The sequence below is a fragment of the Cheilinus undulatus genome, linkage group 13 (assembly GCF_018320785.1).
Source record: "Cheilinus undulatus linkage group 13, ASM1832078v1, whole genome shotgun sequence".
In the NCBI taxonomy this organism is placed as follows: domain Eukaryota; kingdom Metazoa; phylum Chordata; class Actinopteri; order Labriformes; family Labridae; genus Cheilinus; species Cheilinus undulatus.
This window is the reverse complement of record NC_054877.1, coordinates 28,937,488-29,046,170: the sequence shown is the minus strand read 5'-3', so window position 1 is coordinate 29,046,170 and position 108,683 is coordinate 28,937,488. Positions and strand designations below refer to the sequence as shown.

Sequence of the window (108,683 nt, the reverse complement as noted above, 5' to 3'; positions counted from 1 at the left end):
TTTCCTCCAAGTCAGAGGTCATGGTTTTCTAGCGGAAAACAGTGGATTGCTCCCTCTAGGTGGGGAGTGCGTCTCTGCCTCAGGTGAAGGATTTCAAGTCTCTCAGGGTCTTGCTCACGAGTGAGGGTTAAAGGGAGCATGACACTGACAGGTGGACTGGTGCAGCATCGACAGGACCAGAGCATTGTGCCGGACTCTTACAGTGAAAAGCGAGCTGAGCCAAAGCTTTCAATTTGGTCAATATCCCCTCAGCCTTCACCTATCGTCATGAACTCTGGGTAATGACTGAAAGAATAAGATTGAACATACAAGCACCTGAAATTAGTTTTCTCCAGAGGGTGGCTGGGCTCAGTCTTAGAGATAGGGCGGAACCACTGATCCTTCGCATCAAAATCCAGCCAGTTGAGTGGTTGGAGCATCTGACAAGGACGCCTCTTGGGCGCCTCCCTTTGGAGGTCTTTCGGGCATGTTCATCTTGGAGGGGACCTCCTCCAGAATGCACTGGAGGGATTATACTGTATGTTCCGTCTTGTCATGCCTCAGAATCCCCCGGAAGGAGTTGGAAAGTGTCACTGGGTAGAGAAATGTCTGGGTTGACTTGCTCTGCTCTAACTGCAGCCCTGCCCCAGAAAAGTGGAATAAGATGGAAGGATATTAATTTTTCCTTAATTTTGTCCTAAATGCTTTCTATCAACTGTGTAAGGAACTTGCTCTGTGAATTACAAATGCCCTTTTAAAAAACAGCCAGTCTAAAGCTTATATACTAAAGTTGTAATTTACTTCTAAAGACCTTTGTGCACAGTGCACTCACGCTATTTGTGCTTTAGCAGCTAGTTTAAATGTGTCTTTTCTGACACAATATCCGTTATGTCCGTACAGAGACTCTAGGTTTGGACTAGTTATGATGCATTTTTTGACCACACAGAGCAAAAAAAAATGTTTTTAAGTACTTTATTGTGGTGTACGAAAAATCAGTAAATAAAATAATAAACACATCATTTGGAAACACATTTGGTCAGTTCCATAGAGGTAAGATGAACTCATGCCATTTTTGTTTTGTTTTCTTCTTAAATGTTAACCAATCTTGGGCAAGAGTTCAATAAATAAATGGTTTTTGAGTTGTGTAGCTTTTTCCCTTGTTAAGACACACCAAGTTCACTGTATCAAGCTCTAAAACAAAGAGAATCTGAATTTAAAAAACTTAAATGACTCATTCAATGCAAAAAATATATATATAAATAAATCTCCCTTTTTGATCAGCAGTTTCTCTGAATTCACATTCCCAGCTCTGGACAGAATTTTGTGCAAATTGAAAAAAACAGAGGTGTAAATAAATTGAAATCTGATGCATACGCTCGGTTCCCTTTCTGCAAAAATGAAGTTTGATCTGTTAGCTGTACAGCGGATGACAGTCCAAATGAGTTGTCTATCTACACCCATGTTCGCTGGGTCACCACAGGAAATGTTTTTTTTAAGAGCATTTGTCTCTTCATTATAAAATGTTTTCCAGCCTTGTGGCGAAGATATGTCTCCATCATGAAGAAGTCCACTCTAGCTCAAACTCTGTTCCATTTCTTTGCACAGTCCCATCTGTAGGAGCACTATTCACAGCCTCTTTTAGCACTGCACAGTCCCACCTCCTCCAAACTCAACCACTAAAGCAGCAGGAGCTGGACCCAGCATTCGCTCAGCACGGAGGGAGGAAGAATGACAGTCTGTGACAGATTCAGAGTTCACCTTTAGTTGTATCGCCTCCTTGAAACGAGAGCTACCCCGGCCTCAGCTACAGAGAGGAGCCGCTGTGGCCTCTGTCACTTGTGTTGTGAGGTTTCTCAGATGTGAGGTGGCCGTGACGGTAAAATTCTAGGAGTTGCTGGCAGCATTCTCATTGCTAGGGGAGCTGGGAGAAGAAGAGGATGAGGAGGAGGGAGAAAAGCTCATTCCTGATAACCCTGGGGGGTCTGTGGCTGTGTTCTGTCCACTAAGACTCTTCCTGCACACGGGACACGTATCATGCTGCAGGGAATACAAAGAGCAGAGAATTGTGGAAATACTTAAGAATTTTATATCTAAAAATTGGCATGACTTAACACAAAGGTATTTAATAGAATATAACTGCCACAAATTTAACCTGGATAACTGATGAGGGCTGTGGCGCTGTTAAATTATGTCATTAACCTCTTAAATCTTAAATAATTAAATAAGCCTTCATCAGCCACACTTTCCTTCTTCGCACCTTTTGAAGCCATTATACTAGCAGTACAACCAAGTAGACACCCGATAATAATTAATTTCCTCTTAAATGAGTTGTACTTACCTTTTTACAATGTATAGATTGTGTATGTTTATACTAGCGGTTAATCGATCATCAGCCTGGCTGATTATCTGCGCCAATATTCATAATTTCTCCAATTATCTACGTATATCTGTGTTTTATTTTACCAATCACTAATCAAGTTAATTCAAAATCAGTATAAATAGATCATTTTGGTTCTGCGGTGAGGTGTGTTTTCACCCTCCACAGTCTCACTTAATTTCCCACCCACAACACAATGGGGCTGAGTAAAATTACACATGTAATACTGAACATCGCTCTTATTATAGTGCATTCAGAAAGTACCCAGACCGCCTTCAGTGTTTCAGTTTTTTTAAGTTGCAGTCTGATGCTACAGTAAAAAAAACATTTTTATTCTCATTACTCTACACTCAGAACCGTATCATGACAAAGTTAAAACAGGGACTCCCCCACAATGACATGAAATAACCTTTTTGCCTTAAATTGTGGAGCACCGGCAACTCAAAATAAAACAAAAAGCATAGTGATATTTTCAATTATATAGAAAGAAGAACACAAACCATTTAAAAATAAAAAAGAAGCATGCAGAAGGACAAGGCAAAAGAAAACTAATTATCCTCTAAAGAAAAAAAATGGCCAAACCTGAATTGAGAAAAAACAAATTAATCTGGTGTTCATATGATTTTTTTTCAAGATTTGGACAACTTTTCTCCAATACTACAATGATATAATATGTTTAAGTTCAGAATCAAGTCAAATACTCATTTTCATCATTTAAATATCATTGCTGTCGTTTGGTCACTGAAACAGAATCAAAATCTGCTGATGATATTTTCGTTCCGAGTTCACTTTTTAACTTTGCAGAGCTCAAATGTTTTACAAAACATGAGCACTATAATAATACTTTATTGACTTATATGTTACATATCTAATGTATTTAATGAGGATGATATGAATTGAATATCAAATTGATCAATATTTGATATTTATCTTGTAAACCTGCTGGGACATTTTTGATATATATAAATGGAAACATACCTGTTCAAGCCACGGTACTATACAGTCATTGTGAAATAAATGATTGCATGGAAGTTGTCTAACACTCTCCTCAGCGCTGTAGTCTTCTTTGCACACAGGACACTCTAAACCAGCAGCTGCACAAACAGAAAACCACATTTAGTGTGTGTGTGTGTGTGTGTGTGTGAGAGAGACAAGGTCACGAGTCAGCTGCATGGAAAACTGAGATCCCGCAGATTCAGTTTATTTGATTTTTGGCAGCGTTCAGCAGTGAGTGATCAAATTCAGGCATTTTACAGGAATACAACCGACCGCAACTTGCTTAAAATTTCATTTAGATGGGCACATAAGCATTAGACTGTTAACATAAAAATTAGCAAAACAAACTAACAAAAATGTAAAAGACAACTTTTAAGAAGTTAATCAACTCTGTCTCTTTTTTATTTCTTTGACTTTTGCAAGAAGGTTGTAGAAACATGTATGTCAGCATGGGTTTTTCTTTTTTTTTTTAAAAGGAGACTACTCCAGATCTGTTTTGTTCTGACAGATAAGTTAAAAAAGCAGAGAGAGAGAGCTTCTGATGCAGAACAACTTAGTTGGTAATGAGTAAGTAACTGGAATGAGATGTCAACTTACCCACATGTTCCTCTGTAATAGAGATGGTTGGTAAACTCTTTATCCTTTCCCTGTCAGCAGGAGGGGGACCCGTGTTTTCAAATTGGTTCAATAGCTACAATTAAAAAGAGAGTAATATTTATTTACTCTAGAAATGTCAAATTCCAGGCATTCATATCCTGAATATACAGTAGGTCTATGTAAGGCTGATTTAAAGTAGCTTCATTGGTGTTCTTTGACCTACACAAACTGCTCTGGGATGTTTTATCTTGAAGTCACCATTTTCTATTACAAATTATTACTTCATTCAGAAATACTATGAATTACAGTTTATATTTTTAATGGCACTTTTCCTGCAAGTTTATTAAAAACTGACACCATAGCCACCTCCTTGATGAACACATTAAACTTCAGTATCATGAAAAAAATAACTACTTTTATACCTGTGTTATGATGGCATCAAGACCATTGGCACCCCAGGCGTAGTCCATTGGATTCGAATGAAGCATTCCCCTGCAAGACAACAAGTGGTCAACAAAATAGAAAAAGAAAGTACAGCAACCTTCACCAAACCTTCACAGTCTCTTATACTTACCAAGGACCCATCCCGATGTTTGGCATGGCTGTAGGCGCTATAATTCCATTTACGAGCTGCTGGATAATTCTGTTTAGAGACATAAATGTTATAATCAGATGTTTTATCTCAAAGTATGTTTATATAACTTTTTGGAAAAGATGATGATAATGAACAGCTCAGCACAACATTGGTCTGTACAACTATAAGCAGAGATCTGATAACAAAACAACAGCACAATTTACAGGAGCAGTGTCCACAATTAGTCAAGCAAAGTGGCTACAAGGGTTGAAGCCAGTTTTAGAGTTTAAGAAACAGAGGAATAGACTCCATATCCTCAGGAAACATCCCTTTTAGGAGTGAAGCAAACGGGTGAAATATTCAAGAGGAATTCACCCCATGATGCTCTTCCTTGCAGCATAAATGAGGATATCATAGAGTGATCTAAAGCAAGCATCAACAGCAGCATTTTGGTTCAGGTTACCCAGTAGTAAAGAGGGAGAATGCATACACAAAGCCACGCTAAATATTTTATCTTGCAAATTGTCCACCCAGTGTTAGGGATGCAAAATACTGTCAGCATTTTATTGGCAGATCTAAGCTTAAACAGTTAATTATCTGGTTTAGTAGATTTCTAGCAAATTTCTGTCTATTTTTACAACTGCTAAAACAATTGCTATATTAGCTGTATGTACAAATAAATGTGTGGATTTTAAAGCAGGACCAACACAACTACAGTATATCAGCTGAAGTCTTTATCTTTGTTCTTTCTCATTTCTTAAACTTTAAGTGTACTTTAAGGGTGGAAATTTTAGGTCTACAACTAACAGACTACAGACAGACTGAACTACAGTAATTTATCTTTATCGATGTCAATACCAGCTAAATTAATTTAAAATATATCTGCATATTGGATACTGGCAAAAATCTAGTATGATGACAAACTGATACAGTCATGGACAAAAGTATTGGCACTCCTGGAATTTTTCCAGAAAATACACCATTTCTCACAGAAATTGTTGCAATTACAAATGTTTTTGGTTTACACATTTATTTAATTTATGTGCATTGGGACAACACAAAAAAAACAGAAGAAAAAAGCTAAAATTGACATAATTTTACACAAAACTCAAAAATGGGCTGGACAAAATTATTAGCACCCTTTTAAAACTGTGGGTAATTCCTTTCATTTCAAGCATGTGATGCCCATTTAAACTCACCTGTGGCAGTAACAGGTGCTGGTAATCTAGAAATCACACCTGAAGCCAGTTAGAATGTATAAAAGTTGACTCAACCTTTGTGTTGTGTGCCTGTGTGTCACACCAAGCATGGAGAAGAGAAAGAAGAGCCGAGAGTTGTCTGAGGACTTGAGAAGCAAAATTGTGGAAAAATATGAACAATCTCAAGGTTACAAGACCATCTCCAGAGATCTTGAAATTCCTTTGTCCATTGTGTGTAATATAATCAAGAACTTTATAACCCATGGAACTGTAGCTAATCTCCCTGGATGTGGACGGAAGAGAAAAATTGACAAAAGAATGCAATGCAGGATAGTTGGAATTAGAGCTGGGCAAATAATCGAAAAATAATCGAAACCGACATTTAGGGTCTAACCGACGTAAACCTGCTGTGTCAATTACTTCAATTTTCCTCTTTTCTTGGAAAAATCTGACCTTTTTTTTAAAATTCATTTCAGCTGATGTGTCTTTCAATTAATAACCAGAAATTGTTAATCTGTGCCTGTTCCTTTAAGTTGTTTGTTCTAAAATCATACCAATATTTACAGAACATACAGAGTTGGTGGTTGGGGGTGGAATAGTTGTTCATTAATCAAAATCACGGTTAAAAGTTCAATTAATCGTGATATTCATTTTTGCCATAATCGCCCAGCCCTAGTTGGACTGGTGGATAAACATCCTCAGTCAACTTCAACACAAATTCAGGCTGTCCTGCAGACTCAGGGTGCAAAAGTGTTAGCTCGGACCATACGTCGGAATCTAAGTGAGATGAAGCGCTATGGCAGGAAACCAAGGAGGACCCCACTGCTGACAAAGAGACATAAAAAAAAGCCAGACTGGAGTTTGCAAAAATGTACCTGAGTAAGCCTCAATCCTTCTGGGAGAACATTTTGTGGACAGATGAGACTAAGGTAGAGCTTTTTGGAAAAGCACGTCATTCTACTGTTTACAGAAAATGGCATGAGGCCTAAAAAGAAAAGAACACAGTACCTACAGTCAAACATGGTGGAGGTTCAAAGATGTTTTGGGGTTGGTTTGCTGCCTCTGGCACTGAATGCCTTGACTGTGTACAAGGAAACATGAAATCTGCAGATTATCAAAAGATTTTGGGCCGATATTGTGCCATTAAAACGGAAAATGTTATTTTTGGTTATGAATCTCTAACTTAGAAGTATTTAAAAAAATGACATCTAAAGAAATTATAATTTATCTGATTTTTTTTCAAACAGTAGTAATGATGTTCCCTCAAATAAATCATACATTTTCCTTATACCCAGTGATGTCTGATTACTATACTCACTATTGATCATGTCTGGTTTAAAGCCAGAGTTACCTTAAATTGGAATTCAGATATTTTATCAGTTGACTACATTTTTACTCTGTCTTTAAGAATCTAAACACAAGACTTACAAAGTATTTTCAATGAAATGTTATTTACTCATATCCTCTTGCATCCCATATAAACCTCTCATACACTGTACTGCTGAAAAAGTCTCACCCCTCTAATGTGGGCACTCCTTCATGGCGCGTACCCTGTCGTCGAGGAACATGCCGCCCCCGGGGTTGCCGTGCACTATATCGCTGCCGCGATGCCATTTCTCTTTCTCTCCTGTTTTCCATCTCTCTGTTGTCCTCTGTGGGTAGTCGAGTTCGGAGGTCAAAGTTTTCATCAAAAATCCCAAGGGCGAAGGGACCATAGCCAGAGGGAAATGTGAATAAATGTTGGTGATCCATGTTCTGCAAGAAAATACAGAAACGATGTCTACAATAGAGAACAAGATGCTTGTTTTCCTACAAAAGCTGGTTTAACAAGTCACACTGACCTCAAAGTTTGGCCGGTTTTGTTCACTGCTGGAGGAGGTGGATGCGGATCCATTTTCATTACTGCATGAACACAGTGGTAAAGATGGTGAAAAGCCAAGGCCAAAAAATAAAACAAATTAACATCTAATTAAACAAATGGGGCACAATAATTCTGTTTACCTTCTTTCCTCAGGAAGTTCCTCAATGAAACCTGATTCACATCGGGGACAAGTGTATTCCTGCAGATAAAAAATATACATTCATTTCCAAGATTCAACTCTTTATTGTCATTGTGTAGGAGGGTAAATAATCTCCGTGAGTTGCCCAGTGCAAATAGTTAAGAAAAGTTTACTGTGAGAAAAACATTATTAACATATATTAACAGTATTTACAGGGTAACAAACCATTCGCATGCCCAGTTAGGCAAGTCAAAGTCATAAAAGGCATTGAATTTAGAGTATCAATGCTATAAAAAACAGTACTCTGTTAAAGCCAACACAATGCACTCATATTCATTTCCTGGGCAATAAAGAAATAATTCATTAGATGGGGTTCTACATTTCAGCATTGGAGGATGATGGTAAACTTAATGGGTAATTTCTAAGATAAATATCCTGAGCTGTGCAAAAAGCCACAGTGTCTAAGGTTGACAAAATCTTCAGAGCTTTGATACCACCAGTCTTTAAGCAAACTCATAATTGCTTCAATAGTACCGAAGAATACTGAAGGTAAAAACTGATCTTCAGTAAGTTTTAAGAAAAAAATTGACATGAAGAGAGATCACTGTCTGAATTGCACAACTACATTAGCAACATTTCAAACGTTGCCAATGTATTTGTGAGACAGTGCAGAAACATACATGCATTTTGGTCGTTTAAAACACAAACACATCCATTAGTAGGTACCTATGGCTTCTTTTATTGTAGTGGTTTTGAAACAGATATTAATGTAATTTCATTTTACGCGCCTATCTTAGCTCAAAATCCAATTATTGTGACAGCCCCTCTAATGTCTTCTATATGACAACCCACGACAGTCTCTAAAAGCACATGAGCATTTACAATTAGTTTATATGATTTCCTAGGAGTATACTGTTGCACAGGTAAAGCAGTTGACTGCCAATAAAGTAACTATCACTGTAACATTCAAGAAGATTCCTATATGAATGGTTGACAACAGACTGCTGTGGCAGGCACGCGGGTTGTTGCCTCGGCAGCTATTTGATTACTGTGATTGAGAATACCCCTACTTCCTTTTACGGTACAACCATGGCAAGAATACAACAAGCCCAATAAAACGAAGGACAATCAACTTAAAATCCAACGTGAAACCTATTTATACCATCAACGTACTAAAATGTGAACCTAAGCTTCCTCATGATAGCTTGCAGGCAGGAGCCACCACTGTAAGGCGTATTAAACTGTCAAGACAGACGCGATCGAAATCTAAAACAAGACAATTTTTTGCCTAATTAAGACAGTAGAAGTCGATTTAATGACTACCTCTTAACTGTTGTTGCCTATGGGGGTAGCTAACTAGCGTAGCTGAAAGGCAGCATTGCGTGTCCGCGACAAAAACGTACTGAAATAAAATCATACAATGCCCGATGTAATTTATTACTCCTTGCGCAGACAAAGAGGTCTCTTTGGTCCTTACCGGTAAACGCGGATTAATCTCTGCTGTACACCGGTGACAGAAAAACCGGCAGGGCCGTGGGGGAGCTTCAGCCATTTCTAAGCAGGAGAGCAGTTCGTACGGGTACGGACGGGTAGCAACAAGGGACAACAAAACTCGACTATTGCAATGTGAAGAGATCGGTGGGACGGAAGCATACGAACGCTGAAGGATCGTTACCATGGCAGCTACAAGAGACTTACACGGAAAGCCACTTCCTGTCTAGTAATTATTAATTTTAATAAAAACTAAAATTCAGACCCTTAAAACTTTAATTCAGTATTTAAGTATGATTTTCACTGTCATTTTTTTTCTTGTAATTTTATACATGAAGGGCAGTTATAGGGCAGAAATTGGACGTCGTGTTATATTTCTGAGATATTATTTCCCCAACCGGATTTCACATCTTTTAGTAAAAGATAGGCCTACCCAGTTAGGGCACAGAGATTTCAGTTCAACAGCCCAATATTGAAGGTTTAAAAACGACTTAAATCTATTTGTTCGAAGAAGGAAATCAGATCTACGGTCTGATTGGGTTTGATTCCGTGACAAGTTTTTTATGTTCATTGGATAAAAACATTACTTTGTTTTTATAACTTGAATTTTGGAACATAGCATTTTTTAATTTAATAAAATAGAAAACGTGTTTTTAGAGAAGCAAGGGGTGCTTTTATTCTGTTAATCCATGACCGGAAATGTACTATTATGTTTGCCAGCAGACTCAGATATCTAGCCAGTAGTGTAGCAACCTCTAGCAAAGGCCTTTCTTGAGTTTGCGAGCTTTTTTCCCCTATATATTTTACCTACTACGACCATGGATTATAATGATTCGGGTAAAATTTTAATTCTTAGTTGGACCAAGGTTTTTAGCTATTTAGCGCATGTCACTTTTCTGTTAATGCTAATAGCTAGCTTATCTAGCCGTTGGGTAGTTTATTGCTAGCGTAACCAGTGTGCATTGTTAGCAAGTCGGTGGCTAAGCTACACTGGGAAGCTTTTTAATGATCAAATGACAAGCTTTACATTTTGCTTACTTAAGATATCGTATAAAACAATCGTCACATTGAAGCTCCCATGCCACCCATCTAATATACCATATGTTATTAAGACGAGTTTTGTTGTTCGTCTGCACTGCGAAGTGAGGATATTAGCATTGTACAATATTTATACCCCCAGAAATAGTGCATATTTGGGAAAAATCAAGCAGCACTTCTAGTTAACTGATCAGGGAATTCAGCTGTACGACATATGTATGGTTATTCTTGGATGTTACTTTGATCTGTTTTAGGTCGAGGGGGATGGAAGTCCAAGCCTATCCAGGCTCAGAAAAAAAAGATGAACATGAATATTCTCCGCCAAGAGAAGCTAATAGCTCAGAAGAAGAAGGAGATTGAGGAAAGAATGGCAGAACAAGCAAAAATGAATGTTCAAGTCATAAACAAACCTCTGCCTTCAAGGTATGTGTATGCTTAAGACTTTAAGATGGCTTAGACTTTTAAAAAATCAATTAGTAAAAATGTGTTTGCGTTAATTACTGTCGTCAGAACTGGTATACACAAATGCGTTCTTGTTATCTAAAATTATATATTGTAAAACAGTTCTCTTCCCAGTATTTCCCCAAGCCTCCAAGGAGCCTCTTCAAACAAGTTTGCAAATGATGGAAGCTTCTTACAACAGTTCATGAAGATGCAAAAGGACAAGTCAGAAAATGGTTTGTGCCTTTTCTGTTTAAATCTGTTAGTATTTTTTTTTTGTCTCGTCCTTTTCACGTGGAGGATACTAGTGTGGGGTTCAATTGTTTAGAGAAATCTTACACAGCTACCGTAACACAGAATAGTAATGAGATCTTGCCGTTTTTGCTCATGTAGTAAGGATAAAGATAGTTTAAGTTGGTGATACTCTTAAAAAGTTGCTCCAGGTCAGGATTGCTCAGGATCCTCCCTTAAAATAGCTTCACCCCCCCTATAAACTGCCCAGCTGTCCATGACTTTTAGGAGAGAGGCCAAAGCATTTTAATTAGAGAATAGAAATAATACCAACACAAGCTTTTACATATCTAAATCTTAATGTTAACACTTTGCAAGTTTATGTAGATTTGTATTTCATGTTTCCTTCCTGTACATTCAGACAGGGAGGTTTGCAAATCAAGACATACAGACAGACAGCTGTAAAATTATAGTAATAAGATGACATAATTATTTTTTATCTAGCATTATTGGTAAAATAAATAAATAAACCTGAAGAAGAAAGTTATTGTTTCTAGTAACTGATCACCTGTCTCTGGCTGAAAGTACTGTGTGTAGTGTAATTGAACAGGCTGGCTGAGTTGCCAGTGTTGTGTATTTTCAGGGATATGATGCAGCAATCAGGCATGGACACAGGGCTTGTGGATCTGATCAACTTTATTCAAAGCTGAGTAGGTCTACAGATCTTATAAGGATGCAGTGACCAGACATGACTGCTTATAGGATTTGCTTTCATATGAAACATGTCATTCCCATTAACCGTTTTCATTTAATGTTTTGCCAACTTTCCATCTTTGATCATTTCTTACTGAGTCACACTGATCCATAAGGACAATCAATAGCACATATTTAGTCCTATTTGCAACATACAGGGTTTACTCAACAGGAAAACTTCAGGTATGACATTAATTGTAAACAGTTGTTGCTCAGCATAGGCAAATTTCATAATGACTTTACACTTAGCACTAGAGTAATCAATAAGATGTATATTTATAACTTTATAGAGGATTTATCTAAGATAAGAAAAACTCTGATCGGGGCATCCCCGTTAGATTGGGAAACGTTACATTAAAATGTACCTTACCCCTTTTAAAATAGAAAAACTCTGACCGTGTTATCTGAAAGACTAAATACACTTACTTGAGAGCTAGCACTTGATCACTGAGTTAATTTTGTTGGTTGTTTCTAGGTTCAGCCACAAATTCCACTACTCCCTCGACCTCACACCCATCACCAGGAAACGCACAGCAAAAAAAGAGCGTTCTTGTTGGCAAGAGGCCTGGCCTTGGAGTCAGTAGCATGCTAAGTCAGTTCAAGAACTATTCACAAACAAAGAAGACTCCTGTCATCGGCCAGAGGCCCAGTGTGTTTTGTTCTCCAGATGATGAGGATGAGGAAGAAGAGGTCAATTACTCCAAATACTTAGAGATGAAAGGTAATTCAAGGCCTGTGTTTTTCAGTCTTTATCTGACCAGCTCCATGGCTTGGACATTTTCAGTGCATCTTCTGCTCCTGTGGCACAGATGCCTTGTGAATGGCATTTTGTCAAAGGTGTCCTTAGAGTTAATGTACTCATAGCCTGCTTAAAGTCTCTCCCCCAGAGGATTCAGACACTAGACTTATCATCGACAAGATGGCCTCCTTTGTGGCGGAGGGAGGATCTGAGCTGGAGAGGAAAGCCAGGGAGGACTACAAGGACAATCCTGTTTTCTCGTAAGTTGGGAGGACAATATAGGTCATTGAGAATTAATGACTTAAACTGTATTCAAATTCACCTGATGTATTTTTTTTGCCTTTTTTTTAAAGATTTTTATATGATAAGAGCAGCTTGGAGTATCTCTACTTCAAAAACAGAGTTGCAGTTTTAAGAAAGGATTTGGCAAAACCTGAGATTGCGTCGGATAATGGTAAGATTACATGTTCTCATACTCAGTCATTTAAATTTAAAAAATACTATCTCACATCTCTTCTCAAATACAGTCCCCAAAAGAGTTTGACAGTTAAGCAATACATTTTACAAGTCCTAAATTCACATGTATGCATTTTGACCCACTTCAGACCTGACAGATGCAGTGGATTGTCAAATGCATGGTTACTGTCATAAATTTCAGCTTTAGCTTACCAGTTATTTTTAACTTGAATTCATTTTCACTAATGTGAACCACTAATGCCATTAATTGAACTTTTTTAACTAAAGGAGAAATCCGTGCACTAGAGAAGTGCAGTTTTGTTAATTTTCTCATGTTGTAATACAATTAGTGGTGGGACTCGATTAAAAAAAAAAATCGAATTAATTAGAGGCTTTGTAATTAATTAATCTCAATTAATCGCATATCAATATTTGACACAAGAAGCAACATTTTTCAATTGAAATGGATTTTGGTAAATGACTAAATCAATGAAGAGACACATAAATGAGCTTAAACAACAAAAATCGTGTTGATTTTCATCACTTAGTGTTAACATAAAGTGCAATATCAATAAGGAATATTATGATTGCATTGTTTGAAATTTCCTTTCTGCATGGCAGTTCATAATTTGGGTCAGATGACGCTATTTGTAGCACCGCTTCTAGCCCCTTATCTTCTACCACCGAGAGTGGTCGACAGTACACTTCAATCCATTTTGCCAGTAAGTTTGTTAATTTGTCAGTTGTGGACTTACTCATTTTGGCTCTGAACCCAGTCATCTTGTTGAGTGTGGATTGGCGACACTGCCTGCTCGAACTAGGAACATTGTCTGTGCTAGCTGCAGCATGTTTGGCATTGAGGTGGCAGCGGAGGCTAGAAGAGCTCCGGTGATAGGCAAATTCTTTCTTGCACAATTTGCACACGACTGTGCTTTTATTGAGCTGTCCATCCGGTAGTTTTTTAAAACTAAATTTTCCGCCCACCAAACCCAGCAATGACTTCTCATCGGTTTCCATGGTGTTTGTTGTGTTGTGTCCTGTGCATCAGTATTATGGGTATACTTATTTATAAGTATATAAATACATATATTATATACTTATTTACGGTATACCTACTTGTGCAATGAGAAACGTTCCGCGCTGTTTTGAGTACAAAAATAAATTGAGATTAAAGGCGTTATTTTTTTTATCAAGTTATTTTTTCTGTAATTAATTAATCTTAATTAACGCAATAAAGTCTCAGCCCTAAATAAAATATTTGTTTTTGAAGTGGACTTTGACAGTCTCAGAGAGAGTACTACACTTAAACCATTGAACTGTGTTTTTTGCTGTTTGTTTTGTTACTCATCTCATAGTTGGCCTCATTAAATCAAAGTAAGATTTTGAATATCAAGTGAAGTTTCTAGTCTTAAAATATGTGTTTGATTAAACAAGCAAATGCTGCTAAGTTTCTCAGTAAAGGGATGTATCTCATAAGAATGTAGCCTCTCTTGGCTTTTTAAAGTTTCACTTGTTACAATAAAAGCTTAACGTCCATTAAAGTTCCCCATTCACCATCCATGTCCCCCTTGCTCCTCCTTCCTCTTCTTATCCCCTATTGGCTCTAGACTGGTGTGTGAGGGCCAGTTGAGTACGGTACAATAGTTGAGTGTGAATTGAGTCGCAGTACTGATAGGCTGCTTAAAGTCTCCCCCCCAGTGGACGCGGAAACCCTGCAGATGGCAGAGAAGTTGGCCAGGTTTGTGTCGGAGGGAGGTCCTGAGGTGGAGGCAATCGCTGCTGAGCACAACCGAGACAATCCCGCGTGCAGGTCAGTCACTGTAAACAGTATGTCATTATGTTTTCTAATTTGTTATTCCACCTCACACAATGTTTTGTTTGTCTTTCAGTTTCTTATACGACCACCAAAGTCCAGCCTACCACTTCTACAAAGAGAAAGTACAGGAGTACCGTGCTGCAGCCTTGCAGAGCTCTTCGCCACCAGCAGCAGCAGAGTCGGGAACACAGCTTTACCAACCGGCCGCACCCTTATCAGTAGGAATCCCCCCATCACTGAACCCCACCTCTTTACTAAAGACTGAAGTGACAGAAGCTCCACCGGTCAAACGGAAAAGAAAGAGTAGATGGGGATCAGAGGATGACAAAGTAGAGCTGCCACTTCCACCCATTGTTGTCCCTCCAGAGATTGTTCAAGATGCAAACACACCCGCTCTCTCTGGTATGTGAAGTCGTTTTTTTAATCAATATTCAATAATTAACAAAAACAGTACAAATATCTTGTATCACCATTGTTGTAATTCATTTGTTTTTTGATCACAGTATTCGCTGACTGCATAACTTTGTCCTGATGTCTCTTTCAGTAAATGAGCTCAAAAGTCTCGGTTATAAAAAGGGGAAGCCTCTTGGTCTGGTAGGAGTAACAGAACTATCAGAGGACCAGAAGAAACAACTCAAAGAGCAGCAAGAGGTAAAGTAAAAAAGAAATAAAAAATATTAAGGTTGTCACATTACCAGATATTTAAATTTCAATGTCATCGTGGAAAAAAAAATCAACAATATTGATACCTGTTTCAACACCATGAGTATAAAAATGCAAGTACAAAGAATACAAGTCCTAGACCCCAAAGTTTGACAATTTGATGTTCTTAATTACAAAACAATGTTAGCCAATTCTGCATATTGTCTAAATGCACAAACATATTTGCATATTTATTAGTTATAACCTAATTCAGACAGTTGGTTTGCAATGCAACAGTTTTGGAATGTTGCAGAGAACAGTTTAGTTGTGTGAACTGAGCCATCTCCGCTAGGATCAGGCCAGCTGACAGTGCTGCCTCCCTTTCAGTTTGTCAAACTACCAGTAGCTGGTTTGTGGACATTGAAAGAGATAAATGGGAAACAGAAATCTTGTTTGAAAGACTATAAATGCTTATATTTATTCATAGCAAAAAATGTCAGATACAATATACAGTGAATTTTGGAAATGATTACGTCAATCTTTTTTAAACGAACTATTAACATGATAAGCTGGATGTGCTGTACCAGTTAATTCAAGAGAAATTTAAGACTGAAAAGTTAAGTTTGTCTGCTGAAAAAATACTGTTTTAGCAGATACAGTGCCTCAAAAAAGTATTTACCCCCTTTCTGATTCCTGATGGGGTTTTTTGCATATTTATCACATTTAAATGTTTCAGATCATAATACCAATTTAAATATCTCACAAAGACATTATCTAGAAACTGCATTTTGTATTAAGTTGGGTTGTCTTTGATGATCCGAAACATTTAAGTGTGATAAATATGCAAAAAAAAAAAACAGGAATCAGAAAGTTGTCAGATACTTTCTCATTGCACTGTAGCTTAGTTATAACAAGACTAAGCAAGCATTTGGGGGCTTATAAGTTGTGTGAAATTGCGCTGCCATGCAACAATGGACACATACATACATGCATGCAGCATCATTATTAAAAGGACTCTGTAAGGAATCACCCTTATGTAGGAAACATACAGCCTAATGCTGTGCATTATCAGAATTACAAAGATGCAAAAAAAACAAATTCATGTTAAAAACAAAAAAACTGGAGTGAAAGAGAAAGCGTCACTGTACCTGCGACTGCTTCTGTTTTCCACACAATGACATGAGCATTTCACATCAGATTGATAGTGCAGTAACTAAACAAATCACTTTAAATTGTATGACAAGGGGAACTTTTGCTATGGAAACAATACATTATCTTGTGCAGATGTGTAGATGTGAACTGTTAGCCTTTCAGAATATTGCAGAGTTACCTGTGGCAAGCTATTCCAAGTTTTGACTAAGCTTTGATCTGAACTGGACTTTGCAAGACGTTTTTTGCATTTTGAGGTGATGCCAGAAAGGACTTGAGAAATAGCAGATTTGAGAATTTGTTGAATTTTAATGAGCCCTATTGTTCATGCTCTCTCACACATAGAAAAACTTTGAGTTAAAGATATGGCTTAAGAGCTGTAGCTTTTCAAATGTTCAGTACTCTAGATACTATTGATGATTGAAAATATTGAGATCATATTGTTTTAAAATCAAGAACAGAAATTTCCAAAATTTTGGTAGCCTTACAAGATATTAGGAAATGAAAAATGTAAAAAAAGCTTTGATTCTAGAAGATCAATTTGTTGATATTCATGTTATTTTTTAACTTAATGATAATGATGATGATCAAACTCTCTTGAATTGGTAATCACACCAATAACTGAAGATAATTATGCCCTGTTATCTTACATTTAATCACACATGTTCCTGTCTGTGTAATGGTTTGCATAAATACTTCCTAGATGCAAGAGATGTACGAAATTATCATAAAGCATAAGCGTGCAATGGCAGAGATGCAAGTAATGTGGGAAAAGGCCATGAGAGACCACCAACATGAATATGACAGTGATGAAGAGGTGGACCAGGAGTCGGGTACCTGGGAGCATCGTCTACGAAAAATGGAAATGGAGAAGACTCGAGGTACGGATGGCTAACGCGGCTGAGAATTTTTCTCTTCTGTTCAACACTTGCTGCTGTGGATGCTTGATGATAAGACCTCATCAAGTTAAAGGAATGAATTGTTATCATTAAAAAAGCACTTGTTTGTTCTTTTCCAGAGTGGGCCGAATCACTGACAGAAATGGGAAAAGGCAAACACTTTATTGGAGACTTTTTGCCCCCAGATGAGCTGGAGAAGTTCATGGAGACCTTCAAGGCTCTCAAGGTCAGTTTTCCTTCCTTTTTATACCTGTATTTCGTTGTTAACCTCAGTTTCAAAGGTAATCAAGATGACTTTTAATTTTGTTTTATTTGACATTTTGTCAGGTTTCCAATTTCACAGTTAATTTTTATTTTAAAAATACTACTGTTTTCACTGTTGTGTACACAGAGATATAACGGTTTAATTAGTTCACTTTATGTTGTATTTTTGTAAAATGTACTTCCTACATCATTAATCTAATTTTTATTTGAGTTCTGCGTTTTCATAGGAAGGCCATAAACACTTTGGTAGCACCAGGAAACATAAAAATCCTTTCACACCTTTATTCTGAAAATGCTTGTCCAAGTCATCGTTACTTGGTATCAGTGCAGATACCAGCAGAGCAAAGTTAAAGGAAGAACAGAAGAGATTCAAAGGTAGTGTTATTTTCCATTCAGCATCCTGGAAAGCAGTTGGAGAGACACCAATTAAAAACCATGCAGGATATAATCCTCTTAATGTAACATAGCATACCGTAACATAGCTGTTGGACTGGGGTGGATAGCAGTTTTCATTTTATTGAAGTTTATTCAACTTCACAAAGGAGACTCTTGCATCATTGCACATGTATTATTCATGACATTTTGTTACCATGCAGAGCACTAAAAAAATGCTAAAACTACATTGTAACGTATTTAAAAAAAAGTTAGAGAATGTGTGTGGTGCAAAACTTCAGTGTGTATGGACATTAATGTAAAACTTTTGGTCTTTTGATCTTTGTCATGCAGGAAGGCCGGGATCCAGACTATTCAGAGTATAAGGAGTTTAAGCTGACAGTGGAAAATCTTGGTTTCCGAATGCTCATGAAGATGGGCTGGAAGGAGGGCGAAGGTCTCGGCAGTGAAGGACAGGGCATCAAGGCTCCTGTTAACAAGTACATATTCTTCTGTTTATTTTTCATTCTGTCATGGTCAAATTAAAAATCTACTTTCCTTCTTATTGACTGTGAAAAATTGGGGATAATGCTGTTTTCCGTTTAATTTATTCTATCTCAGTGACATTAATTTATCTTTAGGGGTTGCCTCATCAGTTAAACTTTAGGCAGTAAATGGATCGTAATACATGAGAGTGTATAAATGTATCTCACCTTATCACACACTTGTAAAGATCATTTCTTCCATCGCTTAATATAGTCATGCTTGACAAGTTTAACACCTTTCTCTACGGGAAAACAAGAACATTTCTCAATATTTTAAAAAGTCTTTATCATTTGTTCTCTTGTAAACAACAAAGGAGGAGAAAACAATCTTCTTCCAAAACTAATGACCAAGCCAAGAAAAGTGCACAGAATAATAAAAACACACATCAAGTTTGCATGTCTTTGATTCTGAAATCCTTTTATACCATAGCTCCTTCAGCAGGTACTGTTTTACAACTTACATGTCTATTTGTGCAATGCAATAACTGAATGATTGTTGTATTCTTTGCATTTTCCGTCATTCCCCAGACTCATTTTGACATGAAATTGCTTGGAATGCAGTGTTTATTACTCAGAATTGAGCATTTGTTGTGGTACATCATAAGGCAGTGTGTCACAAAGGGCTGTATTCAGATTTTTTTTCCGGATAGACTTAGTGGTATAGTTCTTTTGTTGGCTCTCATTTAATAGCAAAGAGAATGCAAAAGGAAAAGCTAATTTCAAGCATCTCCCTGTCTGTCCCACTTCAGGGGAGTCACTGCAGTTGATGGAGCTGGGTTTGGAGTCGACCGTCCAGCTGAGCTCACAAAACACGATGACGAATACGATGCATACAGAAAGAGGATGATGCTTGCTTATCGCTTCAGGCCAAATCCTCTGGTAACAAATAATTTGATTGTTCAAATAATATTGCCAGTAGTTTGGTGTTTTAATGTTAGAAAAAAAGAAACTGGTTTTAAGTTTTGTATTGCTAAACAGAGTTGTGTCTTTATAGCTATGAAAATAGAATGTAATCTTTCTTCTTTACTCTTTGTTTCTACAGAATAATCCACGAAGACCATATTACTGATGTGGAGGATTGTGTTGGTGTATTCTTTGTTTTTATCATAATTTAAAACCGTTTTCTGCACCCACCACAGCTCTGCCCTGCTGTCAAATGGACACTGCTGCACATTAGAAATTTTAAAATATTCCTGTGGAGATGAGTAGAAAAATAAATGCATTCTCTATTACATATGAAGATAAATTTGTTCGAAGAAATCTAGACTGTTTTCCCTGGCTAATTGATCACCTTTTTCCCATGTTTACTTCAAGGTAATACTGTAAAAACCTATAATGTACACTTCAATTGCACAAGTCCCAAAATGATTTTACTCTTTTTGTATGTTAGCATCTGTATCCACTTCAAAGCTTTCTTCATGTCTTTACAAATAAATACAGTACTGTATTATTCTGTTATCATTTTTACAATGTGTTATTTTCCACAATGTGATATTCTTAATTTTGACCTCTTTTCATTACATGTGCACAAATAAAAAAAAAGATTTCCCACAGAAATGTGAAGTCATAAATTGTCTTATTAAACTGCACTCATCTGTATATACACCTTCAAATGAAATGAGTAGAGGCTAGGATAAAGGCTCCTTTTTTTATTATGTACCTAACCGACAGTTGCATATATTTATCCATTAATAATGAAAACTGCAGTTTTCTTTTCTGTCTTTGGACCATGTGAGTCATTGGCCAGCCAGTGTCAAAGAGGATGACAGATCAGTGAAATCAGACCTTCACTTCGCCATTCCCCAGGGGGCTTACACAGGATAATTATAACTCCGAAATCCCAACTAAGCAAGAGCTACTCCAGTGTTGGCCACAGCATCAGACAGAGGCAACTTAAGCCTTTGGAGGAGTCGAACTAATGCGTTGGTTGATCTGACATGGTCAATTTTTCACTGGGATTCAGAGTTGCAGCACACCTTTGTTAACATTACACAATCAGTGTTAAACCTGTAATATATTTAAAACGTTGCAAATTCCTATATTCTAAGCTTATGTAACCGATTTGCTTTTTTGTTTGGTCAGAAATGCAATTAAAGTTTTAAACTAAATACAACAGAAAAAGTCCCCATGAAGATGATTCTGTATGGAAAAACTAGGTTGGGGTTAAAGGGAAGGAAAGTGTCTGACCAGGTATTAGTAATATTTTAGTAAGCCATTTCTTAATGATCTATTTCAGGTCGGTTGTGATCAGTTGTTGAAAATAAAACATTTAAAAAATCATACATCTAATAAAATGTTGATGTTGTCTTAATGTGTCTTCCCTGAAAATCCTCAATTTATATAATTTACTGTCATATGCGTAAAATAATTTAATATTTAAATAGCAAAAATAACAAATCACGACTGAAACTTAGCTGACAGCTCTGGTTGGGATGTGTGGAGGCAGAAAAAACTTTGATTTGACGCATTAACGTATGGGCTGTCAGCGCGAGTAGGGGGGAGGTAAACAAGATGGCGACAACCTGAGAGGCAAGACTAACACGAAGAGTCAGAAAATTTAAGCGATATCTCACTAGACTCAAGTGAATAATTTGATGCATAAATAGCCGGCAAGAAAGGAGAAAAACTGGATTGAACAAGAACAGAATTCACGCGGATCAAGGTAAGACCCGGTATCAACGGTTAACTAGTTAGCCTAACTATCTAGCTAGCAATTTACATTGGAATCTGAACTGCTTGCTATCCCGGCTAGCTTACGTTAGCTGGCTGTATCTAGGTTGTTTCTTCAGTGTCGGGGTTTTGTTTGTATTTACGAGCTCACTTGAGATTTCGTATTTGTTTAAAACCATGCGGTAATGGCAGGGAAAATCTTCCCATCCTCCATAAATCGGCTTCTTTACCGGGAAATGAGGTGAAGTTGGAAAACGGTAATCTCAACGTTAGGCAAAGTTGGCTAGCTAGCGCTGCACAGCCACAGTTAGCTACAGTTGTGTGACGACGTTTAGGATATCATCCCCAGCTGTTCGCTGCGGAGACCTCCTGTCCATTATTTTAGCTACGACCGTTTAAATGCAGGAGTTTGAGTCTAATCATGCCGTGAGGATTACTGTGTGAATGTCGAAGAAGCAAAAAGTAGGAGTTTGTGTTTGCAAGCTAGTTCATTCAAGCGGGCATGCTATGCTAGCGTACAGACTAGCTCGTAGTTCAGACTCATGATTTATTTTTCTGTATCAAATCTGAGCGACTTTATCATCAGCTACACCTCTCAGGCTTTTCAATTTTAAGTGGTCAGCTAAACATTTACTTTTATATCAATTATGTGCTTTACGAGCTTAATATGGACTCTGGAAACTCTGTAAGGTTAACCGGTCAAGTGTTGATATCTGGACGGATTGTTTACCAAATTTGGCAAGTTCTGTTTAGAAGCAAGTGAAAGGTATGTAGGTACTTTATTTTTATTTTTTCTTAATGATCCTTGTTTACAGGCGCCAGCCATTTGGACCAGTGGAGGCATGGAGGAGACCTGAGGAGGGTTTGACACATCGGATGGAGCCGGGCTGATGCCAGAAATCTGGCTGAAACTGCTGCATGCGTTTGGCTGTAGATCTGTGCTTGGACCCAGTCCAGTTGTACACACACGTGTCTCCTGAGAAAACTATGCTGTGAAGCATGGACCTTTGACAGAAATGCTGTGTTGCATGGCCTTGAAACTGGACTGTTTTCCTCCACCTTAGGCTGTATGGCATTAAATTCATACAGAGGTGATCTAGAGTAAAGCTGAGAGGAATTACATCAAGGTTAATTTTATTTTTCATTTTCATTATTTATCTGTAAACATAACGATAAAAATCAGTCTTTTATAACTGCACTTGTCACAAAAGTAAAATTATGCAAAGTTTAAGCACTAACTTAGCACTGTACCCAATTGCTCTCCCACCTCTGTTTTCACCCATGGATTGGCCCTAATGTTTACAAGTTGGGATTAATCCCACACCTTCCTCAACTCTCAGGCTCGATAACTCCCTCTCACATGTTCAGTATTCTGTCATTAAACTGTATTCCATCTTGTGGATTTCAAATACTCAGCTCGGAACTGAAAGGCTACCAGTGGATTGCTCTCCAGCAGCAGTCATAGGTATTTGCAAACATTTTTGCTCCGAAAGCATAAGCTGCGGCTGTGGAACTAGTCATGAGTACCGGCGAGCTGCATCATCTTGACTATCTTAATGAAAATGAACTGATGGAGATGGATACCTTCATTCATCGTATTGACTCTACAGAGGTGATTTACCAGCCCCGGAGGAAGCGGGCAAAGCTGATAGGAAAGTACTTGATGGGGGACCTGCTGGGGGAGGGATCTTATGGCAAAGTGAAAGAGATGCTTGACTCAGAGACACTTTGTCGCAGGGCTGTCAAAATACTAAAGAAGAAGAAGCTGAGGCGGATTCCCAATGGAGAAGCCAATGTGAAAAAGTGAGTTTGTTTTGGCTTTGTTAATTCTTTACCCTTTGTCTCTCATTTTTCTTCACTCTGAAGCTATAATGCCCCTGTTACAGACTCTCACCTGTGCACTGATTTTACTTGCTGGACAAAGACAAAGGGTCTTTCTGTCAGGCTAGGTTGGATGTCTTGAGCCGGAAGCATTTTTATTTACCATCACTTCATATGCTGAATTCTTAACTTGCATAGGGCTTATTAATTGAATTTCCACTCAAATAGACAAAATTGGGAATTTTTTTTATTGGTAGTTTTTAACCTCGCAAATGATCTTAAATGTGTTCAGCAAGGTTTTACCACAATATTATGGTTTCAGTCTCAAAATGATTTTGATGTACTTTTTTTTTCCTTAAAAAGAAAAAAAAAAGTCTGTAATTTAAAAAAAATCAACCAACCCGTCATACATTCAGCACAGCCTAGACTCTCTTGCTGCATCAAGGCCATAAATTACGTTCTTGAGGGTCTAAAAGCTCTCTCAGCATTGGTCTCCGAAAGTTTGCCAAAAGGCAATGTAGTTAAGAGAATCATTAGGTAATGAATTTCAAAAACGGTTTCTAAAGGTCTGTTCAAAATCATTTTAATGCTATTAATTCTAAGAAACTGAACAGCTAGCTACAGGAGTTATGTGAACATGTATACAGAGTCTGAGACTTTGGTGAACACAGGCTTGGGTGTTTATCCAGTAGGGCGATTGTTCATAGTGTGCACAATTGCTCCCTCGTCCCCTCTCCTTTAGTGGTCTGCTTTCACATTAGTACACTTGCGGGCATATGTACATTGTTTGATACTGTAGGTGATAGTATAAAGGTAGTTGCTTTGTACACCCACCAAAAAGAAGAAAGTGATCATGGCCCGGCTTGTGTTATCAATGTTCATTGCAGACAGTGGAGTCTGTTCTGCTACTATGGATGTTTCTTTTATTTCTGAGAAGCCAACTATGACCTTCCAACTTTGACATCTACTGTGCAGCTCAGAGTAAAACAATCATAAAAAGAAAAGTTGCTGCTGCAGATTTTCAAAAATAAGTGCAGGGTCCGACGTTTAGGTTTATTCCTACTTGCCCTTCAGGGCAAGTGCTTTCCAAATCTACTTGCCCCATCTAAATTCCTACTTGCCCTGTCCAGGAGGTACTTTTTCTGGCTGTCAAGTGCATTCATTTTTCTCACAACATACTTCAAACTAAAATCCATTGCCTGTCTACTGTGGAAAGCAGTACACAATACTTCTTTCTTAAGAAAACTGCATTTATTAGCTATGTGGTAGCCCACTGAGAATTATATTTAACTTTGTACAAATCAGTGCAATGTGAAAGCTGCACCAGGTTGTTTTCCGAAGAAATTCTAACTCAGGAATTTCATATTTACAATACTAATAAGGTAATAATACAAACTCAGAAATATTTTTTTCGTAACTGATGAAACTAGCTATTCATAGAGGAAAATGAAGTCAGCAAAACACTGACACTAGAGAGGTGGCAGGGTCTGCTACATATGCACCAAGTATAAAATGGTGCTTTTCTTCTGTTTTTATTTGGTTTATTTATCATGAAACTGAAGACATTTTGCTGACATGTGAAAATCAACCGATAAAGATTTTTCTTGTTTGATTAAAAATGTCTTCCCAAAACTATATAGTGCCCCTTTAATGTGCTATTTCACAGTTCCACCCTGTAACTGTAACGGTTAGACCAGTGGTACTCAACCTTATTCTACCAAAGAGCCACATTGTCTAAAAAAATACTTTAGCGAGAGCCACAATACAGACAGGGAATGTAAGGTAGATAATAGATCAGTTAATCTGTAGTTGAAATGAAATAAAACAGTGGATTAGTGGATAATTATGAGGTTAAATGGGATACAAATGTCTGTAAAGTGTCAGAAGAACCAATATGTCATTAATAATGACCATATATTTATTTCACTTATCACTGCCATCAGGCTAAAACCTTGTATCTCAATTTTTCATGATTTTCATTTGTTTTTATAAATCATATTTATATCATTTTTATAAATTATAAACTTTTCATTCCCTGAAAAGTGATAATTTTGGAGATACCAATCTTTGACCCAACACCAGCATTATGAAAGTTCCACCTGGCCTAAAGATATTGTAAGATATTAGAATGTGCTGAGTTTGAGCTCTGAGATGCTTTTCAAAGAAAATGATGAATGATGGTTGGCTATGTGAGTATTCATATCTCACATTGGGGAATTTACTGGAGTTCTGTGGCTTTATTAACATAAAAGAGATGCTTTCTGGTTTTTTTCTCACTCATTATTAATCCTTTAGTAAATGGGGGAGGGGCGTCATATTGGTCTTTGCCCTGGGCCTCCAAATGACTAAAACCAGCCCTGCCTCACACCTGCAGCTCTCCAGATACATAGTTTCACTCTGCCTCAGTCTGGAGCTTTGGTTTTATATTTCTGCTCTTTTGACAATATTTATGATCATTAGTGCATTAAAGATAAAATAAAACATCAACGTTTGAACATATTTCACTAGATATGACGTTATCTCTACGTGTAATCCCTGTGTGTTAAGCTCATTGATGACGCGTATCGGCATCATTGTCAAAAGATCTGGGTGTGAGAGAGCATCAGCTAGGGAAAAAGTTAAAACGAGGAAATGGGAAGCTTCAGATTAAACACAACAGCACACCTCAATGAATGAGCTTACTGAAGAGACGCACCAACGGCGGACTTCCTCTGCTCTCTTCTCTTCCACACGATCCTCCGTCAAGCGCATCTGATGGTAATAAAATACGGATTTGAAATAATAAACGTTTAAATTTTGAAGTTAAAGCCTGCCTTCTTTATGGGGGTAACAGATTTATTGATGTGACCTAGCATGAATCTTTATTGATGACGGGGTTTACCTTCATAAAGATTTTTAGTTAGAGTTTGTGCAGCTGTCTGCACATCAGCAGACATGCTCAGCCAATGGAGGCAGCGACACACCGCATCTGGCTACTCGGAGGCTCCGAAGTAACAGAAACGAGAGAGGAAAATAATAAAATTAATGAATAGAAAAGCTCAGAGTCGTGCTTGCCCAATCGGGCAAGTCCTTACAAGTTTTGCTTGCCAGTCGGCTTTTTGAAGTTGCCCTGGGCATTCAGGCAACTGCTAATGTCAGACCCTGAAGCATAATGTCCATAGCAAAGAGTGAAATCCAAAGATATACCTGAGCTTCACAGTATGATTACATTAACTAAAGTAAATGGGTCATTGTTAGCTATTTTTCCCCTAGAAATCATGTTTGGTGAAACCACAAAGATGAGAAATGTGGTTATTGTAAGCAAGGTAGAGGAGGACAAACCTAACACAGCTTTCGGTCTTTTTTGGTGAAACGACGACTGTTTGCAGACAGTTACTGTTAACAGATTTCTCCTGATGAGTTTTTTTTTCACTGCAGACTACTTCTCATTTCAAAGAAAGTACATTACTAAACTATGTGGTAAATGCCACAGATGCAGTGTTTAACTTGCAATGCTATTCATTCATATCTAACTTAGATTATCTTGTTCAATAACCACACTACAGTTTTGTTTTAATGCCATTTTGCAATCAAGTCCATACATGTCCCCACCTTTTTTTCTGCATCCCTTGTTTCCAGTCAAGTATCAAAAGTTTTAATCACACAGTACTTTATTATTAAATATTACTCCAGCCTCTCACTGAGGGACTGTGCTAATTATAGAGGAAGCTCTCGCAAACTGTCAAAATGAGTTCATTAAGAGAGCAAGGGTGTTTTTAAGGCTCAGTCAAGACTGCAGCAAAATAATGCTGAAAAGATGGAAGAGCGTTTATTTGTAAGTCTGACTTACATAGATGGCTCCACACTATAATATTTCAAATTTATCCTAGACTTACTTTACAGATGTCTAACCTAGGATGTTGTGTTAACCATTTCATAGAACACTACAGGTCTAGAAATACTATATTGCTAATGCATAGTTTGGTACTGAAAGCAGTCTTTGAGCAGCAGCATCAATTTCTGCCCTGTAACCCTTCAGTCATAGTCCAGCACTTAGACACATCCTGAGAGGAATCGTGGCTCAAGCCATTATTTCCTGACATAATGAAGTTCACCACTAGTTCTAGATTTTGTTGTTGTTTCTTTTGTTAGGATAAAAAATATATTATGATAACAAGAATGATTCAAGCAATCCTGTGATTTAGATTTATTGATACTGTTAATTTCCAATACCCATTAGACTTAATACAATAATATTAATACAAGGCCATCACATGAAAATGTCCTTGTATTGAGGAGAAAAGTCCTTATGAGAAGGCCATTTAGAGGCCTGTGAAATGTGCTATGGGGTAAATACTGCATGCTACAACAGCTTTCTGTGTTGAAAGAAATTTCATATGACAGTTTGGTTAGTTATTGCCAGAAGTGAAGGAACAAAATAAAATGAAAATAATAAAACATAGAATAGATGGAACACTAACACTACTGCCATTTCCAGAGATGGGGGTGGGGGGTATAGTGAGTTCAAGAACTCTTAATGGAGGTCTTCAACTTTTTTCTTTTATTTCTAAACCAACCAAAGGTCGAAAACCTACCGACTTATATAATGCCAAAAGGCAAGTACAAAATGCTCACATTAAAGAGGCTGGTTGCAGATGATGTTAAAGAGAGAAAAAATCCAACTCAGTCACAGACGGTTGCAGCTGTAATGATTTAAAACAACATAAAACAAGTAATAGCCCTTGTAAGACAATTCCAGGAACTAGACCTCAGTCAAATCTGTATTATGTTGTTCAGCAGTTTGAGCAGCTTTCCTCAGAGATGAATGGTGAAGAATGTCATTGTCAGATGTGCAAAAATGATAAAAACAAAAAAAAAATATCAACACGGTGTCAAGGCTGCAACATGCATGCCTTTGCTAGTTTTTGATTAAAGTTTAAAGATTAAAGTTATTTTATGCTGGCTATTTAAAGATCAGCTGGTACAGGATGGTTAAAAAAAAAAGGTTAATTGAGGTCAGAAATTTTAAAGACCTTAGTAATTCAGTACCTTGTACTGGAAATGGAAAGCTACTTAAACTTAAATCTTCCCAACTCCCTCAAATTTAAGGCTACAGAGCCTTATTATTAATTTTGTTGCATCACCTTGATTTAGTCCTATGTTTCTTTATGACATCAATTATTCTTAATCTCCTACTTCGAGAAAGGTTGAATTATGTGGAGCCTTGTTCATGTTTTAATAGGAAGAGGTGAGGTGTTAAGGTGTCTTTTTTTTTTCTTTTTTTTAACACTTCAAGCTGTATTTATATCTTCTGACTATGCTGCAGCAGTAAATACCATTGCCATGTCTCTGTAACATCCCAGCGGTGTCTCTGTATGTTTGCATCTGTTTCCCTTGGTGGAGGCCGTATTTGTCCCAGCCTGAAGACGCTGGATCCTTGAGCCGGTGAAAGCCTGTTCGTGTGTGGATGCCATAGTAGCCTGAGCCTCTCCATTCAGCTTCTGTTAAGCATTCCTGTCTGCCAAACACTTCCTGCATTGACAAGGTTGCCGTGGGGATGGGCATGCTTGTTGTGGCATTGATTGAGCAGTGCCACTCCTGTTTCTACGGCAACTGTCCAGGAGTGCCAAGCCCTTGTTTGGTATGATAGGCGCGCACATGGATGCACAAACACACTAAACTATAAACAAACTCCTGGCATCCCAAAAAATTTGATGTTTCTTTTATTTTGCTGCCATTCATGAGGAGCTGTATTCCTGAAATCCTTAAAGCTTTGCAGCCTGCAGACTTTAAGCATATCAGGTCAATCAGCATACATTTGAACTTGGAGACTGCAGATGGACTGCAGCAGTCACGATGCCTCGGTGACAGCACCTCCTCATTTTTCTCATGTGTTTCATAAAACATGCAGTAGTACAGATGCAGATCAGTTATCTGTGTTTCCTTCATGTCATCTGCAGAGATGATGTGCAGCTTAAAATGAGGCTATTAATAATGCCTTAGCATTTGTTGATCACAACTTTGTATGTATGTGATGAGAATGTTTTTACCAGTGCAGTGATGCAGCAGTAACTGCTTGTGTGCGTCTGAGTGCAAGCAAGAGGCTGACTCGGCTCAGAATATCCATTTGTCAGTGCTAAGATTGTGTATGAGGCAGAGCACTGACACGGCTCATAAACTCTAGGCAGATAAAGGACAGAAAAGCTACAAAATGTGTTTGCAAGTTTTTGTCAAAGTAGAAGAGAAGAAGGATTATTCCTTAGCCCTGCAAAGGCAATAAGTCTAATTTCTCATGGACTCGCACACACTCCCTATAAGCTTTGACCTGTTACCAAACTGGAATCATATGTTTCATTTTAATTTAGGGAGATTAGAAGAAGAAATATTTAATGATTGGAGATTTTAATCTTATGTTTCTAATTTTTTCTAGTCATCTGACAACTCAAAGCACTTCTACACCGCAGGTCACACCTACCCATTCACACACTGATGGCAGAGGTTGCAATGGAGGATTGGCCATCAGTATTGGCTAATCCAATTCGTACCCTTCCATACCTATTCACACGCCACTGATGCAGCAGTGGGAGCAAATTGGGGTTAAGTGTCTTGCCCAAAGACACATCAACATGTGACTGCAGGAGCTGGGGTTCAAACCCACATCCTTCCAAGTATGAGACAACCAGTTCTACCTACTGAGCCACAGTTGCCTCATAATATGTGTATGTTTTGAGTAGAGAAATACAAACTTCATCAATATCCTCAAATATCATTATCCTCTGCATTCTCCTTGATAACCAAAATAGTACACTCATGACACTGTTTATATATTATATCCAAAACACAATCGCACATTGCAAGATTGTCCAGTATTATCGCAATCACACATTATTACCAAATCAAGCAGCAATGTTTAATACATGACTTGAACTGTATGTTAGCTTTCATAAAGGACACCGTGTCTCAGGATTTTTCTTCGTGGACTCAGCATGAAGACGGAGACACTTTGCAATTTGAAACAAAGTTAAACTCAAAATTGATTTCAAAGGGATCAGTATTTCAGAGCATGGATGTTGGGAGCATGTCCAGGGAGGCCTGTGGTTTATTATCAGTGCTTTTCCAATCCAGATCCAAATTCATTAGTGTCTCTTCTTGCAGCTCTTTGATGGATGTTGAGTCTCCTGGTGGGTCAGCCTTGCTGCTGATTTAAACCTCTCGTCCTCCTGTAGCAAAGTGAGCTGTCAGGATCTACTTTTATGGGACTGCTGTAATTCACTGCTGCTGCACTCAGGCAATCTCAAGTCTTCCAGAATCAACTTTGCATCTCTGCTTCCTGTGATCACCTTTGAAATAGTCTCTTATGTGATTTCATCTAAATTTTAATGTCATAAGTTTGATTAATAGTTGGCTGCCCACAAAATTAATTTGAGGATATATAAAACAGTAACTACTAGGCCTTAATGGTATTTGGATTTGTGCATGTAGAGTTAGGACAAATATGTCTGAGTAATGAATAAAGCCAGTCACACAGGTATTTAGATCCCAGTCTAGGTGGCAGTAATGCTTGTAACTGTTTTCTATAAATCAAGAAACAAAAGAGAATTAGACACTACAAAACACACAAAGAAATGGAATGAAAATAAAGAGTAGGATGACAAGGTGGAGCTACAAGACCTAACTTTTTTAAAATATTAGATGTGAGGGGAAACAAAAGTGTCAGGAAATGCGTCAAACTTTCAAATGAATCTTAGACTCGTCACCCAGATGTGTTGATCACATGGAGTGACAGTTTCCCACAGACTGACAGTATACTTTGTAGAGGAGTTAATCCTAGCCACCTAAAATTTGTATGTCTATTATTTCGCGTTTCTCCTCTTTGAACAGTATTTATCAGCAGTTTGTTGTATAAAGATGCTCAGATGGCATAAATCTCCTGAAATGTTTCCCTCAATTCTTTTATACATAGCAGGTGAGCTGTATGTATTAATACTTACTGTTAATGAGACAGCGTATTGGAACCATCATCCATGAGTGCAGGAGTACAGGATGTTATCAGCAGCGGCAGAAAAAAATCAATAGTGTATAAAGCTGAAATTTTAACCTGAAATTTCCCTCTTCAAAAAGTGCATTATTATTCAAGTGGACAGCTCTCCCATACATGTATGGTAGGGGCGTAACGGTACGGAAAAATTTCGGTTCGGTACATACCTCGGTTTTGAAGTAACGGTTCGGTACCTTTTGGGTATGATAATTAAAGCGAATAACTAATTTTTTTTTTAATTGTATTAAAATAAATAGCCTGAATAAAGCACATTTCGCCGACCAGGGTGATCTTGGTCGAACTAAAGCTTTTCGATCATTTAATCGACCAATCGAATTGAGGCTGTCAGCCCTACAGTTGTTGTCCTTGTCCACCGTTGTATTTTACTGGGAAACAAAGTGTTCCTAAACAGGACACTTTTATCTGGGAATATTCAGGCTGCTGCTGCTGTCGTTTACTGTGGTTGTGTGGTTGTAAGGACAGTGTGACAATGAGTTTTCCTCTGGTTTTCCGTGTGTGTATGAGCTTCATTCAATGTGTATCTGTTCGGTACACGTCTGTACCGTACCGAGAGGATACGATATTACGGTATCAATAGATAAAATCCAGAGATTGACCTTTATGTAGGCCTGCTCCGTTTCCTGGTGGCTTCTTGAGCGACCAGTCTTGGATGTATGTCGCTCATGCCGCTTGAAACTTGACCTGCACTTGCACCTGGAGCACATGAATAAACCTTTAGACTCAAATTCCAGGTTTTATTTTGGATATCAGACCTTGATAAATTTTGAGTAATGTACCTGGTTAGAATGTTCATCCAACTATTTCCAGCTTTTGTTCCCTGAGAAGTAATTTAATTTTGAAGCCAAATAGGTTTTGTAACTAAAATATCCCAACATGAATCAATATTAATATGGAATTGAATCGGGACACTGTAAGTCAGAACCAAATTGATTCAGGCTGTCAATAGCAATACACAGCTCTATTCCCAAGTATTATCCATGTGTGAAAACACTGAAAGGAAAACAGGTGTTCCGCTGCTGATTTAAAAAGCCTCTAGATTTAAAAAGCCGAGAGGGTCAAAGACATGATCAAAGATAATACATTTTTAAGCTGACTAGCCTCAGGTGTGTATTAAAGTTGCTCAAGCCTAGTCCCATCTCATAAATACAATCCAGTCTGTGGTCCTTTACTTGTTTTTTTGGACTGTACTGTACTGTTTAATCATTTTTTAATAATAATGATGTGGCAGATAGGTAAACAGAACACAACTGAGTACAACAGTGCCATGACGAGATATACTGTATCATTTGCAATGTAAAATACAAAACACACAAATACACATATACATCTCTCCTCCTATTATGGCAATTATGGCAAAAATCAAAATCACAATTAATTGATTTTTCCTCCGCAATTATGATTAATGAACTACTATTCTACACCTGACTCGGTTTGTGCTGTAATTGTTTGTATAATTTTAAAACTCCAAATAAGCTTTTTCCCCCATGGTCACACAATAAATAAGATCTAAAGGCACTCTCATGTGACCTTGTCAGAAACTGGTCCAGCAATCATCAGCACAGATAAGGGCTAATGTAATTGAAGCTGTGAGCCTGAATGGTGGACTAGCAGGACATGCAGGATTGGTGAGTTTTGTGTAGGTTTGCTTCACCCTTAGTGAGGAAAGTAATCATTTTATAATCAGCAATAGTAGACATAACACAGAAAACATTTCAGAACTTTCCATGCACTATATTCTTGATTTATTAGTAAAATTCTGAATGAAGTCATTTTCAAAATAAAACAGTGTGCTAACTTTGACTTTATATTGATTTTTACTCTTTCTGCATACAATTTTGAATAGAATCCAACAGAACAGTGTATTTTAAACACCAAACGAGTGTCATTAAGGGCTGAATTAAACATTATACAGCTACTTAAAGGACATTTCAAAATATCACGATATACACATCTGAAAAAAATAGAGTATCTTGAAAAAGTTTTAGAAAGCGAAACCCATATACAGACTCATTACTCATAGAGTGAAAAATTTCAAGCCTTTATTTCTTGAAATGTTGATGACTATGGCTTACAGATAAGAAAACCCAAAATCTCAGAAAATTTGAATATTACATAAGATCAATAAAAAATGGATATTTTTAACAGAAATGTCAGTCTCCTGAAAAGTATGTTCATTTCTATGCACTCAATACTTGGTTGGGCCTCCTTTTGCATGAATTACTGCATCTCTGTGGTGTGGCATGGAGGCGATCAGCCTGTGGCACTTCTCAGGTGTAATGGAAACCCAGGTTGCTTTGATAGCAGCCTTCAGGTCATCTGCATTGTTGGGTCTGGTGTCTCTCATCTTCCTCTTGACAATACCCCATAGATTCTCTATGTGGTTCAGGTCAGGCCAGTTTGCTGGCCAATCAAGCACAGTAACACCATAGTCATTGAACCAGCTTCTGGTACCTTTGGCAGTGTGGCTTTTTCCTTCAACTCAACTTCGTATGAATATGCTTGGGTACAGCACTCTGTGAACAACCAGCTTCTTTAGCAATGACCTTTTGTGGCTTACCCTCCTTGTGGAGGGTGTGAGTGACTGTCTTCTGGACATCTCTCAAGTCTGCAGTCTTCCCCATGATTGTGTAGCCTTCTGACCCAGACTGAGAGACCATTTAAAGGCTCAGGAAACCTTTGCAGGTGTTTTGAGTTAATTAGCTGATTAGGGTGTGACACCATGACTTTCCAATATTTTTTCACAACAAACAAACAAAATTCACAACAAAATTCTAACACTGAATTTTGGGTTTTCTTATCTGTAAGCCATAATCATCAACATTTCAAGAAATAAAGGCTTGAAATATTTTACTCTATGTGTAATGAGTATATAATATATAGGTTTCACTTCCTGAAATGAGTGACAAAAAATATTGAACTTTTCGTGATTTTCTATTTTCTTAAGATGTACCTGTATATGGTACATTGGGATATAGCAAAAAATATATACCGCAATATAAATTTTAGGCTAAATTTGCCCAGCCCTACCTGTGAGGCTGAGGCAGCCAGGCCAGAGGTGCACGTTTTTGATCTGGGCATGGTGGCAGCTAACCGGCCTGTGCCAACGATGGACGCTGATCAAGAGGTGCAACATTTTGCACTCAGATTACATGCAATCAGCATGGAAGATTACCAGTCTCGGCTAGGTTTCGCTCACCTGTGAGTGTTTTGATGTGTGCTTGTTGGAGCGAAATTTTGAAAAAATTGACCACAGTTTGGAAAAATGTCTGCAGCAATTTTGCCCCTGTGAAATTATGTTGCTGGTGTGGAAACTGAAATTTATATTTTGTAGTTTATTCGATTTAATTTCCTTAAAAACCCCTGAGTGTCCCCCATGGCGGGATGGTTTGACCCACAATGGCACATGCCTGTCAATTATTGTATGCACAATCACTTCATTCATAAATAGGTTAATGATTTATTTTTGTGAAGAAATGTTTATCTATAACTAAGTCTATGATTTCAGTTTTAGAAGAGATCTTTATTATGATCCCTAAAAGGGGCACTAAGCTGTCTTTTTTATAATGAAGTACATTTTTCAGTTCTTTCTAGTTCTGTTTTAACATTTACAATGTTAGCAAAAAAAATTACAAATGATCAAATTTAAAAGTGTTACCAGTTACAAAGTTCAATAAAACAGATGCCTGTCACAGCACTGTTTAATGTCTTTCTTTTTGGCCAGAAAAGCTTTGCGCTGTTTAGGGGTCACTTGGCTGAAAAAATACTTGAAAGGGATCACTGAAAAATGTTGAGAACTGCCCCACACCAAAGGGGCCAGCCCCCACACCCCCATCCCCCTCCCACAGAATGAAAACATGAGAATTAAGGATAAGATTAAAAGATAGACGACTACATGGAGTACTGGCTCGATTCTATGAAGGCCATCCAAGGGTCCCAGGTCTTATGAAAAAGTCCCGGACTACCCCTGATGGTGTAGATTATTTTTTCTAAAGGAGCACATGAATTAACCTCATTGATCCATTGGATAACAGTGGGGGAATCTTTATGATTCCATCTGGATGTGATACAGTTTTTTCTAGCAGCTGCTATAGCTGAACTCACAAAACTTTTTATGCCTTGAGAGGGGAGGTTCAGGTCAGACAAATCACCCAACATTACAATCTTCACTGAAAGGGAAATAGCTTGAAGTATTTTCTGAAGAATATTTTCAACCTCTTGCCACCACCATCTAAGCCTTGAGCAGGACCATATCATATGTAAAAGTGTGCCAGTCTCTGTTTTACATTGAGGGCAGAGAGAAGACGAGTTGGTTTTGATTTGGCTCAGTCTTTTGGGTGTGAAATATGTTCTGTGTTTGATTTTATAAATAATTACACAATCTGTGTCTAGTGTTGATATAAATCCTGTGTGATTGTTCATTATTCTGATCACCAGTGTTTTTCTGTTATCTGAATGCCAAGATTGGTCCTTTACTTATTTACATGAATGATGATTTAGCATGAATAACTGCTGCACAAATAACTATGTAAATGCACACTTCATACGTCATAGATATAACACAAGGGCCCATAGTTTTTTACATTTGGGAAAAGTTATTTGTTTTTGTGTTGCGTTATTTTCTATCAGTTGTTTAATGTTTTCCTTTTTCTTGTTAAATGTTCATCACACTGCAGGTTTTCTAAAGTATCAGTACTTCTACATAGAAAAGATGGAACGAACTCTAACTTGCACTACTATCATGTCAAAATATATCCGAGAAACTTAGAATTAGTCATTCAAGACCAAATTGTCATCGCACAACATAGGCACAAACTACACTCTGACCTCTTTGAATGGCTACAACCTAAGTAACTACTGGCTGAAGTGATGGGAGTTGCCAGCAGTTATCACCCCTTCTTATTAGAGAGTGCCAATAATGGAACCAATTATAAACTTGTGCTTGTATTACACAGAGCCACCATGCATTTGTATAGTGCTTGATCTGTAGCCAACATTCACAGCAGCCAAGGTATTTAATAAAATGGCTCTCAGGCTTCATATTTGCTGAATTAATCCCTTACATGTTATTTTTGCTCTTGTGTCCATTTATAGGGAGATTCAGCTGCTAAGAAGACTCCAACACAAGAATGTGATTCAGTTGGTGGATGTGCTCTATAATGAAGAGAAGCAGAAAATATATCCTTATGTTGTTGGATAAGTCTTGATATGATTTGATGTTTATTGACAAGGCAGTTACAGTCAGTTAATGCTGCTCATGTAGTTTTATTTTCCATGCTAATGTAATTTTAATTGTAGGTGATTTGCTTTGTTGTTAGCTCATTTTATTAAAGGATCTGTTTGTTTGCTTTGGCTAATCCCCTTGACTCCTTTCTTACGTATATGGTGATGGAGTATTGCGTTTGTGGGATGCAAGAAATGCTGGACAGCGTCCCAGAAAAAAGGTTTCCAGTATTTCAAGCTCACGGGTAAGTCTCTGTTTGTCCCTCCCTTTCACCCCTCTCAGCTCCCTCTTTTTCTAAGTGTCTCTGCTATATTTAGTTTGAGTCTCTCTGCAGCCATCGCGCCAAACCTAAGTTTAGAGCCAAAAAAGACTGCAAGGCCTCTAATGTTACATTACCAGACCATTGATTATATGATGTGTGATCATTGTCTGAAAATCACTGTAGCCAAAAGATGGATTCAAGATTGATCTGATTACAATGAAGACGTGTTTGATTTCCAAAAGTTCACGTTATATTGATGGTAACATTCTGGGTCCTTTTATACCTCTGTTCTCTTTTCAGGTACTTTTGCCAACTCTTAGATGGCCTTGAATATTTGCACAGCCAGGGAATAGTTCACAAAGACATTAAACCAGGGAATCTGCTGCTGACCACAGATGGCGCACTTAAGATCTCCGACCTGGGAGTAGCAGAGGTGAGCTCAAGCTGCAGTACCAGGAAACTGTTTTTCTCAGTTCAGCTTTACAATATTTTCAGTAAACCACTCTCTCATGTCTCATAAATTTACATTTTGAGATCAAATTTTAATCTAAAAATCAGCACTATTTGTTTCTTATATACCAGTCCAGTCTAAAAAGGATGTTACTTGCTAGTTTCTCTGAGGCAAAACTAGAGTGCAGGCAGTGACCCATAATAAGACACTTTCAGGGCAGTTCAGGCATAAAACTCCACCAAATAGTTGCACTGCCTCATATTCTAAGATAAACAATGCCAGCTCAAAATAAAACAGTCAGTGAAGGCGTGACAAATGTTCTTTTTAATGTGCAGCATTTAAAGACTATTATTGCTAATTACTAAGGACAGCCAGTGTCATAACTAATACTGTTTTTGCTCTATAGACATGCCTAATCAAATTCATACTAATCCTTATCTCTTCAAATGTTACAGGCCCTTCACCCATTTGCAGAGGATGACACATGTCGCACCAGTCAGGGCTCTCCGGCTTTCCAGCCTCCAGAGATTGCCAACGGACTTGACACCTTTTCAGGGTTTAAAGTGGACATTTGGTCCGCTGGAGTAACACTGTGAGTAGTCAGAGAATGTTTTAAACCTCATGGGGTTTTAAAACATATAAGATCTGCTAAGTTGTTAACAGTTCCTGTCGCAATCAGTTACTGGTAGCTTGTCAGTGGAATACCTTTGCCTGCCCACTTTTACGAGACTACCTTAAGAGGTTGTCTAAGAGACTACTGGGGCTTTTCCATTACATGGCGCAGCTCAGCTTGACTCGGCACAGCAGCCCAGCGCAGCAAGGGAATTTGCTTTTCCATCACAACCGAGCTATCCATTTTGGGGGCATGTCTAGAGCTGATGACGCAGCAGTTTGAGTCCTCCTCAATCTCTATACACTGTCTGATCTGAATGACTTTACATCGTTTAAAGCAAAAATCAAACTGTAAACTGACAGCGCTGCAAAAAATAAATACAATCATATTGTTGGATTGGGCAGTGAGAACGGCATGCTTTATTAGCACCAGTTGATAAATTAAAGACTGACTCCGTCATGAGCTAAATGTTTCGAACATCTCCAGCATTTTAATTTTTAAAAGTCTAGAATTTATTTGTCTATAATTAGGGGAAAGGGTCAATTTTTTGTTATTAGTAGGTGCAGAAAAAGGTGTATTCCTGGATCTGTGCTTGGTCCTTCTTGATTTCTTTGTCAGTGTGAGAAGCCGTGCGCAACTATCCGACCATAGTATGAGCACAAAAATCTCAAGTTTTGGTCTTGTGTCATAAATTTTTAAGTCATATGCTGAATGCTGACGCTGCCGTAACAGAGTTATGGACAGCTGGAGCAGAGGCAGGGATAAAACGTATTTCCCCTGTCTCCACGTGGGGTGAAAATTTATCATGGAGGGGTAATCAGTAGCAGAGGGGGTAAATCCCCCTAGCAAATCGGACCTCACAAAGCGCTTCAACGTCAGCCCAGTGCACTTTAAGGTGGGGCTGGCCTGCCTTGTCCCTGCTCATGAGCAGGGCCATTTGAGCTTGGCGCGGCCACACTGGTGTTGGAAATGCAAATCAGCACAGCTCGGTTTGGCTCGGCGCGGCCAAAAGCCGTAGTGGAAAAGCCCCATACCTGACTCAATAGAAGTTTTGCTCTGTTGTCCACATCTTAGTTGCTCAATTAGTGTCTTAACTGCTACCGGTCATTATGTGCGCTGGCTGAGCTGTAGGATTTATGAGAACAAATGAACTAGCTTGATAGAGGGAGGCTTAACAAGCCATGGTGTATGTCAGCATGTTACGATGTGAGATATCAGCAGACTAGAATGATGCCTTAAGTTTGTAGATTAAGATGAATCATAACCCTCTAGGTTCTTTGCAGAACTCCAAATGCTATCCAAATGCTGACTATCAGCCGGGTCATTTAAATTACTTAAATCATATGTTGATACAATCTCTTATACTGCCATCTACATTCAATGACTTGGTGGGTTACGGCACAGCCAGCAGCATGGCACAAGAGGTCCTCAATGTTGAACTAATATATTCTATTTAAATGTGAGCGGGACACGTAATTTCCTGGCCTGCCTATCACAAATGACTAAAAAGTTCATAAATGTCAGTCAATTGGGTATAATGTGATACTTTTGTCCACTGGCACAGGAGTTAAGCTGAAAACAAAGGTGCAGATGACATTGGCTGTACTGTTAAAAATATATATAGCATGTAATGCACATGTAAGCCAAAGACATTACTGGAAGTTTTTCATTAGTGTATGGCTATATTTGAAAATAAACAATACATCCTTAATTTCTGATAAAAAACAAATGTTTTTTGTGTTTCTAAAAAAAATAGACTACCAATATTTAAAAATATATATTTGTAATACAGGATGGAATTTGTGTTTTTTACAGTGGAATAAATATAATTAAATGTCAGTATCTGTATCGACCAGAATGAGTTTTAAAATATCAGATATTGGCAAAAATCCAATATCATGCATCCCTAATATTTATCGTTTCCTTTAATCTTTTCAGATACAACATTACAACTAGTCTGTATCCGTTTGAGGGGGACAACATCTATAAGCTATTTGAGAACATTGGAAAAGGTGACTACACTATCCCAGAGGAGTGTGGACCCCTCCTGTCAGACCTGCTGCGAGGTGAGCCTGGTTTAGAGCTTTAGGTTATGATATAAATCTGAGGGTGTAGTGGGCTGTAGTGGTTCAGGTAATCTATCAACTTTTATGTTGTTTGGTTTAACAGTGCATGCATCATCAGAAAGTGGTATGTATTTGTTTTGATCCAATATTTGCATTTAACTCAAATTACAAATGGGTTTGACTGAAAACAGATAGTACATCTTTCTGTGTGTAGATGTTTTGCTGATCATTTTAATGTGTTTTATTGACACTGTGTTGCTGCTGTTTTTGACCAGGTCTCTCTTGTCTCAGCTATCTGTGATAAAGATTAACTAGAGTCAAATGATAGAGATACTCTGTGATGAAAATGGTCAGGAAGGTTGTGAGAGCAAATACAATTGACTGTGAAATCCCTTGTAGTTATACTAAGATGTTGCCTGTATAAGTCCAGTAGGTGGTGCTGTAACACTGAGAGTCCTTGACATTTCAGCACAGGAGGCTCCCTCCAAACTGTAGAAATCCCTTCTGCTGTTGACGTAGTTTCCATTGATCTTGAGCCACCAGCAGAATACTAAAGACCTCATAGTCAGGCATCGCTTTTCCCAAGAAGAAGCTGCAATGTTCCTGCCACGGAGTCTTGTGTTTTTTAGTAAAATGGCCAAACAGCTGAAGGATGTGTTGTAAAGATGATTTTAACAGCAGCTAGCAAAACCCTGCAGTGAAGCTTGCCTCACGTTAAGCCTGTTCCCTCCAAGTTTAAAATTACTCAGTCTCACACGGAAGTATTTCAGACAGCATCCCCCTCTGTAAAGTGGGTGCTCAACCATGACTAAGGGGAAAAAACACCCAATTCTGGCGCTGTGATAACCCATCAGCCCTCCATCCCCCATTTTGTGTGAGCGTGTGACGTCTGTGTGTGGTGACGCAGCACCTAAGAGATAGTCAGTCCATAATTACATGGTCTAAAATAAGCTCAGCACCACAAAAGGTGTCCTTCAGCAGGCGCAGCACTACTATCAGCACTCTGCATGCTGCCCCTCTCTGCCTGTTGGGAGACAATTACATTATTAGGTGTGGATAGGCACTGCATCACTCCTGCCTTATCATGCTGACACTCAGCTTTTCCCACAGATTCAACCCACATTATGATAATTAAGGAACAAAATCTTCATTACATAAGTACAGCTGTTATTCCACTCATATTGGTGTGTCTTTACTGTACCTCATTGACTCCTTAAGCTTTACAGGATGCCTTGACACAGTGATGACTGAGATCATTACTTGCATTAATTCATCTCCTTTGGAAGAGTTTATCATCTGTGTGCCATTTGCTCACCACTCACAGTCTCTGCAGCCTCCCACCAGTTTATTTTAAACCCTTCAGAGAGAGAGAGATGTGAGTGAGAAACTGTCAATGATTGTTGTGATTCATCTGACCTTTGTGGTGTTTGTTTGTTTGTCAGGAATGCTTGAGTACGACCCTGCGAAAAGATTTTCCATACAGAACATAAGACAACACAAGTGAGTGATCATTCACAATTAATATAATCAAGTCCTGATTTGTCACCAAAGATTTGATTTGTTGCTAAGATGTTATTGCTCTCCACACCTGTCCCTGTCAGCTGGGTGCGTAAGAAACACCCTCCGTCTGAGCCCCCTGTGCCCATCCCTGCCAGTGCAGAGAGCAGAGATCCGTGGCGGAGTATGACAGTGGTGCCATACCTGGAGGATCTGCATGGCTACACAGAGGAGGACGATGATGAGCTATATGACGGAGAGGATGAGATCATTTACACTCAGGACTTCACAGTGCCAGGTGATGAGGAGCTCAGACCTTTCTTACAGGTTCACCAGAAATGGATTTCAGTAGTTTTTTCCCCCCCAGAATCAGAATCATTAATGCTTGATGTAAATGCCTTTTATGTTATTACGGTTAATTCTTCCTGTTTGACTTTGAGAGGATGATTAGCTGTTTGCCTGCTGTCTCATTGGCAGCCACCTCCCCCTCTTTAGTGACGACACTGAACCATCTTGCTTACAAATGCATTTCAGGAAAAAAAAGCATTCCACTGAGGTTGTTTTTTTTTTCAGAACTGAAACCATTTTTTAACACAATCGCCTACCTGTCTGATTAGCAATATAGACTTGAATAAGCTTCTAAGTACTTAACTAAAAAACAAGTATATTAAAGGCTTTGCTCTCTGATTAGTTGGTTTAAAACACTAAATTTAGTTTATTTTAATCTGCAAAGTAAGAGCAAAAGAGAGAGTAGTAGTGAAGAGAAAGACTAAAGACTAAGTGAATGGCAAAAGTGATTTTCTCTGGACCATCTCCTTTTTACCTATGTGTTGAAAAATGAACAAGCCTGAATCAGAGAAGCAATCCATGAATTCATAAGCCTCAGATCCTGGAAAACCCTGAGAGAAGGTTCTTGATTTTGTTTGAATGTAGCTAAAGGGTTGTGTCACACTACCAGCGAAGTGTGTTTCCTGTCCTCTGCATACATGTCTGTCTCTGCCTCTCTTTCTAATGGTTATCACAATGGTCCTGAACCTAATGAGTTTCATCATTAAAACAGATACCATCACATACTTCAAAGCATTTTAAGGGTTATTGAGAGGAATTATTACTTATGTTATTTTTCTATTTTATTGAGGCTTGAAATTTTGGTATCGTGACATTCCATAATCAGGCTTGTTTTTTTTTTTTTTTTAATCTACCTTTGCGACCCTTCAGTATTATGTTAACAAATCTGTCATTTCTATGACTCAGATGACAACATAATGAGGTAAATAAAGCCAGACTGCAAATTCTGCAGTTTATTACTTGAGTGGATGTGACCAGAAAATGTTTGAGATTTTTAATTAGTTTGCATTTTTATTTAGTTTTTCCTTTTTGTTTTAAGTTTCAGTTTAGTTTTAATTTGTTTTTACTGATGGTTTGTTAGTTTATTTTTTATTTTGCAAAAATGCTGCTTTTTAGTTTAGTTTTTATTAGTTTTCATTTTTGGTTTTTTTTTTTTTTTTTTTTTTTTTTTTTTTAGCAATACAGGGTATTTGGTAGGGGAAAGTCCCAAAAGGGTCAGAAAAAGTAAACACACAACTTTCGAAAAAACACATTAAAAACAGGCGACTCTTCACTTTTATTTTGTTTATTCAAGTTTTATATTTAAATGCAGCTCAAGATCTAAAAATTAACCTTTGTTTGAAGTCTTCTTGAATCTAATCAAACCATTTTACATTCCCCCGACTTCAGTGTACGTCAGTCAGCCTGCTGCTGTCAAAGACTAAAACTAATGAGATTTTGTCCTCAGTTTGATTTTATCTTAGTTGGTCCAATACCATTGTTCTCTGCTGGAAAAGAGTAGATTGCTCCCTCCAGGTTGGTAATGTGTCTTTGGCCCAAGGGAAGGAGTTCAAGTATCCCTGGAACTTGTTCATGAGTGAGAGTAGAATGGACCACAAGATTGACAGGCAGATTGGTGCAGCATTGGCAGTATTGCATATTTACCGTACCGTCGTATTGAAGAGGGAGGCAAAACTCTCGGTTTACTGGTCGATCTTTGTTCCAACACTCCCCTATGGTGATCAACCATAGGTGAGGGCTCATGACCATAGGTCATTCTTCTTGGAAATGACCAGGAGAATGAGATTCTTGGTTCGAGCGGTTGAAATGAGATTCCTCAGGAGGGTGGGTGGGCTCAGCCTTAGAGATTGGGTGAGGAGCTCGGGCATCCAGAGAGATCCTGAAGTAGAGCCATTGCTCCTTCCCCTCGAAAAGAGCCAGTTGAAGTGGTTTGGGTATCTGATTAGGATGTCTACTGGTCACTTCCCTGTAGAGGTCTTCCAGGTGCGTCCAACTGGAAAGAGACCCTGGGGTAGTCTCAGGACTCGTTGGAGGGATTATATATCTCATCTGGCTTGGAATGGCCTTGGGATCCCCCAGTAAGAGCTGTAAAATGTTGCAGGGCAGAGGAATGTCTGGGTGGAAGAAAATGGATGGATAAATTGATCATTTTTCTGAGCACAAAATTAAGTTTTTATTTTTTTGAGAAGCTTTGTTTTGATTTAGTTTTGGTTAACTAAAATTATTTTTGCATTTTGGTTTTATTCATTTAGTTAGTTTAGTTAACTATACTAACTTTGGTCAACACATGTTGGAAAAATAATTTTGTGACAGAATTTCTACATATTTATAAAGGTTAATTGTTTTTAACCATAATTTTAGCTACTAATCTGTAAATACTTTGAGTGAACACCTTCAGTCAGCCTTTTTCTAATTGTAAAGTTAAATCCAGATTTTTGATATATACAGTCATGAGCATAGGTTTTAGGCATGTAGGGCGCTAAGGATTTGTCAAGGGGCCCAATGTCCCACAACCCAGGGCTAAAGAAAGGGGGGAGGATGGCCAAAGTCAAGCTTGACACATGTTGGCAACGCACATATGTCACTTGGCAGCCAAGATCAAGCTCAATGGAATATCTTCTGTCCGGATCTTTTGTGATATGGCGGGGGTTTTCAGGCCCTGGGGGGGTCCAGGCCACCAGGTTGAGAGCCACTACCCTACACCCCCCCCCCCCCCACCCCACCCCCACCCCCACCCCACCACCACCACCTACTCCTACTAATGGGTGTGGAGTATTATTATAATTTTTTTATTATTTTTTTTGTTGTTGTTTTTTTTGTTTGTTTTTTTAACAGATTATTTTCCCATGTCCCTTTAATGTGCAAGGACATCCAGAGCATGACTGGGGTTTTGTCAGTCCTCCTTCCTGCCTGATGGTGCCCTCAGGCAGCCTACTCGGCACATCTACGCCTTATTTCAGCCTCAGTTTTTGGCCCAAACATGCCTAATACGCATCCACTGTGCTGTATATACCAATTATAACACTGTTATGTTTTTTGTTATTTTATAAATTATATCATGTAGAATTTATTTATGCATTGCTTTGGCAATGCTTACACTTGTTTTACATGCCAGTACATCTCTTGAATTCAATTAAAAGCTGTAGAAAACTGTCAGCAGTTTTTCAAACTAGAATCTGTAACAAAGGCTTCTATACCTCATTTATTTATCGTTCTATGGGCATTTAGTATTTACCAGCTACAAGGAACAACTCATACCTTCATAATGCCTTAATCCAGTTTCACTAAAAGCTTGATGCTATTCAACAAAATGCTGAGATGTTTGTCGCCTACAGGGTGTGTATAAACTCCACCAGACTGTTGATTGACTTTGGGGTGAATAGATAAAAACTGTGTCTTTGTATCTGGTCGAATCTATTTCCCAACCTATCTTTTTATCTTTTCCCCCAGAATTCAGATCTTTTATGTGTTGCTAGGCAACAGCGGGCTATAATACATGCAGTAGTCAGTGTCGGGTATCTAGAAGTGGTGCCCCACATAAAAAAAACAAATAGAGCTGCAGAATGTGAATGAAGAAGTCTAAAAATAGTGCAGTTGAAGGGGTTTTGGTGTGGGAGTCTGAATGGTTTTTCCAGGATTCACTCCCACACATGCTGAGCGCTGTCTCTCACAGGATGCTGCCTCTGAATTAAATAATAGAGTGTGTGGTTTTAAAAAAGGCCTGTCTTGTTAAAGAAAACAACAGTTTGAGCCGACGTTTCTCTTTAACAGGATTGTCATCACACCTCATTACTGTTGGAGCTCTGACTCATTTGAAGTTTCTCTCACACTGTTGAAATGAAAAGTCCTGTTAAGGTTAGGGCCTATTTTTTAGTCCGCAGATTTCCTGCATTTGGTTTTCTTTCGTTTTGATCTCATCTTCTTTTTTTACTGATATTTTGCTTGTACTGCTGACAAATCAATTTCTACATTTGTCCAGCAGCTGTTACCATCTATATCCATCTAACACTCATGCTTCATTTTTATTTTTAGGACAAGTGGCGGAAGAAGATCTGGATCAGGGGCATGCAGACCACAGTCCACCTCTAGCCAAACCAGTTTGTGTGAATGGCACAGAAGGCGGAGCTCTGAACAGCAAGGCCAAAGCCGAGCGCAGATCCTCCTCGTCATCCAACCCTTCGCGTAAAGGAGTCTCCACAGCCAGCAAGATCCGCAAGCTCTCCACCTGCAAACAGCAATGACCCCCTCTGCTCTCACCCTCAACAAAATCCCACCTGGTGAGCATGTGGATATTTCTCAAAAGCTGCATAGAGGAGATCTCTAATCTAGTAGAACAAAGAGAAAATCAAAATAGACCAATTAAAAGCAAGAGAATCAGTTTGAACAGAGACATAGAGATGAGGCAGGAGGAGGAGGAATCTGGGGAGGGGAGAGGGAGTTTGTGTTGATATTCAGCAGGCACCACTCTGACTCACCACCGATCCTCAGGCAAACACACAGGCAGTTTCCTATGGAGTCAGAAAAAGTAGATCTGGCCCGGTCTAGTCTTGGAACATTTGGATTTATCATTTATTTTTTCCAGAGGTTCGTCAGCAGTCCTTTTATTCAGGCACTGAAAATGGGGCAGGTTTTACGCTGCAAGTGCACACACCAATCGAACAGGTTGTCCTCTCTTTCCAGTTCCCACCCACAGTTTGCTCTTTCAATCTCTCACTCATATGAACCACTCACGGCATGAGGCTGTTTGTCATGGGTGCACTGCAGAGGATATGCTGTGTATTAATTTGTTCAGGCGATGACTCACTCTGGATGAGAGAAAGTGGGCTGTGGGATGTTTGTCTCTCTTTCTCACCTCTTAGATGAGACGTTCTGTTTTAACCAGTTAGAATTTCCCTGTTGTAAAACTGCTAATACCTCCCCTTTTTACTCATTTTCTGTCATATTTAATCTATTTAAACATATTCTGTCCTCTGGTTCTGTCTCTCTTAGGTTGATCTGTCCCTGTCCTTCTGTGTCCAGAGTCCACACAGTTGTGAGAGAAACCTGCTGACGTTAATGCCCCCGTACCTCCTTGGACCGCTGGTCTGCGGAGCCTTTTAAAGAGGCAGTGAAAGTAACGGGCAGGAGGAGGACAGCATGAAATATTCTTTTTGCTCTGAGACTGAGGCACTGGCTGTGAAGATGTCTTTTTTTCTCCCATACTTTGGCTCCTATCAACTCCTATCATCCAATTCTGTCATCTAGTCTCCCTCTCGCTCCTCTCATGAGGGCGAAGAGCTGCACCGGACTTTACAGACACCATCACCCATGTACCCCACCCATCCATATACCCCCTCTCCTCCATCTTCTGTTTCTTTGACTTCCTTTGTTTTTACAGAACCCTAATGGCAGTTTTTAAGACACATTGTGATGTGTAAAAAATTAAAGAGGAAAAAAAAATGACAAAGGTTATGAATAATTCTATATTTAGGTCAATGATGAGAAGAATTATGATAGTACTCTACAACCACCAACATAAAAAACTGCATGCTGTACAGAGCTGGAAGAAAGGGAAAGTATTTGGTTTATGAACGGACTGGCTGACTGAAGATCCACCACCGCTGGCCTGTTGGGGATTTTTGATTTCCATTTAGTTTTTTTTTCTTTTTTTCCAATGAATCTTTTTTAATTATTATTTATATAAAATATGTCCCAAACAGGCTGTTTTGTTGGACGATCTTTTCTGTTCAATTTGATGATATTTTTACTATGCAGCGCTTTATATCCTGATCTTTATTCTTTTATTTATTTTGCATTTACATGGCAGAGAGGCACGCTTTCCTTGTCTTTCTCTGAGTCTGAACCTTGCATATCAAGAGCCAATGCCGCTCAACTGCAGGCGTCGCATCGTCACTATCACCCAGTCGCTTGTTTTCCAGTGATGCTCTTTGTTGTGCAGATCACATCAGCGGGAGCCCTGCCCCCCTCTTACGCACCCAGGCCCATCATCATCATCAGCCCCTCAGTGGGAATAGATCAGAGAGCAGGTGAGTCACAACTCTGAGGGAGGGAGAGAAAGCAGCGCTTAGCACGTCAGCAAGGTCGAAAAAGAGAGGCTCCCCCTTCAACGAGACGCACGGTGAGGATGAAAAATTTTCCAGCGGTATGATAAGTAAGCGAGAATAACTTTTGATCTCCGTTTTCTTTGACAATATTTGTATGTTAGTCACACAGTATGCCATCGAACAAATTACATGACTCACATGAATAGGTAACATTTTTTTTTCTGTTTTTATTCAGAAAAATCTTCAGTCCAAAAACAATATTTGCCTCAGTTGGTCCCACGAAGTCTAGCCTTTGTATTGGCTGCAAGACAAATTCTCTGCATCAATCGTTTGAGTCATAATAAAGCAGATGGTTCAACATAAATGAGTACAAAGACACGAGTTTCATAAGATACTGTAGCTCAAAACCATGTGTTTGATAGATAAAGGAACAAGCTGTACCTTTTCTGTATTCCCATGAGACATTCTTCATCATACAACATGCAGCAATACTCTCATGTTGAAGAGATGAACTTTGACATGAAGACAGAGTGATTAATATGTAAAATAATAGTTGCCTTCAGAGTATTATGTAAAGATGTAAATAGACAATTTCCCACTTATATAACAAATCTTATAAAGTGTGGGTGTGTCATTACTATGTTCTTTGACATTCTCTAGCTTCCTCATTTTTACTGTTTTCAGCCTGAGGCCCAAACAAATCCTCAGAAATGGGTCACAAATATGTGCTTAAAAATACTGGGCATTATTGTTTGAACATGAATAAGAGGTACATTTGTGGGGAACTATTTCCAGCTGTGGATTAACACAGATTTTTGTTCTGTTTACTGCAGCACAGCGAGTGATGTGGGAATCACTCAAAATAAACTGAGGTCACAGCGCCTAGCAATGAAGGAACTGTCATCAAGATGAGCAAATAGTGGCATTTTGTCCAACTTTTAATGTTTCATAGTGTTTGTTTTTCAAAGCCATTTGTTTACATAAAGAAAAATATGTTTAGGTACCTTACTTAATTATTACAGAGTATGTCCTGCTCAGTTTTAAGAACAGACAGTGCTTCTGCTATCAGTTTCAACCTCCGCATTCACATCATCGACTCTGTCCCTGGACCATCTGTGTTAAAAAAAAAAAAAAAATGCCTGAGAGGCTCCTGTGTCAGTGCTTTTAAGTATAATCTATCAGCAGTCCCACAGAGATACAAATCACTCAGCTTGAGCCCACTGAAGTTTCTGAACGCCTCTTAAACGATGACTAATGAGGACATTTAGCCAAAAAAAAAAAAACTATAAAAATAGATGAAATAAGAGTATAAAAATTCTTTATGCATTTATTTTCTCTTCTTTGTCAGCAGTCACACAGAAATTGTGTGCAGAAGTTCTCCACATCTACTGATACTGTTTAAAGAGATAAATCTGGTAAATAAATGATATGGAATTCAAATTGCCATAAAAAACACCAGTTTTTTATGGAGACAATACTGTTATGTTGATCAAGACAAGGACACTTGAGGAGGATATGGTTTGAAAATAAGAGAAATGCCAGAAACTCCCATCATTATTGTTCTTCCCATCAAAGTGCTTCATGTTTTAAGCTTAAATCTGTACACTATTCACATAAACATTGTTTGGACACAGAATAGCATGCTGAAAATTCACAGTTAAATGGGAAATATTGGTGTTTTTCCTCTAAAGATGGGCCTGTATTTGTATGGCTATTGAATAAATGCATCTGAGTTGTAGAAGAGTTACCTGCAAGAAAATGGGGATGTTGCATTGCTTTGCGATGGAAACCAAAGTCTGAACGGAAATGCTGAACAGAGAAGATAGGTCTGTCTTTTAAAGTGTGTTTTTGTCTTGATGGATCAGTTGTGAGAGCATGTGTATCAGATTGGTCCAAATGTAAGTGGTGCCAAAACTGACCAAGCCTAACAAGGTGTTTTAAGTGCTAAAAGACAACTTTGTTCAAGGCTTGTCTCTAAACAGACTTGAAATGAGGTTGATGAAGATTGTAAGCAGGTTATGTGGGGTTAAAGCCAGGTGATGCTGTGTTGGACACAGTAAGAACACCCCCAGTTCCTCCCTGGCTGAGTTTATCAGCAGTACGCAAGTCCCCATAGAGCCTCTCCTCCACTGCCACAACCAGCTTGTCCGTCAGGCTGCTCTCTGGCTGCAGGGAAACCTCTGACAGGATCGCCTGACTGCTGTTGTTGTTTCTGTTGTCAATCCTTGGATCCATGTACCTCTTCTGTGTCGTCACAGTGGTCAGAGACTGGCTTGTTGTGCTTTCTGCCTCTTTTTTTGTGGTGCCTTCAGCGTCACCTCTCGACTCTGCACAACTCTTTGTTGCATCAGCACCTTCTGAGGTTGAGCTGGCTGTACTCTCTGTGGTGTCCCCCGTGGCTCCTTCACTTGATGGATCTTTGTTCTCTGCGCTCTCTTTGGCTGCTTCCTCACAAGCTGCTACCTCGTTGGCCTCTTCATCAGCTGCACTTGCGATGCGTGATAGTGTGCTGTGGTACCTGGTGTCCAGAGGGTATCCTGCGCTGTCACCTCTCCGCAGCGGGGTGAATCTCTGTCTCTCCAGAGATGGGGAGTACCTCCCCCCAGCACTGGACCCTGGGTCACTGTATTGCTTGTGTCTCTGCCACTGCTTTCGGAGGTGAACTCTGGATCTATGCCTGGTGCGCAGCGGAGAATCCTGCTGGTCAAACCTTGGATCGTGACGTAGGAACTCGTTGAAAAGAGCGTCTGTCTTCTCATCGATGCTGTAATCACGACGGCGGAAACGAGGTTTGTGCGGACTACAGGGCTGCTGGATTGGTTTCATCAGTGGAGACATATGCTGTGGTTGAGATTCTGTAGGTTTCTGAGGATGGAGGGACTTTAGAAGTTGATATGGTTCATGAAGGATCAGAGAGTGACTGCCAGTTTGAGATCTGTCCTTGAGTTTCTTCTCTGTATCGGTGCTGTCAGCCATCTCATCTTCCAGCTCCTCCTGAAACAGCCGGGCCTCAATGCTCTCACACACTGAACCTTTTCTCCCTGAGCTGGTGAAGAACAACCTTCTTTCAGATGCAGTCTTTCCACGAGGAGCCCCAGGAGTCCCAAAGAGTCTCATCTCCTCGGGGGCTTTTGATGGTGCTTCAATAGAGGCATAACCACTGTCCATCTGGAGGAGCTTACGGTTGCTAGCCTCCCCTTCCCCTCCAGCTCCACTTCCCATCTCACTTTCCCCACCTGATGCCCCTCTGCCTACTCCCTCTAAGCCCTCTCCCTCCCCTTCTCCTTCGGGCTCATCATCCAGGTCTTGGGACAAGCAGCTGTCCAGTCCAGAGCGAGCTCCTGCACCAAGGGATGAAACACTGTCAGCATCACTACGGATGGACTCTCTATCTGTGCTGCTCTGGTCCGATGAGGCATATTGCTCCAGAGAGGCTCGCAAACTCCAAATGTCTCTGTACAGGGACGGAGGTGCTTCCGAACTCTCTTGGCGAATCATGAAGGTAAGAGATGAGCCAGAGTCAGTTCGACATCTGGCTTCAGCACCCAAAACCAGTTCATCTCCATTATCTATTTCCACCTCGCTCTTATTCCTCAAATCTGATGTCACATTGTCTGTTCTCACGTCAGCAGCTTTACTCAGCAGGTCTTCAAACCTCTCCTGTATGGCGGCGTCCTGTTGTTCCCCAAACAAGTCGTCTTCCTCAGCAGATTCTCCCTCGACTTCTGCTGCTTCTGTTCTTATTCCTGCACCAAACTTTGTTTCCTTTTCTGTTCCCGTTCCATTCTCTGTGGCTTCCTCTTGCCTCTGGATTTGACAATCATTTGTTGGCAAACAGAGATCCTCTCTTCTGGCACTGCTGCTACCACTTACCTCCTCCATGGCCTCCAACTGTAGGCTACACAGAGGAAGTTACAGTCAGTTAATCAACAATTATATGGATTTCATGCAAGTCATGGAGGAATAGGAGGGGCTGTACCTGCTGAGGAAAACCGAGGATGAGGGTGCATTGACGGGGTGAGATAGAGACTCTGCAGAGAGTGCCTGAAGGCTGCTTGTCTGGCTGAGAGTTTGTGGGAAAGATTGAACAACATCATCTCGTAGAGGAGAGTCGTCTTCAGTGTGATCAGTGGTTTCACTCGCTGCCCTCTGTCTCTGAAAGGGCTTTCTCTTTGGAGATCCTGTAAGAAGTCATATGAAGAAATCGGAGTGGTCCAATTGACAACTTTTTCAGTCCCTTCAGAAAGTTGCGATTGCACCTTAATTAATTAACCCTAACCTTAACCAACTGCACAACCCTCCAGTTCTGTCAAATCACCATTTTCTTCAAATTTGACTTTCTTCCCCACGGGTCATATCATGTATGTTATCAGAAACTCTATCATTCAAATAATAATACGTAAAGGTTTGGGGTGTTGTAAAAACATAAGAGGGTTTCTTTAAATGTGTCTTTACTATCTGAGTACTGCATGCCAGAGGCTTGCTTATTTATTTCTGATAAGCCGGCTGAACTATGGGGTAACTTTCTTTTCAAGAGGTGATTCTTTGTAGCATTAAAGGTGTTGTGTGTAATATTTTGTAGCATTTAGCAAAGCAAACTTGGTAAAAATTCAACATAATATTTATAAGTCAGTCCCTCTACACAAGTGTTTAATTACTTGGATATATAAATTGTTTTATTTTGGTCAATATAGAATTAACTTTTTATTCATACATAGGGAGGATCCCCTCCATGGACTATGCCATCTTGGATTTTTGCATCTTGCCTGTTTCTGCAGTAACAAAAGGGAATCCATTCTGTGTCTCCTTGTGATTACATATCATTTTATCACAGATGAAAGTTGTATAATGTTGGGAGCAACAGACCATACATTTGTGATGGCCACTCAAAGACCGTTCATCTGAGATGCCCTATATTTCAGAAAGGAAGTGCTGTAATTTGCTGGTACAAAGTATTTACTGTTTTGGATTGTTTTTATTTCAACTTTATTCATAAAGAAAGTCTGGGAGTTACAGTCATCAGCTGTATCACAAACAGTACAGACTAAGAAACATCTCGTAAATAAAACAGAGGACAAAGGTCAGGTCTAATCTGGGATTAAATTATGCTAGATCAGTCTTAGAAGTAGTCACACAAACTGTGGCTAGCTTTAACTAAAGCTAACAGCTATGTAATTAATGTTACTACATAAGCCAATGTAGCTAAGTTGGCTTAAGCAAATGTAGCTAATGTAGCTACGTAGATAATGTACCTATGTTGCCTACAGGGCAGCTTTGTGTGCTTTGCTTCAGCTGTGTTAGCTTTGGTAGCTACGTTAGCAAAGTAGATCCATTATCTATAGCTAAGTTAGCTTTGGTGTGGGGAGCTTTAGCAAATGTAGCTAAAGCTAACTTAGCTACTCAAATAACAGCAGCTAACAGTGCTATGTTTGTAAACTGTGTTTGTTGCGTTACAATGTTTTCATGGAGGATAAGACAGTCTTTTTTTCTCATAAGAAGCCTTTTAAAGACCCTGTAAAGTTAAAATAAATCTGTATTTGGGTCTTTTGTATGACAGGTAACTGTTTAATAAACCACCAGGTCAAAATTAAGTCAAACAAAACATCTCTAGGTTTATAAAAACGAAGCTACAAATTATGAGAAATGAGGCCATAAAATCTGCTCTAGGACAGTGGGGGCGTGTCTCTTGAATGAGCTGAAGCCACGCCCACTTAGGTGAAAAATTATACTCTCAGATTTAAAAAAAAAAAAAAAAATGCTACAATCTGAATCTCTCTGTTATATTTTAAACTATCCATAGACCACTGTGGCTGATAGATTTGACAAATTTACCTCACAGTGAACAAAAACAGCATTTAACTGTTAACTTTCAATAAAGGCAGTGACATCAGCTAACAAACAAACGGTACTGAGATGAACTGCTCTTTGACTTTATATTTTAGTGTTAGAGGGGCAGGGTCATTCCCCACTGTGGGCTCATGACATCATGAGTCCACATATTTGCCCCGCCCAAATTAAACCTGACCAGGAAAGAGGTGAAAAAAACTTTCTAATGGTCTAAATCCAAAATTCAGTCCTATGTAGATCTCCGTTTTTTTCACGTTTACAGCAACCATATTCCAACACATCTCGAGTGTTAAGACACAAATTTTGGATTTCACTTTACAGGGTCTTTAACTTTTGGTACCCACACCCTAAACAGAAGTTGTTGGTTTTCCCATTTTATTTAAAAAGTTTGAGCTTTTATTTCCATTCTGAGATAAACGCCTTCTTAGATGAATGGTCGTGAGATTAGCTGTCAGAGATGAACAGTCTGCAGCCAGACTGTCTTGATTTTGTCCCCTTGTGCTTCCCATAATGCTTTTTATGGACAATCAGTCTTTGTTCTTTACACTGCATCAACCATTTTTTTCTGTTGCTGATAGATGAGTCAGGATTGATTTTAAAGAGGCATTAAGTAGTTAGATTTTAATCCTCTCTATATCAATTCTTTAAAATATCAGCCAAAAAAACAATCTAACAAAAGTCCATCTTATCTTATCAAAAATATGCCCATAAAGTAGGCCTGTTATTCTCCTTGCTTTTGTGTAGTTAGACTTCAGCCACAAATGGAAAGCTTACTAATCTATTTATAACATTTATCCAAACCTTTAGCATCCAAGCTGGCAGCCCGGTGGCTGCTGTCAAACTTCCACCTCCTGAAGTAAGGTCCTGCCCCCTCCAGACTGGCATGACGCCGCAGTTTAGAGAAGAAATGTAGAACTGAACTCTGGCTCAGAGCTTGACTCAACTCTCCTCTTATCCTTCTCTCTCCGTCAGCCTCTCCTCTGTCCCCAACGGCCTCCATCTGAAAGGAGAAAGGAATAGAGAGGAGGAGGCAGAGAGTGAGGGGGAAGGGGTTCAGGCAGACTGGCTGAGTTGAATCGTGACGATCAGAGGCAAAGCCCTCGGGGGACAGCAGTTTGTCATATTGTCACTCATTTTCAGTGATGACTGAAGTCACAGTGCATGGTTGTGTTTACAGCCTGTGGCCTATCACAGCTCTAGTTATGGATTCATCTTCAGCGAAGAGTCCAAATGTGTAAAAGAAGCCGTGGACCAAAAGTGCCAAGTTTTACTAACTCATAATTTCACTGCAGAAAAAGGGAACAGTTGAAAAAGTTGAAGGAAAGTGCTCTTAGAAGAGACAGAAATACCAGCTTTAATTTGAAACTTTTCCCACAGGCATTCCTCAGAGTCTGAGAGTTTAATGTTTCATTAACAGCAAGACCCAAGGAGGAAATTATTAATTTTGCTTGAGGAAAAAAAGGTAAAAAGAAAAAACTGATGAAATATTCCCTTATGTTGCTAAACGTAAGTGGGGTGATAAAACAAGGTTAACTATAAATCCATACAACCAGCTTTGAGAAGCTGTTCAGGGTTAAAAGCTAATGGTAGTTTGTTTTCATGCTTGCAGACACATCACTAATAACCTTTATTTTAGTGTAATTTTTAAATTTCAACTTACAAAGTTGACAATAAAAGGCAGGTTACTCTACTATAATAAAAGGCATTCACTAAGAAACTGTAGAAGTTTAAAAGACATAACGGTATAAAATAAGTGCTTTTTGGTTTTATTTAGCTAACATGCTGATGTTTATCATGTAAGTGTATATGTTATCTTGCATGTTGGCAGTCTAACATTCATTATTTATCCATATATTCCAAGCTACAAAAGCTGTCTGTCATAGTAGCAGACAAGATAAAGTGCTGCTAAGATGCACTTTTGGCCTTTTAGTCAAGGAATTGCTAAACCTATTGCTATAGAGTACAACTACTCAAATTGATCTAAAACTGAATGTTGCAGTTTGGACCTCAGGTGAAACAAAATCTAATTAGAAAAAATAGTTGAAACAAAACAAAGTTAAAATGTTTGCAATATTTGGTTTTCAGAGCAAACATCCTGGACCCACTGAAAATGGCTAAGTGACCCACTTTGGGGTCCCAACCCACCTGTTGAGATCCACTGGTCTGGAGGTTAAAAAAACTAATTTTGAGTACCAATCACATTTACAAAGGTTTATCTGCCTGTTTTTCATGACAATGCATGTCAGTCTCTGGGAGTAACTGTTACAAAGATATCTTTGTTTTTAGTTTATCTTCTAGGAATTGTGAATCTCTACACTGGATGTCATGGTGATCCTTTGACTTGAGTCTGGGGTGTTTCAATCAAAATGTGATCCTCCATATTAACTAAAATACCACAGTGCCTGTGACTAATAATCAGAACAAAGAGTTCAAAGGTTCACTCACAGTCTGGGAGCGTGTGTGTTGTGATTTCAGGGCTGTTAATGCTGGTCTTAGGCCCTGGTCCAGGATGGTTGAGTGATGCGGGTCTCCTGGAAGACCCCCGCTCAGACTGTGGCCCTTCCAGTCTGGGACTCTTCTGTCAGTGGGCTGATAAAATCAGAATAAGTTAGATCGATCCCTGTTTGTGTTCAGGTTGTCAAAGTGTTAAAAACCTTGTCATACCACATATTTTACAATGGTACAAACTCTTTTTTGTTTTGATTATTTTTATAATCAAAAACTACAGGAGCTACATATTTTTCCATGTTTTTGTGCAATTTGGAAAGTCTGCTGGACTTTGGTTACAATCAAGGCTGCCATAAGGAGGATAAAGGGGCCTCCTGGGGCCCAGCCAAACTGGGCACCACTGGAGGTCAGCAAAATCATGGTTTATTGTAAAATTTAGCTGTGATATACAAAAAAATATTTTCAATTGTGCTGTGGTCCAATATAACCATTTTAAATGTAAACCTCTTTTCCTAAAACAGGATTACCTTTTTTGTCATGTTTAATGTGGATGAACTCATTCAACTAGTGATTTCAGACTTCACTTCTAAGCCATAATGTGCAAAAATGTCAGGATGGTAGAAAGTAAAGCAGAAGAAACTGAGGCAGCTTTAATGGAAAAAAAAAATTAAATAGTTGCAAAAAGTAGTGCAAAGGGTTTAGAAGTAGTGAAAATGGGTCAAAAAGCGGCAAAAAATCTGTATGAAGTAGGGCTGTCAGAGTTAATCCCAGTTAACTATGATCCACAATCACTGCACTTATTTTCTTTAATTACAATTAATGCTTTTAGACCCTTTCAACACATTTTGGTTAATTACTGTAACATTTCCCTGCAGCCATAGTGGTGTAAAAGAAGTCCACCACTGCTCCTTAATGTCTCATTTCATTTGATAAAAAAATACCAGGCAGCACAGAGCACAACTCAAAAGTCATCTGTACATTGTGTTATCAAACATTTACCTTTTTACTGTTCCCTTATTTCCTTCTTAATCCTTGAAAAGTTCCTTTTTTCTGTGGTTAAGTTCATGTGATAATCTTCCCTCTACCTAAAAAAGCAGGTCTATATCTAAACAGGAAGGACCCATTGTTTATGGCAGTTGAAACATGGAAAAACAACACAAGATCAGTTTTAAATGCAAAATAGAATTTAGAAATGAGATATAAAGAGTGTGACTAATCACTATTAACTAAGGAAATCCTGAGATGAATCGCGATTTTAAAAATGTATCTTCTGACAGCCTTTTAAAAGAGGTAAAATTGTGCCAAATTTGGCAAATGAAAAGGTTTCAAGGTGCAAAAAGGGGTTAACAGAGCTCAAGATTAGCAGGAAAAATGGGTTAGAATGGATTAAAGTGGCAAAGAAGTGGTGAAGATTGGTTAAATAGTGTTAAAAAGTAGAAATTAGCACAAATAAATATTTTTTACCTCAAAAACCAGTAATAGCCTAACACACTCTTAAGCTGCAAAATGTGGTGACTGTTTGAAAGGATGCTAGCGCCTATGCTACTGATCCAACGACTATCGATATCATCAATAAATCACATCTGGAGCAGGCCCATTTACTCAGTTTTTCAAGGGCCCTGCAAATTCTGTGGGCAGGTTTGTTAACAATTAGTCTCCAAAAATGTGGTTCCTAGGACTACTTTTACAGTATTTACATGAACAGGTATCAATATAATGACATTTGTACTGAAAACCATTGTAAAGTTTAACATTCTGGTATCTTGAGAACTAAGTAAGCACAGATACTGATACCAGTGTCATGTATCTGTGAGTGAATTATGTGAGTATGTTGTTAAAGTTGAGATAGTGTCTGCATTTTGGTGATATCCATCCATCCATCCATTTTCTATACCGCTTATTCTGTTCTGGGTTGCGGGGGGGCTGGAGCCTATCCCAGCTGTCATCGGGCGAGAGGCGGGATACACCCTGGACTGGTTGCCAGTCAATCGCAGGGCTGACATATAGAGACAGACAACCAGGCACACTCACATTCACACCTACGGGCAATTTAGAGTCACCAATTAACCTACCATTTTGGTGATATTTTAACATAAATAAGGATGACAAAAGTAGAGAGGATGAAAACTATGCACTGATAAATTGTCAAGAGTAGGATGAAGAGCATTTGATAAACTTTCTAAATAATGTTAAGAACTGTTCTGGTATTATTAGCACTCATGTTTGTACTCGCTATCAGTAAGTACCTAAATGTAAGTAGCCTACTCATACTTGGTCTGGAGAAATGTGGAACAGGTGCATCCCAAATGACAACCCAAGTGTGTAAGGTTACCTGATAGATGGTGAGGGGCAGTTTGGGAGCAGTAGCCTCACTTATGTTGACCGTGCTGCTCTCTGTTGAGTCACACTCCATTATGGTGAGGATCTTTAAATCACACGGAGCCGGAGGCAGGTGGAGGTGAGTCAGCCGGGCCTTTTTCAGGTGGTGGAAGTCTCCCTCTGTCAAAGTGTATCTGAGAAAGACAAAACATTTTATCTTGCTGCATCAACATACCTTACTACATATAATGTTTAAAAATGTATCTAAGTTCAGCATGCCATTACCTGCGTCCTTTATCCTGAGTCGTCTTCTCCTGTTCGTAAAGTGCAGATTCATTGAAGGAGACTCTGCGGCCAGTGGACCCGGTGGAGACGAACCGCTCTGACTCTCCATCGTGACAGCTTGAAGCTGAGAGAGCATCTGATTCATCCAGATGAATGGTGATCTCTGAGTGATGAAGAGGACAAGGATAGACAGAGAAAGAGTTAGTTACAAAAGTGGACTCAAAAATTTATGTAAGGAGTGAATAAATACTCCTATCTGACCTTGGGTGGGCTGAGAGTCCTCAGCATACGTGGTGTTTGTCTTCTCGAGGTCATCACTGGCTCTGAAAGAGAGAAGAAGTTGAAGTCTTTCCACTCTCACAGCTCTCAGTTTTCATATTCAGTACAGCTTTAATCCGCTGCTGTCACAATCACGCTGGCTGCCATGATCCCCATTTGTGTGTTTGCAGAAGAGTCAGAGGCTGCAAGGTCCCACACACTATGAGTCACCCACCTGGAGTAGCGTCGCCCCCCCATGCAGCAGCGGTGACAGAAGAGGAGCAGCAGGGAGAGCAGCACCAGCGTCCCCCCGGCGAAAACACTCAGCAGCACCAACAGCAGCACATAGTTCTCCACCTGGCCCGCAGACACGGGTACGTCCTGATGGAGGGAACCAGGGCAAGAGGTTAGGACCCTGACAAAGGTGCATACACTGTCATGTCTCCTCCAAATTGGGCTACTTTTAACATACTGCCGCGGGTAGAGAGGCAGGAAAACATGGAACATGGCACACAGACATACACGCCACCCACAGAGCAGCAGAATGTCTGGCTTTGTCACTTTAACTTGTGATATTAATGAGCAGCTTAAATAATGCCTTTAACTCAACACTACAACAAAAATGTATTTAGTTCTATCATATGTTTTAATTCTGTTCGTAATTTCAACCTGTTAAAATAGAGTGTTGTCTAAACTTTTTTGCCCAGGGCACACATAAGATCAAGACAAAATCTGTAAGCACAATATTTTCATATCCATGCAAAATCGCCTCTTAAACACATTGCAGTATATTTAGTTGTTGTGTAGTTGTAGTAAAAATGTATGGTTTTACAAATTCCTGAGGCACACGTGAACTTGCTTCAAGGCACACCAGTCTGCCTTAGCAGGTTATTTGGAAACCACTAAAGTATTTAAATAATCAAAAACAGTAGCGGGGTCAGGATGTTTGATGGTCAAAAATGGCCAAAAATAAAAAAGAAACCAGCTATATCCTGTGGGGCACCAGCACACAAGTTTGGGCAAATTTTGTCCACATAGAGGGCACCAAAGAAGGTGTCTTGTCACATCTTGCATATTAACAGGGCACCTAAAAGGTGAATGTGTCAAATTTGCCCCCTAAGAAGACATCAAAAAGGAAAATTTGGCAAATTTTGCCTTCAAAGATGGCACCAAAGAGAGCATTTTGTCAGATTTTGCCCACAAAGATGGCATTTTATCAAATTTTGTTCATACTGAGGGCATCTTAGAGGGCACTTTATCAGATTTTACCCATTGAGAAGGCACCAAGGAGGGCACTTTCTGAAGTTTTTTTCCCCAGGTAGGGGGCCCCAAAGAGGACACATTTTGTCAAATTTTGCCCCCTTAGAAGGCATTTTTTCAATTCTGTCCATACTGAGGGCATCCTTGAGGGAACTTTATCAAAATTATCCCATTCAGATTGCATTACAGAGGGCACTTTGTCAAATTTCCCAAATTAGGTGGAATCAAAGAGGGCACTTTGCAAAATTTTTCCAATTGAGAGGGCTCCAAAAAGGCAAATTTGTAGGGCATCCTGGATGGCCTTAATCACATTTACCTTTCATAGGGGCATTCAATCAGGGCACTTCCACAACCATTGTTTTCAAACATTAGTGGACCAGGAGGGCAACTGCCCCCCTCTGATTCCACCAGTATAAAAAAATAATTGAACAAGGAAAGCAAACTTAAATTGGGAAATTATCCTTAATAGTATTGACTGCAATATTCCACTCTGAGCACACAGTGTATCCGTAGATTGGACTCAAACCAAGCAGTAACCTCTGTGGTTAAAAATAATAATAATAATAATGAAGTCCAAAAAAACTGCAGTTTTTCTAGTGTCCACCATAGGCTGGCTGAAGTTAAAAGCTTTAGCTGCAGCACTGTTCTCCTTTTTATCTATTCAAATGGGGTTTATGTATAATTTTGGATTTCTTGGATTCTAGATGCATTTCCCACTTGATAAAGCAAAAATAATGGTAAACTTTTCCTAGCTAACAAAACATTTGGAAATAAAATATTCACAGAAACTTAACCTTGCAAAGCAGATGGATTCGCCCGTTTCCGTGTTTCTCACTGGCAAATTCATCTTGCAAAGCTCCAAACTGAACAGATTGGGCCCGGTAGAGAAAGTGACAGGACCAATCAGGAGTAAGAAGCAGTACTTTTGGGCTCATGACGTATGCAAGTAGCAACAAGAGGCTGGTGCAATTATGGCGGAAGACATTAGCTTGAAAAATAATCAAAATATTAGCTTTCAAACAAAAATAAAAATGTATTAATTTTCTGTTTTGGGCTGCTGTGTAAATGCATGTCTATTTCTTGTGTTTAAATAGCATTGTTGCAGCCTCTAACTAACACAATAACGCTGAAGTGTCCATACTGTGGGTGTGTTGTTGTTGTGAGCTTTGCTGCTGTGTCAAACCTGCAGCTTCAAACATTGATTCCTCTCCCTTTGAGCTCTGCAGCAATGAGGAATGTCTTTGTCACATTACGCTGTCAGATAAGCAGCCTAATATTTAATAAGGGGTTGAATTAGCACTGAAAGACTTTCTTAAGTCGCCACTCCCTGCAGTGATTCTTATCCACTCACACACATGCTCATATACATCCTGCCCGTGTACACACACACATACAGAGACAGCTACTCTCTCTGATTAATACTCTCAGTCTTGGCTGAGCGAGCGCGGGGATGCTAATCGAAACGTCAGCGAGACCCTTAATTCAATTTCCCAGCTCTTCTCAATGAGAGGGAAATGAGGCCTCCGCGGGCTAAAAATGGAAATTTGGAGGAGGAGGAGGAGGATGCAGACGCACATGAGCAATCCCCACACAAGACTTTCCTGGCTCTTCTTCCAATGTCAGTATCAATAGAGAGCGCAAGAACAATTGGTCCCTTTTCCCTGCCACAAATGGAAAACTCTTCCATTGAAACATTAAGGGTTATAAAATGTTAAAGGTTGAACTGGTTTAAAGGAATCAAAGAGGTGGAGATGCTTCTTATAGAGCACAGACTGACCTTTAGATGACAACGACTTTAACAGGAGGGGTCAGATCTGCTGCTGAATACACATACACACATTTGATCCACTATCTGTCTGATCAGTTAATCATTTTATCATTTTTATCTGAAGTGTAAAAATTTGGTGTTTGAAAAATGAAGCCAACATGTCAGTAAAAAAAGTGCAGTTCCTCAAATGTCCAGTAGAGGCTGACTGCAAAAGTCCCAGAAGTCACATTACACCCATTTATAAAGAGCACATTTGGTCTAGTTAGCTCATATTGCTATTAGCAAACACTTTCCGGGGGGGGGGGGGGTGTTAATTCACATTCAAGTTATCTGTTTTGATTTTATGAAGGGTACAAGTCAGACATAATTAGTAAGTAAGTAAGTAAATTTTATTTGGGACCTCTCACAGAACAATGTCACAAAGTGCTTCACAACAGTTAAAATTAAAATACAACAAATAAAAAACAGCAAAGCATCAAGAATATGAAAAACCATGAAACAATTGCACATATCCAAATCAATGTTATAGATGTTCAAAAGCCAATCTGAAAAGATATGTTTTAAGCTCCTTTTTAAAAACCTCTGCTGAAGCAGATGAGCGCAACTGGAGTGGAAGAGAGTTCCAGGGAGCAGGCACCACATATTCAAAAGCACGGTAGCCTTTAGTTTTTAAATGCACTCGGGGAACACACCAGTAAAACCTGTTCAGAATACCTGAGTGATCGACTGGGGATGTAGGGATGGAGCAGGTCTGGAATGTAATTGGGTGCCTGCCCATGAAGGGCCTATATACGCAAACAAGGATTTTAAAATGAATTCAGAAATTAATTGGGAGCCAATGTAAGGAAAATAAAATCGGAGTGATGTGAGCTGTTCTAGTGGACTGAGTCAGTAAACTTGCAGCGGCATTTTGAACCATGTGTAACCGATTAAGGGATGATTTATTCAAGCAGGTGAAAAGGGTGTTTCAATAGTCATGCTGGGAGGATATAAAAGCATGAATCAGCATTTCTAACTCAGGCCTCAATTAGAGGTGTTGATGACTGACAGGTGCATTGTAGCTGTTTGATAAGAGGCCTCTGCTCAACACTGCCCATAAGGGGGGGAGGGTAAACCTTTCTGGGGCGCAGAGTCTTGAAGGAGCCAATGGACATTAGCAAAGACATGGTCCCTTCTAAATTGAAGTAATGGTTACCTTTTGTTTTACATCTAAATATATAATTAAGGTGGCCGGTCAGGGCAAAGGGCCTGCAAAAGCCAGACGTATTCCAAATCAAACAAAACAGCTTCAATAAGAGGAACCCCAGCTTCAAAAAGGGAAAAGCTGTGGAACCGACAAAACTGGTATTGTATGGACAAAAGTATTTGGCTACCTAAATTTTTCCCAACAGGGACTGTAATGATATTGTATTCAAATACATGTACTTTAACATGGAGTTGATATGGTTAGGTTTTTGATTTTATATAACCCAAAAAACAGGTCTGATTGATGCAGCTGGACTCAATAATTGACATGTGTGGCCAAATACTTTTGTCCATATAGCGTGTCTCCTACCACTAATCTTTGCTGTGACGTACATAAACTAAGTCTGACAGCTACCACAGGTTAGTGGTTACACAAGCATGAAAAACAACTGTATAGAAATGATCAGTCTTGCTGCTGATGTTTTAAAATGTTTTTTTTGTATGAAATATAGAGGCATCAGCATTAAATTCAGTGACATCATAGCCAGCATAAAGCTCCTCACAGGGACTAATATAACTGCAGATAAATTCAGCGTCAAAGTAGGTGTATTTAAGCAGGCAGAGGGTTTCTGTGTGTGTGTGTGTGTGTGTGATAAAGAGCAAGAACAGCTGTTTTTATGTCAACTCTGCGTTCCCTGTAAATGGGGGAGGTAGTTCCTTAAGTAAAAACATCAATCAATCTTTGTCAGCTTCAATCCTGAGCTCAATCTAACAGCACAGGAGAGAGAGAGCAGGAAAAAAGCTGACAATCACAGCACGTCAGAACAAATTAAAACACTTTTTTTCCACTTTTCATTCAGCTAAACCTGCTTCAAGCTAGCATGTGTAAAACAAGGTCTCATGTACACAAGCATGCACACATGGAGAATATTTTTACATTCATTAGATGCCGTCATGTCCTACATTCAGATGAAGTCCACAGAGATATACAGAGCAATAATGCACATATTAATAGATCCAGTTTCATGTGTGCAGCACATGCAGAGTTTGTCAGAGTGTCTGCAGCTTATTGAAATTTGCTGTTTTCACAAGCTCGGCCAAACAAGAGGAACAACACAATCAATCAGCCGAGAGCCGTGTTTCTAACTCACACTGTGGAGGCAAAGCACTGTCATTGCTCGTCCTCACAGGCGACTTTAACTGTCCAATAATCAGCCCTCAGATAAACCCCCTCCCCACTTTCTCCAGAGACTGCTGTACACATAACGACAACAGCACACACAGTCCTGTTTGTGAATCAAATCCTCTTTGGATACAGATCAGGCTGTCCTCCACACCTGGAATATAATACCTGAGACTGGAACACTGTGCTGTGTGTCTATTCTGCCTGCTGATTGGTTGGTGCTAGTGGTGGATGTCCACTTTGATGTCATAGGTAGTTCTGCTTTCAGGCAAAGATAGGTAACAGCCTCGAGCAGCAAGGAGCCCTCAGATATGTTTGCTTTAGTTATGAGATACACGTCGACCGTTATATCTAAACATTAAGAGATGGTGTTTTTTTATTGTGGGTTTATTTAAAGTTACGAGAGCATGACTCATTGATTTTGTGCTTTTTTGCCTTAAAACCTTCTTTTGTGCTCTAAAGCTCCTCTCTGGGCTTAGGTTTTGTATTTGCACTTAAAATGTCTGCATGATCTTCAGCTGCTTGCTCAGATTTCCTCTACTTTTGCTCAAACCATTCTGCTTTCCTTCAGGTTGCTTCAGCTCACTTGTATAACTGTCACTCTTTGATTTTCTCTCTTCATTTTCACGTTCGAAACTTTCTCTGCGTGCCCCAGATGTATTTCTGTTCTTGGATTTTTTTGACAAACTAGCCAATGGGAAGCTGGTAGAGGATCACAATCAGTGTATTGTCTGAGGTCAATGTATTTTCTGGCAGATCCATTTCCTGGTTGAAACCAGACTCAAAATTCAGGAGAAACTCTTGTTATTCCATTTTTGACCAAAACTGCACCAAAAAAATGGAAAAACCAGCTGTTTTTCCAATTTTTTTTTTTTTTTTTTCCAATTTTTTTTTTTTTTTTTTTTGGTTTTTGACCAAAAATGGAAAAACAGAAAAACAAGCCATTTTTCTTTTTCCCGTTTTGGTCACTAAAATGGAAAAACAAACATTTTTTAAGAAAGGGGTTCATGGGGCGCAGGGGGCCGAGTGGTTAAGGTGCGCCCCATGTATGCGGACTACCTGGGTTCGAATCAGGCCTGAGGCCCTTTACCGCATGTCTCTCCCCTGCTCTCGTCCCTGTTTCCGACTCTATCCACTATCCTCCTCTATCAAATAAAGGCACAAAAATGCCCAAAATAAACCTTTAAAAAAAAGGGGGGTCCATTTTTTTAATTTCAATTCTGTTATTTTGTTATCTTCATTTAATGAAAGACTTGGGGAAAAGGAAATCATGTGACCATTGGGAAAGGTTGGCTTTTCAAAATAAAAGCCTCCATGTCAAAACAAGAGACTTCCCTTGAATTTTAGAGTATTATTATATGCCAAAATACAATGTATGATGAACATATGATAAACATAACCTATCTGGCCCTATGTGAAAAAATATTTGCCCCCTGAACCTAATAACTGGTTGTGCCACCCTTGGCATCAATGACTGAAATCAATGTTTGCGATAACTGGTGATGAGTCTTTCGCATCGCTGTGGAGGGATTGTGGCCCACTCTTCTGCGTAGAATTGCTTTAACTCAGCCATATTGGAGGGCTTTCCAGCATCAACTGCCTGTTTAAGGTCACTCCACAGCATCTCAATTGGATTTAAGTACGGACCCTGACTTGGCCACTCCAAAACCTTAATTGTTTTTTTTTTTGTTTGTTTGTTTGTTTGTTTTGAGCCACTTAGAGGTGGACTTGCTGGTATGTTTCTGATCGTTGTCCTGCTACATAACCCAGGAGCGCTTGAGCTTGAGGGCACAAACTGATGGCCGGATGTTCACCTTCAGGATTTTCTGGTAGACAGCAGAATTCACTGTTCCATCAATCACAGCGTGGTCCAGGTCCTGAAGCAGCAAAGAAGCCCCAGACCACTGCCACCACCATATTTGACGGTTGGCATGATGTGCATTTTATCAAATGCTGTTATTTTTAATCCAGATGTGACGGGCCACACACCTTCCAGAAAGTTCAACTTTTTTCCCATCAGTCCACAGAATGTTTCTCCAGAAGTCTTGGGGATCATCAAGATGTTTTTGGCAAATGTGAGACGAGACTTTGTGTTCTTTTTTCTCAGCAGCGGTTTTGGCCTTGGAAATCTCTCATGGATGCCATTTTTGCCCAGAGTCTTTCTTATGATTGAGTCATGAACTCTGACCTTAACTGAGGCCAGTGTGGCCTGCAGTTCTTTGGATGTCATTCTAGGTTCTTTTGTGATCTCCTGGAGTTGTCGTTGCACTCTTAGAGTCATTTTGGTTGGCTGACCACTCCGGAGAAGGTTCACCACTTTTGCCAGTTTTTTCCATTTGTGGATAATGGATCTGGCTGTGGTTTGCTGGGATCCCAAAGCCTTGGAAATGGCTTTGTAACCTTTTCCAGACTGATAGATTTCAATCACTTTGTTTCTCATTTGTTCTTTAATTTCTTTGGATCGTGGCTGTGTGTTTCTTTTTGGGATCTTGTAGCCTACTTAATTTTGTCTGACAGCTTCTATTTAAGTGATTTCATGATTCAACAAATCTGGTGGTAATCAGGCCTGTGTGAGGCCAGTGAAACGAACTCAGCTTTCCAAGAACTGTGGTTAATCACGGTTAACTCATGATTTAAAAAGAGGGGGCAATCACTTTTTCACATTGGGCCAGATAGGTTTGGATGTTTTTCCTCCCTTAAAAAAAAATTAAATAATCATTCAGACACTGCATTTTCTATTTACTTGGGTTGTCTTTGTGAAATATAAAAATTGGTTTGATGTTCCAAAACATTTAAGTGTGATAAATATGCAAAAAACATCAGGAATCAGATAGATAGATAGATGGATAGATGGATTGATAGATAGAAAAACAACTTGTTTTTCCAGTTTTGGTCAAAAAAAGGAAAAAGGGGATAATAAAAGTTTCTCCCAATTTTTGAGTATGGTTTCATCCAGGAAATGGATCTGCCAGAAAATAAACTGGCTGTCTGACAGCTTGGACCCTCTTTTTTTACTTTTTTTTTTTGTTTTTGTGACCGAAATGAAACAGAAAATGGATCGTTTCCTTTTTTATTTAAATTTTCTGTCAAAAACTAAAAAATTAGAAAATGGCTTATTTTTCCTTTTCTTCCATTTTCTGTTAAGGGGGGGGCAAATAACAAGAGCTTCTCTCAATTACTGAAACTCGATTAATCCAGGAAACAGAACAGCCAGAAAATAGACTGACTGATCCCAGATAACAGATGTGAAGGTGTAGTGTGTGTACAGCTGTACTCACAGTGGAGTTGTCAGTCAGACTTGTCAGAACAGGCGAATCATCGCTCATGGTCCAGGTCAGCGTGAGTGAACCCTGCAGAGGACAGAGGAATAGTCAAAAAGAGCTGTTTTTTTTTTTTTTTACTTTATCACAGTTTTTTAAAGGTCAATAGGTGGAAAGTTTACATGAAAAGCTATTGTTCACTGATTGATTCTCTGTAAATCAAAGAAAAGATCACAAGAAAATCTTATTTTTGAAGTCCAAGCTATGCCATAGATCTCCACTGTTTTATAAAAACAACAAAACATGAAAAGAAAGCTGCCCATCTACACCTGGTGACATTTCTCTTTTTATAAAGAAGCCTAAAGATAGTTTTTATCTTAAACCTCTAAAAACACATCAAAGCATCAATTAAACCTAAGGTAAAGGCAAATCCATGGCTGTTACTCTTCAGTCAGAGTATTTGTATTTTTTTTACAATTTTGATGTCATCAGTTTCACAAAAGACAAATATAATTACTGGGGCTGTCAGCATTGATGCATTAATAATGATGCAACTAAGGTCCATAATTAACAGATTTTAAAACTGCATAAATCAAATTATTTTTTGCCCATTTAGCAAATTTTTTGTTAAACCACTGCAGCATTTCCCTGCAGCCACAGTAATGTTAAATAAGTACACCAGTTCAGAGCAAATGTTTACATGTAAAAAAAAAAAAAAGGCTACACTCTAATTGTCTGGCAAAGTACCAAAATGATGAAGTTCTGGGAGAAGGTGAGAATGTGCCTACAGAATTTATTATCTATACATACACTCACCAGCCACTTTATTAGGTACACTTGTTCAATTGTTAACACAAATAACTAATCGGCCAATCACATAGCAGCAACTCAATGCATTTAGGCGTGTAGATGTGGTCAAGACGACTTACTGAAGTTCAGACTGAGCATCAGGATGGGGAAGAAAGAGGATTTAAGCGACTTTGGTGGCTGCTGGTGCCAGACAGGCTGGTTTGAGGATTTCAGAATCTACTGGGATTTTCATGCACAACCATCTCCAGGATTTACAGAATGTGGTACAAAAAAGTGAAAATATCCAGTAAGGAGGAGGATTGGCTCACTGGTTTGAGATGATAGAAAGGCAACAGTAACTTGAATAATTACTTGTTATAACCAAGGGATGAAGAATACCATCTCTCAACAGCAGCAGAAGGCCACACTGGGTGCCACTCCTGTGAGCTAAGAACAGGAAACTGAGGCTACAATTCTCACAGTCTTACCAAAATGTTGCCTGGTCTAATGAGTCCCAATTTCAGCTGCTACATTCAGATGGGAGGTCACAACATGAAAGCATGGATCCATCCTGACTGGTTCAGGCTGCTGGTGTGTGTGTGTGTGTGTGTGTGTGTGTGTGTGATCACTCAGAATCTTTTATAATCATTGTGTTCACTGCAGAGCTGTCAGTAAATCTGACTCTGAGATAGAGAGAAATGTGTGATCAAAATAAAAGCAGAGGAGCTGAAAGAACATCATTATTTACACAGAGAGCAGCTTGTGTAACATCAGTCCATGACTGCATACCTTACCCTCACACGCTCACACATTTACTCAGCCGCACACTCCCTCACCATGTGAGAGTAATGTTTTATGTAACATCTCATACATATAATGGCTCAAGGTAACGATGATGAGGACCAAGTCCTGAATCGCAGGAACGCTCCAACAATAGAGAAGCACGCACACATGACGCTAAAAACCCTTCAACTCTTACATTCTTAAATTTGCTCAGTTTAAAGGTAAATGTGAGGTTTGAAATGAATGGTATCTGTATCCAATAAAGGCATATTTGATAAAGTTGTGTTTGACTGTACAATCAGCCTCATTTTTAACTTCTTATCTGAGAAAGTGTAACAAACAATTAATGAAATGTTCCAACACTGATAATACAGAAGAGAAACTTAAGGGAATATTACCAAAAAATGAACATAAAAAAGACAGATTTTTCTATAGCTGTCAAAAAAACTGTTTTTCTGTCTCGCTTTCAAATCTGCTGAATAACTTCTCATTTCTAAATGGTTGAAAGCCACCTCAGGAGGAATTAAATGATTCGATCGTCTTATCCTTTTTATTCCCCAAGGTCTCAAAGATGTCCTTGCAGGCTGTCTTTGTCCTTTTCTTGCTTTTATAACAGTCCACTGACGACAGTAAGCTGCAGAAGAAGTCCATTTACGTATATCATTGGACTGTGGTAACTAAGCTGTTTAACTGAACCACTTCTACTTAACAGAAAATGAACTTCCACTTATTTACAATTTATATAAGGACCTCCAGAAATGCTGATTTTTTTTCCCTGTCTATATTTTAACACACATCCAGGATCCATCCAGCATGTTCCAAACAAATCCTCTCACTTTTTTAAAGATCCCTTCCAGTTAGACTCCATACATGCTCTTTAATGTATGTATGTTGACTCACAGTGGAGCAGTCATGACTAAATGCTGATGTAAAGGCAAGATTAGTTCAAAACTATACTTCACTTTTTAATATGTCATGTTTGTACAGCAACCATTTAGGACTTTATCATGTAAGATCAAATGATTTAATCATTAATTTGATTATAATTACTTTCATTTGTGTAATTTTACCCAGTAATATAGAACCACATTCACATTAATGTGAAGTAAACTATGTGTGCTTCTTTATAGATTCTAATGTTGGTCCTTCTAAATGTTCATATGTGAATCTTATTATTGCTTTTGCTATTTTTCTCTTTTATTTAAGTAGTGCAGGCACACTTTTTCTTCACTTTGAAATATATATTAATAACTTCTATCCCTCTAATGTGAGCTGTTGTTCTAACCAAATTTCACCAAATGTGGAATCACTACAGACTTATCTTATCTTATCTTATCTTATCTTATCTTATGGAGCTCTCATTCTGTAAACACAATGCTACTTTTAATTTTCAGACAATGTAATTTAATGTTTTTGGTACCCTTAAGGATATTTAAAGGGGAAATTAAGGATACATTAATTTGAAATTGTTTAAATAGCCTATATTTTTATCTGATTAAATTTTGTACTTACATTTTCATGAATGGTTGCAGATTCTGTTCATATTGTAAGTAATTTTTGCATTACTATGAACTTAAGGATCAAACATACATTTTTATACATTTTTACTCATGCAAATGTACTTGCTTATGTATGGATTCATTTACTAAGAGAAGTATTAATGGCAAAATTTGAACACATTTTTATCTGTAGAGTGATAACGATACTTCCTTTTCTTAGTTTCTTGTCTTCTTTTTCCTCCACTTTTTCATCTTCTGTCTTATTTCTTCTTTTTTCCTCCTCCTTTGGTTTCATGATCCTGTTTTTCTCCTCTCTTCTTCTATTGTTATTATTTCAGTTCAATCTTTTATATAAGCAGGATTGTGTGCATTATTGCTATTATTATAATTATAGTAGCTGTAGGTGAGAACTGCTGCAGTGTTAATTATTCATAATAATATTTTTTTCTTTTTTTAATTGTCCTATATATTTAACCTTTGCTCACTCTAGCTTCACGAGGCGTATTTTTTTCAGAAAGTAAACAGAATCCTCCCTGCTCACACACACACATAGAAAGAAAAATATTTCGTGTGTTTTCGTGCGTAATGGTGAGTGCGTGTTAAACCCTGGCATCATCTCTCGCAGTGACCACAGACAGCACAGAGGCAGACAGACAGATGGAGGAGGCTCAGACAGACAGACAGCTACTTTCTAGTTAATTCCATCATCTGATGTTTATGATGTTAGAGCAGCAGCAGTACTACATAGAGTGATGAGGAAGAGGATAGGGGTGTAGCTGTGGATGGCGATGGTGTCCAGATGTGCAGCAGGATATCTTACGGTGTATGCAGGCGGTGTTGAGGCTCCGTGCCGACTCCTGACTACAGAGACCCGCTGCAGCCGGCGGAGCGCGGCAGCAGCAGCCTAAGCTTCATCCTCAGCATCAGCAGCATCTTCCTCTCTCCTCCGAAAAGCCTCCGATCACAGCTGTTCCACATCTCTGCGTCGTGTGCGCTCAGCCTGCGGGCACCAAATCACCGTCAGTCACACATGGAGCGGACTCACCAAACATCCCACAGAGAAAGCACCTATCCCAACATGTTACGTAATGAAATAGTGACACATTGCTCCGGGAGCACGCGTGGACAGATGAGCGGACTGGTCCTGATGAGAGCGGGATAAGAGGCGACACTCACCCGGGTGAAGAGTCAGTGCGAAGCGGCGCCCCACAGGCTCTCTGCCCCCTCTACATACTTTAATTGAAGCTTCAAATGAACACTGTAGTTATGAATGAAACCACACACGATTAGACACACCCACCCCCCGCTCCCGACGAACCACGTGACCTGCGCTGATGATGATGATGGTGGTCGATGGTGTATGTGTTGGTGATGATGAAGTGAGATGGAGGAGAAAGCCCGTCCTCTGTCACTGCTCTCTGCTCATGAATGGCGGCAGATGACGCTCCTGATTGGTTGTTGTTTCAACTATTTATTTTTAAGCTATTCCGCTTTTATATCAAGTTAAATTTTTGTATACCAATATAGTCATCCTGATTGATATTTTTCACATTTTTGTAAATACTCTTTTCTTGTAAGGCACAATGTAGGGAGAGAATAGACGGCGAATGGGCGTCCTTGTTATTCTCACTTTGCACCACATGGGGGCAGTGTTACTCCGCTTTTTTGGTAAATATGGGATTGACGTTTTTCTTAAAGATATCTTCAGTCTGTATAAAGAGTGTTCAAATTTTTATACAGGTCTATTAAATGGAAGGTTTTTTTTATTTATAGTGCATTCAGTCACTTTTTTCATTTTTTTTTTATGTTGCAGCCTGATGCTACGATCATTTATATGATTTTTTCTGTCATTATTCTACACTCAGTACCCCCCAATGACAAACTGAAAACAGAATTGTAAATTTTTTTGCAAATACACGAAAAAGAAAAACTGAAATATAATACTGACACAACTATTCAGTCCCTTTACTCAGTACTTAGTTTCAGAACCTTTGGCTGCAGTTACTGCCTTGAGTCTTTTCAAATATGATGCAACAAGCTTTGCACACCTGGACTGGGGGGATTTCTGCTGTTCTTCTCTGCAAATTCTCTCAAGCTCATTCAGGTTGGGTGAGGACTGTGGATGGACGTCTCTCCAAAGATGTTCAATAGGGCCACTCTATGACACTAACACAACTATATTTCAAGTGTTGTTGCAAGGGACTGATTACTTAATAAAATTCTAAAATTGTGTTTTTCGGTTATTCATTATTTAGCTTTTCTCCACGAATGTTTTGCCTACACACACTGTAATCCAGAAGCCCTTTCTGCAGTTCTCCCCTCAGCGGTGCGTATTCTTCTGTGATGAAGAAGTGAAAGAGTAATGATAATGGATCAGCAGCAAAGAGGCAGGAGGTTTAGTCTGTGCCTATAAGATCAGAGTTGATCTGACATCTAAGGAACTCAAATTAGATAACTGCACAAAAATAACTGACCAAACTCTAACAAACTGGCCCTCTACTGAAACATCTGGTGTGTGACAGAAATAAGAGCACGCATGACCAATGTTGGACTCAGATCAGACAAGCACACCCCCATAGGACCTACCCGACATAATGAAGCCTGCAGGAGGATCAAGGTCTCACATTTCTTAGATGGTTGCTGAGGAGGTGCTGCTGTTTGAGGAATGTAACCTCATGTTCCCTCTGCCGTGTCCGTGTAAACTTCTCAGGCTACATAAATTACATTCCAGGACATTTTGGGACATTTTAAGCTCCTCCATCTTTTCTTTCCACTAGTTTAAGAGGTTCTTATTTACTCTACAAGCAAGGAGCCTGAAAGCAAAATGAAACATAATGAGAGGACATTATAAGAAAAAATGTGAGCATGTCTCTGAGGGCATACCCATACAAAGACATGTGTTGATGACGCTTATGTGCACATTAAAAAGAAATGTCAGTTCATCCAACAAAGTATAGTAAGTATCTATTCTTCTTATTAATGATCAATTAAAGTAAGGGCAATAATATCCCTTTATTTAAAAAGATGCAACATTATGAAAGTTTTTAAGTAAATAAGACTGAATACATAAATTAACTGGAAGTCGAGACATTTGACTTTGTTTTGGTGTATATGACTTTGACTTCAGTTGTTACATTTTCTTGAATTTCCCCATTAGACCAATCAAAGATGAATTTGAATCGCTGAACCCCTAGGCACAGACATACAAGGTCCAATCAACCCTGTTACCCTTGTTTCTGGGCATTTTATGTCTCTTTAGAGTGTTTATCTGTTGTTCCTGTCTCCCTTTTTGGATATTGTAGAATTATTGTGCAGCTGTTTCACATTTCTTCACTTATGTGTGAGTTTATGATAGTGTTACAGATGTTTGCTCCTTTGTGTATATTTGTTCAATTTTGTGCTGTTTCACTGTCTTTCAACAAAAATGTTGGCGGTCACTTGAAGCAAGTGGTTCCCAAAGTGGGGTCAGGACCCCAGAGAGGCACAAGACACCAAGCAAGGAGGTCACAAGATTCCTACATGAACAAGAAAAAAATCAAATGAGCTCTTAAGTTGGATAACCCACATTGTTGTGAAAACTTATGCTGAATTAGTTCAGATTAAAAAAAAAAAAAACTTGTTAGGTGAGATTTGGGCTGAAATTAAAGTAATGTGTAAAAAAACATGCTTAAATTGAATGTCTGTATGTGACAGCAACAATGCTGAGTTCTGCTGCTCTTTAAAGACACACAAACACATTCAGACATTTCTGTGCTTATTGGATTTAGTGCCACAGTCTATATGGAGACTAACCGTACTCTGCTTCTGGTCTTTCATTTTGAATTATTCTTTACTCAGTTTTTTCTGTTTTGGTTGATGGTCTGAAAAGTCTTTGAACCCCTGCTCTAAGCAGATGATCTAGTCCCTGTAACCTGTGTCCTGATAGCCCTTCAGTAATCCAGTTACTGGTTAATCAGTATTCTCGGCCACCGTTACACCATGAAGATAAAAGAACACCCCAAGCAACTCAAAGACAAGGTTACTGAAATGATAAGTCAAACAAAACAAAACAAAAAATTCAAGGTGCTGAACATCCCCTGAATTCAGTGAAATCCACCATTGACAAGGAATGTGACACGTGTAAATCTGCCGAGATCAGGCCATCCACACAACTGAGTGACCGTGCAAGAAGGAGACTAGTGAGAAAGGCTGCCAAAGCATGGTCAATATTTATGCAATTACTTATTTTACATTACATATTTTTATTTAATTGGCATTACTTTGTAGAAATATGTTTTTACTTTGATATTAAAGAGGTTTTTTCTTGGGGGTTTTTTTTGGGGGGGGTCCAAAAAGTCAAATCATATTGACCATGATGGATTTATCAGATCGATAAAATGGAGAAACATCTAAGATGATGAAAATGTGTTTTTATAGGCCCTGTACAGCATAGTAAATATAATCTCAATGCTCACTGCAGGTGCCAGGTTTTGACTAATAAGAAGACATGTGAATATTAAAAGAGAAGTCTATAGTTCTGCAGTCATTTTTATCTTAAATGTTTTCATCATGAGTCTGAAAAGGCTGTGAAAGTGCAATACTGAATTAGTTGAGTTCAATTACATTTACCCCCAACTTTCATATTTCATATATTTTTATATTTCCATGCATATTATAAACTTGAGAAGTAAATCTATGATAAGCAAGCAAACATGCATGATAGCATAATTAGCAAACTCACATTCAGACAGATGCGATCTGTGAGACAGATGCTCACTAAGATATTGCTAAAACTTTTATCCATGCTAATATCCCATTTAAAATGTTATCTAATGCATTAGATGGTTCAGATTTAAGTTCTGGTTCCTTTATTTGTACCTATAGGCTAATTTGTCTTGATAGTATGTGGAAAATCTTTGTGATACATGTTGCTAAATTGTGTACTATTAGAATGTTTTCATTTTTTCCTGATGGGCAGGAATTTGGGTCATTAGTCTTCTCAGGGTATTAAGAAAACATAGGAGATAGATGAAGGAAGTCTACAAACTATGTTAGCTAGAGTTTCAGTTCTTGTATTATAAAGATGCAGAACTGAAAGATGTAAATAAAAAAGGAATGAAACTGTATACTAAACATAATCAGCATGGTCTAACCCAGATAGGATCAAGTTACATCATGGGGTTTTGTTTCTTTTGCTAACATTGCTTTTATTTATTTTTTAACAAGTTTAGCATCCCACATATGTTCACGAATACACAGATAAATCAAAACAAAAAAGGTTTAAGTATGTAATACACAAACATGGTATGAGAGTGACTGAATTTACTGTGTTCTGATAAAGTTCCTTAATTGTACTTGAAAAAATGTTTATAGGGTACAAATAATTGACCATTATTTCGACAAAAGACATCAGAGGGTTGCCAGGCTTGTAAATAGGCTCAGGCTTGTCAGGCCACCTTCACCACCTTTTTTATTTTGTTATGTTGCATGATGCTACAGTCATTTAAAAAAAATGTTCTCTTATCAATCTACACTCAGTACCGCCTCATGACAAAGTAAAAACATAATATTTGAAGTTTTGCAAATACTTGAAATATTAAATCTAAAAACACTTGAAATTTCACGCAGGTTCTGCCCATTTCTCTTTGCTGAGATGTTTCTACACCTTGATTGGAGTCCATCTGTGGTAAGTCAAATTGATTTGACATGATTTAGAAAGACACACCTCTCTATAGAAGACCTCACAGCTGACAATGCATCTCAGAGCAAAAACTGAGCCATGAGGTCAGTGGAACTGCCTGCAAAGCTCAGACACAGGGTTGTGGCAAGGCAAAAATCTGGGGAAAGCTACAAAAAGATCTATTGCACTGAAGGTTCCCAATTGGAGAATTGGTACAACCAGAACTCGTCCAATAGCTGGTTGTCTGGTCAAACTGAGCAATTAGGGGAGAAGTTTAAGAAAGACAACCATCACTGCAGCCCTCCTTTGATCTTTATAGTTTGTTTGCAAAAAAAAAAAAAAAAAAAAAAAAAAGCAACTGAAGGACTCTCAGAGTGTGAGCAAAAGATTCTTTGGTCTGATGAAAGCAAGATTGAACTGTTTGGCCTCAATTCTAAACATTATATCTGAAGAAACCAGGCACCGCTCATCACCTGCCCAATACCATCCCAACAGTAAGCCAAGCTGGTGGCAGCATCATGCTGTGGGGGTGTTTATCACCAGCAGGGACTGGTAGACTGGTGGGGGAAAGCTGAATGATGCCAAGTACAGACATATCCTCAATGAAAACCTGCTCTGCAGCACTCAGGACCTCGGACTGGGTTAAAGGTTCACCTTCCAACATGACAATGACCCAAGGCACACAGCCAAGACAGCACAAGAGTGGCTATGGGAACAACTCTGTGAATGCTTGCCTGGTCAAACTGAGCAATCGTGGGTGAAGGGCATTAGTAAGAAAGCTGACCAAGAACCTAATGGCCATGGAAGCCTCTCTTAGTGCAAATACATTGAAGCCTACTCAGAGGGTTCTTTTTTGTTTTTTGTTGTTTTTTTTTTACAAACTCCAAGAAAGCTTTCATGTTTTGCACCGAGGTGAGGCTCCCATCTCACCACTCCGCTGAAGTGATGGTTGTCCTTCTGGAACTTTTTCCCATCTCCACACAGGATCTCTGGAGCTCAGTCAGAGTGACCATCGGGTTCTTGGTCACTGAGGCCCTTCTCCCTTGATTGTTCAGTTCTTTTTTTAAACATTGTTTAACATTAGCACAAATGAAAATACAAGAGTCAGTATGACTTCATCCATCCAACCATAGTTTACTTACATAAACTTAGCACTACTCGCAATTCACTTTACGACGAGATCACTGGTATTCTGATTTGTAGACCAAGTAAATAACCTCTTGAGTTTTGTTCATTTGAAATGTTAAGACTTGCAGGAGTGTATAAATGAATTGTTACATGGAGCTAGTCCAAGAAATGCCCTAGTCTTAAAAAAGAAAGTCAGATAAGAAGACAAGCAGTATTTTAGGGTCTTGGACTTTAGATTGAATATGAACGGACAGATGGCAACAGCTACCATCGGTGATTAAATTCATTTCACACAGCTCACTGGTATTTCCATTCCAACAACGGATCCAAAATAATGCAAACAAAGAGCCATAATGCTCTCCTCCATCTGTGAGTCTTTATTTCCAGACAGCACGTCAGCTATTTGATGATCATCTCAGACTATAAATGAGATGTTTGTTGAAATATAGCACTGATTCCAAACACATAAATATTTTTATCACCGTAATTGCAGAGACGCCAAGGTGTAACATACCAGCAGACTGAAACATATGTGAAATCATGCCAAGAGAGGCCATGAAAGGGTAGGAGGAATGTGGAGGAGAGGATGAATGCTCTGTGTAAGTGGACCTGCTGACGTCAGAGCTGCGTCTTAGCTCGCTCTGGAGGGCAGGACATCCTGTGGAATTGTTCTCGGCGAGGTCTGAAGAATGTAAAGCAGCAGCCTCTCCTGTCTCGCCTGACTCTGTGAGGCGTAGGAGGGATATAAAAATGAAGGGGAGGAGAGGACAGGGGAGGCCCAGGGAGGGCAGGATTTTCATCAAAATCTCACAGGGACACCGAGTTCATTTAGTCTCTAAATTAGGAAAAAGGAAGAGAAAATACATTGATCATGACATTCCTTATGAATTTTCGTGAAGTTCAACAAAGATGAGGATGAAACTGACAACTCAGATATGTTGAGTGCATGTTTCAGTAATCTTAAGGATGCCTCTTGTGTGTCTTTGAACCACTGCAGCAGTCAGTAAAAGATAACTGTATTCTGCAAAAACAGTCATGCAATGTTACACCACCCAGATATTTAAAAAAAGATGTGAAGTGTAGCAGGATTTGGTAGTTTTCAGACCAAAAAAGACACAATGAGCCCACCATGTCTGCATATAGGCATGTGGAGAGCAGTGAGTGTGGGGGAGGGGAGAGGAAGAGAGGTGGGTGATATGGGAGTGGAGTGACGCAGGCTGGATAAAGTGGGGGTGTTGTGGGTGTAGCTATTTTTAGACACTGTGTGTGTGTGGAGACTCATATTAGCTGCATTTCTCTGCCCGCCCTGGCTCCCTACGTCACTTTACTCCAAGCTGCTCCTCTTCACTTGTCTCCATCATGTGACAGGTGCAGCCCGAGGCCCCGCTGCGGACCACCAGAGGAGGGACAGGAATACTAAACAGCCAAGAGGAGGGACAAAGACTGCAGAATACAAAGAAGCTGCCTGTGAATGTGTCCTCCCACAGGCTGAACGGGGAGAATATACAGCATCCATAAATGTGAGAGTGATGGAGGGTCAGGGTGTTTCCCTGCATTCAGCTCAGCATGTGTGCTGGGAAGCCTTTAGCGACCAAATGTCCTTGTGACTGAGAATATTGGTTAAACCTTCATCACATTTATTCAGTTGGACCTAAATGTTTTTAATAAGTGCATTTAAGAACACTTTTAGAGCATAAAATGAGAGACTTATCACTTACAATGCAGGCTTAATCTACCCCAACACCAGCCTCTTATTTACTGCATATTTTACGATCTTTATAAAGCTGAAAATGTCACATAAATGTGCAGGAATACAAAATCTATAAAGCGAACAGCTGCTTATGTTTCTCTGACAGCTGCAGTCTGTGGATAAGAAGACATAGGATGTTAAAGCTCCTGTAAAGAACTTTTGCTTTGTGTTGATTCTGGCGCTCCCATGTGGAGAAAGTAATACATCTTATTTATTTGTCAACTGCCCTATTTTTTTTATGGCTCTGGGTCTTATAGTTTGTAAATTTGTCAATCAAATCCTTTACTGACATTTCTTAAATCCCTATATAGCCTATCAGTCAACCAGCTACTCCTTTCCTCATGGTTATAAAACATTTGATTCAGAACAAAACAGCATTCAAAATGGAGGAAAGGGCAAACTCAGCTACATTATCTGAGGATGTTTCGTCATATTGATGGCATCAGACCAAAGCCTTGTATATCTGTTTTTCACAGTTTGATTTTTTTGTTGTTATAAATCACTGCTTTTGGTCACCCTATGCTTTTTTAAGTGGGTTGTTGCAAATTTTAAACCTATAAAAAGTGTTTGAGAAGATGCTGACAATGACCATTCTGTGTTAAATTATTTGAAAAATATAGCATTCTATTTTAACTCCCTGAAAAGTGTTGATTTCAGAGATATGAGGTTTTATCCTGACAGCAGTGATAGTATCCTCCCATCCCAAGATAGTAGAAGGCAGAGAAATTTTCACAGTATCACATTTGAGGTGTAACAGATGACAGTCACATATTTAGTGTCTGATTTACTCTAAGAAGGATGAGCGTCTCATTACTGTGGAAAATTCCATACGCCACTCCATGGTCAAGTGGAAGAAAATTCTTTGGTCTGGGTAGACCAAAATGGTGCTTTTAGGCCATCAGACAAGACACCAAACTCTGCACATCACCACAAACACACCAATCCCCACTGTGAAACACGGTGGTGGCAGCATCATGCTGTGGGGGTGCTACACGGCAGCCAACCCTGGAAGGCTTGTAAAGGTGAAGGGTAAAATGAATGCAGCATGATTTAGGAAAATCCTAGAGGACAGTCTTAGTCAGTCTGCAAGAGGACTAGAGGGAAATGTACACAGAAACTGAGAATTAATAGAAGTATTTGTGGCTGGGTTTGAACAGGGCTGTTCAAGCCAGATCCTCTGTGCAAGCTGAACGAGCTTGGGCGGTTTTGTTCAGGTGTGCAAGCCTGTTTGAGACCTATCCACACAGACTCAGTGCTGTGATTGCAGCCAAAGGTGCATCTACTAAATACTGACTTAAAGGGATTATTATTTATGCTGTCACTTATTTTGCCTTGTAGAAATCCGTTTTCACTTGACATACAAGAGATGTTTTTTTGTATTTTCTTTTTTTGCCAGGAACCCTGAGATTATTTATCCTCAGATAGGTCTCCACTATGTGATTAAGTATTCACTATTTGTCATTCTGTCTGTGAGGTACGTTGTCATGATGACAGTCTGTTCTCAACTTAAAGAGCTGACCAGATTGCATCATTTATGAATGGTGAGTGAAGCACTAAACACGGTGAAGCTATGTGAGGAAACACACGTTTTGATTGGACAGCAGAGACTGCCTGGTGTTGGGGCTCTCGCTGATTGGCGGCGTGTCATTGTAGGCGGAGCTAACACTGACAGGGATGTGGTGCTTTACACTCGGTGAAGTAGTGCCTCGTCTCTCACTGTAGAGCCATCTGCCAAGGTTTCTTGTGGCTGAAACGTTTGGTATTCGTCATTGTAAATGTTAACAAATGTTTCTCAGTGTCCAGTGAGGAATGAGGAGTAGAAACAAAGAGGAAAAAAACTGCCTGCGTTCAACCTTGCGACGAGAAACTGAATTTTCATCCGGACCTCTTATAAAGTCACCTGGATGGAGCAGCAGAAGCAGCAGCAGGGTCTCTGTAGCTTCACTCCGGGCATGTTTGCATGCTGCGAGGCTGGGGTCTCCACTGGTTTGCTCAACATGCGTCTGTCCATCACCTCAACCACCGGCAGCCCAGTGGAGCTCAGTGTCTCCCGAGGAGAAACCGTGGAGGGGCTAAGGGCTCAGATCTCCCACAAACTCAGGATGCAAACAGACAGAATCGTTCTCCTCCATAAAGACAAGTGAGTTTTCTTCTTGCTGCATGTGAGATCAAACATATTTCTTGACTTAAATACACTGACTTAGTGACTGTAATCTTGCAGGCAGCTGACTGCGGGTAAACTGTTGGACCTGGGTGTAACAGATGGCAGCAAACTAACCCTGGTCCCTGTGGTTGAGGCTGGAATAGCAGTAAGAAAGGGCATCTTGTACTTGGCAAAAAACATTCCTTATTATTTTCCAACACAATTAACTGCTCCCAATATTATGTTAAGTATGGGTTTCTTTTGTTGTTGCTGTCACAGAGCTCAACTGCCAGAGCTGAGAGAGGTATCATGGATGTTTTGGAGAGCTTAACAGAAGTCCAGGTAAGAGCTAAATGAATTACCACCTGTTGAATTCATACATGATTAATCTAGCTGTGCACCAATACTGCTGTGTTTCTTTAACATCTAACTGCTTGCATTGAATAGAATATGTTGTCATATTCATGACTGGAAACAAAATCAGCTGTAAAAAAAATTTTTTTGTCTTATGAAAGAAAGACCAAACATACAGAAACCCGTCACGTGCCCAGCTCATGTGTCGTCTAAATATTCTTTAGATTCTCCGCACTCAACGGGTAAAAATAATCTGCTCTCACATGACCCTTAAGCTTTTTATAACAGTAAACTCATCATGTGTCAAGATTTTTTTTTTTCAAATTAGAGGGTGTTAAAGATTATCATAAGGACTATCAGCATAAATTGCAATTAATTAGGGTCCATAACTAAGGCATAATTCCTTTTGAATTGCAATTAATCACATGCTTTATTGTCCCTTTTAGCATACTTTGGTTAGGCCACAGAAGCAGCTCCCTGCAGCCACAGTGATGTAGAATAAGTTCACTACTGCTCATTACTATAACTTGAAAAAACTTACTGACAACTCAGAGGACAAGTCAAAAGTCATTTGCACCTTATGTTGTTCCTTTTTTACTATTCCCTTATTTCCTTTTCATTTCATAACAAGTTCTTTTATCCACAGATTAGTGCATGCCTTTATCTCCAGTTTGCCCAAAGTCCCTTATTTTCTTCAGAATAAATGCTTCTCTGTATCCTCAAAGGAAGTCAGCTACCCTGGGTTTAAGGAGATAAAAAATCCAAAATAAACCAAATAGTTTTAATGAAAAACGGTGAATATTAACAACAGAAATTTTGGAATTAATTGTGATTAAAGTTTGTCTTTGAGAGCCCTAATTATTATCATTATTGCTAAAATCGTAGCAATAATGATTGTATTCATACATGTTCATGTATAGCCTAAAAAAACAAGCTGCAATATCCAGAAATTAGCTTTAGTTAGTGCTGTCAGTCGATTATAAAAAAAATCTAATTACTTATAGGTTTTGCAATAGATTAACTGCAATCAAATGCATATGTTGATAATTTTGGGAGATTGCTTTCCTAGTAGATTTAAAGATAAGATTAACAAAACAATCAAAAAGAACGTGTTTCTGAATGGCATCAAATCTTTGTAATAGCTTTTGAAAGGATACAAAGAGACAAAGATTATCCCCTTACTTGTTCATTTAGGATGCTAATTTGTGGAATATGGATTTTATCCATAAATTTATAAAAAATTAAGAGCACAGAGAATTTTGCCTGTGTTCCAATCAAAGTTAAAAAAGCTGCTTTATTTGGTTGTGTGATGGCATCAGGTTAATTAGTTAGCATGATTAATCAGCATACTTTTTTGTTTGAGATTTATTTTTGGGCTTTTTTTGTTTGATTGTGGAGAACAGTGGATAGACATGGAAATGTGGATGAGGGAGTGGGGGAGAGTGGAAAATGTGGAAAGGAGGCCCAGGGTCATAGGCCAGATCGCCCTTGCATACTTTTTTTAATCACGTTTTTCACCCCAGCTATTACATTGAAATTAGTCAAAATTTTGAAAGCACTACTTTTAAGACATTATAATAGGGAGGAGTTAAACTTTTTGTGTGAACATATCGCACCATACCATATGGTAAGGTACGATATGGTATGGTACAGTACAGTATGGTACAATACGATACCCTATGGGACGGTACAGTGTGGTATTGTACATTACAGTACAGCACTATACGATGTGATACGATACAATACAATACGATGCCATGCGATATGCTATGATATGGCTGGATAGCTCAGTGGGTTACACCACCTACTGTGGTGTAGGAGGTCAGTGGTTTGAATCACAGTCAGTACAGACTCAATACCTGATTGGGCCCTTGGGCAAGGTCCCTAACTCCTGGGACACCTGTCTAACTGTATCCATGGATGAAGGTGTCTGCTAAATAACATTGTAACATCTTCTTTCGCTTATCCGGAGCTGGGTCAAGGGATGATATGATATCATACAGTATGGTACGATGACATAAGTATGGTAAAGTATGATATGGCATGGCATGATACGGTAAAATATACAATATGATACAGTACAGTACGGTACGATAATAATGATAGATCATACTATGATAAGATACCATACACACCATACAATGAGGTACAATATGGTCTGACATGATAGGATACAATACAATATGATATGGTATGGTATGGTACAATACAATGTTATATAATAATTTACACTTTATTGTCCCTTTATGGAGATTTGTCTTGTGCTGCACACATTAAGCTGCCAGAAAATAACATATCAATATAATAGTGGTGCTGTGTACTTTTGTCCACTTTACAACGAGGAAGTCAACCACAAACACTAGTCTCCTTCAGTTTTAACCATCACTCCCTCCTACATTCTAACCAACAACATTAGATAAGACTAAAGTCAGATGTAAAACAAAATCATGAATAACGTTAAGATGGGAGTGGGGTTTTTTTACTATAGGAGAAGACGTGATGAAAATGATTCAGCAGTTACTGGAAATGAAACCCCCACACATTCTTGTTTTGATGTTTTATGAAACATGCACACACATGCAAACATTATTGCATCATGTCATTTACATATCACAGCCATAGTACTACGGTCGGCTGCATACTTTGCTCAAACATGGAGGTAAAACATTGTGCTGGATTACAGCTGTTTTTCTTTTCTGAAAAATCTTTCTCGATACTAACAGTTGCCATTTAAAAACCTACAGAGGAGAAATTCACAGGAAACAATACATGAATGTAATAGATCGATGTGGGTTTTTTTGTCTGCTCTGGAAACACATCCTAAAGATTTAGCCTTTCAAGAAAAATAGCTGCATGTGTCTGTGTTGTATGGTTAAACTGCACCTGCTATTACCATGGTAACCATAGATGTTGCCGAATCACACCACACAAGGATGTTAAGGATTGTAAATTTAACTCTGACATGTTTCTCTCCTTACTTCCTCCAGATCAGTGACTTCCTGTCTGGGCGCTCACTTCTGACTCTTAACCTGGGGATCGGGGCTCATGTGATGTACGTGCAGCTGCAGCTGTCTGCACAGAATGTGGCTGAGCTGCAGCAGCACCAGGATTTCAGAGCCAAGAGCAGGAGAGAGCTTCAAACCAGCCTTCCTGGAAGAATAAGCCCTTCTGACTCTACATCAACCTGCTTCTCCTCCAACACAGCAGGATTTACGACTCCCCCTGCCTCTAAAAGCTCCTCTCAAGGACCCAACTCCTCTGGCTCTCAAACTCTGAACTCTCAAAGAAACAGGACATCCTTGAACTCAACAGCCCCCGCCTCCTACATATTGCCCCCTAACCCTGCAAATCACCGTCACTGTACATCTCCCCATCCATCCTGTCCTACCCCAACTCACCACGAATCATCTCCAGTTATTTCAACCCCATCTCTGCCTTCTGAATATCTGCATCCCAGCTCACCATTACAAGCAGCCACACCAGTCTGTTCAACTGCTCCCTCCAGCTCCATGCCTGCACCCCTGAGTCCACCACCCGCCTCAACATTCAATGAGGTTAGCCTTACATGTTCACCTGCATCAAAATTTGAACACTTGATCTTTTAATACATATATATTACATCTTGAAAAATCTCCCTGATTGTATCTTACATGTTTGCATGTTCCTCTTTGTTTTACAGTGTAATATTCAAGCTACATTTCCTACTGAGCCAAGCAAGCAGCCGGGAGCAGTCATTGAAAGTTTTGTGAGCCACTCCCCTGGCGTCTTCTCCGGGACTTTTTCTGGTAAGTGAGTGAGCAGCAGAGAAGAAGATAACAACACGGTGAGAAAGCAGCAGTTACTGCAGTATAGTTTCATTAAGATAAAATGAACCATTGTTGTCTCTGGAGGGGGAATTCTGCTACAAAGGCACAAGAGGGATGATAACATTATTAGTAAATGAAAAGAAAAATGGCAATAACAGCAGGTTAAATTTCAATTCAATTCAATTCAAACCTTTATTTATTCTCGAAAGGACATTGAGGTATCCCTCATTTCCAATGTCGTCAAGATTACAAGCACATTAAAACAAGCAAGAAAAAACAACCGTCAAAACCAGCAGAAATCAATTAAAACAATCAAATTTGGAAACAAAATGACTGGAAACCAAGGTCTTAAACTCTGCAAGAGAGGGTCAGACTTCAATCTTTAGAGTTTGTTGGAGTTTGTTCCATGAGCTTGGAGCATCGAAGAAAAATGCAGTTTTACCAAGTTCAGTAAAAGCTCGGAGAACTGTAAGAACTAACCAATCGGTGGAGCGGGTCATGTGAGAGCTTGAACTCCACTCCAGCAAGTCTAAGATGTAAGGTGGTAGTTTTCCAATGAAGGCTTTAAAAATGTATAAAAACCAATGTCCGTTGCACCTGTTTTCAAGGGAGGGCCAACCAACCTTCTCATATAGGACACAATGAGTGCTGTAATATATGTATGTAACTAAAATTATGACACTAACATGACAGTGAGATGAGGCTTTTAGTATAGGGGAAGTCACAGTCATCTGTGTTGTGCTGTCAGATGTTAACATGCTACTTAAAATGGAAAAGGAAAATTCCTGTAACTCTAACTTGCCTAGCTCAGATGTTCCAAGCTGCATCAGAGTCCACCTCCACCTCCTTCATGAGAAATTGTGACCCAAATTTCAAAAACACATCAACAATTTATTTAAAATGTCACATATTATGTGAAATACACTTTTTCAGGCTTTTCTAGCAAAAATATGTGCCCCTGGCCTGTCCAAAATCCCCTCAAGTATCAGACCCCCCGACCCCCCCTCTCTCTCTTTCTCCACCTTTCAGAAAATGTGTGCTGAAACAAACAAAATATGTAACCTTTAAAAAAGAAAAAAGGTTGAAAAAGCATATAATTTTAGACAGTCTGCATGGATGCACTTTAATGAATTCAATTTTCTGTGATAATATGTAAATTTTGCTTGTTTTATAGAGAACCTGGAAAACATTATCATGTGAAAACAAGCTTTTTTTGATCCAAGATAACTAGATAAAAATAATATGCCAGTGTGATGGCTCGCCAGCCTTTGGACTAATGAAAATGTCCCAAGGAACTTGTCATCATCCATGCCTCATCTAGCTCTATGCCAAAGTGCAAGTCAATCAGATCAAATCGTTCAGACTAGTTAGATCAAGTATGGCCCCTGAAAAAGAAACACCCCAAATTTCATAAATCTAAGTGAAACTGCCTTTTGATGGTGTTCTGTAAAAGCATGAAAGGTGGCGGTATTGGGGCAATTCCTGGGGAGCATTTTTGACCTCACATTTTCTCACAGTTTTAGGTGTACACAATTTTCAGGCAAATCCAGGCATGTTTAATGCCCCAAAAATAGGTAATGGGGAGAAAAATAAAACACCTACGAATGCATTCAGTGCTCAGGCCCTAATAATCACACTTTCACAGCAAAACTGAGTAATTTACATGCATGATTGTACAGTACTAAGTTTTAAGCATGTTAGGGCACAAAATTTAGGCTGAAGTAAGGCATAGATCTGGTGAGTAAGCCACATAAGGGCACTGTTGGGCAGGAGAGAAGGAGGATTGACACAACCCTGTGGTGCTCTGGATGTCCTTGCATATGACCAGGGCCAAATAATCCACACCTTTAGGGCAGAATAAGGAGTGGATGTGGCAAGTAAGCCTTGAGTACTGTTCAAGCAGGTAGTAGCCATGAGTCCTTGGTCTTGCTTTGGATGTCCCAAGGGCCTGAAAACCACTGGCAGTGCCCAGGCCTATGAAAAGGCAGAGATGGCGAGGCACACATTCATGGCCCATTTTTGGGTTTCAGCCCTCCAGTTGAGAACCACTGGTCTAGTTTAACCCTGGTTAACACATGGCTGGCCTCTTTACCAGGGTTATGCAATGTTCTCTCCTGAAGAGGGCATCAGTGTTGTGCAGCCACTTCTGTTCTTTAATATTTGCATCCTGCTTAGCTTAGCTGTAAAAAGGAACATTCTGCTCATATTCGTGTTCAACAAAAGTTTTATAGTCCTGCTGATTTTGAGCTTCAGATGATTGCCTCTGTGCTGTGTGACAAGCTCACTTTCAGCCAGTTAGTGAGAGAGTGTAGGATCTATGATGTCAGATATCTATTGGCTCCTGGGGGCAGAGCAGAGTGTTGTTAAAAGCACTGGAGGAGTGAAGAGAGGACACATTTCTGTGACCACTCATTTCTCCATTTGTGAAAGAGCTATTGTTTGTGAAGGGGGCAAAAGAATCCTCTAAACATGTTACGAAATGCAGAGATGTTCATGAAAAGGGTAGTAAGGTTTTAGGTGCTGCAGTGCCAGCTTCTTCAGGGTCTTTATGATACATATTTCACAATCCTGCAAAAAAATGATACCCTTCTCCCTCCAAGCTGATTACAGGGCTGGTTAAGAGCTAGTGCCTAACCTGTCACCAGGTCTTTGTTTTCCATAGAAAAAGAATTGGCTTAGAGCCGGAAGAATTGGTTCTAGCATGGAACCAACTCCTTACAAGTCTAGAGGACTTATTTACATCAGACACGGCGTGCTTATATCAGTGGAATTCACAATAACAAGAAAGAGCGGCATTTATAAATAGCTAACCTTAGAAGAAGCAGTAAAACAATGATTAACATGAATGCAAAAAGCAAAGCAGCAGTGGCATGGGGAAGACAATCTGTCTCTTGGCTGGGGTCCTCGGATGAGGTACAAAGAAAGCTCAAACTTAGACTGAAGATAGCATGCATTTGCCTTATTTCAAATGCACAGTAGGGTTCTGCTCAAGTTAAGTTGCGTTTGGTCAAAGTTCCCTTGTCATGACATTTTTTTCTACAGCAGCGGAGAATACGCCAACATAAGTGCTGGCAATAACATAAAACATCTATACGAAGTAAATACAAAGATAGAGGAACATATACACGAATTTGGGTGAACAAATAACTGACGATGGCCAAAATATCCAAAATTGAGGGTTTGTATGGGTTTATCAGGCAAAACCCAACTGGTTTTGTAGCATTAAACATTCTAAGAACTTTTATCATCTTCTCTACATCAAAGGATGTTTCATGTGAATGAACCTCAGATACCATTCATGTTGTCTGGCTTACTGTTGTTTATTCGGTTCCTGGAAAGCCACCTGGCTTGGGTTTTGGGCGGGTCCCAGCAGTGGGGTGGGGGACATTATTCAGCATCAAGTGTTATGGAAACGCTGGGTCAGAGACAGCTGAGAGAGGGGATTGTCCTCTGTTTATCAAAAGAAAGAGAGGAGGTTATCTTGGTGATTTGCATTGGGAGGAGAGCCGGGTCCCCTGCAGTGGTGCGAAAGCAGACAGTTTTGAGGCGTGATGACCTAGACACAAAGGACGGGGGGTTGCATGAAACCTAAAGAAGCTTGTTGTGGTTCCCACTGCTATGGAGTCACCTTCACACTGCCTTTGTGTTGTTCTTGTTTTGTGGCCTCCATCTTCCCTTGTAAATGTATACAATTCTGCTGTAGTCAGATATACATCCTTAATCGTGCTGGTAAAGCAGCCAGGTCACTGAATTTACCACAATAAATGAGATTGTTCAAATTTTAAATGTATATATTTCTAATGAATATCATGAAGTAATCATGTTTGAGCAGCTGACCCAATTAAAGATTTTTCTTGGAAACTAAAATGAATGTGTTCTTCTTTTTTACATTTTATTAATATTTATTCTGGTCCCCTCAGGGACTCTGGCCCCTAACAGTCCGAGCGGCATCAACCATCCTCGTGGTGGCATCTCCATTATCCTCCAGATCCTCAATGACCTCCTCAGAGCTGCCCTCCACCACCGGGAGGTGCCACCTGCCATCTCTCACTTGCACTCTCTGACTTCAAACCCTCCAGCCGGCCTGCGGATCTATGCAGACGAACAGGGGAAAGTAAAAAGTAAAACATCAGAGATCAAAAGGACAGAGCACCCTGGTAAAACTAGAGGTGAGCGTTGACCAACAGTAGAAACATAGATTTATACAGAATTAAAAACTGCATTTATGTTTCCTCTTTATGCAGAAATACACCCCAGTTCATCACTCCGATCTATCTTTTTGGGCCTGTGATAAAAGTCCATCTGACTCCCAATATAACTAAGTTCTTTTCATACATGCGCACTACCCAGAACATTTTCATACTTGCATATTCACACATGTCCATCACAGCCGGAAATTTTCCTGAGGTTTGCCATTCGGACAGTGAAGGGTTGAAGTCAAAGCTGCCCTTAAGTGGGGATTAAGAGGAGAGCTTTCTGGGGCCCAGCCAGGAGGTCCATGGAGGTCAGGAAAATCATGGTCCATTGAAAAGTTAATCTGTGGTAACCACATTTTAACTTAATTTAACTTTAATAATAATCATTCTTATCAAAGCAACACAAATAATTGTATTTATTTATGCTGTAATACATTATAGTCCTTTTTATGTAAACCACTTTTCTTTAAACAAAATTGTGTTTTCTTTTGTAATGTTAACAATGTGGATGGGCACACTAAACTAAACCATTAGAAAAGTTAAGTCAGACTTAATTGTTAATCTGATATGCACAAACGTCAGAATGTGAGAATAGAGAGAACTGAAAGTATATTTTAGGGGAAATGAGACAAAAAAGCTGAAAATTGGCAAAAAGTGGCAAAAATGGTGGAGAGAAAAAGTGGTTCAAAGTAATTGCAGTATGGCAAAAATGGGTTAAATACAGAAACAATGGACTTAGAAAGGCAAAATAGGGACAGAAAAAATAGTGAAAAGCAGTTAAACATGGCAACAGTAAGTTGCAGAGGCAAAATTATGCAGAAAGTGGCAAATATGGATTAAAAGTGGCAAAAATTTGCAAACAAAGTAGTGAAAAGGGGTTAAAAAGTAACAAAAATAGGTAAAAAAGTGTCAATACAAGTTATATAATAATGTTTTAAAATGGGTGGAAACAATAATAAGAAAAGGGGGTAAAAGTTGCATGAATAAGTAATTTGAACATCAGAACACAATGATAGCGTGACCCACTTTTCAGCTCCAAAATGAGGTAACTGTTAGCCAGGACGCTAGCACCAGTGCTAGTGATCCATATCATCAGTGAATCACTACTTGGAAAGGCCCATTTGCTCAGTTTTCAGGAGCCCAGCCAATTCTGTGGGCAGACCTGGTTGGGAGAAGTAGAAAATATCAGGCCTGTAGGGAAAATTCTGGGTAAAATCTGGGTGTGTTTGCATCTACACATGCAGTTCACTCAGGATATTTTCAGGTGTTTTGCTCAGATGCAAATAAAGCTTTGTTGAAATGCTGTTGGTTAAGTTGTTTTCTGTTGGCTTCTTGCTTATGTTTTTTTGATTTCTGCAGGTTTTTTTAAATGATTATTTTGGTGTTGATGTTTCTGTTTGTAAAATCTGACCTTTTTTAGACCCAGTATGTGAAAAATATTTGGTTCCATAAATGACTAATGATTTAAATCCTGAATTTTCATTCTATATTTACATTCTGCATTCTGTTTATGCAGAGTTTTTTCCCGCCTGAAGAAAAGTCTTGATTGTGTGGTTCCATGCCAAGATGAATGTTTTAGTAGCATGTATAACGTGATGTACTGTTTCTCTTCTGTAGATGAGAAGAGTCGACCCCTCCATGCACCCTCACAGGAGAACCAGGCATTGCACTGTAAGCTAGAGCGCTTGCAACTTTTAATGCAACAGAGGCGGACCCACAGGCGAACTCGTAGAAAGTTTCGCCTCACCCAAGCGTCTCTCCCGTACCATCATCCTCATCATTGCTCCTAGTCTGCTGGCTGTACTTCAGCTGTACCATCATCCAGACCAGAGTTGACTTTGTGAAAACTTAAAAGAGCAGCAGGGACCACCAAATGTTTCTGAGGGACAACAAGGGATTTTTTTACTTTATAGTCTTTTTAGGAGATATCCAAGGAGTCTGTATTCTGTTGTTGACAATGTTCTGAGTCTGTGGCTTCATCTGAGACTGTCCAGCAGGGACACCACTGTCATTGATATGTAGCATAGGTCATCTTAGACATGGTGTCTCATACAATAACCTCTTGATGAATGTTTAATGTATTCCAAAGCATTAGCTGTACATGTCCTGAATGTAAACTGCTTTGTCTTGTGAAGAGGACGTCCCTCTATAATGTTTCTCTTATGCAATACACTATCTAAATGTAAGAATAAGCAACAAAAAATGTAAAGAATAAAATAAAAAAATGTTAAGCACAGAGATGTTTGTGCTTGACGCCCCCTCATACAAGTAGAGTGTAACTTTGTTGTCTTCATCAATTAACTAGATGGCTTTTTGTGATTAATGTGTAGACTATGTGTCTTAATAATTAATATTCTTACTACTTTTTGGGCTTTTGGCACCTGTTGTGTCAGAGGGAGCACAGCTGAAAGGTTGTTATGTAAAAATGAAGGCTCACAGTTCTCTTATGTAGAAGTTTGTATTGACATTTACCCAAAAAGTAGGTACAAGTGTCAGCATGCTGCTATCACATACACATAGGCAGATTGTGTATGTTGTAATTTCAATAGCTGACAAAAATGTAATGGATGTTAATGAAGGAGTCTACATAATACGAACAAATCAGGTATGCAAATATTCCATGTCGGCTCATACTTTCCCAAACAGTTAAACATACAGTACATGCTCTGACGATTAAAAGTACTGTAATGATATGTGAACAGCTGTACTTAAAGCAGATGAACAGTAATTAAATAGGGATGTCTGTGTCTACATGGTGGAATCATGAAAATAGACTTTTTTTTTCAGGCACCTTGGATTCTGTGCCTCTTTGGTCTTCCTCCAGACTCTTGGACCCTGATTTCCAAATGAAATGCAAAAATTAATTTCATGTGAAAACAGGACTTTGGACCACTGAGCAACAGTCCAGTTCTTTGTTCCTCTCAACCCAGGTGAGAATATTATAACAATGTCTGTGGTTCAGGACTGGCATGACACTAGGAGCCCCACACATTGTGCAGCTCCCCTAAGTTCATGAATCTGCTTTGCTTGACAATCCTCTGAAGGCTGCGTTCATGCCTGTTGCTTTTCTTAGCACACTTTTCCCTTCCAGACAGTTTTCCATAAATATGCCTTGATACAGCCTCTGAGAAGAGCCTGCCTTTTCAGCAGTGAGCTTCAGTGGTTTACCTTCCTTGTGAAGGGGAACACTGTCCTCTGGATGATAGTCACTCAGCAGTCTTCCCCATGATTGCAGTTGTGTGTATTGAGCCATAGTAAGAGAATGACGGTACTGGAAACCTTTTCAAATTTGACTTTTCCACAGTATTTAAATATTTTCAGATCGTGGGTTTTTGTAAGCCATAAACATCAGGATAAGAATAGGGGGAAAAAAAGTCTAGAAATTTTCACTTTGTATGAAATTAATCTAAAGCATATGGAAATTAAGCTTTCTGAGTAAATCACGGAAAAAAAATATTCTAGATGATAATCAAATTTTTTAGATGCTCCTTATATCAAGTCAACAGTGAAGTTGGTAGAGAAATTTAGTAAAAAGGCTTGGACAGTGGGTGGCAGTGTAGCTCCTTTGTGCTACTATGTGATCTGTAGATTAGCTGACAGAAGAAGACGTCATCGCGGTGTATTAAAAGACGAAGCGCGCTCTCTCACCGTTCTCATTCGACCAGCAGCTCAGCTTGACTTCATTGTGCACTACAGTCATAAGGTAAATTTATTGCATTTATTTTAAATCAAGGTGCAACTCAAAATAATTAAACATGCTTGCGCGAATGGCATTTTTTTTAATACCTAAGGTTTTTTTTAGGCAAGCTTCTGTCTGTTAAATGTTTTTTAATTTTTATTTGAGAAATAGTCTTAACAGAATTTCTTAATGCCTGTTAAGTTAATTTGCTGAACGACACATGTTTGAGCCAAAAGATTAATTAGTGTGTATGCTCGGTTGAAAATGCAAGAGAGAACATGTCTCGTTTTAAGGGCTATTTTTCGTGCTATATACATATTCTGTAACCGCGCCATTAAGGCCTACAGTCGCATTTGATGCATACGGCTATCCGAAACAAAAGGGATGACCATGGGCTCGCTGCTACAAAATGGCGCTGGAGCAAAACTCGCATTAACATGAAGTAATCCGCCGACCAACCCCCTACCACGTTTACAGGCCCAAAGCCTTACCCACCTTGAGTTCGCGGAGGAGGAATTTCAATATTACGTGTTTTATTACGTTTCCCCCCGAAAGGAACACAATAAAAAGCACAGCAAAAGTTTATCTTGCTATTTGCGGTTGATTCGTATTATGTGTGAAACGGGATCCGTGACCTACTTTTGCTATGCGCATGTGGACCGCTTAGTCGGTATAACGGTCCCAACCGCCGAGGCTTTGATTTAGTTTTGTCTGCTTGTTCCACGAATCTTAACGTGGCTCTTTTTTTGTTTTAGCTACATTGAAGATGTCGGACGAGGGTAAATTGTTCATTGGAGGTCTGAATTTTGATACCAACGAGGACACCCTGGCCGCGGCCTTCGGCAAATATGGAACCATTGAAAAAGGTTGGACGCTATTCGCTTCTGTGCCGTTTTAACGGTCAACAGTAGTCAAAAATGCCAAATTAAGCATGATGCAGTCGATAGTTTGAATATAATTGTGTTTTCCCCCCTTTCAGTGGATGTGATTAGAGACAAAGAGACCGGGAAATCTCGCGGTTTTGGCTTTGTGAAATACGATAACATTGACGATGCAAAAGACGCCATGTCAGGAATGAACGGAAAGGTAAATATATATGACTTGGAACATTAAATGCTCATTTTTGTTTTTGATTTAAGTGAGAAATCTGCACATGTTGTATATTTATGACACTTTAAGTTTATTGTGTAATTTCAATCAAACCGGTTATTTCTTGCATCTTTATCCTTTAATGGAATTGCAGAATTAATCATTTATGAATTCCAAGTTAAATTTTAAAAAAAGAATTAATCTGTGTAATTGAGGTTCAAAATTTAAAATAAAAAAAGGGTGAATGAAGCGTTACAAAGTCATACTGGCCCTGTATTGGAATTATTTTGTATTTGCCAAAGATCCTTGGAGAACTTTTGTACAATTATGATGAATGGAATTTTTCTATTATCAGTAACAGTCAGTACAAGTGAGAATTAAAATCCAAAATTGTATCATAAGACACCTGGCACCAACCTTTCCTTAACTTTTATATCTAGTTAACATTAGCTTTTTTGTTTCAGACAATTGATGGGCGGACAATTCGCGTGGACGCAGCAGGCAAGAGTGGGCGCCCTAGAGGAGGTTTTGGCGGACCCCGTGGCGGTGGAAGATTCGGAGGATCACGGGGGAGAGGTGGGCGAGGTTACTCCAGAGGTGAAGACTGACAGTCTGCATCAGGAATACCTCTATTTACCTTTTAAATTCATTTTAATTTTTGTATTGTCAAACAGTACTTGATTTTGATTTGTGATTTAATTTATATTTAAAGGTGGCGGATACAATGGTGAACGGAGCTACGGTGACAGAGGCTACAATGACAGAAGTTATACTGACAGGGGCTTCGGAAGTGGAGACAGGAGCTTTGGAAGCGGTGGCGGTGGTGGATACAGGAGTGGAGGGTACTCCGGTGGTGGCGGCTACAGGGAAAATAGGCAAGACATTTGATATCACAGTCGTGACTTCCTGACTTAGCTGCTATTCAAAGTGTAATGTAAGATAACTTAAAAAATCTCATGTAATTTTTAGGGGTCAGAGTGGATATGGTGAACGCCAAGGAAACTACCGCGATGGATATGAAGGCTATGGTAAGTATGAATGACATGCATTTGTACTGTGTGTGTAGACTTATGTTGGGGCTGTTAAAATTTTCACAGATCAATCTAGATTTGGAAGCTGGTCATTAGCTTAAAATAATTTAAGGTAGTGTGACTTCTATCCAAAAAAAATAATAATTGGATATTTGTTAGATATATTGGTCATAGTAGTTAATGAACTCTAAATCACACCAGGCATCACATTTAATCTGACATCTCACAGCCCCAACATATGAGAAGCTGTATCATGTTTGCCCTCAGTTTTGTACCTGAGCAAAAGTTGATGCCTTTTTCTAAACTGCCAAAATTTGCCCCTTTAAACAGTGAATCCTTAATCGGATATTTCTCGTATGTAAGCTGATGGAGCCCCTAACACACAAATTGAGGGAGGGTTTTTGGACTGTCTTGGTGGGTTGAGGGGATGTTGTGAAACTCCAATGTTGGAACTTTCAGTGTCTTTACCTGTGTGCCCACTTCTTATCCTCAGCTGCACACGAGTAAACATCTCTCCCTGATTCAAGATCATCACTTGGCTGGCTGTATTTCAAAGATGCGCTCCTCAAGAAAAATGTCCACGTGTTATTGCTGACCTTAGTTTTGTAGTTATGTTGTAGTAGCTCAAGCATCTTCAAAAAATGTAGCCATGAGTTTGGGTCATTCCTTAAAAAACCATGTTACAAAGTGCAGTTCAAGACTCTTATCTTGCTTGATTGGGCATCTTGATTCCTCAAAGGTCGTTTGAAAATTAAAAGGCATCTGTGTAATCTGATTAATACTTTAAGTCCCACAATGGGGATCAAGCAGCTCTCCGCATGGCTTTTCGTTGAACAGCCACTACCATTGCTGTAGACTTTTTGTCCAGCACATAAGTTTTTCCTGATTGTTGTTTTTGTTTTTTATATTGAAATATCCGATGGGGCTTGTTTTCTTTGTTCCTTTTCTCCCCTGTCAGTCGCTGTGACTGGCCTACGTCTTGCCAGGTTTTAAACTGAGTGAAAAGAACGAGCTCTGATACTCAAACAGGCTTTTGGGGGATTTTTATGCTAAATTCCTTTTTTTACAATTAAAAACTTAGTTTAGTCGAGGCTCCTGTGTGTTCAATTTCCCAAAAGAGTGAATTCCTTTCAGACTGGTGAACTACACATCCGAAGCAGCCGGCTGTTCATGAAGTCTGTCCAAGGTATCTTCTGTGCTCTGCTCAACATCTGCATTTTAAATGTGCTGTAAAATGGACTAATCTTGTTTAAGTGATCGAAAAATGTAACTACGTTTCCCCAAAGTAATATCTCACCGGGAACAGTTTTGTACTTTATGTTCTTTGTATGATCAATATTTTTTTTCTTTGTCAGTTCGGCTTCATGGAGCCTATTAAACAGACTGTGGAAAATAATCTCGATTCCTTTGCATTTCGAATTATATCGCATGGGGGAGTTCAAACTGCGACAGTTGCAGGAATTCATAGTTGGATTCGTTTTAATGTAGATTGTTAGAGGGGTTAGCTGAAATTGGGTGCATTTCAAAAGTTGCGTTTAGTTTGAAAAGCTGCCTGTCTGATTTGCTAAGACCTAAAATTAAAAATGGCTTTTAGCCCAGTGCATCCAGTGCAGCTCTTTAAACCATCAAATGTTCTGCTGAAAACTTAGTGCAGTATGAGTATCAAGACCCTGCATAAGTACATGGAAATGCAGGGAAAACAAACTGGTGTCTGGTCTTGTTAATGCTTCATTACGTTCAAGAGGTCAGCTACTTCAAAAACCTACAAGTCCTTGGAGAGTGAAGTGTTGCGCCTACCAACAAGTGCTCATCAGAGATGAAAGCTGCTCTTGCCTAGGTCATATGTGGAGAGAATAGGCCAATGCACGTGAGGTAAAAATCTCCTTTTGCTTTGCTCACATCCTTCAAACTAAGTTCTCATTGTTTCCATGAATGCCTTCAAGTTAGTCGATTTTAGTACTCTGCTTCAGATGTTGCCTACAACATGCCATGGCCACTGCCCGATTCTGATTCATAAAAGTCCTTTGAGAAAATGTTTCTAAGAAGCCCCTCTGGATTGTAGTGCTCCACCTGAGTCCACCACAAAGCGGCCTCTAAGTCGTGGGTAGTATTGTGCTCAGTCCACTCCTGTTCACTGCAGTAGTCCTCAAATTTGCTCCAGTAATGTCCCTCAGCAGTCCTAATTGATGTGCAAGGTGTCTCTAGACCTTATTCTGTTTCTCTTGTACCCTTACACATGAATCAGCGGTGAGTTTCAGAATCATAAATAGGGCTGCATGCATTTGTTGTGATTTGTCTTTGTCAGATGTTGTTTGCTAGTCTTAATTCATGTCTTTCTTTTTCTTTAGATTGATCTGACTGCTGAAGGCTTCACTTGAACTCAGCACTGAAGAAAGCAGCTTGAGATGGCTGTTGGATGCACATAGCAGGTATAACCTTTTTTTATTAAAGGGAGGAAACCCCCATGTCTTGTGACTGGTGCACTAGAAATTTCCTATCTGAAAATCCTCGCGTCCTTTTTTAGGTCCAGCTGGCAGCACCTATGAGGATCAAGCTAAAATAGAAAGACAAGGACAGTGCAATGTTGCTCTGGTGCAAGTCAACATTAAATACTATCACCATGTTTGATATCAAATGTTGGAGATGATTGATATTTTTCTAATAAAAGACAATGAAACTGGCTTCTGGTTTGGTTTTTATTCCACTGTTTCTTCAGCAATTCTTAATCTGCTCTTTGCATTTAAGAGTTTTGTAAAATTCAAAGCTTAATGGATCAATTTAAATCAAATGAGAAGGTTGATACTCCATAAATGATTCCACAAGGGGTCAGTCTGCAATGGTCATTACTTGAAACATAAAGACAGGCTTTGTTTGCTAACTGGTATATATAAATATGAACATGTATGTATATATATAAGTAGACTGAATTATCATGAATCCACTTGGAAAAATCAGTTTTGAAAATGGTTAGTGGTACTGATGTAAGAGGATTCTACTGTAAATAGATAAGAGAGGACTACTGCCCTGGAACATCCTATTTTTTAGATTTCATACATAGATTGCCCTTTTTAATGAGAGCCCTTAGTCCAATAAACTAATATTGGTTCAATAATCACTGTTTCTGGTTGGTGCTGCCGCATCACTACTGGTCATGACATTGTGTAGTTTAGCTCATTATTTAGAGTATAAATGTTAAGTTTTGAAGGATACCACCAGTGATAAGGCAAAACACTTTTCAATTCAATGGGACTCAGTTGAGCCCATCAGGCAACACAAAGATGTAATTTTTCAATGCATTAATATAAAAAAACAATCAGATGCATCCTGTTCAATAGTTAATATCACTTTTCATGAGGTGGGAAATTGGCACCCAACCAACTGCGGATAATTTCAGGAGTGTCAGGTAAATTTGCCACAGCTATCAGCCTCAGGGGCAGGTAAATAGAAGTAATGGGATTTTTGACAGTTGATAACCATAATCATGGCTTTCTGCTTTTTACAACTGACCTAAAAAGCAGAGCCAAGCAGATCCACCTGCTCATTCACCAAAGGGCCCTAAATATAGTTGACATGACTGCAAGAATCTTAGAGTTTGTGTTCATTTTGGTGAGCGATGTGCAGGAAATGGTGCATCTATTATCTTGCCAAACTCGTCCTGTCATGTCTAAGTAGTTCTAAAGACATCCTGGCATGTGCAGACACAAAAAGAACAAAATATAAGTTCATAATAAACTATCATGAACCTCCATGGAGGTTTGGTTGCATTTAAATCGTCATCTAAGGAGGCGGCTATGGAAACTAACCAGCCTAAAAAATCTGTTTATGAACCATACAGAGCATGCCAGTATTTTTGTATAACTAAAAAAAAAATTCCCTGTATTAAAACTATGACTCTCTTTTAGCTTTGACCACTGTAGAAAACCTCATTAACTTGTGCTGATTGTTGGAATAATGTGTCTGGTAAAAAATGAGAGTGGCTGGTAGATTTTTGAACCTATCAGCCATAGGCAGACAAGGTCATTTCCAACACTTGTTTTTCACACTGTAGATTGCCATCTTTGCATCGACAGCTTCCAGTATTTTGCAACAGCCATTCTCAGATGGTAGAGCTGCTAATCCTTTTGACAAAAATGCTCCAGGTCCCACAAGTTCTTTGGTTCTCTTTCATGAACTGCACATTGAAGATCTCCCTTAAGTGAATCAATGATTTGAAGGGTCAAAAACTATGATGACAATTACAGAACCTTTTTTTTTCTCAGTACTGTTTGGCACATTTTAAGTCTTATGTTTTGTGGGATTGATACGATAATAAACCAGCCACACAGCCCCTTTTGTGTAGGTGCCTCCATGTTGTAGATCTGCCAGTGATACTGCTTTCCTGCAGTGTAGCCTGTATTCAAGATAAAGTACATTCTTTGCATTCTGGCTAACTTTCCTAGCAGCATCAACATATATGATCCACTTCTAATTTACACTAGTAACACCACTGTCTGGTATTCAAAATCTTTGGATATCTTTCAACACCCTTTTTCTTATTAATACAGTTCCAACCCACCTTTTCTCACTGATCTTTTACTTTCCTAATGGCTCAGTAGCCAGCCGTCACTCAGTAAAGCCCTGTATGGAATTTGCACAGTGATCATGAGAGAAAAACACCCTTTAGCAATTAACATACAGGTAATCATTACAATGAAGATGGTGCAGCTGTGGATATTTATCCATAGATATCAACTTAACTTCTGAGCAATTTGAATGAGTTTATTTACCTCATTATTTAATGATCACACAGTTGTGTGACCATACATAGCTCCTTTTTATCACTACATAAAGTTTTAGCTTTCTGCATGATGCCATGTTTTCATCCGTATCTAAACTTATGAGCATGACTTAGACAGAATTTGAAATCCAATCAATCAATCCACACCGTAAAAATACAACAGATAAACCAGAATAGTGTACAGAAAAAAAGATACTTTAATATTGAACATTTACAATCTGTATTGAGCAAGGGCTTAGGTCCAGGAGGTGGCAGCTGTTGGTGGAGCTCTGGACACTGATGCTTACATGTACGACAAGAAACCAAAACGCTTTTGCAAAAGCTCCTCACGGGGTCGGAGGTTGAAAAGCTCCTCTGATAGAGGGGCTGTCCAGCGTTCAGTGTGGAAGACGCTCTCACCGACCTGTAGTGTGATAAATGGTTTGTATTATTACTAAGTCACTGACATCCCAAGCACAACATCCACATATATTTGTAAGATCTCCTTGCTGGAAAAAAAAAAGATCGGTACAAGTGTAGACCTCTTTTCCTATTTTTAAATTGAGGCCTTCAAATAATTAACCATAAAGTTGGAAAACTTCCCTTTAATTTCCTTGTTCTGGAGGTTAAAATACAAACAAGGTTTATGTTAAAGCTGTTGCTGAAAGCTCTAACAGTATTAACATTCACAGAATAAACACCTGTACAGTCCTGAATACTAAATGTACTGTAATTCATTTTCCTATCTAAATGAAGCAAAGCCTGCTTTAATCATAGAACATGTAAGATGTCAAGCCCTTTCATATATAGGGATCATAAAGACAGTTTTGTACCTTCCAACCTGGGACGTCCTTCATGAGAATAGCCTCCTCCTCTAAATTCTCCCTCAGCATCCGTAAGGTCCTGATCAAGAAAAATTTAACCGTTAATTTCTGAGATTAATCTTTGAAACCAGCAACAAATTATTGAAAAAAACAAAATATTATTAAATTTTATGATCACCTTCTGTCTTGTTCGGCCTGCAGCAGCGGCATTATAGCTATCCTGGCTTCCATTTCCTCAATCTGTAAGCGCCTGTGATGCACAAAGATCAATCAACACAAGCTTCAGCACATCTCTAAAACCTTGACTTCTAATGATTTATGGGTAACAATCTAAAGTATCATACCTTCTCTCTCTGTTCCACTTAAACATCCTCCAGTATCCAAAAGCCATGAGGCCAATGCCAATCCCGAACATGCTATAGCCTGTAGATTGAAGAAAAGATCAGTCACATATTTGTCTGACACATTTTAACAAAGATCATTTGTTGCTGGTGTAGAGTTCCCACCACTCTGTCAGTGCAGTCTCAGTATTTAATTCAACATATTTAAACATGATTTACAGTTGTGCTGGGAAATCCAGTTAAGGTGGATAAATTGTTGTTGTCTTTTTTGTTTTGTTTTGTTTTTTTTAACAAGATATATGGTAAGTAAATATAATTTCAATATGTTCATTGTTCTTGTTCATTTAAAAAATGTGCCATGCCTAACACTCAGTAAGAGTTTATGAGAACCACTACAGGCACATGCTGTTAATTACTTACACAAGTATGTGTTTGAAATGTTGATGCTTAAAAGATAAATCTTATTTGTTTTATATTGTGTACAAAGTAATTTTTTATGTCTATATTGTCATTTACATATTGTGCAGCAGGCTGTGTGAAATTTGGCCCACGTGGAATTGACTTAGAAAATACACTGCTTGTGTTATTTCTTAAAAGATAAAAAAACATTTAGACTTATATAGTATATTGCCATTCTGTTAAAAATATTCAGATATGATTTCTGGCCCACATCTCCCAGCTCTAATAAACAAACAACTCAAGTTTTCCCTTTATGCTACGCAGACAGAAAGAGTTACATTTTTTTTAAAGTGTACTTGACGCCACCAGAAGACCCTGCAGGTACTGATGACTCATTGAATCAGTCTGAAGCAGGACGTATGTTTGTATATGAACATACTTGTATGGCAGTTAAGTTGAGATGATTTACATTAACCAGAACCTGCCAGACCTGCTCTAGACATGAAACTACAATGTTTAAGATGCAGACAAACAACTCTAATCATGGGAAAAGAAAGTAGCATTCACCAGAGAACAAAAACTTTTCAGATGAAATGACAATTTTGTTGTAGCTAGACTTTTTTTTTTTCCTCATGCACAAAATGTGTATTGTTTGAGGTTAAAAGCTATTGACGAGCTGAAAGGACTGAGAAACAGACCATTTCTTGAATGTTTGAAGTGTTTTTTGTGTAATTCATAGATTGTTTAAACTTGTGCAAATGAGCTATGGTGCACACGACTGTCTACTTTAATGCACCTTACATAACTTGTTGATAAAATGGTGTACATCGTATTACACATGCTTTTTGTTTCAAAGCCATTATTCTATTCACTGACACTTAAATGCTAGTACCAAAATTGTAGATTTTTGCTTAGTTTATGCTGATTACAGCTACAGGCTTTTTTTATATTCCCTATAGAAATAATAATATATCCTCTAATGTTTATAGAGTTAGGTGGACTTCCTTTACTTTTCCTTGTTATGGCTTACTTTGTGTGCATCTTTTATAACAATAAAGTGGCCTGTAACACTTGTGCACATTGAAGAATTTTACTGGAAAAATATGCACTGTGAAAGAAACAGACTCCCTGTATCTAAGAGGCTTTTTCTGCTCTGTCTCCAATGTTGATAAAGGCTAAGAGCTAAAACCCATTTATTGTGGTCTTTAGCTGACACTGCCCAGAATCAAAGACCCATAAAGACCATTTCGGGTATGGTAATTATAATGTTTTTTAAAAATAAATCTATTAACATTCAACTAATGTGATTAACTTTCACAATAAATGACATTTGACAAAAGAAGATTTGTTTGAAGAAAGCGTCATGCGACTGACTTTAACAAACAACAGTTTCAAACATCTGCCACAAAGAAAGGCGACGTCAAACCTGTTCCACAGAAATCTTTCTGCACACAGCAAATATACAACAGCAAAATGTGACCCAAATGCTGCTAACTACAGATTCTACACCTGTTAAGGTAATGGATCAAAGTCCTAGTAGTAAAACCAAAAAGTGTCATGTTAATAGCCCTTTCAGTGTCATATATAGAAAACAGTGGTTTCAGCTGTTTCTTTCCTGTGTCTGTGGCTCACTGATTGTTGTATGCAGCCAACTGTAGACATGGACTGAATACTCATGGTGCAAGCCTACGCCTCCTTGAAATTCTTATACCCATACACAATATTTTAGGAAATAATAAAAAGAGACCTCAGAATGAAAACAGCTACAATATGTGATGACTGACAACAGGAACTGCAAACATTTTTTTAGATCTGTTGACACAGTAGTTACTTCTCACCTCAACTCTCTTCTCTATAAAGAAAGCCAGTTCAACTTTTGTGCGCTGTCATCTCCGGTTCTTCAGACGCACGCTGGGTGATTGAGAATAATGTAGCCTAAACCACTGAATTGAGATGGAAGCAGTAAGGAGAGGAGCGATCCACCACAGACGACATGTTATGATCTTTGTTTTTATCTTTTGTAGATTTTATTGGCTGTTTTAATAATCTTTATTTTTTCTCTGTTATGTTTCTTTTTGCCTTCGTCATCGTTTTGATGTCTTATGTAAAGCACTTGGAATTGCCTTGTTGATAAATGTGATGTGAAAACTGATAGTTTTCCCCACCCCATACAGTGACAGACAATTTCAGGCACCTTAAATCTAATAGCTACCAAAATGTCTTAAAAGTCTATTTACAGAATAGTTGAATGTAATTACAGCCAGTGAGTGCTGAACATGTTGGTTTCTAAGATAACGAGGATGCCAAATACAGCTCAGTGTCTCCATCTGGTGGTTAAAAAAACACCACTGTAGAGCAAAAAGTAGAGCAAAGGTCTCACAGGTTGTTCCCTCATTGTCAAATTAATCAAGTTCTTCACATTTTGGCTTAGGTGATCAAGACAACAGGAAGATAAAGTGACTAATGCACAGTATTTTTTAAGGCTGGGCAATGTGGACCAATAATCACGTCTTTTTTTTGTTGTTGTTTCTGAATGGCAACACAAAATATATCTTGATATTTTTCTGTGCAAAGAAATAACCATGGGTCGTGAAACTTTTATTTGAGCCTAGTAAAAATGTAATGATACTGAAACCTCTTTGAACAAAATTATAAGTTAATGAAAACCAATATTGGGCAACTTTTAATTTTAGATGATCAAAATTTGCAGATAAACTCCTAGAAACTTTCTTAATTTTATAAAAACATAATCAACATTTCTTCCAAAACTGCCTTCTTCTAAATACTATGTGTTTCAAAATGATTAAATCTCCATTATTTTAATAACCAGTGGTATCAAAACGTAGGGGAACATAATGACCCTCTGTCACACTTTAAACTAAATGAGCGACAGCACTGTCTGAATTCACAAAAAACATGTGAAACAACTGGAGAAGTCTTTGGAACCGAAAAGGGCCTCTGCCAATTTTCTAGTTGTTTCAATCCTATTAGTGCAATATAGATATGGTACATGTGTATGCCTTCAATTTTTTAATTAGGTGCTGGACTTGCATTTTGGTTGCCATTGTATCAAACAGATATCAGGATTATTATTTTTTTAAACTTAATAAAAGAGATGCTATCGTTTTTAAGTCAGAGTAGATTTTGACTGATGTGTTTTTCCTCCCTTTACTGTCTTTGGTGTAAAATTCCTACAATGCCGACACTTTTAATCTTTGACCCTGAAAACAGATGTTGCCTAGTAAATGTCTTCTCTGAATCAATTGTTAGGTAGGTTAAGCCAACACTGAACTGAACACAACATCTACAATGAACATCAGTTCATGCTCACATTATTTGCTAATGGCCACTATTGTTAAAAGAGCCAATACTGGCAGATACCAATGAGAAACCAATGTCTTTGTGCATCCATACAAAAGATTTGAATGCTTAACATTTCAAAAACATTATCATGTTGTCAATTAGCACATTGCCTTTCATTTATCTTACTGTAAACAGTCTTAACTGAACATTTGGGGGGGAATTAGGGGAGGCAGTGTAAAACACAAGGATGCAAGGCATCTGAACAAACTGGTTAAAAAAGCTGGCTCTGTGGTCGGAATCAAATTGAACTCATTGGAGGATGAGGTGGAGAGACGCGCACTGAGCAAGGTGGAGGCCATTCTGAGAAACATGGATCATCCACTTCATATCTCCCCTCAATGAGTAAAGAAACAACAGTGGTGGACGGCTCCTATCCCTGCCCTGCAGGACAGAAAGACTTAGAAAATCTTTCATACCATCAGCAATTAGGCTTTATAATTCTAAAGTAAACAGATGAGACTCCCAGACGATTGAATTTCCCTTCGGGGATAAATAAAGTTCTTGTTTTGTATTGTATTGTATTTGCGCGGGCCTCTTTATTTCCCAAAACAACACAAATATACAAATTTTAACGATTACAGATCGCCTAACCCTCTACCTAGTTAGAAAGTGTATTGACATATCTTTAAACTCAATACATTGCCCAGCCTCACCCGAAGTTCAACCATGGCTTTGCCATGTTAAGTTTAAATGAGACAAAAGTGATGGAGTATTCATGTGGAAGAATTGGGATGTAAAGACTTATTTAACGAATCATAATCATAATTTCTGCTATAACAGTGGTATGAGTCTATTGATGACAAAAAAAAATGAAGGGCACAATATTCTACGGGCTACTTCTAATATGAGCACACATTAGGAGAGGCATGTCTGGGTTTATGTGAAGTAGGGCAAAATCATTAGTGAACATGGTATGCTAGAGGCATTAAGTAACTACACTTAGGCTGTTGGTTCTAATTAAAGCTGGTTTTACTCACTTCAGCTCTGGTCATCACAAATCCATAACTGCACGCTTAATATCAACAGACTGTAGGATTTGAAAGGCACTAATTGGTCATCTAACTAATCAGTCGATCTACAGATATGTAATTCAAAAAGGTTGGCTTCAACTATACTCTTATGAGGCCTGGCTGTCGACTGATGGACAGAGGCACCGGTTGGACTCCTTTGTGACAACTTCTGCACATTGGTGTCAGAAGCGTGGGGGTAGCTGCTTGATTAGGGAAGGGCAACTGGGCTTTTAAAGGCACCTGACACACTTTCCCAGGACTGATCCAGCTCACTGGGTGCCGAGGACCTGCTGAGTTTGACCAGACACCGAGGACAACCGTGTCGTGGAGTAATCAGCAGGGAGAATACCTGGAAAGATGGAGCATGAGCCTGGTGCAGGTCTGGAGGATGGCCATCAGGAGGCCAGAGCAGTACAGGACCAAGGTTGTTGTAGCAAAGTGCTGAACCAGCATATGCCTCCCAACCTGACCTGACCTGATTGAACTTTAAGTTGATCAATAAAATAACAAAGTGATCTCTATCAAGGCCTGAACCAGCGCAATGATTGTTCATAAAGATAAAAGCAACAGCAGTATGTAGACTGAGAAAGCATATCAACTTATTTAGAGTTGTCGAAAATCCATTATGATTAAACCACTCCCTGCATCTAGACAGACTTAGCCTAATTCCTTTTAGTATTTTAATTGTACTCTTATCTGTTGCACTGTCTTGTCTTAAACACAAATCTTGTTAAACTCTTTCCAAGTGTTGCAATTTTTGACATGTGGACAAAAACTTGCATGTATTTTCTGCTCCCTCAAACCTGTGACATTACTGTGCCTCCATATTATAACAGGGTTGTCACGATACTGCAAGTTTGAAGTTCAATATGTCAAATTTTTACTGGAAAAATAAAATGATACCTGCTTTCATTCCACTACACCAACAATAGGAAAGTCATAATAACCCCAAAAATTGGGTAACTATTTGTTTTTCATTGAAAAAAATAATAGAGAACTCCTGCTAACTTTATAAATTGCACAGAAACATCCTTACAAAAAAATTAGCCAATGTTTTGTGCGATTAAGACTGCTTTGTTAATTACAGAGAAAACCCACAAGGAAGGGAAAGGTTGTGGAATTAAGAAAAATAGGTATTTGAAGGTTTACAGTGATTTTCTATGTTTTACTGTTAATCTTAATGGTGTGGATGTACGTAATGTTACTAATAGGCTACATGAAGATGTTCACCTGCTATTTCGATTTTAACTCAATAAAACGTTGCTCACAGAAAAGATAGTGTTTTGGAGTTTATATAAAATATCTATGTGGATTATTTCCTCTCATATGCACATTAGCAGAGTTTGTTTATGGCATGGACTAGCATATTGTTAGGGCAGATTTAACCGTCATGTCAACAAGTAGTCAACATTTATTTACCTGTAAGTTATAAATTATAGTACGACACAAAACTTTAACTGCTAACTTGAGGGTATCAAAAGTGGAGGACCAATTTGTAATTGTTTAGGACTTATATCTGACAGAGCCTGTGTATTAGCCAGTTAGCTGTCATCGTTGTCAACAACAGTTTGCATTAAAAGATTTTATTGCTCGACATGTTCATGTAACGTCACTGTCACAACAATATCCTTCTTGTCTTGCTGTAAACTTTTTCACCAGTATTCAAGAACATAAACATTTTAGTTATAGTAGATACATGTTAGCTTCTCTCTGTTCCACTGACCAGTTAGCATTTGCCGCTGTTGATGTAGTAGCCAGTGTCACTGATTTATACATAATTATCGGCTCTCAAATATTTCGGTAGATAAGAATGTAATGCAATGCAATTACCCGAGAGTCCGCGTTTCGGAAGATTTCTTTTGTAGTCGAAAGGAGCATAGCCTCCTGGGGGAGGCATGTCCTGCTTCACCTTGGACCCCGCCATCTTCCTCTAGCCTTCTCCCACAACAAGCCGGTGACGTCACCAAAAAGTTCTTTCTTGTTTGTTCAGAAAAGCTTCATGAGCTCTTTACCGCCCCCATCCGTGTGGATAGATTTATTTTCGCCCTGAAAAACGTATTTCTATGGAAACTTCTAAGACTTTTGAAACCTACTCTAATTAAACAACACGGTATACATTTATTAATATATTTGACCTAAACTTGATCAGAATGGGCTTTCTTTCTGTCACCTAGGTGCGAAAACCTAGGTTGGTTATTGGTAACATTGTTGCTGTGTAGTTTAGATCCTGATCCAAGTTGTATTTATTGTAGATCAACGGTTGTTGATGGCTGTTTGCCCTCTGGATGTATTACTATATATTCTTGTGTTAACCTTTGTGATTCCACCAGCCTGCAGCAATCCATCTCAAATTGTTTGCTTTTTGCTCCAGCTGATTTTGGATTTGGTCCTGCAGGAAAATATCAATTACCACACTCAAAAACTGACCTGGAAACAGTCAAAGCATTTCATTTTGTCTTCAAGATGAATTTCCATCCCAAACTCGTAGTTTTCACATTAGTACTGCTGTCAGTGTCAGCTGATTAAAAAAGAATCCAATTAATCAAAGGCTTTGTAATTAATCATATATTTACATTTTTATATTGTGAGAAACATGGCATTACTGGTAGATTAAAGATAATACTAACAAAACGATCAGAAAGGACATGCTTCTACTCATGTTTGAGACAGAAGTTGAGACAA

At 38.9% G+C, this 108,683-nt stretch overlaps 7 protein-coding genes across 11 annotated transcripts; 4 read left to right on the top strand and 3 right to left on the bottom strand.

The window, feature by feature from the left end:
• Positions 1-937: 937 nt before the first annotated feature.
• On the bottom strand, positions 938-9,352 carry LOC121519619 (E3 ubiquitin-protein ligase RNF126-like). The gene is made up of 9 exons (XM_041802398.1): positions 9,200-9,352; positions 7,724-7,782; positions 7,564-7,624; positions 7,239-7,477; positions 4,524-4,592; positions 4,372-4,441; positions 3,950-4,043; positions 3,335-3,450; positions 938-2,016 (listed from the first exon to the last, which is right to left on the bottom strand). Exons 1-9 carry the CDS (start codon positions 9,272-9,274, stop codon positions 1,864-1,866), a joined length of 936 nt encoding a protein of 311 aa, XP_041658332.1. The 5' UTR covers positions 9,275-9,352; the 3' UTR covers positions 938-1,863.
• Positions 9,353-9,914: 562 nt separating this feature from the next.
• Positions 9,915-20,107, top strand: sugp1 (SURP and G patch domain containing 1). 2 transcript variants are annotated; one of them, XM_041803257.1, is made up of 14 exons: positions 9,915-10,050; positions 10,506-10,674; positions 10,828-10,928; positions 12,152-12,397; positions 12,552-12,675; positions 12,769-12,869; positions 14,558-14,681; positions 14,761-15,089; positions 15,232-15,338; positions 17,182-17,359; positions 17,497-17,603; positions 18,368-18,513; positions 19,308-19,437; positions 19,601-20,107. In XM_041803257.1, exons 1-14 carry the CDS (start codon positions 10,032-10,034, stop codon positions 19,625-19,627), a joined length of 1,908 nt encoding a protein of 635 aa, XP_041659191.1. In that variant the 5' UTR covers positions 9,915-10,031; the 3' UTR covers positions 19,628-20,107. The 2 variants fall into 2 exon arrangements, with proteins under 2 accessions (XP_041659191.1, XP_041659190.1); XM_041803256.1 differs by having other exon boundaries at positions 10,816-10,928.
• A 945-nt stretch (positions 20,108-21,052) lies between these two features.
• stk11 (serine/threonine kinase 11) lies at positions 21,053-47,238 on the top strand. The gene is made up of 11 exons (XM_041803677.1): positions 21,053-21,220; positions 22,044-23,031; positions 36,179-36,262; positions 36,463-36,552; positions 36,871-37,003; positions 37,477-37,613; positions 39,573-39,700; positions 41,143-41,200; positions 41,302-41,495; positions 45,578-45,822; positions 46,535-47,238. Exons 2-10 carry the CDS (start codon positions 22,748-22,750, stop codon positions 45,784-45,786), a joined length of 1,317 nt encoding a protein of 438 aa, XP_041659611.1. The 5' UTR covers positions 21,053-21,220; positions 22,044-22,747; the 3' UTR covers positions 45,787-45,822; positions 46,535-47,238.
• A 169-nt stretch (positions 47,239-47,407) lies between these two features.
• LOC121520302 (voltage-dependent calcium channel beta subunit-associated regulatory protein) lies at positions 47,408-71,691 on the bottom strand. The gene is made up of 11 exons (XM_041803676.1): positions 71,650-71,691; positions 71,294-71,473; positions 67,421-67,492; positions 58,982-59,127; positions 58,750-58,811; positions 58,489-58,651; positions 58,217-58,397; positions 55,882-56,025; positions 54,238-54,436; positions 51,569-51,770; positions 47,408-51,487 (listed from the first exon to the last, which is right to left on the bottom strand). Exons 3-11 carry the CDS (start codon positions 67,466-67,468, stop codon positions 49,606-49,608), a joined length of 3,027 nt encoding a protein of 1,008 aa, XP_041659610.1. The 5' UTR covers positions 67,469-67,492; positions 71,294-71,473; positions 71,650-71,691; the 3' UTR covers positions 47,408-49,605.
• Positions 71,692-80,724: 9,033 nt separating this feature from the next.
• On the top strand, positions 80,725-91,766 carry LOC121520615 (midnolin-like). Its single transcript, XM_041804162.1, has 7 exons — positions 80,725-81,150; positions 81,232-81,319; positions 81,433-81,495; positions 84,495-85,061; positions 85,187-85,292; positions 89,234-89,482; positions 91,127-91,766. Exons 1-7 carry the CDS (start codon positions 80,915-80,917, stop codon positions 91,297-91,299), a joined length of 1,482 nt encoding a protein of 493 aa, XP_041660096.1. The 5' UTR covers positions 80,725-80,914; the 3' UTR covers positions 91,300-91,766.
• Positions 91,767-93,093: 1,327 nt separating this feature from the next.
• On the top strand, positions 93,094-97,989 carry cirbpa (cold inducible RNA binding protein a). 4 transcript variants are annotated; one of them, XR_005992758.1, is made up of 8 exons: positions 93,094-93,212; positions 93,944-94,054; positions 94,168-94,274; positions 94,742-94,874; positions 94,990-95,152; positions 95,247-95,305; positions 97,657-97,737; positions 97,833-97,989. XR_005992758.1 is itself a non-coding variant. In XM_041803330.1 (7 exons), the coding sequence occupies exons 2-7, from the start codon at positions 93,955-93,957 to the stop codon at positions 95,813-95,815; spliced, it is 555 nt and encodes a 184-aa protein (XP_041659264.1). In that variant the 5' UTR covers positions 93,094-93,212; positions 93,944-93,954; the 3' UTR covers positions 95,816-96,704. The 4 variants fall into 4 exon arrangements, 3 of the variants coding, with proteins under 3 accessions (XP_041659264.1, XP_041659262.1, XP_041659261.1); XM_041803330.1 differs by lacking the exons at positions 97,657-97,737; positions 97,833-97,989 and adding an exon at positions 95,802-96,704 and having other exon boundaries at positions 94,742-94,853; XM_041803328.1 differs by lacking the exons at positions 97,657-97,737; positions 97,833-97,989 and adding an exon at positions 96,443-96,704.
• Positions 97,990-100,259: 2,270 nt separating this feature from the next.
• Positions 100,260-107,968, bottom strand: ndufa13 (NADH:ubiquinone oxidoreductase subunit A13). Its single transcript, XM_041804356.1, has 5 exons — positions 107,832-107,968; positions 101,233-101,311; positions 101,067-101,138; positions 100,898-100,967; positions 100,260-100,488 (listed from the first exon to the last, which is right to left on the bottom strand). The coding sequence occupies exons 1-5, from the start codon at positions 107,923-107,925 to the stop codon at positions 100,369-100,371; spliced, it is 435 nt and encodes a 144-aa protein (XP_041660290.1). The 5' UTR covers positions 107,926-107,968; the 3' UTR covers positions 100,260-100,368.
• Positions 107,969-108,683: the final 715 nt, after the last annotated feature.

Bases quoted from the DNA above. Each gene is read 5' to 3' on its own strand.
- LOC121519619 (XM_041802398.1), bottom strand. From the start codon at position 9,274: ATGGCTGAAGCTCCCCCACGGCCCTGCCGGTTTTTCTGTCACCGGTGT. The intron at 7,478-7,563 runs GTCAGTGTGACT...ATTTTCTTGCAG, and splicing joins AAAACCGGCCAAACTTTGAG to AACATGGATCACCAACATTT. The intron at 4,593-7,238 runs GTGAGACTTTTT...GTCTCTAAACAG, and splicing joins GGAGTGCCCACATTAGAGGG to AATTATCCAGCAGCTCGTAA.
- sugp1 (XM_041803256.1), top strand. The intron at 12,398-12,551 runs GTAATTCAAGGC...GCCTGCTTAAAG, and splicing joins CAAATACTTAGAGATGAAAG to TCTCTCCCCCAGAGGATTCA. The intron at 17,360-17,496 runs GTACGGATGGCT...GTTCTTTTCCAG, and splicing joins GGAAATGGAGAAGACTCGAG to AGTGGGCCGAATCACTGACA.
- stk11 (XM_041803677.1), top strand. From the start codon at position 22,748: ATGAGTACCGGCGAGCTGCATCATCTTGACTATCTTAATGAAAATGAA. The intron at 37,004-37,476 runs GTGAGCTCAAGC...CAAATGTTACAG, and splicing joins CCGACCTGGGAGTAGCAGAG to GCCCTTCACCCATTTGCAGA. The intron at 37,614-39,572 runs GTGAGTAGTCAG...TAATCTTTTCAG, and splicing joins TGGTCCGCTGGAGTAACACT to ATACAACATTACAACTAGTC.
- LOC121520302 (XM_041803676.1), bottom strand. From the start codon at position 67,468: ATGAGCGATGATTCGCCTGTTCTGACAAGTCTGACTGACAACTCCACT. The intron at 58,812-58,981 runs GTGGGTGACTCA...TCTCTCTTTCAG, and splicing joins GGGGGGCGACGCTACTCCAG to AGCCAGTGATGACCTCGAGA. The intron at 51,771-54,237 runs GTTTGGATAAAT...GACTTCTTACAG, and splicing joins TGCCAGCTTGGATGCTAAAG to GATCTCCAAAGAGAAAGCCC.
- LOC121520615 (XM_041804162.1), top strand. From the start codon at position 80,915: ATGGAGCAGCAGAAGCAGCAGCAGGGTCTCTGTAGCTTCACTCCGGGC. The intron at 81,151-81,231 runs GTGAGTTTTCTT...GTAATCTTGCAG, and splicing joins GTTCTCCTCCATAAAGACAA to GCAGCTGACTGCGGGTAAAC. The intron at 85,062-85,186 runs GTTAGCCTTACA...TTTGTTTTACAG, and splicing joins CCGCCTCAACATTCAATGAG to TGTAATATTCAAGCTACATT.
- cirbpa (XM_041803327.1), top strand. From the start codon at position 93,955: ATGTCGGACGAGGGTAAATTGTTCATTGGAGGTCTGAATTTTGATACC. The intron at 94,055-94,167 runs GTTGGACGCTAT...CCCCCCTTTCAG, and splicing joins ATATGGAACCATTGAAAAAG to TGGATGTGATTAGAGACAAA. The intron at 95,153-95,246 runs GCAAGACATTTG...TGTAATTTTTAG, and splicing joins GGCGGCTACAGGGAAAATAG to GGGTCAGAGTGGATATGGTG.
- ndufa13 (XM_041804356.1), bottom strand. From the start codon at position 107,925: ATGGCGGGGTCCAAGGTGAAGCAGGACATGCCTCCCCCAGGAGGCTAT. The intron at 101,312-107,831 runs GTAATTGCATTG...TTCAATCTACAG, and splicing joins TCCGAAACGCGGACTCTCGG to GCTATAGCATGTTCGGGATT. The intron at 100,489-100,897 runs GTACAAAACTGT...ATCACACTACAG, and splicing joins AGGACGTCCCAGGTTGGAAG to GTCGGTGAGAGCGTCTTCCA.